The sequence below is a fragment of the Macaca mulatta genome, chromosome 14, assembly GCF_049350105.2.
Source record: "Macaca mulatta isolate MMU2019108-1 chromosome 14, T2T-MMU8v2.0, whole genome shotgun sequence".
In the NCBI taxonomy this organism is placed as follows: Eukaryota; Metazoa; Chordata; class Mammalia; order Primates; family Cercopithecidae; genus Macaca; species Macaca mulatta.
Genome location: NC_133419.1, coordinates 118,834,411 through 118,977,125, shown reverse-complemented (window position 1 = coordinate 118,977,125; position 142,715 = coordinate 118,834,411). Strand labels below are relative to the sequence as shown.

Sequence of the window (142,715 nt, the reverse complement as noted above, 5' to 3'; positions counted from 1 at the left end):
AATGAACCAGGTGGAGTGGAAAGCGTTCCAGACAGAGGGAGCAGCATGTTTGAAACCCAGAGATGAGGAAGAGAAATGGAAAGTCCAGAACAGCAGGTAACAGGGAGAAAGAGGAACGTAAGAAATGATACAGGAAATTCACCAGATGTGGTACTTTGGGAGGCCAAAGCAGGCAGATTGCTTGAGGCCAGGAGTTCAAGACCAGCCTGAGCAACATAGTGAAACCCTATCTCTACAAAAAAAAAACAAAAAACAAAAAACCCCAAAAATTAGCCAGGTGTGATGGTGCTCACCTGTAGTCCCGCTTACTCGGGAGGCTGAAGTGAGAGGATCACTTGAGCTCAGGAGGTTGAGGCTGCAGTCAGCTATGATTATGCCACTACGCTCCAGCCTAGGCGATAAAGTGAGACCCTGTAAATAAAAAAAAAAAAGAGAGAGAGATAGGAAACTCAGCAGGGGCCAGATGGGAAGGGATTTGCAAGCTATGTTAGGGGTTCTTAAGGATTTTCTTAGGGCTGTAGGAAGTATTCAAATAGTGACAGTATCAAATTGTTATAATATTCAAATGGAAAAAGTTTTTTTTTTTAGATGAAGTCTCACTCTGTTGCTCAGGCTGGAATGCAATCATGCGATTTTGGCTCACTGCAACCTCCCCCTCCCGGGCTCGAGCGATCCTCCTGTCTTATCCTCCCAGGTAACTGGAATTGCAGGTGCCCACCTCCATGCCCAACTAATTTGTGTATTTTTGGTAGAGACAGAGTTTCACCATGTTGCCCAGGCTGATTTCGAACTCCTGAGCTCAAGCGATCTGCCCATCTTGGCCTCCCAAATTGCTGGGATTACAGGCATGAGCCACCACGCCTGGCCAAAACGAAAAAAGTTTTATGATGGAAGTAATACGTGCATGTTAAAAACAATGCATATAGAAGGGCTGTATAACAATAGTCCCCCGTTCTACCTTACTTCACCCCTACACTTCTCCCTAGGGAAAACAACTTTTAAGTTTTTCAGCTTCTTTTTTTTTCTGGTGGTTACCTTCGTGTCTGTAAATGTGCATTGCTATCCATCGGGTTCTCTCGGAAACAACGATGGAGATTTGTGCAGGTGGCTCTCTGAGGAAGCACAGGAGCATTATCTGTAAGGGAGAGAGGGGTCGCATCTGGCAGAGAGACGTGAACTGCGATGAGACATATCAGGAGCCTCAGCCAGAGCCATGGGGAGTTCTCAGCCTGGGATCACCTTCCCAAGTTATCCTGAATTGAGCAAAGCGGCCATGAAAAATACCTGAACTGGTATTTAGGTATTATGAATTGAGGCTCTGTGAAGTTGGGTGAGGCAGCTGCTTTTGCTGAGGGCAATGCCTTTGAAAGACCTCAACTGTGAGTCCTTGAGTACAAGAATCCCAGCAGCTGGGGGAGGAAGCAGCCCTGGGGTAGTGACCTGGGTGCAGCCACAGTATCCATGCAGTTTAACCCTTGCACTGCTTGGATCCATTCGCTTCATATAATAATTCCATCCCATCCTTAAACAGCCTTTTCAGGATTCTGGTTATCTGTTTTCTTGGAGAAGCTTTAAAAAGGAAAGTTTCCTAACAGGACAAATTACAGCCCCATTAGCACAGTTGTCCCAGGGCACATCTGATAGGTAACCCTTGTTCCCTATTCTGGATTGCTCCTAGCCTCAGCTAGCACCTCTGCTGACCTCAGGGAAGACACAGCTTGAGGAGTGTGAGCCCCTGGCCGTGTGGTCTTTTCAGGCTGTGTCTGCTGCACTTGCCCATTTACCATCAAAATTGCACTAAAAGATGCCCCAGGGGATCCCTTGGATTCTATCTGAGTTGTCTCTGCAGCCCTGCCTCCTCCTTATCATCAGATATGGAGAGATTCACTCTGCTGGGGGAGCAGATCTTTTTTTTTTTTTTTTTTTTTTGCATGCTGGTCTCTTGGCAGTGGTGTAGCTTAAAGTTTAGTGGGTGCTGTGGTGAAAGTGTTCTGCCTCTGGAAACCATGGCCCCTGGAAACTCAGAGCCTAGTGTTAGCGGGACAGGAAGCACAAATTTCCTAAGTGGGTCACTGGAAGTAATGGTAAGCATGAATATTCCTACTTCTAACCTTTAGCTCTTGGACACATGCATTTTACCTTTTGGAGACATAGTATCATGTAACAGTCATTGGCTTAATATGTATATCACACGTCCTGAAGGATAGTGCCCAATGCTAGCAGGGTGTTATCTCTAAGTTGATACCTTATCTATGTCTTCCAAAGACTATTCCACAGATTCATCAGGCTGGCAGCTTCTGGGTGGTGTGGTATATGATAGGGCCAGTGGATCCCATGGTCTTATGTCCACTGACACGTCTTTGCTTTAAAGTGGGTCCCGTGGTCTGTCGTGATGCTATGGAAGATCCAATGCTGACGGGTCAGACAGTATGTGAACTCTTGGATAGTACGGCTAGCTCAGGCAATGCGGGCAAGAGAATCAAACTCATACCCAGAATATGTCAAATGAATTGATCTGTCCTGTCAACGAATTGAGCCCTTTCCAGATTTTGGTTTGAGAAGGGTCCAATGTAATCCACTTGCCAAGAAATGACTGGTTGGTTTCCTTCAATGATGATGCTAAATTGGAGGCTCAGCACTGAACTCTGTTTTGGCAGTGGCAGTAGCTGGATCAAGCTTTGTGAGTGGGAGCCCACACTGTTGTGCCCAGGTCTAGCATTTACCATTGCCACCATAGCTACTACATTCATAACCCCACTGTTTGAGTGCTGGGATGGCCATGGACAGAGGCTAGCTGACTTTAACTGGCCAAGTCATTTTCTTCTACTTTGTGTTGTGGTGCCTCTTCCACGACGGATGTTCTCTGCTTGGTGTTCACTGCGACACAAAGATCTTTACACCTGGTAACGACTCCCATGGGTCCATACACATGCCTCTTCCCCAGACTTTCTGTCCCCAATCTTCTACTCTTACTTGTTCCAGGCCCCTGATCAATAAATCAAGCCACTCACCCCTGCTCATGGATATCTATATATTCTGATATTAGGCCAGTTCTCTTTCCACATAAAGTGAATGAACATGTACAGTGGCAGAAGCTCTGCCCTTTGAGAGGATTTCCCTTTACTACTCTTTCTTTTTCTTTTCTTTCTTTTTTTTTTTTTGAAACGGAGTGTCACTCTGTTGCCCAGGCTGGAGTGCTGTGGCACCATCTTGGCTCATTGCAACCTATGCTTCCAGTGCTCAAGCAATTCTTGTGCCTCAGCCTCACGAGTAGCTGGGACTACAGGCACGTGCCACCATGCCCAGCTATTTTTTTTTTTTTTTTTTTGAGACGGAGTCTGGCTCTGTCGTCCAGGCTGGCGTGCAGTGGCCGGATCTCAGCTCACTGCAAGCTCCGCCTCCCGGGTTTATGCCATTCTCCTGCCTCAGCCTCCCGAGTAGCTGAGACTACAGGCGCCCGCCACCTCGCCCGGCTAGTTTTTGTATTTTTTAGTAGAGACGGGGTTTCACCGTGTTAGCCAGGATGGTCTCGATCTCCTGACCTCGTGATCCGCCTGTCTCGGCCTCCCAAAGTGCTGGGATTACAGGCTTGAGCCACCGCGCCCGGCCAGCCCAGCTATTTTTTTTTGTATTTTAGTAGAGACCGGGTTTCACCATGTTGCCCAGGGTGGTCTTGAACTCCCGAGCTCAGGCAATCCACCGCCTTGGCCTCCAAAAGTGCTGGGATTATAGGCGTGAGCCACCACACCCGGTTCCCTTTACTACTCTTTCAAGGTCGTCTCCTACTGGGAATGCAGGACTGCAGGACTGCAGCATTCCATTTTTGGCTTGCATCCACATACTAAGATGACATCTGTCAAGGAAGCTCAGGCTTTATTCTCCTCTGTCGGCTGTCTTCAAGAATAGCCCGCCAGGCAGCCACAGGTTCAACTGAAGGTGAAGTATTAGTGTAGTAGTGGTGGATGATGGAGGAGTCTGGGCCCTGTGCTTCTGCAGTTGCTGCTTGTGTCCTCTGTCACTGCTCATGCCTCAGCCAGACTGCATTCCTTCCATCTTGCAGTGGATTGTTGCGCCCACCCAACCTCATGAATTGGAAGGTCTGATACTGCTTAGCTTATAATGGGCAGATCCAGTTTAATGGTCAGTTGATGTCCCATTGTCAGTTACTCAACTTCTTCCTGTGTCTCTACTCTAGTAGCATCCCAAGAGCTGCTTTTCAAATGGCATATAATTCTCTGCTACAGGTAGAATGGCCTTGTTCCCGAACCCTAGGTATCAACATTGTGATTCTCCTACTAGAACTTGCCATAAATTCCAAAAGCCATCTTTTCCCACCACAGATACTTCTAACTGCCACCAGGGTTACTGGTATGTGGCCCAAATTGCAGAGGGGCTTGTACCACAGCATGGACTTGCTGCAGAGCGCTTTACTGCTCTGGGCTCCATTCAAAGCTGTAAGAGCTTTATGTCACTTGGAAATGAAGAGGCCTATAAGGCATTGTCTTTCTTCATGGTGGGGATGGTGCAAGTATGATAACATAGCCTCTACTTTGGAAGAAATGGCCTGGATGGTCCAAGACCTTGCACTCTTAAAAAGGACACCTGGCCAGGCGTGGTGGCTCATGCCTGTAATCCCAACAGTTTGGGAGGCCGAGGTGGGTGGATCACCTGAGGTCAGGAGTTCAAGAGCAGCCTGGCTAACATGGTGAAACCCTGTCTCTACTAAAAATACAAAAGTTAGCCGGGCATGGCAGTGGGCACCCGTAATTCCAGTTACTCAGGAGGCTGAGGCAGGAGAATCGCTTGGGTCCGGGTGGCAGAAGTTGCAGTGAGCTGAGAGCATGCCATTGCACTCCAGCCTGGGCAACAGAGCGAGACTCTGTCTCAAAAAAACAAAAACAAAAACAAAAACCAAAAAGCAGAAATGTAAAGAGTGTAATTGAACTGCTTGCAATGCATGGATAAATGCTTGAGGGAATGGATACCCCATTCTTTAGGCTGTGCTTATTTCACATGGATGTCTTTATCAAAACATCTCATGTGCCCCATAAACATATACACTTACTAGGTGCCCACAAAAATTTAAAAAAAAAATGCTGGTGCTTATTTATTAGAATGCATTGGCAAATCCTCTAGGCCCTCCTGAGGGACAGAGTCAGCTGGCGGGTTTTCTGGTATTTGAGAGGAGATTCATTCTAGCATGCTCACTCTCTGATCCTTTTCAGTCCTTTCTCCATAGTCTGCCACAGCATTTCAGACCCTCTACTTCATTTAATGTGGGCCACCACTTTTACCAAACTTTCAAGAGCCTTCCTAGCAGCAGATTAAATCAGTCTCCTAGGGTGCATACCAGGTATTAAATCTCGTGTCATGAGAGCGCCCCCACATTGACAAAGCCTCTTCCATTCAGCTTTACATTCTACCCCACTTGATCCCCATGCCGCCCACAGGCAAATGCCCCAGGTCTTGCCAGTCCACATCAGTGGGGTCTTGGCATATCAATCTCTCTCTTCTCTCAGCAGCCCCAGCACTTCCTCAGTTGGGTCATCTTGAGAATTGACTCTAGTGATTGATCTGATGGCCAGGAGGGGAGGTGAGGGCAGATTCTGAGACAGGCTAATAATGTTGTCTTGTAAGGTACCTTCTTATATGAAGCCTAGGTCCAGCGGGTTCAGGGGAAACTGGAAGTTCAGGGGTCTCCATCACATTTGCTCAGCCTCAGGGTCCCATATCTTCCTTATCATGGCCCTGATTTTGGCATAAGCAACTTACCTAGGCTAAGAATTCCTCCTCTGAAATTCTTCCACTTTTATGGAGAGTGCCTTCTAGCTGCAGGAGATGAGGTCCTCTTTAAATCCTGCTAAGGAAGCCAGCCTCTGACTGACTTTGTTTTAAATTGGTGACTAATTGATATGAGCTTGTCATTTTCTCTCTTTAACATATCAGTGGTTCTAAGCAATGGTCACCCAATTTCACAGTCTTCATCGTTACTATTTACCTGAACTTCTCCCATACCAGGGGCATTTCATAAGCCAGTGTATTCCTTCCACCTTAATCTTGGCCCAGTTCACCACAGGGACTGTAGCTACTCCTACCATTGATGATGGGGTCTTCATTGCCATCTGATATTCAACTCCAGAATCCCATCTTTAAAATCTACTTTTAAGGACCACTTCTAGAACCAACTAGTTTAGGATTGGTCCCCCAGCAGCAGAGTTTGGGATTGCAGTTCTTGTTCAAGTGATTTGGTGAGGGAGCGCCCTCAGGTGAGTTCTGTAAGGGAGTAAGGACGGCACTGGATGGCACGTTAGAAGAGGAGAAACAGCTAGTTCAAAATGTGGGTTCAGCTGAGGTCCAGCCCTAATCTGATCTCCAGGGGAGCTCTGGAGCAAGAATGCCCCCACTGAGTTGTCCCACCTAGAGGCAGGAGACTGAAAATCTGTATTCCCCTATCTGTCAGTCATTGGCTGCAGGATGCCAGGTAAGGCAGCTTCCTGGAGGTGGAGGGCAATTCTCAGGTGAAGAGTGTTGCTGTGAAGCTATTAGCAGTCAATACTCACAGAAGCCAGGGGATAGATGCACTGAGCAGGTGAAGGGGATGCGACGGGGCACCAACAACACCTGCTACAGCATGCAGGTGCTACAGCATGCATCTCTAAACACTGATTTCCATTTCCTATCTGGTGAGTTTTATGTAAATGAAATCACTCATACCTTGTGTTTGGTGTCTTTTGGTCAACATTAGATTTCTGAGAATCTTATACGTTGTTGTTTGGGCTGTGTTCCACAAATTTTAATATGTTGTATTTTACTTATTCAGTTAAAATATATTCTAATTTCCATTGATTTATCTTTGACTCTTGGGATATTTTGAAGTGTATTGCTGGAATTGGCATTAAGAATAGACATAATTCAATAAAACAGAGTAGACAGCACAGAAAAGGACCCTAACATATATAAACAATTGATTTTCAAGGAAAGTGCCAGGATAATACAATGGGAGAAATGGTAGTCTTTTCAACAAATGGTTTAGGAAAAGCTAGATAGAAATCTGTAAGGAAAATAATGAATTTCAATCCTTACCTCAAACTATGTGGAAAAAGAGAGAGAGAGAGAGAGAACTTGAAATAAGGACCTAAATGTAAAAGCTAAAACTATAAAACTTGTGGAAGAAAACATAGGATAATATCGCTATAGCTTTGGAGTAGGCAAAGATATTTTGGGATACAAAAATAGTAATCATGAAAGGAAAAAAAGAATAAGTTATACTTTGTCAAAATTAAAAACTTCTGTCTTTTGAAAGATTCTATTAAAATGAAAAGGTAAGTCACAGACTAGGAGAAATAATTTACAATATGTGTATCTGACAGGGGACTTGCATTCAAAATATACAAGTAACTCTTACAAATTAGTAAGAAGAAGGCAGCCCGATAAAAAATTGGGCAAAGGATATAAGTAGGCACTTCATAAAAGAAGACATACAAATAGCCAAGAAGCACATGAAAATATTCTCAACATCATTAGTTGTCAGGGAAATGCAAATTCAAAACACAATGAGATACTACTATACACACTCTGAAATGGCTAAAATTAGGATAACTGACAATATTAAGTGTTGAAGAGGATGTGGAACAATTGGAGCTTTTTTACTTTGCTGGTGGGAGTGTGGAATGGTAAAACCACTTGAAATAACAATGGAAAAATGGTTTGTCAGTTTCTTATAAAGTTAATGTACTTTTATGTTATGACTCAGCAATACCATACCCAGGTTATTTACCCGAGATAAATGAAAACATGTGTCCACAAAAAGATATGTATATGAATGATCACAGCAGTTTTAAAAAAATAATAATGGCAAAAACCTGGAAACAGCCCAAATGTTCAACAAGAGATGAATGAATAAATAAATTGCAGTGCATTCATAGCATACTACTAAAGCAATACAAAGGAGCAAACTACTGATGCATACAACATGGGTACATCTTAAAAACTTTATTTTAAGTAAAGAAGCCAGACACAAAAGTGTATGTGCTGTATGGTTCCTTTTATATGAAAGTCTAAAACAGTAAGGTTTATTTATTATTATTTTAAAATTTATTTTCTTCTTTGTAGAGACAGCATCTCACCAGGTTACCCAGACTTTTTTGGACTCCTGGACTCAAGTGATCCTCTTGCCTCAGCTTCCCAATGCGCTGAGATTACAGGCTTAGAATAGTAATATTTAATTTACAGTGACGGAAAATTATTGGTTGGTTGGGGCTGGAGGTAGGTGGAAGATTGATTGCAAAGAGCCTTGAGGGGACCTTTAGGGGTGACAGAAATGTTTTGTATCTTAACTGGGGTGGTGGTTACACGAGTGTATACATTTGTCAAAATTCCCGAACTATATATTTAAAAGGGTGCATTTTATGGTATGTAAATCAAACCTCAAAAAAGAATGTACAAATAGACATATATACACTTACAGGAGAATGACTACAGAACAATGTCAAAGTAATAGATCACAGAGTAAAAGGGGAGGGGCAAGGATTGGTTGGTTGTTTTTTTCATTCTAAGCCTTCAGCAAATTGAATTTTTTTTTTTTTTTTTTTTTTTTTTCCCGGAGACAGGGTCTTGCTCTGTCACCCAGGCTGGAGTAGAGTGACATGATGTAGGCTCATTCCTGAGCCTCCCAGGTAGCTGGGACTACAGGCATGTGCCATGCCCAGCTAATTCTTTTAATTTTGTAGATATGGAGTCTCGTTATGTTGCCCAGGCTGGTCTCAAACTCCTGAGCTCACAAGTGCTGGGATTATAGGCATGAGCCACTCTGCCTGGCCAAGCAAACTGATTTTTTTTTAAAACAATGTCCTTATACTTCTTCACTAAAAAAATTAAGCGTAAATGAGAGGTAAAGAGGTAGAGTCGGAATGTAGACATCTCTTTTGAGAAGTTTTTCAGCGAAAGAGCAGAGAATGGGGCTTTGGTTGGAGGGGATGTGATTTCATGGGAATTCTTTTTTTAATGATAGATACATAAAACTAGGTAAGAACTCAATATGCTTATATCTTTTTTACAATTATAGAACCAAAAGGAATTTACAAGTTAAATCTAAAAAAATTCAAAACTAATTCAATTTAATGATATAAAAAAGACAGAATTGCACAGTATAATCTTTACCATGTACAATGCAAATGTATATTTATGAAAATGACTGGAAAAAAACTACAGTAAAATGCCTACAAAGATGGAACATGAATATAAATAGAACAATTTACATTTTCTTCCTATACTTTTCTACATGTTTGAAATTTTCTGTAATGAATATTTATTACTTATATAACGAAAGATAAGCATTTAAAAAAGAAAAGGATAATTGATGCTAATTTTCAAATAGGTATGAATCTAATGTGCATATATATAATATATATATATATATTTGAAACAGTCTCACTCTGTCACTCAGGCTGGGGTGCAGTGGCATGAACATGGCTCACTGCAGCCTCAACCTTCTGAGCTCAAGTGATCCTCCTCCCTCAGCCTCCCAAGTAGGTAGGACCACAGGCATGTGCTACCACACCCAGCTATTTTTATTTTTATTTTTATTTTTAAGTTTTGTAAAGATGAAGTCTCCGTATGTGGTCCAGGCTGGTCTTGAACTCCTGGGCTCAAACGATCCTCCTGCCTTGGCTTCCCAAAGTGCTGGGATTACAGGAATGAGTCACTGCACCCTGCCTAATGTGCATGTATTTTTGATATCAGCATGTGGACACACCCATCCTGCTTTTCCTAGCATTCACATGTCTTACTTATTTATGCATTTATTTGTTAATTTTTGCTTCTTTTGACTCAGTCCTCATGTCATTCATGCTTCTGTTCCTAGGTCCTCTCCTTAGCTTGAAGTCCTTTCCCTTCCAGCACCATACAGTTCTCAATTAGTTGAGATGGCACAGCCCAGAACAACAACTGGCCACCTAACTGTAATATAGTGCTTCTCAACTGGTAAGACACATGCCCCTTCCTATAACAACTATTCTGTAACATCCCCTTTACTAGGCTGAAAGGAAATCACAGAAAAGAAAGCGAGCCTCCACACACAATTTTCCCTCAAATCAATACAGTGCTCCTTGTAAAGAAGAAATACAAGAAGTGTATAATGAAATAAATCCTTTGGCATGATTCCATTACAAGACAGAATAAGAGTCAGATTCTTGCCGTGTATGTATTATCCATGTAAATGCTCAGCTTCAAATGTATGCTATTGGGTGGTGCTGGTGACTCAAATACCACGGGTGCTTTAGTAATGTAATTTTCAAAAGCAGTAAACAACGATTGGTAAAGCTCTGAACAAAACAATCTTCCTTTAAATTATATGGTAGTTGCATGCTTGGAAAATTCAACATATATTAAAACCATGCAAAACATATTGAGTAAAATGGAGCTAGGGTCTAGGATCAGATATTACACATTTCGGTTTTCCAGCTTCATTAATGTCCCATGTGCCATTTGAAAGTCGTGTGGGATGTAGGACAATTCTTTGTTTTGCTGAACTGTTCCCATGCATTGCAGGATGCCAGCATTTCTAGCTCCTAACCACTAAATGCCTCTAGCATCTCTCAAAAACAATCCCACATATTTCCAAAACATCTTCCGGGGAACCGTGCCATCTCAGTTAAGAATCACTGTTTAGAACCTTCCTTCCACCTCGGTTTGCAGAACCAAGAATCGAGATCCCTCCCAACGTGGACAGAAGGAGGCAGCAACTGACTGGAAAATCAGTATTATGGACATGAATATATTTGGCATGAAGTGTCCTTTGCCCTTACTCAACCTGCACCACAAGCCTCTGGACCAGCTTGAAGCCTGCTCTGATTTCTGGCACTCTACTTAATCATGTTCTCCTCTCTGGCCTCCCAAATGATTCCTATCTCCTCTCAGGTTCCAGCAAACTTTCAGTCCTCAAGCAGTGGCCCTATTTTTTTTTCAGAATTGTTATTTTTAAAAAAAATTGTGGTAAAATACAAATAACAAAATTTATCATCTTAACTGTTTTAAGTATACAGTTGAGTAGTGTTAAGTCCATTCACAATTTTGTGCAATCAATATCTAGAATTTTTTTATCTTGCAAAACTGAAACTGTATACCCATTAAACATTCCCCTGCCCCCTCTGATATAGTTTGGATGTGTGTCCCTGCCCAAATCTCATGTTGAATTGTAATCCCCAATGTTGGAGGTGGGTCATGGATCATGGGGGTGGATTTCTCATGAATGGTTCAGCACCATTCTCTTGGTGCTGTCCTCGTGATAGTGAATGAATTATTTCGAGATCTGGCTGTTTAAAAGGGCAGCACCTCAGCCAGATGTGGTGGCTCACGCCTGTAATCCTAGCACTGTGGGAGGCTGAGGCGGGGAGATCACCTGAAGCCTGGCCCACATGGTGAAACCCCGTCTCTACTAAAAATACAAAAATTAGCTAGGCATGGTGGTGCATACCTGTAATCCCAGCTACTCGGGAGGCTGAGTCATGAGAATTGCTTGAACCCGGGAGGCGGAGGTTGCAGTGAGCCAAGATTGTGCCATTGCACTCCAGCCTGGGGAAAAAAGAAAAAAAAAAGGGTGTGGCAACTTGCTGGTTCTCTGTTTTTCCTGCTCTTGCCATGTGATGTGCCTGCTTCTCCTTTGTCTTCCACCATGATTGTAAGTTTCCTGAGGCCTCCCCAGAAGCCAAGCAGAAGCCAGCATCATACTTCCTGTACAGCTTGCAGAGTACCATAAGCCACATAAACCTCTTTTCTTAATAAATTACCCAGTCTCAGGTATTTCTTTATAGCTATTTGAGAATGGACAAATACACCCCCAAAGCTGCAACAAACATCTATGTACATGTCTCTTCAGCAACTATAGCTGCAGGATAAGCTACTAGAAGAGAGATTGCTGAACCAAAGGATACCTGTACTTACAATTTAGACAGATATTTGTAAATTACCCTTCCAAAAAGTCATACCAATTTATATTAACACTGGGTATAAATGTTACTCTTTCATTACATCTTTGTTAACCCTGGGAATTTTTTTTCTTTCTTAAAAAGTGGTTTGTATTTTAATCTAAATTAATCTAACTAACATAATAGTCTAATAGTATTGTAAAGTTTATAATGAAAACTAACAATCTCCTGCCCGCCTCCTCCACTCCTTAACCATCTGGAATTGATTTTGTGTACCATGTGAACTAGAGATTCAATTTCATTTTTTCCCCTCTGGCATTTTTCCAAGCTCCATGTTTTGAACATATTCTCCTTTCCCCACTGATCTGCTTATGCCACCTCCATCATATATCAAATTTTCATATGCATGAAGGCCTGACTTATAGGCTATGCATTGTCTCATCAGTTAATTTTTCTATCCTTACATCAATACCACATCATCTTAATTATTATATTTATAATAAATCCTGGCATAGATTTATTCCTTGCCCTGCTCTTCCTTTTCCTGGCTATTCTTGGCTTTTTACTTCTCCATATAAATTTTAGAATCATAAGTTTCATGAAAAACCCTGCTGTGATTCTGATAGGAAATGAAACAAAGTTATAGATCAATTTGGAGGGAATTTATATCTTTATGATATTATTATATGGTTTAAAATACATGAATATGACATAGCTCTCTGTTATTATTACTATTTTTTTGAGACAAGGTCTCACTCTGTTGCCCAGGCTGCAGTGCAGTGGCATGATCTCAGCTCACTGCAGCCTCAACCTCCTGGGTTTGAGCAATCCTCCCACTTCAGCCTCCAAAGTAGCTAACACTACAGGTGCACACCACCATGCCCAGCTAATTTTTTGCATTTTTTGAAGAGAAGAAGTTTCGTTATGTTGCCTAGGCTGGTTTGAAACTCCTAGGTGCAAGTGATCCACCCGCCTCGGCCTCCTCAAGTGTTGGGATTACAGGCGTGAGTCACCATGCCTGACTTATGAAGGTATTTTTAAATGTCACTAAAGTTTTATAATTTCCTTTGTGTAGGTCACACATATTTTTATTAGATTTATTCTTAGGTATTAGATATACTCTGATAATATAGTATGTAGTATTTTTTTAAAAGTTATGTATTTTTGGCCAGGCACAGTGCCTGACGCCTGTAATCCCAACACTTTGAGAGGTATGCAGGCGGATCACTTGAGGTCAGGAGTTCGAGACCAGCCTGGCCAACATGGAGAAACCTGGTCTCTAATAAAAATACAAAAAACTGGGTGTGGTGGCTTACTCCTGTAATCCCAGTTACTCAGGAGGCTGAGGCAGGAGAATCGCTTGAACCCAGGAGGTGGAGGTTGCAGTGAGCCGAGACTGCGTCACTGTACTCCAGCCTTGGCCAGCAGAGGGAGACTCCATTAAAAAAAAAAAAAAAAAAAAAAAAAAAAAAGTTTTTTTTTTTGTTGTTGATTGTTGTTGCCTTATGGAAATGCTTTTAATATTACGTATACTGGTATAATACTCAGTTTCATTGCTAAATTCTGTTATTCTTAAACATTTGTCTATATTCTTTTGCTTTGTCAATGTAAAAAGTCACGGCATCTGCAAACAATTACAGCTTTATTTTCTCTTTTTTTGTTCTGTAAGCTTCTAATTTGTTTTTCTTGTACTGTACCAGATGGGGCCTCCAATATAACACTGAATAGCCGCAAAGATATTAGGCATTCTTCTTTAATTATTGACTTGGGAATGATCTAATATGTCTCCACTTAGAATAATATTTGTCATGGGGGTTTAATAGTTACTCTTTATCAGGTTAAGGAATTCCCTTCTAATTCTAATTTATAAAGAGTTTTTATCCTGAATAGGCATGGGATTTTAGCCAATATTTTTTCTGGTTCTATAGACAGGTTCATATGGGTTTTCTCTTTTAAGCTGTTTATATGATGAATTACATTTATAGATTTCCTGATATTAAACCACTGGTATGTAACTGAAATAAGTCCTACTTGGTAGTGGTGTATTATCTTTTTAAAATTTTTACCCATTTGAGTCAACTTGCTAATTTTTTTTTTTAGAATTGTGGTCTTTATTTTTCATGAGATAAATTGGCTTGGAATTTTTTTCTTAAGTGTCCTTATCTTATTTTCTTTCGTATCAGTGTTATAATGGCCTCAATAAATGAGTTGAGGAACATTTTATTTCTTCTATTTTCTGGAAGAATTTAGTTTTTTTTCTGGCATTCTATTTTATTTAACACTCATTCACTTGTTTTTCAGCTTCCAAATTTTTATTCCATTTCTTGTCTGCTATTATTCTCTTATTGTCCTTATCTTTTATGGGTATATGCCATTTGAACGGGCTTTCTGGGAGATAAAAGGAGCGAAATACGTGTGTGTTCACTTTGCCATGTTTAACCTAAAATCTGGTATTTCTGTTTCCTTTCCCATTAATTAATTTATCTATAAAGTTTGACTAATGGAGAGTTGATTGTATAAAGAGTAGATTGAAGTCTGAGCCTGGGTATTTAATTTTAAATTGTTCATTTTAATGGAAAAACTGAGAAGCCTATACAGTCATACTTCAAAGATATTGCAGGTTTAGTTCCAAACCACTACAATAAGGTGAGTACTGCAATAAAGTGAGTCACACAAATTCTTTGGTTTCCCAATGCCTATAAAAGTTATGTTTACACTATACTGTAGTCCACTAAGTGTGTATAGCATTATGTACATACCTTAATTAAATAATATACATACATAATGTACATACCTTAATTAAAAATACTTTTTTGCTTTAAAATGCTATTGATCCGCTGGGCGTGGTGCCTCACACCTGTAATCCCAGCACTTTGGGAGCCCGAGGCAGATGGATTGCTTGAGCTCAGGAGTTCGAGACCAGCCTGGGCAACATGGCGAAACCCTCTCTCTACAAAAAATACAAAAATTAGCTGAGGTGGTGGTGTGTGCCTGTAATCCTAGGCTGAGGATTACAGTTTGGTGGCTGAGGCAGGAGGATCACTTGAACTTGGGAGGTGGAGGCTGCAGTTAGCTGAGATTGCGCCACTGCACTCCAGCCTAGGCGACAGAGTGAGACCCTGTCTTAAAAAAAAAAAAAAAAAAAAAAAAAAAAGCATGAATCATCTGAGCTTTCAGCAAGTCATAATCTTTTTTGCTGGTGAGGGTCTTGCCTCCATGTTCATGGTTGCTGACTGATCAGGATGGTGGTTGCTGAAGGCTGGGGTGGCTGAGGCAAATTAAAAAAAAAAACAAAACAATGAAATTTGCTGCATTGATCGACCCTTCCTTTCATGAAAGATTTCTCTGTAGCATTCAATGCTGTTTGCTAGCATTTAACCTACAATAGAGTTTCTTTCAAAATTGGAGTCAATCCTCCAAACCCTGTCACTGCTTTACCAATTATGTTTATCTATTATTCTAAATTCTCTATTGTCATTTCAACAATGTTCATAACATCTTCACTAGGACTAGATTCCATTTTAAGAAACCACTTTCTTTGCTTACACATACGAAGCAACTCCTCATCCATTAAAGTTTTATCACGAGATTGCAGCAACTCAGTAATATCTTCGGTCTCTACTTCTGATTCCAGTTCTCTTGCTATTTCCACCACATCTGTAGTTACTTCCTTCACTGAAGTCTTCAACCCCTCAAAGTCATCCATGAGGGTTGGGATCAACTTCTTCCAAACTCCTGTTAAAGTTGATATTTTGACCTCCTCTCAAGAATCATGAATGCTCTTAAATGGCATCTAGAATGGTGAATCCTTGGCAGAAGTTTTTCAATTTCCTTTTCCCAGATCCATCCCACTATCTATGATTGTTATAGCCTTTAAAAATGTAGTTCTTAAATAATAAGACTTGAAAGTCAAAATTACTCTTGGATCCATAGGCTGCAGAATAGATGTTGTGTTGGCAGGCATGAAAACAACAGTAATATCTCTTTGTACATTTCCATCAGAGCTCTTTGGTGACAAGGTGCATTGTCAATGAGCAATAATATTTTTTAAAATAATCTTTTTTAGGGGGGCAGTAAGTCTTAACAGTGGGCTTAAAATATTCAGTTAACCGGCCGGGCGCTGTGGCTCACGCCTGTAATCCCAGCACTTTGGGAGGCCGAGGCGGGCAGATCACGAGGTCAGGGGTTTGAGACCATCCTGGCTAACACGGTGAAACCCTGTCTCTACTAAAAATACAAAAAATTAGCTGAACGTGGTGGCAGGTGCCTGTAGTCCCAGCTACTCGGGAGGCTGAGGCAGGAGAATGGCATGAACCCGGGAGGCAGAGCTTTCAGTGAGCTGAGATCTTGCCACTGCACTCCAGCTTGGGCGACAGAGCAACACTCCATCTCAAAAAAAAAAAAAAAAAAAGAAAAAAAAAAAAAAGAAAGAAAAGAAAAAGAAAAAAAATTCAGTAAACCATGCTAGAAACAGATGTGCTGTCATCCAGGCTTTGTTGTTCCATTTATAGAGTTCAGGCAGAGTAGATTTAACATCATTCTTAAGGGCCCCAGGGTTTTTAGAATGGTAAATGATAAATAAGTCACCAGCTGCATTAGCCACTATCAAGAGACTCAGCCTGTCTTTGAAGCTTTGAAGCCAGGCATTGACTTCTCCTCTAGAGCTATGAAAGTCCTAGATGACATCTTCTTCCAACGTAAGACTGTTTTGTCTACATTAAAATTTTTTTTTTTTCTTTTTTTTTTTTTTTTTTTTTTTTTGAGACAGAGTCTCGCTTAGTCGCCCAGGCTGGAGTGCAGTGGCGCGATCTCGGCTCACTGCAAGCTCCGCCTCCCGGGTTCACGCCATTCTCCTGCCTCAGCCTCCCGAGTAGCTGGGACTACAGGCGCCCGCCGCCTCGCCCGGCTAATTTTTTGCATTTTTAGTAGAGACGGGGTTTCACAGTGTTAGCCAGGATGGTCTCGATCTCCTGACCTTGTGATCCGCCCGCCTCGGCCTCCCAAAGTGCTGGGATTACAGGCGTGAGCCACCGCGCCCGGCCATTTTTTTTTTTTTTAACTTAAAAAGATTTTATGGCTGGGCATGGTAGCTCATGCCTGTAATCCAAGCACATTGGGAGGCCAAGGCAGGCGGGTCACCTGAGGTCAGGAGTTTGAGACGAGCCTGGCCAACATGGTGAAACTCTGACTACTAAAAATACCAAAAAAAAAAAATTAGCCGAGCATGGTGGTGCGTGCCTGTAATCCCAGCTACTGTGTCATGCACATCCACGTGAAGAGACCACCAAACAGGCTTTGTGTGAGTAATAAAGCTTTTTAATCACGTGGATGCAGGAAGGCTGAGTCTGAAAAGAGAGTCAGCAAAGGGACATAAGGGTGGAGCCGTTTTATAGGATTTGAGTAGGTAAAGGAAAATTAAAGTCAAAGGGAGGTTGTTCTCTGGCGGGTAGGAGTGGGGGTCACAAGGTGCAGATGAGTCACAAAAATAATTTAACAACCTTGTGGCAGTGTATCCTTAATGCCCAGATTGTGGGGGAGCTTTTTGAGCCAGGATGAGCCAGGAAAGGGAATTTCAGAAGATAATGTCATCACTTAAGGCAAGGACTGGCTATTTTCACTTCTTTTGTGGTGGAATGTCATCAGTTAAGGCAGGGGCAGGGCATTTTCACTTCTTTTGTGATTCTTCAGTTACTTCAGGCCATATGGGCGTATAGGTGCACGTCACAGGGGATGCGATGGCTTGGCTTGGGCTGAGGCCTGGCACTCAGGAGGCTGAGGCAGGATAATTGCTTGAACCTGGGAGGTGGAGGTTGCAGTGAGCCAAGATTGTGCCACTGCACTCCAGTCTGGACTACAGAATGAGACTCTGTCTCAAAAAAAAAAAATAAAAAAAAAATAAATAAATAATAAAAAATTTGAGACAGGATCTTGCTTTCTTGCCTATACTGGAGTGCAGTGGCACAATCATAGCTGGCTGCATCCCCAAACTCCTGGGCTCAAGTGATCCTGCCATCCCAGCCTTCTGAGTAGCTTGGACTAGAGATGTGCACCACCATGCCCAGTTTTCTTTCTCGTTTTTTCTTTTTTTTTCTTTTTTCTTTCTTTTTTAAGATGGGATCTCACTCTGTTGCCCAGGCTGGAGTGCAGTGGCATGATCATAGCTCACTGCAGCCTCCTGGAACTCCTGGGTTCAAGCGATTCTCCTGCCTCAGCCTCTCAAGTAGCTGGGACTACAGCTATATGTCACCATGCCCAGCTAATTTTTTATTTTTTTTGTAGAGATGGGGTCTCACTGTGTTGCCCAGGCAGTTCTCGAACTCCTGGCCTTAAGTGATCCTCCCACTTCAGCCTCCCAAAGTGCTGGGATTACAGGTGTGAGCCCCTGCACCCAACTACATTGAAAATCTGTTGTTTAGTGTAGCCACCTTCATCAATTATCTTACCTAGATCTACTGAATAACTTGCTGCAGCTTCTACATCAGCACTTGTTGGTCTACCCTGTACTTTTATGTTATAGAGATGGCTTCTTTCCTTAAACCTCATGAACCAACCTCTGCTAGCTGCGAACTTTTCTTCTGCAGCTTCCTCACCTCTCTCAGGCTTCATAGAATTGAACAGTTAGGGCCCTGCCCTGGATTACGCTTTGGCTTAAGGAAAGGTTGTGGCTGGTTTGATCTTCTATCCAGACCACTCACACTTTCTCCATATCAGCAATACAGCTGTTTTACTTTCTTATCATTCATGTATTCATTTGAGTAGCACTTTCAATTTCTTTTAAAAACTTTTCCTTTGCATTGACAACTTGGTTAGCTGTTTGGTGCAAGAGGCCTAGCTTTCTGCCTATCTCTGCTTTCCATATGCCTTCCTCACTAAGCTTAATCATGTCTAGTTTTTGATTTAAAGTGAGAGACATGCGACTGCCTTTCACTTGAACACTTAGAGGCCACTGTAGGGTTCACTTGGTCTGATTTCAATATTGTTGTGTCTCAGGCAATAGGGAGGCCTGAGAAGAGGGAGAGAGATTGGGGACTGGCTGGTCTGTGGAGCAGTCAGAACACACAAAACATTTTCTGATTAAGTTTGCCATCATGTATGGGCATGGCTTGTTGTGTCCCAAAACGAATCTTTCATGTTACAGTAGTAACATCTTGAACAAGCTAGAAATGTCAGAATTACTAAAACATGACCCAGAGACACAAAGTGAGCACATGCTGTTGGAAAATGATTTGCTCTACATGGGGTTGTTACAAACCTTCAATTTGTAAAAAACACAATATCTGCAAAGTGCAATAAAGTGAAGTGCAATAAAGTGAGGTCTGCCTGTATAGCATAAAGCAGCAGATGAGTCACAAAAATAATTTAACAACCTTGTGGCAGTGTATCCTTAATGCCCAGATTGTAGGCTCAAACACCATTTCCCACTAAAAGGAATCAGGGATCCTTGAAGAATTGTGGATGATTTTAAGTCTATGGCAAGAAGTGTTCAAGATGAGCCTGGAACATCTTGTCATGTGGGTCAAAAGGACTGTCACATGAGGAATTACCTTGATGCAATGATAACCTTCTAACATATTACATAACAAGCTATCCCAGAGGTCACAGAACAGAATGGCTCACAGACAAAATTACGATCCTGAATCACTTGGTTTATCAACTCAATTAAAACGTTTAGTAAGAAGCAATGGTAAAGAGATGAGGAAGGTTAACACCCTTAGCACAGGGTGGATGAAGCACCCTATGTGACTCCTGTGTTATATAATGCTCATATGCCCAATCTTTCTACTGCATCAGCCTTCCCCACTGATGGTTACAAGGACCCGAGTTGTGATGAGCAAGAGGACTCAGCAGGTTGACTGGGGCTGGACCCCAAACAATCTTGCTCTATTGTAGGAAGATGAGGGCAAGAATCCTTGGCTTCAGCTCTAGCTTGCCAATTACCCAGTTGGCCAGCTATGGGTTTTATCTGCATATCTCAGGCAGAGGATGCAGATTGCCAGAATGGGTGTCACAAAGGGATGGCTGGTTTAAAATTTTGTGAATATTCAGTGCCTCATAAATATCTGGTGTTTCATGTGTCTTGTGTCTACTTGGTCTGTCCATTCCATCCCTTCGTACATCAGCAAAATCTGCTCTACCTACCAAGGTATAACATGTCTTACACGCTACTTCCTTCTACACTTAATTTCATCTAGTCTCCATATTTGTTTCCTTCTCTTACTTTCTGTAGCAGACTTTAACATTCATAAAGAATACAGCGGCCGGGCGCGGTGGCTCAAGCCTGTAATCCCAGCACTTTGGGAGGCCGACACGGGCAGATCACGAGGTCAGGAGATCGAGATCATCCTGGCTAACGGTGAAACCCCGTCTCTACTAAAAAAAATACAAAAAACTAGCCGGGCGAGGTGGCGGGCGCCTGTAGTCCCAGCTACTTGGGAGGCTGAGGCAGGAGAATGGCGTAAACCCGGGAGGCGGAGCTTGCAGTGAGCTGAGATCCGGCCACTGCACTCCAGCCTGGGCGACAGAGTGAGACTCCGTCTCAAAAAAAAAAAAAAGAATACAGCAAACACACCTTACAAGGATGCACTTGAAGTTGGAAGACCCTCTTCCAACTTGAAGAGGCTCCCGATGGCCAAAGATGAGATAATTTGAGAATCAATAAGAATAACAATGATGAGGTTTGAAACATATCAAATGTTTTTAATGCTGTTTAGCTTTCAATTTAAAGTGAGAGGCGTGTTAACTACCTTTCACTTGAACACTTAGAGGCCGTTGTAGGGTTTAATTGACCTAATTTCAATATCATGTGTCTCAGAGAATCGGGAGGCCTGTGAAGAGGGAGAGAGACTGGGGAATGGCCAGTCATTATGTCACAATGTCATTATGCATTATAACACTAAAAACAAAAAACTCTCATTGCTAATCATTGGAAGATGCTAGTGAACCAATGCATGTGCTCAAAATTGATCTTTTCTATATGAACGATCCCAGTGAGTAGTCACTTAGTAGATGAGGGAGTTTCTCTTTCTAGAAATAGTCTAGTTAATAAATAAAGTAGGGATGATATGATTAGAAGATCATCACTTTGCACACCAAATGAATGAATGGATCTGGGCACCGAGCATCAAAGGCTACTGACATCAAACACACAAAAGAGACAACCACATACTATATTCCTCCTGAAGGAAGACCACAACACTGCCTGTGAGGTAGTCTTGCTTTAAAAAAGTCAGATTTCAATCTGATTGAGTCGTAGTTCAGTCCACATCAATAGTTTTCAAGGAGTGGTCAGCATTAATCACACAGGAAGTTGCCGGAAATGCATACTTTTGGGACTTTCCTAGACCAGAATCCGAAACTCTGAAGATGGGGCCCAGCAACCTGTTGTAACAAATTGTTCAGGTGATTCTGATGCTCACTAAAAATGGAAAACTACTGCTTTAAATACAATACTAATTTATATGAAATACAGAGGAACATATTAAACAACACCCTGGTGATGCAGGCAAAAAAAAAAAAAAAATACATGCTGTGGGAAACCATCAGACAAATGACTCAGTTTATTTAAATGTAAATTGCAAGGAAATAAAAAATAATAAGGAATAATAATAAAAGATAATAAGGAACCCATAGATTAAGAGAGATCTAGGAAACATAAAGACCAATTGCAAATTTTAGACTTTATTTGGACCTTAATTCAAATAAACAAATTGTAAAAACATGTTATAACATTTATGAGATAACTAGAAATTGTAACACTGGTTATTTGATATTTAGGAAATGTTAATTCTCTTAGACTATGATAATGGAGACTGGGTGTGGTGGCTCAGGCCAGTATTCCCAGTGCTTTAGGAGGGAGAGGCAGGAGGATTGCTTGAGGCCAAGAGTTCAAGACCAGCCTGAGCAACATAGACAGACTGTCTCTACTATGAGATTTAAAAAAAAATTAGCCAGGGATGGTGGTGCACTCCTGCGGTCCCAGCTACTTGGGAGGCTGAGGCAAGATAATTGATTGCACCACTGTACTCCAGCCTGGGTGACAGAGCATGACTCTGTCTCTAAAAATATAAAATAAAATAAAATAAAATATGATAATGGTGTTCAAGTATTTAAATAATTAAATGGGGGGGCCATTAGGCTGAGGTGGCTGTAACTAAGTTCCCACTAAGCAAGCTAAAACCTAACTCAGTTTCATTTCCCGTAAGCAGTTAATTTAAAAGAAACTTAGCCAATCACAGAAGGCCAACTGGGCATTAGTTATATTGTCTTTAACTTCCTATTGGATAGTTCAAATAAGGCAATTACTGAAAGTTTAACCAATCAAATAATTTCTTTGCTCAGCTTCTGCATTTACCCTATTAGAGCCTTCCCCTCTTGCTCCGTCCTCAAAGCCCAAACCATTTCCAGTTTGGAGCAGCCCGATCAATGAATTGCTGTTTGCTCAAATAAATTCTTCAAAGTTTCAACGTGTGTCAAAGTTTATCTTTTAACAGAAGGTATATTTATGGGCAAAATGATATGGTATCTTCCATTTGCTTCAAAATAATATAGGGTGGGTGGATAAAGACACAAATGAAAAAAAAGTTGACCATGGGTTGCTGATAATAAGGGATAGAACTGCCAAATTGAGCCCTAATTTTTCCATTTATTTTCTAGCCAGAGTGAGCTGAGTAGCTGGGTAACCTGCTTCATCTCTGTCATCCTCATTTTCCTCATCTAAAGAAGATGAGGAAAATTGGGTAAAATAGAATAGTGAGAATTAAATGATACAATGTATTCAAATGCTTTGCAAAGAGCTTTGCAGATGGAAGGTTCTATTATCAGGGGTGTGACTTCCATGAAGCTAAATATGGCATCTTCATATATTTTTTCAGCACAGTGTTGGACATATAACAGGTGCTCTATAATTATTCAGTGTCAGTTTTTAAATTCAATTTAAGTATTATTTGGTAGATGAATGAATGGGTGTATTCCAAATCCTAGGTTTCAGCCCAACATAGTGCCATTCTTGATCATTAACTTAGTAATTCAAACATATAAAGAGTGAATAAAAGTACACATTCTAACAATTAGTATTTAATTAGTGTTTATTATTTAATCAACATTATCAATTAGCTTTAATTTAATCATGTTCAAATAGAATCTATTATAATACAGATTACATTTGCTCCTTTCCTTTTATGGTTGCTCCCAGGCTGAAAACAGAGGAAGGTGGGAAGCCCTTGTTCAGTGTAGATATCCCAGTCTTAGAGATTATCTTCACTTAGATATAAAGATAAGCCAGTTAAAGCTGGGACTGAGTTTTAGGTTGCCACTCCACTTCTTTAGTAAACTTCTTTAGGTTCCAACAGAGGGAGCTCCATACTGCTTAGCATCACTGCAGTGTGGGGCACACAGATGCTTCAGTAAGAACACATTCACTCATCCAGCAAGTGAGTATCGAGCATCTACTACGTGCCTAACAGTTAGGTGTTGGGGATACAGAGACATGAATCCTGCCCTGAAGGGATTCAGTCTACAGTAGAGGCAGACGTGTAAACAAGTAATGACCACACAGTGCAGCAAGGGCTATAATAAAGGTGTCCCAAGGTGCTAAGGGAACTATTAACTCCAGGTCCAGGGGACAGGGAAGGCTTCATGGAATGTGAGCTTAATTTTGAAAGGCAAATAAGAGTTGATCAGCTGGATAAAGTAGACAGAACATATGTACAAATACATATGTGGAGGTAAGAACAAGCATGTTATTAGTTTGCCATAGTGATGAATAAGGCTTAAGGAGCCTGGAAAATGGGGAAAGAGGGGCTGGTTAGTTGACAGGGGCAGATCATGAAAGGCCTTAATCTGTGAATTAAGAAGAGCCAGTTAATGTATACATCCAGCTCAATAAGATAAGAGACCTTAAAGTAAATGGAAAATTATACCTTTATTATACTTCTGCACAAAACAGTTTTTAAAGATTTTGTTGTTGTTGTTGTTGTTGTTTGTTTTGTTTTTTTTTGAGACAGAGTCTTACTCTGTTGCCCAGGCTGGAGTGCAGTGGCATGATCTCGGCTCACTGTAACCTCCGTCTCCCGGGTTCAAGCAATTCTCCTGTGTCAGCCTCCTGAGTAGCTGGGACTACAGGTGTGCACCACCAAGCCCAGCTAATTTTTGTATTTTTAGTAGAGACGGGGTTTCACCATGTTGGCCAGGATGGCCTTGATCTCCTGATCTAATGCTCTGCCCACCTCGGCCTCCCAAAGTGCTGGGATTACAGGTATGAGCCATCAATCCTGGCCTAAAGAGCTTTTAAAGAGAATTTTGTCTTTTAAAGAATCTTCAGGGGCCATTTATGCACTTCACAAGTCATCATATTTATGATTTTATACTCAGTGCCTAGTTTGGTCATTCACTTTCTCCCTTTCTTTGGATTTGATCTACATGACTTTTAAATGTGTACAAAAATCAAGCCCATTCTCAAAAGCATGAAGATTTGCCATCATTAAAAATCTCAAGGCTGGGTGCAGTGGCTCATGTCTGTAATTCTAGCACTTTGGGAGGCTGTGGTGGATGGATCACTTGAGGTCAAGAGTTCGAGACCAGGCTGGCTAACATGGTGAAATCCTGTCTCTTCTAAAAATACAAATAAAGTACAGAATTAAGCAGGCATGGTGGCACGTGCCTGTAGTCCCAGCTACTAGGGAGGCTGAGGTGGGAGAATCGCTTGAGCCCAGGAGGCAGAGGTTGCAGCGAGCCGAGACTGCGCTACTGCACTCCAGCCTGCGCAACAGAGCAAGACCCTGGTTTAAAAAAAAAAAAAAAAAAATCGAAAAATATTATGATTCAAACTCCTAGGGCAATTCTTAAAATGTTCTAGAAATTTTTGGAATAATGTCAGCATCATTAGAATAAAAGCTTGTACCCAAGGTAACAATTTTAAATGACAATTTTTCTTTGGCTTTAAAAGCCTCCTTTCCTCTTGGTTACTGCTAATGTAGCTCAGCAGATATTGACACTCAAGAGAGCATATAACATTGGAACAAACTGCAAGAAAACAGCGATGTTGCTGGGACTTTTTCCTGAGTCTTCCAAAGCTAAGGGTGGACCCCTCACTGAGCTAGGCAGGAAGGCCTTCCCTCTTTACCTCTGACTCACCTGAGAAGACTCACACCCTGTCTGCCTGGACAAGCAGCTGGCTGCCCTTTCTACCCAGAAAGGCTTCTCAACAGACAAGTCCAACCTGCTTGTTCTCTTGAAGCTTCAGGCCTCAATGGGAAATGGAGGGGAAGGTAGAAAGGCTGAAACGCCTTAGCTAACTCAGCACCTTTGCTGCTTTTCAGCATTTGGCAGATCTATGATGATGACTCCTGCCATACAATTTGCAACACCTGCACTGTTCTATAACCTGTCCAGTGAGTCCTCTGATCACAGCCTTGGATGTTATGGCAATGTCAAATTGCTTGTAATAACTTTAAATACTTACTCTCAGGTTTTGTATTTATCTCCTTAAGGACCAGTGACAGTTTCCAGGTAGTCTGCAGGCTACACTTTGAGATGCATTGTCCCAATTTTTCTCAGTGAACAGAAAGTTCTGGAAAGATGAATAGGTAAGGTGTAAAAGAATTTGGTCCCATGTTAGCATATTGAAAGCCCTGAGGAGTACTGTAGCTAAAACCAAACCAAAACAAAATTCTGTTTCATTAGTTTAACCTAGCGTTTTCCCTTACGTACAGAATCTTTTCTGTTGTTCAATACCTACTGATATCTTGAGGAGTAGTGTCTTGTCCAGATGCCAATCTAGGAGATGTGAGTGTAATAGGTCTGCAAGGCTTCTTGCAATTCTGAGTTTTAAACAGGCAAACTCTTCCCGTTGCTTGAGTTATTGATTCCATACTCCTCCCTGCTTACGACATTATCTCAAACAAAATGTGTCTGCTGCCCTCTTTTCTCCCCTGAGATGGCTGTTGTGAAAAGAGCAAAGAACAAGAGGTGGAGTTACAGTAAGTCAAGGACCCCGGACAGAAAGTTGCTGAGGCTGAGGACAGGGAAAACAAGAATTACTGGTGGGGATTACAAGTCAGGTCTTGCCATGAGCTTCTAAGCTTCCACTTGCTGTTATTCAAGTAGGCTACTTGCAAGATCAGCTTTCCTCCAAAAAGCTGATGTCTGTTTTCAAACGTAAGCTCACTGTCTCAGTGGTGTTGATGGATCAAAATGATTAATGGTGTTGGAGGAGGTGGAGCCTTTTTCCACTCTGCCGGGCACAGTGTACCTCTTGCGGAGACTCCACCCAGCCTTCAGATTTTCCTCTACCCCTCTTCCTATTCTGATTCAGTGAGTGCTCCATGCAACCACTTTTGCATACCTATGCTTAAATCCTTATATGTGTACAAAACCCATTAATAACACCTATTATTTTTAGAAAAAAGCTAAAACTTCTTTAGCATTACTGACAAGTCTCTGTTGCTTTTCTCTTTCACACTTATTTAAAATTCCCATCACTTCTTAGAATTTCCCTGACATCATCAGACTTCAATGAAAAACCCTTGGACGAAACCGCAGACAAACGACTCTCACCTTCAACAGCTCCCTTCATGCTGCTCTGCCTTTTCTGTCTTAAGCTTGTTTTGTGGAGGAAGGATCATGGAGTTTGGAATTAAAGCCCAGTTGTACTACTTCCCAGCTATGTGAACTTGGGCAAGTCGCTAAATGTCCTAGTGTCATTTTCCTCATCTGTGAAATGAGAAGATTAATAAAGACTTTCTAAGGTTGTTGTGAGATGTAAAGATATTAAAAGAAAATTACTGCCTGGGTGCGGTGGCTTGCGCCTGTAATCCCAGCACTTGGGGAGGCCAAGGTGGGAGGATTGCTTGAGCCCAGGAGTTCAAGACCAGCCTGGGCAGCATGGCAAGATCCCATTTCTACAAAGAATACAAGTGTGGACATCGTGGCACATGCCTGTGGTCCCAGCTACTTGAGTGGCTGAGGCAGGAGGATCGCTTGAGCCCAGGAGGTGGAGGCTGCAGTGAGCTGTGATCGAGCCACAGCACTCCAGCCTGGGTGACAGAGTGAGACTCTGTCTCAAAAATAAAAAAAAAGAAAGAAAATTATTTAACAAATGGTAGTTATTGCGATTCCCACAAGCTGGCCTCTGACTTGAAGCTCCTGTATGAGCCATGCTATTTCACCATAACCCAGCCCCCCTGTTCTTTTGTCAACTGGTCTTGGCTAAAGGATGCCATGTATGGTTAGCCTTTTCAGGGACAGCTTCCCTTGTGCTTCCAGGCAGAGCTTGTTCTTCCTGTGCTATCATTTGAATGTGGCATTTCCTTTATTATTGACGTCACCCTGTATTGTGACTAATTTTTTTTTTTTCTTTAACCTGAGAACTCCTTGAGGGCTAAGATCTTATCATTTTCACCCTTGAATTCCTGAGGATGGTGCCTGACACTTGGTAGTTGCTCAAAACTTTTTTTTTTTTAAAGTAATAGGAGGCAAATGGAAGAGGCAAATGGAACAAAATGAGATTTTGCACAATCCTAACCTCATTGTAGACAAAAATTCCAAGTATTTTCCCATCGACTTTTTCTTTCAGGAGAGATGCTGAGAAAAGGATACCTACTGTTTATTTCATTTGCTTTTGCTTCAAAAGTCTTCCAGAATCGTGGAGGTACAGTTTTGGGGAGAGAAGGAAGGTACTACTGGTCAGAGTGGTTGGTACATACAACTGAGAGTTGACTGTTGACGTGTTTGGTCGATTCTAATGAGGAAGGGAGACTGATGTTGAAGAAGGAGTTAAAGTTGTCTCTGGAGTTGACCTGTGAGTTAGGCAGGTCTTGTTGTGAGTCTGACTGTATCACTAGCTGGGTGACCTTGGTTACACTACTTGATCGCTAAGTCTCAGCCTTAGGCCAATTTCCTCTCTTATTCCTGTCAAAAAACCGTTGGATCACCTCTGTCTTCAAGATTTCTGCCTCTCCATCTCCTCTACTCTAGGACAGTGACTTTCCTTCTCTATTACACAAGGAAAGTCGAGATCACTGGATGATAACTCCCTTACAGAGGAGAAAAAACTCGGTAAAATCACACACACACACACACACACACACACACACACACACCCCCAGCTCAAAAACTCCTTCAACTTTCTGTCCCAATCCTTTTACCTTCAAAGTTAACTGTACCTGTGCCCCATCTGGGGGCTCCCCTTTATCTAGATTGACCATATAAATTTTCTTCCAAACTGTAACACCACAGCGTAAAAGGTGTACAGTTAATTATTACAGTGGAATAAGAGGTATGAGCCAGGGCTGATTTAAGCAGCCAGAACATTCTTTACCTCTTCTTAACAATGCAAGAGATACACTTCCTCGTGTCTTTGGCCTCAGTCCTAAAAGCATTTTAACATGCTAAAGTTAAAACCAACAAATCAATCAAGATCTGAAAACTTCTTTCTACTCCTATTTCTTTCCAGCTGCCTCTGTCTCTGCCCCCTTTATAAGCTCTGTCCTTTGAAGAGTAAACTACATCCTAGTCTACCATGATTCCTCAATCTACTGCAAAATGGGCTCTGCTTCACAACTTTTCTGATGAAACTGCTTCCACCAAAATCACCAACTGGGGAATCTTGTAGACATTTTCAGTCCTTGTTTTATTTGACTTTAGCAGCATTTGATATTTTGTGTATTCGCTCTTTTTATTTATTGATTTTTTAGACGGAGTCTTGCTCTGTCACCAGGCTGGAGCACAGTGGTGTGATCTTGGCTCACTGCAACTTCCACCTCCTGGGTTCAAGCAATTCTTCTGCCTCAGCCTCCCGAGTAGCTGGGACTACAGGCATGTGCCACCACATCCAGCTAATTTTTGTATTTTTAGTAGAGCCGGGGTTTCACCAGGTGGGCCAGACCTCATGATCTGCCCGCCTTGGCCTCGAAAAGTGCTACGAGTACAGGTGTGAACCACCGTGCCTGGCCCCAATATTCACTCATTATTTAAATATCTTTCTCTCTTGGCTTCTGTGACCACTCTCTCCTAGTAATTCTCTCTCCCTTTCTTCTGGACACACTTGTTCAGTGACTTTAGACATCTCCTCTTCTCCTTGTCCCTTAGGTATTTTTCAACCTCTAGATTCTGTCCTTTCCCACTCTACTGTGGTCTTGGGCTGTCTCATCCATTCCCATTCTCACAATTACCTTCTAAAGGGCGAAAGACCTCAAACTGGCCTCTCCAGTCCGGAACTCTCTGTAGAGCTCAGATCTGTGTTGGGTACTACTGTCAAAAGAAAAAATTACCACAGATTTAGCTTAAATATTGAATTGGTTTTTATTTGCAATTCTAGAAAAGGGCAACACCTCATTCTGTAAAACTGAATGACTGTTCTGATGAGCTGAGCACAGGGGGTTGGCTTTATAGGTAGAAAGAGGCTGAAGAAAGCAGATACAGGGAACAAAAAGTGGATGAGCGGTTTTTTTTGCTTGCTTTTGAGACAGGTTCTTGCTCTGATGGCCACACTGGAGTGCAGTGGCATGATTATAGCTGACTGTAGCCCCGAATTCCTGGCCTCAAGCAATCCTCCTGCTTCAACCTCCGAAAGTGCTGGGATTACAGGCATGAGCCACTGCACCCAGCCTGTGGGTGGTTTGGAAGTGACTTTCTTTCTCAGGCTAAAACAGAGGGGACTTCTGGCTGGGCGCAGTGGTTCATGCCTATAATCCCAGCACTTTAGGAGACCAAGGCAGGTGGATCACCTGATGTTAGGAGTTCGAGACCAGCCTGGCTAACATGGTGAAACACTGTGTCTACTAAAAATACACAAATTAGCCAGGCATGGTGGTACACACCTGCAATCCCAGCTGCTCAGGAGGCTGAGGCAGGAGAGTTGCTTGAACCCGGGAGATGGAGGTTGCAGTGAGCCGAGATTGTACTACTGCATTTCAGCCTGGGCAACAAGAGTGAAACTCCATCTAAAACAAACAAACAAACAAACAAAACAAAACAAAACAAAAAAACCACAAAACAAAAAACAGGCCGGGCTTGGTGGCTCATGCCTATAATCCCAGCACTTTGGGAGGCTGAGGTGGGCGGATCACCTGAAGTCGGGAGTTTGAAACCAGCCTGACCAACATGGAGAAACCCCGTCTCTACTAAAAATACAAAATTAGCTGGGCATGGTGGTGCATGCCTGTAATCCCAGCTACTCAGGAGGCTGAGACAGGAGAATCACTTGAACCCTGAGGCGGAGGTTGTGGTGAGCTGAGATTATGCCATTGCACTCCAACCTGGGCAACAAGAGTGAGACTCCATCTCAAAGAAACAAAAAACAAAACACACACACACACACACACAAAACACCAAAAAACGAAACAAAACAAAACAAACACAGAAGAGACTTCCTTATCATATCAGCTCAGGTGCGCTGGCCCCTTTTGATTGGTTACTGTGAATCTTCTGTTTGTTTTACACTGGCCCATTTCAGAGTTCAGTTTGATAACATGTCACCTACCATGAGTGGCTCTATTCTGGTTTGGTCTGGTCTGCTGGGACCTAGTGCAGGAGGCTAGTCCAAAATAATGGGCTCCCATAAACTTCATTTAATAGTGCTGTACTAAACATCTCTGCTTGGCTGTCCCATAGAAACATCAAATGCAACAACTCTTCATCTTCTCTGTTTCAGAGAAAGGCAGTCACGTTCCACCCAGTGACCTAGGCTCAAAACTCGAGAATTATCCTCCAATACTTCATATCCCTTCTGTCCACTTCTAATCATGTACCAATTCCCTTCCTTTCCATCTCCTTGACAGCTCTCAAACTCTTAACTTCTCTCAATTCCCTCTGCCCCTGTTTCAGCTCAGGTCAAATAATCTCTTGCCTGGGTTCCTGGAAGCCTCTTCCCTGGCCTTGTTCCTTTCCAGTGCCTTTGTCCATACTGTAACTGAGCGATCTTTTAAATTCACAAATCTGATCAAATCACTTTCTGCTTAAACAGTTTCAATGTCTCCTCATTGCCCTCAGGATAAAGCCCTAACTCCTTAACTCTTATCAAGGGCCTTTTTGGTCTGGCCCCTGATGACATTTTCAGCCTCATCTCTGAGGGTCATTCCCTTTTCTTTTTTCCCTTCTCTCTCCACTCACACTCAAGTTTTTTAGTTGCCAAAAAGGCCACGTTTTTTCTTCTTTCTTGGGCTTTGTACCTACTTTTACCCCTACCTGGGCTCACCTCTCAAATGCCACCTCCCATTGCCTACCTTGTATGTATCTTCAGAACTGAAGAATTATAATAGTAATTGCAATAATAGATAATGTTAATTGAGTGCCATTATGTGCTAAGTCATTTATTTGCACTCTTATTCAATCCTCACAACCGCCCCATGAGGAAGGCCTCATTATCCTCATTGAATGGTTGAAGAGACTGAGATCCAGATACCCACACATCAGTCAGAGTGATCATTTTAAACACGAGTCAGAACATTTTACTTTTCATTTCATAAGCTTTCTCTTTTTTTGTGTGTTGTAGTAAAAATACATAACAAAAAATTTACCATTTTAACCACTTTTAAGTGTACAGTTCAGTGGCATTAAGTCCGTTCACATTCTTGTGCAACCATCATTACCGTCCATCTCCAGAACTTTTACATCTCCCCAAGTGGAAACTATGTACCCATCAAACAATAACTCCCCATTTCCCTCTTCCTCTAGACCCTGGCGACCACCATTCTACTTTCTGTCTCTATGGGTTTGACTATTCTTGATGCTCCCATATAAGTAGAATCATTCAATATCTGTCCTTTTGTGACTGGCTTATTTCATTTAGCATAATAACCTTCAGAATTCATCCATGTGGAAATACGTGTCAAAATTTTATTCATTCTAAGGCTGAAAATATTGCATTGTATGTATATGTCACATTTTGCTTATCCATTCTTACTTTGATGGTCACGTGAGTTATTTTCATCCTTTGGCTATTGTGATCAATGCTGCTTTGAACGTCAATGTCCAACTGTCTGAGTACTGACTTTTAATTCTTTTGGGTACATGCCAGAAGTGGAATTCTGGGTCATATGGTAATTCTATGTTTAATTTTTTAGGAACTGTAATACTATTTTTCACAGTGACTGCACTCTTTTATATTCCCACTAGCAATACACAAAGATTCCAATTTCTCCACATTCTTGCCAACACTTACTCTATTTTCTGTCTTCTTTTTGGTAATAGTCATCCTAGTGGATGTGATAATAGCATTCTAATGGACTGTGGTTTTGATTTATATTTTCCTGATGTTTAGTGATGTTCAGTATCTTCTCCTGTGCCTACTGGCCATTTTATCTTTTTGAAGAAATGTCTATTCCAGTCCTTTGCTCATTTTTTAATGGGGTTGTTGGTTGCTGTTGTTGTTATTGAGTTGCAGGAATTCTTTGTGCATTCCAAACATTAATCCTTTAGCAGAAATTGATTTGCAAATATGAAATATTTTCTCCCTTTCCAGAGATTGTCTTTCATAACCCTTTAATGGCTGCCCTGTATCCCTGGTGGTCTGGTCTGCCCTGTACCCCTCCATCCTTAGCCCCTCACCACTGCCCCTTCACTCTGCTCCAGCCACAATGGTCTCCTTGTTTTTCTTCAAATACTCCACACGTGCTTCTGCCTTAGGTCCTGTGCTTACTATTTCCTCTGCTGGAATGTCCTTCTTCCCGATCCACATGGTTCACTACCTCACTTCATTCAGATGTTTCTTAAGTTTCATCTTATCAGAGAGGTCTTCCCTGACTACCCCTTTCCCCTTTGTTCACTACTTTATTCCTTGTGTGCCCAGGAAAATGCCTGACGTGTCATAGGTACCCAAAACATGTTTCTTAAATGAATGAATGAATAAATGATGTAGACCTTTGATTCACACCTATGTTTCTCTGACCCTAGAGCCTGTAGCTGCTAGCCAGCTACACTGGATGGTTCCTGTTTTGGGAAGCCTTCCCAAGGCCTCCAAGGCTGGCTGAAGGACCCTGGCCTCTGTGTTTCTCTGATCACAACTCATTTGTCACATTGCATTGCAATTGTCTACTTATTTGACTGTGTTTCCCAAGATATAGTTAGCAACTTGAGGGTACACACTAATTTCTTGTTTGGCATCTAGCACAATTTCTAGCAACAGGGCTCAATAGGTATTAGAATGAATCAATCTCTCTGAGTCTCAATTCCTCATCTATAAAATGGAGACATCTATGTATCGTCTTACAGTTATGGAGATCAGAACTAATATATGCAATATGCCTACCACAGTGCCGGGTACATAGTAGGCGCTTGAAAAATAGTAATTTAAAATCATTAAGGGTAATTTTTATTTGTTAAAATCTACCAGTATTCTAAGGTATGTCTAGATTAGAATGATAAAATGTAATGATTCTCCAACACTTTATTACTGAATTTGTGTTGTCATTTACTTAATGCTGAAGAAACTTGGTGAATGTGGGAGCAAATTTCCCCTCAACATTTTATTATGAAAAATTTCAAACATGCAGAAAAATTTAAAGAATTATACAGTAAATACCTGTGTATCCCACCTAGGTTCTTCAATTGACATTTTACTATGCTTGATCACATATCCATCCATCCATCCATCCATCCACCCACCCACCCACCCATCCTTCCTTCCATTCATCCATTTATCAATGAGTCTTATTTTTTTATGCATTTTTAAATTAAATTGCAGACATCAGGATGCTTCCCTGTAAATACTTCAGCACTAATGAGAGTTTAGAATTTGTTTACAATTCTTTTTAAAAAATTACTGAAGTAAAACTTACATTCAATGAAATGTACAAGTCTTAAGAGTATACCATTCAAAGAGTTTTGGCAAGTGCGTAACTCAAACCCCTGTCAAGATGCAGAACATTAATATCACTCTAGAATGTTCTCTCATGCCCCTCCAGTCAATCCCTGTCCCCATTCCCCCAGAGGCAAACGCTACTTTTATACTGGTTTTTATGACAAGGTAGTTTTGCCAGTTCCAGAACTTCATATAAATGGAATCAAAGAGTTTATACTGTTTTGTGTCTGGCTAATTTGCTGAACTTACTTTTGAGGTTCATTGTGGTGATATGTATCAGTGATTTGTTCCTTTTTATTGCTGAGTAGGATTCACGATATGAATATTCTACAGAGGATCCATTTTTCTGTTGATGGACCCCTGGGCTGTTCCAGTTTTGGGCTACTATGAATAAAGCTTCCATGATTATTCTCCTACAAATATATTTCTGTATATATAATTTCATTCATCTTGGAGTGGAATTGCCAGGGTGGCTGAGTATTTAGCTTCATAAGAAACTGCCAGCCCTTTTCCCAAACATCTTAACTAAGTATAGTCACAACTAAAATTTATTGAATGTTTTCTGTGGGTGCTGAGCACAGAGCTTTAGTTAATGTATTTCACTTGATTCTTACATCCAGACTATGGGGTAAATGTTATTGTTCCCATTTTACATATGAGATAACTGAGGCACAGAGAGTTAAATAACTGACCAAGGTCACATGGCTAGTAAGCAGCTGAGCTTGGATCTGGATCTAGGCAGGTTGGACTCTAGTTCCTATACGTCATGCCTCCTAGAATAGAGTAGTTAAAAAAAAAAAAAAGTGGCTATTTCTTTTCTCAGGAAATTAATTAACTTCCTAAGAATAAAAAATTGGTCATGGTAACCAATTTTAACAAGAGATAACTGGAACAATAATAACAAGAGATGCTGTGTTCATCAATAAACACAATATAATATAAATTCTCATCACTATTTAGAGATGGTGTGCATGGTTAACAGGGAGGTAGATAAATTCATTTATCAAGGTCCCTTTATCCTCCTGAGAGGTTCCTCAAAGTTATCTTCAAAAATGCCCATCTCTCTAGCCCTGCACAATCTACCTAGCTTCCCTTGAGAATAAGTGAAGTGTTAAACCACTTCAGAGTCTCTTCTTTGGGCTGGTTAATAAGGGCATGATGCCTCTCCTCTAATTACCAGAGGAGCCTGAGGCTTATTGGAGAGGTGCATATCAGCTGTAATGAGGTGGGGCAGGAGAGCGTTCCCTCCCATGATTTTTCTAAACTCATAGAGGCTCAGTCTCAGGCCCAGACCTGTTTTGGAATATCTCTAGGAAACTTGAGGCAAGAAGGAGGGCCACAGGGAACACAACGATTCTTTTGGGCTAAGAGCCCACCTCTCATCTATGACTCTTGACAGCCTAGCCTCCCTCTCTCATCTTTGAAAAGCTCTCTAAACCAGGGAAGTTTTGAAAAAGGATGCTGGAGATTGGAGTTGTTGATTGGGGAAGGCTGGGAGTCTGAGTCTTCGGAAAACAGACGTTAGGTCTACACTTTCATTCTGGCTCATAAGCCAGGAGCCCAAACAAAAGCCAGGAGAGTAAGTGGTGGTTGGTGTCCCAAGACATTCCTTCTCGTTTTTAATGGTTCTGGGAAATACCAAAGTAATTCTATTTCTAGAGATGCTCTTCTTGGGTCACATATTAGCCATCCCCAATGGTTATATTTGTCAGGATCAAGTCCACACTCCTTAGGATGGTGGATGAGGGCACTGTCCAGGTGGACCTAGCCTCTCACCTGGCCTACCACTCCTCCCTGTGCTCTAGGTTTGAGGAATTGCATGCTAGTCCCTGTGGGTACCACATTCCCACCCATTTGTTCCAATAGGAAGGCCTTTGTTTCTCCTCTTTCCAGAATTCCTATTCATCCTTTAAGGATTGAATTTGAAAATCAAGAATGTGGTAATTACTTGTTTACTTAACCTGCCTATCTTATATGATTCCCTCCCAGGTAGAAATATTCTATGTATGTCTGAATTTTTTCTACTAAAAACATATGAACAGAAACTTTTGAGTAAACGAATGCTTTATTTGATCACTCTAAGAGCTAAATTATTTGTTTTCCTTGCTTCACAGAATGCTAATTTCATCTTAGCTGAAAAAAAGATTTTCGCTTAAGATGTTGAGAAAGATAACTTTTACAAATATTGATACAGGCCCACTGTCCCTTCAGTCTCCTGCGCCCCCAGTGAGTCTCCTGCTGGCTAAGGTCTAGATGCTTACTAGAAATCATTTTCTGGGAAATGTGTAGAGGGATGGGACAGATGAGATTCTTTCAAAAACTGTTGGTGTGTCACAATTTTAAATGACAATCAGGATCTTTCTCTGGAAAAGTTTAGAAAGAAAATGGTGTCTCTGAAAACGTTTCTTTTTAATTTCCAGAACTCTTCCTTTCCTTCCATTTGCCTAGACACAAACATAACTTAGGCCTTATGTAGCTGCCTTCAGTTTTGGTCTAAGTCTGGCTGACTGACGTCCAGAAAACTGTGAGGGGCAAACATCCTTTTTCTTTAGCATTTTCTCTTCTTAACCTTCTACCCTTGGCCTCTTCCTTGCCCAGTGAGGTGAAATGGTTGACCGTGAAGCCAATCCTGCTAACTGGAAGCAACTGGGCGTTGCCAGGCACTAAGCCAGGAACTTGAACTCAGCAGAGAAGTGGGATCTGGATAACTCCTGCCCCTCAGAGCAAGGCTGGCAGCCCGCTCATGGGCATTTGGCTACCTGGGGGAGGGATTTCTGCTCCTGACAACAGGCAGTTTGTTCAGTTCTTCCTGCCCTGATTCTTCTCCTGTTGCTTTTCACTGCCTCCCTGAGCTGTTTGGTAACTCTACCTCTCACAAGTTTTTGCAGTTTGCTGTAGACTTCAAAATCCTGGCTCTACCTCTCCTTCCTCTGTAGCTGTATTTCCCTGCAAAGTTGGAAGCCAACCAAGATCAAGTTTCTGTAACTCTTTTTCTTTCAGGGTCCTGGAGCTGAACTCTTCTGACCTACATACCCAAAAGGCTGTATCTTATCCTTCCTCACCACCATTTGAAAGTTCCCACAGCAGACTGATTTTAGGTCCCTTTCTGACCTAGAAGCTGACAAAGGCGCCAAACAGTTTTCAGAAACTCTCCCCATGCTAACAGATTTTCACTAGCACACAGCTGGTCTGCATTTGCGGCAGCCTCTGTTTTCTGAGTTCCAACACAATGGATTTTTGTGGTTGTCTACCTGTTTTTGCTCCATGCCCATGACATCTTTCTCCTGTTGCTGTTTTCTGCACTTCTGTATTCTCCTCTCTTTTGGTAGAATTTTCTCCTTTCTTCCCTCTTTATGATGTTTTATTTTTTTCTACTCACCCTGCCGCATTCTCTTGTTCCTGCCACCCTTTTTTGCTCTGGTTTCAACTAGAAGATTTTATGAGTGACTGAAGAGTTTCTAGACTGCTAATCCAGGGATAAGGGCAATCTATCTCTTTTCAGGGTTAGATTCCCAGTCCAGCCTACTTCTTAACTGCATGTGTAAGCTTCATCCCCCTCCTACCCATGTTTCTGTGCCGCTTCATTAATCTGTAACGATGACCCACCCTCTTTCCAGACAAGGAGACATCTTTTCTTGTTTAGATTACTCAGCTCTTTAGACTTCTCAGTCATTTAGCTATTCTAAAAATGGCCGATGAAATCCGAGGCACAACAAAGTTATTAGGAAAACCTTTTCCTTGAGAGCCCCGTGTCTGATTGCTCATATTAGCTGATATTTGGTGGAAAGAGCACTAGATTTTTAAGAAGAGTTCTGGTTTTGTCACATGGTAGCTGTGCAACCTTGGACAAATCATTTACCTTCCTCGGGTTCTTAGCGTCCTCACTGGTCAAATGGGAATGCTTCATGGGGCTTTGCGGAGATGAAACAATCAGCAGGAGAGCACTTTGTAGATTGCACTGGGATGGTAGGGTGAACGAGCAGGGATGGTGTCCTGATTTGTCTTTAAATTCTTCAAAGGTAAAGGATTGTTAAACGTGGAGATTTGATTTGGTTTGTTTCTGCCAGGTCTCCTGGAAAGCTACAAACTAGAAGAAGTGCAGAAATCCTTGTGGTAACAAGGGTATCAGCTTTTTGTCCACAGAGAGTCTTAAGGAATTCCGACTCCCGTTTTGAAATTGTATCGAATCCAATCCCAGGGCAATGTGGCCCTGGGGTGGTGCTTCGAGAAGTGGAATCACTGCAGGACAGTTTCAACATTCACTTCCCAGGCAAGCCTAAAGCCTGTTTTAAAAGGGCGTGTAGGGGCCAAACCCATAACAGTCTGGGATATTTCAGACTGGCACCACCTCCTCTGGCTGTTTCCGAGGCCATCTAGAGGCCAGAGCCCAGTCAGATTAAATGAAAGTAAAGAGAGGGCTGCGGGAGTTTGGGACCTTTGTGCAGACGTGCTCATGCTCGTTAGAGTAGAGGGCGGGAGAGAGGAAAGGAAGGAGGGCATTGGGAGCCGAGGCCCCTCCTTTCATTTCAGAAAAGTGCACAGGCAGAGCGGGCTGAGTCACAGGCACAGGTGAGGAACTCAACTCAAACTCCTCTCTTTGGGAAAACGCGGTGCTTGCTCCTCCCGGAGTGGCCTTGGCAGGGTGTTGGAGCCCTCGGTCTGCCCGGTCTGGTCTCTGGGGCCAAGGCTGGGTTTCCCTCATGTATGGCAAGAGCGCTACTCGTGCGGTGCTTCTTCTCCTTGGCATACAGCTCACAGGTAAGAGCCGGCGGGCTTCTCTCAGCGTTTCCTCCTTCACTGCTCACTCTATAAAGTTAGCTAATTGTCTTAGAAGTTGCAAGACTTTTGTTTGGGAGTCTGAGCCACAGATACAGTTTGTTTTACTTTGGATTTTACTGAAACCAAAGTTGGTGGACTGTTTTTGGAGAATTGCTCTCGGACAAACAGGTTTAGGTGTGTTCAGCTGCCAGTGAATCAGGCACAGAGAGGGCTTTCTAATCTCAGGTTACATGCCATTTTTGTGTGTGTGGCTGTTCTCAACCTCCCACTGCTGGCAGGACTTGGCATTTGGATTTCTGTGTGTGGGTCTTGTCTGTGACTCTCAGCAACATCAGGAAAGTGGAGATTGTTAGAGAGAGACCTATTGTGGTTTTGAAAGTGCCCCAACACACATATTCTAAATGTAAATATCAAGGTAAAAAAAAATGCCATGTGGTATAAAGGTTCCAGGGGTGCAGGCAAACATAAGCTGTCTGGAGTTGATTCATTCGGTTTCTGCAATAGACTAGTAACCGTACGAAATCCACATAAGGACCCGTCTGGAAAACTTACCTGCTAGGAGACCACTTTACATACAATACATAATACTTAACCTTAATACATAATGTAATGTCTAATCAATGTTATGATTCGTTTTTATTTTTTTACGCTTTCAATTCTATTTGCGGATGTTTGTAGTTTGTTATAACAGTTTTGAAGTCAGTACCACCAGGCGAGGCTATCATGCTGTGCAGAAAGCAAGAGCACTATGAAGGCTTGCTGTGTGGTAGTTTAGTTGTCACATGGAATGGGAGGGTCCAGATTGCATACGCGTAGGAGTATGTAGATTCTGGGTGAAGTAAGTTTGGGAGCTGGGGCATCTCAGTTTCACTTCGCTTTAAGTCCTACTCAGATATTTATTTTGGAAGTGTCAGCAGAAGTTCTCACAATACTACATCCCCTGTTAACCCTTCTTTTTCTTCTTTTTCATTGCAGCTCTTTGGCCTATAGCAGCTGTGGAAATTTATACCTCCCGGGTGCTGGAGGCTGTTAATGGGACAGATGCTCGGTTAAAATGCACTTTCTCCAGCTTTGCCCCTGTGGGTGATGCTCTAACAGTGACCTGGAATTTTCGTCCTCTAGATGGGGGACCCGAGCAGTTTGTAAGTAGATTATTGTCATTTTCCAGGGTACTCTTGGTTAGGGAAATAATAAGCCAGTCCATTTCTCCTTTCCCTTCCAGTATTTTTCTTAGCAGCAAGCACAAGGTTAAGCTGGGAAACAATTCCTGGGACAGAGACTGAGAGGCCGTTGAAGGGGAAAGCAAGTGATGGAGCTGCAGACAGGACAGTTGGGTTTGCTGGTGTTTCAGTTCTGCTCCCACCATCTTGGTCTCCTTGCCTGGGTGCTGAGTAAGAAGACCTTTTGCCATTTCCCCTCTCTAGGTATTCTACTACCACATAGATCCCTTCCAACCCATGAGTGGGCGGTTTAAGGACCGGGTGTCTTGGGACGGGAACCCTGAGCGGTATGATGCCTCCATCTTTCTCTGGAAACTGCAGTTCGACGACAATGGGACATACACCTGCCAGGTGAAGAACCCACCTGATGTTGATGGGGTGATAGGGGAGATCCGGCTCAGCGTCGTGCACACTGGTAGGTTATTCAGGGAACAGTGGTTTTGGAAAGGATGACAGCTTGTAGAAAAGAAAGGGGCAATCATTGTTAAGGCTGAGAGAGAGGGACAATCTTTTTTGATGGATAGAGAGAGGGACTAGCCCTTCAGAACTGGGAGCCTCAGAGGGAGACTGAAGAGTTCTGGGGTAAAAAGAGAAAGGCTTTGTTTGGCCCTGGAAAGAAACAGAAAGTAAAGCAAAGGAACTCAGAGAATCCGTTACAAAAATGGCATTGAGATTGTGAAAGGGAGAGGGAGAAATTCTTTGATAAAAGGCTTACAACAGGTCTGTTCACTCGCTCATTTATTCGAGACACTTACTGAGTACCTACTCCAATGCTAGGCACTGTCAAAAGTGTATGACATACACTATCTCATTGAACCCCCACACCACTCTAGGAGGCAGGTACTAATAATGGTAGCTAACACTTACTGAGTACTTCCCAAATGTCAGGGGCTTTACGTGACACATTTTATTTAATCTTTACATATCTCATCAGTTTATTGTGCATTTAATGCCTCCCATCTTGCCAACGAGGAAACGAGGCTCACAGAGGTTAAGTCACTTGCCCCGAGTCATGTAGCTGATAAATGGAGTAACTTAGGACTCAAACCCAATCAACTCTGAATCTAAAACTGTGTTCTAAACTGGTGCATTGTATTGTCTGTATCCCTATAAAGGACAATCTGGAAAACCATGCCAAGCAACAAAGAGCAAAGTACACGAAACTTACAAGTTGTAGATCTGGGTTTGAGTCATTGCTACCATTTACCAGCTATCAATAAGTCTTATTTTCCTCATCTGTAAAGTGAGAATAACACAGTGAGGATCATGATGAGGATAAAATGAGATAATAAATGTGAATATGTCCCAACCTCTGAATTGTACTTAATAGCTACCATACACTGAGTGTTTATTTTGTACAGGCACAGCATGGAACAACTTACATGAATTATTTTATTTTTTATTAAGAACTCAACAGATGAATATTGTTATCTCTATGAGGAAACTGAGGCTCAAAGAAGTGAATTACTTCAAACCACACAGCTAGGTACTTCAACCTAGTGTTCTCTGGTGTGTGCTCTTAACCAACACTACTCCAAACATATAAGCCTGAGAAGTGGTATGATTTCCTTTCATTCATAGTCCAGTTTGAAACCATTTCTCAACGCCCCACCAATAGAGGACTGTGTGACCTTGCAGAAGTCATTTGAGTATTGAAAGAAATAATGTAATGGTTTGGGGCTTCAGTTTCTTCACCTGCAAAATGAACAGGTTAAACAAACAAAAAATCAGTGGTTCTTAAACATATGTGGGTAATTATTCTTTGAGAATCAAATGAAAGCCATGGCCCTGCTTCCCATAAAACAATGGAGACATACACAATGAGACATGGATTCTGTGGGCTTGCAGACTACCTTCCATCCTTCTTCCCCACCCTCCTTCACGGAGTCAAGGCTGGGAATCCTGGGCTAGACATTCTCTAATGTCCTTTCTGGCTCTGAGGGCTTATGGAAGTATAATCAGCAATCAAGCTAAAGGACAAGAGAACCAGGGTTCACAGACTCTAGTGTGGCTTAGGGGACCTTCCCTCTGGTTTGCCTTTTCCATCATTTATCCACTAGACTGTAGCTTCTGATTAACTTTCCTATCGTCTCAGTGGCATGAGCTTCTTGAAGGTGATGTCTTTTTTGGCTCTGCATTTCTGTCACAGTGCCAGGAACGTAGCAGGCCCTCAATAAATCTGAATAAATGATTGACTGAGTGAAAGTGGTGAGAAGTCAGGGAGAAATGAGTTGGGCACTAGGTTTGATGAGGTTAGCAAAAACCTTACCCCACCCTAGGTAGTTCAACCCACCCAGTGGTTTTCAAAGCTGCATCAGAATCACCTGGAGGACATGTTAAAACAGATTGCTTAGCCCCATCCCTAGTGTTTCTAATTCAGCAGGTCTGGGGTGGGGCCTAAGATTCCCATGTTCTCAAGTGATATTGTTGCTGTTACTTCGAAGACCACACTTTGAGAGCCACTAAAGTATGTGTGTGGTTTTCCTATTGCTAGTAGGATTTACAAGGTAATATAGTATTTTATGCATAAAGATAGGAGAAAGGAAGATTCCATCTATTGATTAAACGCATCCCTATTATGTCATTAGATTTCACTGTAGTCCTCTTCTTTTTAGAATCCTAACTTAATCTTTTTCTCCTTACAGTACGCTTCTCTGAGATCCACTTCCTGGCTCTGGCCATTGGCTCTGCCTGTGCACTGATGATCATAATAGTAATTGTAGTAGTCCTCTTCCAGCATTACCGGAAAAAGCGATGGGCTGAAAGAGCTCATAAAGTGGTGGAGATAAAATCGTAAGGCTGGGCAGTTCTGGGAAAGTTCTAACACTCTAATGGGGACTCTTGGTATTTTGCAATGGGCTAAACAGTTGCTGAACAGATGTTTTTCCCTTTAAGTAAATCCTACATAAAAGAATTCACATTTGCAGGACAGATAAATTAGGTATGAACTAGTAACTTTACAAAAGCTTTCTCAATTTTACAAAATATTTCCTTATATGATTTCTTTACTATGGCGGAGGGGGGGGTTGATTTTATAAAAATCTGGTATGTAAAGCTTTTCTTAAAAATCCCTTATGTTTAAAGTGAAGCATACATTTATAAAACCCACTGGGCTAGTCAGCAGGGCCACTATGAGTCAATGCCTAGGAAAGTCTGTTGTGCTGATAGCAGGTGTTCATTAAATGTATTTTAAAATTGAGATAAAATTACCTACCATAAAATTCACTCTTTTCATGTTCACGAAGTTGTGCAGCAATCATCACTAATTGCAGAACCTTTTTAAGCTTCCTCCCCTAAAGAAACCACATATCCCTAGCTATCACTCCCTATTATCCCCTCCCACCAGCCCCTGACAACTACTCATCTACTTTCTGTCTCTATGGATTTACTTATTCTGGACATTTCATTTAAATAGAATCATACAATATGTGGCCTTTTATGCCCAGCTTCTTTCACTTAGCATAATGCTTTCAAGGCTCATCCTTGTTGTAGTATGTATTAGTATTTTTTTCCATTTTATGACTGCATAATATTCCATTGTATGAATATATTGTTTGTCCATTCAATTGATGGGCATTTAGGTTTTCTCTACTTGTTGGCTATTGTGACTAACGCTGCTATAAACATTCATTTACAAGCTTTTGTGTAGATCATATGTTTTTAATTCTCCTAAAAGTGGAATTGTTGGGTCATATGGTAACTCTGTCTAGTTTTTGGAGGAATTGCCAGACTGTCTCTAAACAGCTGGACTATTTTGCATTCCTATCAGCAATATATGAGGGTTCTGATTTCTCCACATCCTCCTCAACACTCATTATTGTCTTTTTTTAATCATAACCATGTATTAGGCCGTTCTTGCGTTGCTATAAAACAAACAAACAAACAAACCTAAGACTGGGTAATTTATAAAGAGGAGATTTAATTGGCTCACGGTTCTGTAGGATGTAGAAGCATGGTGCCAACGTTGGTTGGCTCCCGGGGAGGCCTCAGGGAGCTTTTACCGATGGCAGAAGGCACAATGGGAGCAGGCATTTCACATGGTGAGAGCAGGAGAAAGTGAGAGAGTTGGGGGAGGTGCCACATAGTTTTATAGGACCAGGTTTTGTGAGAACTCACTCACTATTAAAGTGAGTGTCCTTTGAAGTGAAGTATAGTGTCCTTTGAAGAACAAAAATTAAATTTTGTGAAGTCCAATTTATCTATTTTTTCTCTTTTGCTGCTAATGCTTTTGAGTCTCATCTAAAAAATCATTGCCTAATCCCCAAGACCATGAAGATCTATGGCTATGTTTTCTTCTAAGAGTTTTATAGTCTTAATTTTTACATTTAGATCTTTTGAGTTTTATTTTGAGTTCGCTTTTGTATATTGCTGAGACAGAAGTGCAAATTCACTTTTTTGCATGTGGATATCTAGTTGTTCCAGCAACATTTATTTCATTTCCTTAATAAGTAATTACTGAAATAAACAGACCTAATTTTTTTTTTTTTTTTTTTTTTGAGTCAGAGTTTCGCTCTGGTTGCCCAGGCTGGAGTGCAATGGCATGATTTTGGCTCACTGCAACCTCCGCCTCCTGCATTCAAGCGATTCTCTTGCCTCAGCCTCCCAAGTAGCTGGGATTACAGGCATGCACCACCACGCCCAGCTACTTTTGTATTTTTAGTAGAGATGGGGTTTCACCATGTTCGTCAGGCTGGTCTTGAACTCCTGATCTCAAATGATCTGCCTGCCTCGGCCTTCCAAAGTGTTGGGATTACAGGCATGAGCCACCATGCCCGACCAAACAGAACTGATTTTAAGAAGCCTAAACAAACTCAACTCTGAGGTTGAGTTTGAATAGAATCAATAAAGATGACTTAGGTCAACACAAAACTTTTTTTTTTTTTTGAATAACAAATATAAATTAGAGGTGGGATACTCATGGTAAAATAAGGTGTCTGCTTTAAAACTCTGGAGTTCCCGAATCAGAATCCAAACTGTATCCTTTACATTCTGAAAAGTCTCTAAGTTCAGAGGTGTGGCCATTATTAATTAGATGGCACCAGTTTAGCTCTGTGTAAACTTCAATTGACTCTCAAGTGCATGTAATTCTTCCAAAAATATGTGGGGAAAATACTTTACTTGAAGCTTCTGTGGGATTTGCCTACTTGCTTCTTGTCTTGTTCACCTGACATTCGGTTTCCGCTTCTTTGTTACAGAAAAGAAGAGGAAAGGCTCAACCAAGAGAAAAAGGTCTCTGTTTATTTAGAAGACACAGACTAACATTTTTAGATGGTAAGGTTCACAAATAGGTTGATTTCTTTCCTCAGCTTTCTGACGTGTCCAGCCCATCTCTAATGAGGACTCCCAGATCACTTTATGGCTGTTAGGTGTCTCCCATATGAAATTAGAGGAGCTGGGTCAGGGAGACAAAAGTCTTCTATTAGTCTTATGGATAGCTCCTCCTTCGAGTGTATTTTGTGCAAAAGATTAAGAAGCTGGACTCTACTGCCATTAAAGCTGAGAGAATTCTAAGGTTATTTGTGGCTTTGGGGTTATATTTATTACTACTACTACCAATAAATATTCAACAAGTAAATAAATCTTTTTTAAATCAAAAGATTAGTATCTGCTTATTCTGTTTTTTTTTTTTTATTGTAAACCAATTACGGTATTAAGAGAGTGACTCAATAGATGTATCTGGCAGTTTTTACGGGAGAGCTTTTGTACTATTGGGAATTGATTTCAACTCTTCTCATTTAGTTATTGGCACTAATAACTACATGAAATGAATCCAGTTTTAGTGGTGTATAATTTTATTTTTCCAGTTTTCAGGTTCATCGGACTTAAAAAGTAGGATAATTTCTTTTTCTTTTCTTTGTTTTTGAGACAGGGTCTCAATCTGTTGCCCAGGCTGGAGTGTAGTGGTGCGATCTCAGGTCACTGCAACTTCCCCCTCCCAGGCTCAAGTGATCCTCCCACCTTAGCTTCCAAAGTAGCTGGGACCATGGGTGCGGGCCACTACACCCAGCTAGTTTTTGTACTTTTTGTAGAGATGGGGTTTCGCTATGTTGCCTAGGCTGGTCTCACTTGAGCTCAAGCGATCCACCTGCCTCAGCCTCCCATAGTGTTGGGATTACAGGCGTGAGCCACTGCACCCGGCCAATTTATTTTTCATATGCTCAGAATTTCTCCCATTCTCTGAAATAGGTCCACACATTTAATTTCTAGATGTTATAAATCCAGACATGCAAACAAATTTTACACTCATAAGAAAGTTCTTGATATTAATGACTTTATCCTGTAAAACTCTGGCTCTCTTACATGGGAGAAAATTTTTATAGACCATTATTAGTTGCAAAGAGGGTCACATTTTTGTAGGCTAAAGCTCCAGTGAAAGACCTCAAAGATTTATAAAATAAAATATGGAGAAAAATGATCGTATTGTAAAATCAGAAAACCAAAATTAACATCAGGGAGTTTCTACCAACCAACGGTTATTGTCTTTTTAAAATTAAGGGGATTATCTAACAAGTTGGGGTCATGGAAAATAAATATGGGAGATGTTTTAGATCAAAAGAAACTTAAGAGATGAACACAATCAAAGCACAATGTGTGATCCCCAACTGAATGAATAATAGCGTGAACAAGCTTGTTGTAAAAAAAAAAGCTTAGAGGGACAATTGGGAAAGTCTTGAATATGAAAATGTTAAATATATGGATAATATTAGGGAATTATTTTTAATTTGTATTAAGTATAGTGATGGTATTGTAGTTATACAGAAAACGTACCTATTTTGAAAAATGCTTACTGGAGTATTTAGGCGTAAATGTCAGCAATTTGCTTTAAAAGCACAGGAAAAAAGCAAATAAAACAAAAAAGGCTTCAGAATTAGGTGATGGGGCAGATGAGGTAAGAAAAGAATGAATTAATGAATTTAAGGGATGGGTAAATTCCACACACTCTCTTCTCTACTTTTCTGTATGTCAGATTTTGTTTGTAATGAGAGTGAGAAGTGGGGAGAATATGGAATGTATGTGTGTGAGCAAGTTGTGGGTCATCCAAGTGTCCATGCAAGGTACTTAGAGGCTATGATTTAAGGATACTAACTCTGAAAATTATGTAATAAGGATTAGGAAACTTCTTTTAAAAATTAAATTGGGGGAGAATATGAATATTTTCCCTCAGAATATTTTCTTTCTAATAACATATATGTAATTCATAACGCCAAGTATTCCTATTGCACTCTTCTCAAATATGTTATCCATTTAAACTTTTGTTTTGTGTTTTAGGAAGCTGATGATTTCCAAGAACAAGAACCCCAGTATTTGTTGAAGTTAATGGAAACTTTTCTTTGGCTTTTCCAGTTGTGACCTGTTTTCCAACCAGTTCTACCGCATATACAAGCAACATCCCTCTGGAGCCAGCACAGTGCTCTTCCATATCACCAGTCATACACAGCCTCATTATTAAGGTCTTATTTAATTTCAGAGTGTAAATGTTTTCAAGTGCTCATTAGGTTTTATAAACAAGAAGCTACATTTTTGCCCTTAAGACACTACTTACAGTGTTATGACTTGTATACACATATATTGGTATCAAAGGGGATAAAAGCCAATTTGTCTATTATATTTCCTTTCATTTATTTCTTTTAGCAGCACTTCTGCTACTACAGTTAATGTGTTTACTCTCTTTCCTTCCCATATTCTCAATTAAAAGGTGAGCAAAGCCTCCTCGGTGTTTTTGACTAACAGTAAATCGTAAATTCAAACTGTTAAATGACATTTTGATTTTTATGTCTCTCCTTAACTAGGAGACACATCTTGTTTTAATGAATTTCTTTCAATATTCCAGGTGATAGATTTTTGTTGTTGTTTTGTTAATTAATCCAAGATTTACAAAAGCACAACGCTAAATCACACAGTAACTACAAAAGGTTGCATAGATATGAAAAGACTGGTAGATGCCATTGCAGGATGAATCACCTGTCACTTTTCTTCTGTGCTGGGAAAAATAATCAACAATGTGGGTCTTTCATGAGCAGTGACAGACTGTTTAGCTTACTATGTTGCCCCCCAGTTCAATGATCTATAATAACAGAGCAAAGCCTATGCTCATTTGCAGACTGGAATCATTAAGCAGTTTAATAAAAATACCGTGAAACAGTATATTACAAGTTTGAAAATTCAGGGCTGGTGAAAAAAATCAACTCTAAATGATGATAATTTTGTACAGTTTTATATAAAACTCTGAGAACTGGAAGAAATTGTTAACTTTTTAAAAAAAATTCTAATTCACTTGTTTATTTTGGGGGAGGAAGGCTTTGATATGGAGCACAGAAATACCAAAACTACTTTAAATGGAAAAAAAAAATTATTCTTTCTTTCCCCTATACTGGTAGATAAAGCAAACTTTATAAGTGGGCTATTGAAAGAAAAGTGCCTTTTAAAAGTGTTTAGTTTCCCAGTGTCTTTTCCAAGCCTCAGATACAGAAGTATTTGTTCAAAGGATAGAAAACATCTAAAAGTTTAGGCTCAAGATCAATGTTTACAGACTGGTATTTTCAGTTTTTAATTGACTGGGCTGCAGATGTTATTTCTTTTAACAAACTGGAATTTTCAAACATTATCTGTATTTAAATGTATGGACCTTGATATTTTTCCAATACTATTTTTTAAAAAATTGTTTGATCTACATATGAACCTCAATTCTGAAATTCATTACATATCTGTTTCATTCTGCCTTTTATACTGTCTAAAAAAGCAAAGTTTTAAAGTGCAATTTTAAAACTGTAAATTACATCTGAAGGCTATATATCCTTTAATCACATTTTATATTTTTTCTTCACAATTCTAACCTTTGAAAATATTATAACTGGATATTTCTTCAAACAGATGTCCTAGATGATGGTCCATAAGAATAATGAAGAAGTAGTTAAAAATGTATGGACAGTTTTTTCAGCAAAATTTGCAGCTTATGTCTTGGCTAAATAGTCAAGGGGTAATATGGGCCTATTGTTTAGTGTCTCCTTCCTAAAGAGCACTTTTGTATTGTAATTTATTTTTTATTATGCCTTAAACACTATGTAAATAAACCTTTAGTAATAAAGAATTATCAATTATATAATTTGTGTATATACATATCTAAAAGTTCTACACTGCAGGGAAAACAGATGGATATATATTTTATCTTTACTGAAAAGTTTTCTTAGTAGAGACAACCTGCAAGTCAATAATGGATACATTAGTTTCTACTGGGTAAACAGAAGTATACGGATTTCCACAGAATTTTCACATTGCTTTGGATAGCTGGGAATTGGGCATAACAACACTACTTAGTTTGAGCGTTCTTTCAAAGAAAAGTATCAAAGATTATATTTAGTACTTTGCATTACATTTTTAATAGGGAAAACTACTGGCTTTCAAGTCTAGTAAAGGAATGGAAATTGAAAAATGGAAACTTATTCTTTCCCAAAGCGAAAGCATACTTTTATTCTCCTGCTTTCATTGACACGTGGCTATTTCCAGGGAAGAGGCTTACTGATTATTACAGCAGTGTACTTATTGTACCATCTCTTTTTCAGAAGTATGTGACGCCACCTCACTTCAAGTACTGTGATAACATAACTTTCTTACTTTTCCAACCAAAGACACACAAATCCCAGTTCTCCTTTTCCTCTAATACAGGCTATAATGATTTGATCATCATTGCCACTGCCAAAAGTAATTTAATAAACCCCCAATTTTGGATGCTGTGATAGTTACCCTAAAAAGGACAACCACCAATGAGGCTTGTGGCACATATCACTACCAGCGCCCAATATATATTTATCTATGCTGTATAATCTCCCAGGTGTTTCTGAACTCTAAATTTACGGGAGCGTATTCTGAGAACCTTCAACTAAATCTCGAGACGTAAAAAACGATGTCTGATATGCAGAGCATCAAAATTATTTAGTTCTGCAGAATTCCACAAAAACAAACTTGTAAATATTTAAAGTCTGTAGCCTACTTCATTTTCAAGCAAAATAGAAAAATTAGCTCCCGCCTGAAAGTTAATGAATCGCTGGTCAGTGAAACCAGGTGTGGTTCTGGAAAGAAGCCAGGTTCCTATGGTAACTTCGGATCGCCCTTTAAGTTGTCTCTCGGCCCCCTGCCCTGACGTCACTTCCGGCGTTACCTGTGTCGTTACTGGGAGCTGTAAACAAGGTGTGCAAGCATCTGGAGAGCTGCCGGGATGCAGCAGAGCGGAGCAGCTGGAGGCCGTGGCTGCGCTCTCTTCCCTCTGCTCGGCGTCCTGTTCTTCCAGGGTGAGTGCTCCGGCTGGCTACGCTCCACTTCCGGCTTGGGGGGTTAGGGAAGATGGTCGCCTTTCCGGTTCCGGGTGGGGAGGGTCTCCGAAAAGCCCCCGCTTAGCTCTGGGAGGGAAGGAGGGAGCGGGACGTTGGGACGATGTCATCACCACATCGTTGCGGGTAGTTGGTATTTTGTCAGTCCTTTTCTGAGCCTTGGGAGCTTTCCACCTTGCGTGACCTGTCATTGTAGTTTGGTGATGGCATACTTGATGGAACCACAAAGCGCTCTGGCTTTGGGAGCACTGGGTGTTATTTTGTGATGAGGTTGACTGCTGTGGTTTGGGCGCTGTATACCCTGATTAGAAAAATGACAGTTCTAGCATTCAGTAGTTTGTCCCAGTAGTTTTGGGAAACAAAATCATGACAGTTGGTAATTTTATTTTTTGTAGGTGATTATTGTGGTCTGTAAAATGAAATATTTGTTAGTCACAGAAGAGATGTGATGTGATTCATTATAGAGAAGCATATTGATGAAAATCAACTACTTTAGCATTTTAATAACTTTTTTAATACAAGAAAGAGCATTTAATTCTGTTAAAATTTAATCTATTAAGTAGTATCAGAAGTAGGGTATTCACACTTGACATTCACATCTTAAAATTTAGGTGAGTTTTGCTTTCATATAATTTTCAAATTGCATAAATTTCAGTTCAACCTAATTACCTTCATTTTAATGTACTTCATTTTAATTTCCTGGATTTTATGTATGTGTGTCTTCCTGGGAAATAAAATATTAGTATATCTAGCATTAGAGTGAATTGCTAGCTTTATAAAATTTCCTTGAGGGTAATGGGGATTTCTGAAAGAGATATTTAATATTATATAAATACTTTAATGTAAAGACTTCAGGTGTCCTAAATCTTAGCAGATAAGGCTGGAAAGTTTTTATTTTAACTGGTGACTAATATTCATGTTGCCAGCACACCCCGTGATCCCTCCCAGCTGCCTGTGTCATCATAAGTCTCCAGTTTTTTAGCTAAATTACTTTGCCATATGGTATTTAGGCTGGCCTACTGTCACTCCTAATACACCCAATCCACTCTCTCTCTCTTTCACACACACACACACGCACACACACACACACGACATACTCAAATACTGTCTTATTGAGGAAAAAAATCTGGAAATGGTGTTTTCTTAAATCTAATGTCATTTTGCTTTGAAGAGCATGTGTCAAGTCCAGCAGATCATATAATTCAATGAAACATTAAAAGTTGATTTTACGATCTCTGTGTACTTGTGGAATAGATATTTTGCCTTTTAAAAAATAACTGGTGGTAGGGTGTGTGGCTCTTGCCTGTAATCCCAGCAGTTTGGGAGACTGAGGCAGCTGGATCACCTGATGTCAGGAGTTCAAGACCAGCCTGACCAACATGGTGAAACTCCGTCTCTACTAAAAAATACAAAAAAAATTAGCTAGGCGTGGTGGCAGGCGCCTATAATCCCAGCTACTCAGGAGGCTGAGACAGGAGAATCGCTTGAACCCAGGAGGCAGAGGTTGCAGTGAGCTGAGATCTCACCATTGCACTCTAGCCTGGGCGACAAGAGCGAAACTCCGTCTCAAAAAACAAAAACAAAAAAGAAACAACTGGTTTATCATATTATTCACATGCCATACAATTTACTCCCTTAAGGGGCATAATTGAATGGTTTTTAGTATATTCACAGTTATGCAATCATTACCACGATCAATTTTAGAACATTTTCATCATCCCAAAGAGAAACCTGATACCCATTAACAATCACATCTCATTCCCCATTTCTGTTTGCCCCTGGCAACCACCAGTCTATTTTTTTGTATCTATTGATTTGCCTATTCTGGACATTTTATATAAATAGAATAATATCTGTAATCCCAGCACTTTGGGAAGGTGCGCGGATCATTTGAGGTCAGAAGTTTGAGACCAGCCTGGCCAACATAGTAAAACCCCATCTCTACCACAAAAAAAAAAAAAAAAAAATTAGCTGAGTGTGGTGGCATGCCCCTGTTATCCCAGATTCTTGGGAGGCTGAGGCAGAAGAATCACTTGAACCTGGGAGGCAGGAGTTGCAGTGATCTGGGATTGCACCATTGCACTCCAGCATGAGTGATGGAGTGAGACCCTGCCTTAAAAAAATAAATAAATAAATAAACTAAATGGAATTACACAATGTGTGCTTTTGGTGACTGGCTTTTTTCACTTTGCATGTTTTCAAGGTTCATCCATTTGTTTGGTCTTTTAAATCTTATGTGGTAGAGTTTGGTTTCATGTCAGTGTTTATTTGCCTTTTGTTTTCAAAGATAAGGCCACTTAAATTATTAGATTATTTGAATTCACCTTAAGTTATAAGTCTGGTCCTGCTATATCAGTTATCTAAGTATTTAGAAATGGTAGACTAGGGGACCTAGGGTTCTTAAACTTTTCTCTTTTTTACTTAAGTGTGCAATATGAATAAAATATCAGTAGATTTATATTTTAGAAAATGGGGCATACAAGATTGGGGGCTTTATTGACACGTTTAATTCTTTCATGTGTAAAATTACTTATGTTAAAATATGATTTTCTTGTTTTTCCCCCAAACAGTTTTTGTTAATTATTATGAATATTTCTATAGTTGGCTGTTTTTACCTGGCAGGAATGCTTTTCTGCTCAGATGAAGAGATAAGGGCATTAGGCCTGGGATGGACATTTCTGAGTGAATTAATGTGGGATTGGTATTTTTTTTTTTATGAGTGGAAGAGACAAACTATCTTGCATCCATTGGTTTTAAATCATTTTTTAATTTCAGTATAATATATGTAGAGAAAAGTACACATGTCATAAGTGTATACAGCTCAATGAATTTTCAGAAACTGAACACACATGGGTAACTAGCACCCAAATCAGGATATATAGAATGTTTCTCACATTCCAAAAGCCTTCTTTTGTACTTCTTTCCCGTCATTATCCTTTCTCCCCAAAAAGGAGTCAACACCCTGATGTCTAACAGTATAGAGTAGTTTAGTTCATCCATGGATGCAGTGAGCTGAGATCACGCCACTGCACTCCAGCCTGGGTGACAGAGTGAGACTCTGTCTCAAAAAAAAAAAAAAAAAAAAAAAAAAAGGAAACCGTTGTTGGTTTGGTCTAGTTGAATAAATGTTACTAGACATCCACAGTACGCTAGGCTCTGTTTTGATGGGCTCAGGATCTACTGGAGAAGACATAAGTCAATAGATGATTTTGGAGTCTGATACTAAGAGATAAATGCATTAGAAACCATGAGGATGGAGAAGAGATGCTTTGATCTGGCATGAGAATAAAGGAAAGGTTTCCTGGAGGTGAAGTTAAATCTTGAAAGAGGAATAAGTTTGTTAGAGATAGGGAGTGAAGAAAATTTTAGACGTAGACAGGAGCATAAACAAGGCATGGAGGACTGGGCATGGTGGCTCTTGACTATAATCTCGGCACTTTGTGAGGCCAAGATGGGAGGATCACTTGAGCCCAGGAATTCAAGATCAGCCTGGGCAACATAGTGAGACCCCATCTCAAAAAAACAAAAAATAAGGCAGGCGTGGGGTGGAGGGCATTAAATAACTTTTAAAGCAGGTTTTCTGAAACTCGCTTTGATTGGATTAACTTAGATCACATATTGACCCAAAACCTATCTTTGTGATTGGGAGGATATGATTGGGGTGTATTAGGGACTTAACATGTGTAGCTTGAAATTGACCATGATAGGAGTGTTTGCACCACAGAAATTGTCCAACCCTATGTATCTGGGGCTTTTTATTTTTTGTGAAAATGTTTTGCTGTTTACCAGTACACCACTAGATGTAATGATTGGTTTAGGTAAATCCGAGTCAGCCTCAGCTGGCAGTAAAGTCAGTTGCTGTTTACTTTTAGTTTTCTCCCCTCCCACCAGACTCGTTCTCTGCTCTACTCTACTCTTTGGAAAGCTGACTGTATAGAGTACATCATTCAGGCTCTCTTCCTCCGGTTTCCAGTTAGATTTGGCCAACGGGAGGCTTTGGCAGGAGATTGGAGGGCAGGAGAGAGAAGATCAGGGTATGTATTTCCTGCTCCCTCCCTCTCTTGGTGCCATGATCCGTAGTGCCTGTATCCCTCTAACAACAGCCACTGTCAGGTAGCCCACAGCTCCCACTCTTACCAGGATCTAGTAACACCATTTCCTCCCTTTGCCCTTCAGACTTGGGGATGGTAAAGGCTTTGTGCTGATGTCAGCTTCCTTAACCTTGGGAAAAGTCCCTTCGAAAAGTGACCTAGGCTGAGCATGGTGGCTCATGCCTGTAATCCCAACACTTTGGGAGGTTGAGGTGGGAGGATTGCCTGAGCTGAGGAGTTTGAGTCCAGCCCAGGTAACCATGGCAAAACCCTGTCTCTACCAAAAATACAAAAAATTAGCCAGGTGTGGTGGCACACACCTGTGGTCTCAGCTATTTGGGAGGCTGAGGTGGGGGATCACTTGAACCTGGGAGGCAGAGGTTGCAATGAACTGAGATCTCGCCACTGCACTGTAGCCTGGGCAATAGAGTGAGACCCTGTCTTGAAAAAAAAAAAAAGAAAAGAAAAGAAGAAAAGTGGCCCATACACTTTTCACAATCTCAACTGATTGTGCCTTCCATTTCCTGCCTGGATCCTGACTGATAGTGTCATCTTCCTCCTAGCTCATAGGCTATGATAGGCTATGTGGGAAAAGGTAGGTATCAAAAAAAAAAAAAAAAAAAAAAAAAAAGGGATATTATTAGGAGATCGGGGAAATGGATGTTGAGCTGGCAACAAACAAATGTTTACTACATTCGATTTGAGGACATGTGGTGGTGATATTCAAGAGAGTATATCCGGTAACACTTGAACACTCAGAGGTAGGTCATGGCTAGTAATATAGATTGGGAAATCATTATCCTATTAGTGGTTGTTAAATCTACAAGTGAATAGGATTGTCCATGTTGAATGACTATATATTCAGGCTGGATCTCTAAGGAACACCAGTGTTTAAAGGCTGGATAAGAAAATAACAGCCTTAGATATTTGATACATACTGTCAGAGATGTGGGGAGACAGAGAGAGAGTGAGTGAGTACCTGTGTGTGTGTATGTGTAACACAATCAGTGGTGGAGTTGGTTGGAGGGAAACTAAAGAGATTCTGATTTTAAATTGTAACCCATGTCTCTTTGTTCTAAACCAAGGGTTAACAAACATTTTCTGTAAACGGCCAGAGAGTATTTTAGAGTTTGTGGGCTACATGGTCTCTGGTGGCAACTATTCAATTCTGCAAAAAATGCAGCTACAGATAAATACATCAACAAATGAACATGGCTGTGTTCTAATAAAAGTTTATTTTAAAAGACATTGCGCGGTGGCTCAAGCCTGTAATCCCAGCACTTTGGGAGGCCGAGACGGGCGGATCACGAGGTCAGGAGATCGAGATCATCCTGGCTAAAACGGTGAAACCCCGTCTCTACTAAAAAAAAAATACAAAAAACTAGCTGGGCAAGGTGGCGGGTGCCTGTAGTCCCAGCTACTCGGGAGGCTGAGGCAGGAGAATGGCGTAAACCCGGGAGGCGGAGCTTGCAGTGAGCTGAGATCCGGCCACTGCACTCCAGCCTAGGCGAGAGAGCAAGACTCTGTCTCAAGAAAAAAAAAAAAAAAAAAAAGACATTGTAAATTTTTTTTAGCTGTTTACCAAAAGACCATTGGATGTCATAATTGATTTAGGCCAATCTGGTCACACCCAGAGCTAGCAGTCAGGTCAGTTGCTGGTTATTTTTAGTTTGTTCCCTTTCTATTAGATCCATTTGCTTCCATTTAGCTCATGAGCCATAATTTGCTGACCTTTGCCCTAAACCAACCACTCCCTTGACATTATCCCTTGGTTATCTCAGAGGCACCTTAAATGCATCCAGAATCAAGCTCCTGTTCCCCTGCCAAGCCTAGTACTTTTCTAGTCTTCCCTTCTCAGTGAATGGCATCAGGAAGTCAGAAACCTGGGAGTCATCCTTGATATCTCCCTTTCCCTAATATTCCACAGCCATACTTAGTTCAAACTTCCCTTCTTTCTTATTTGACTACCATAGTAACTTCCTCAGTAATTTCCCCATATTCACTCATTCACAATTTTTTTTCCTTTAAGAGACGAAGTCTCGCTCTATCACCCAGGCTGGAGTGCAGTGGTGCGATCTCGGCTCACTGCAACCTCCACCTCCCACCACCACACCTAGCTAATTTTTGCATTTTTAGTAGAGACGGGGTTTCACCATGTTGGCCGGGCTGGTCTCGAACTCTTGACCTCAGGTGATCCACCCGCCTGGGCCTCCCAACATGCTGAATTTCCCCATATTCACTCTTGATTCCTTGTAAGTGTCTTCTCTAAAGTGATCTTTTAAGAATGCAAATTTCATCAGGTCTCTTCTTGTTCAGTCCCACAGTTAAGTACTTTCCATGGCTTCCTATTACTCTAAGGATAAGGACCCAAATCTCTAAGGTCCTGCCTGGTCTGGTTTTTGTTTACCTCCCAACCACATCTCATTCTATTTTCTCTCCCTTTCGTATTTTTTGTGTTGCAGTCACACTCCTTTTCAGCCCCTTGACTGACTAAGCTCCTTCCTGGTGCAGGACCTTTGCATGTGCTGTGTCCTCTGCCTGGAATGCCCTCCCTCTCCTCACCTTGTTACCTCTTCCTTCAGATCTTAGCTCAAGAGTAACTTTCAGGGAAGCTTTCATTAACCACTCTCCTCTCCCCCAACATAACAGGGGCCGTACCTGTAGCCACTTTCTTTTTCCTTCCTTTATAGTAGTTATCCGAGTTTGTAATTATGCATTTGTCTTCATGATTAGTTAATTAATATATCAAACTTCTACTGTGTTTCAAGTATACAAGGGAGTGTATTTATTTTGCTTGCATTTAATTCCAAACCCAGAGGGTGGCACAAAACAGATGCTCAATAAATGTATGTTTGAAGAATGAGTGAATGAAGGAGATAATTGTCATGCAAGCTTTGGGATAGAGAAGTTCATTAGTCACTGGTAGAGGATCCAGTAAAATAAGGATAGAAAAGTGTCTACTGAAGTTTTTATCCCGTGGATTTTACAATTTTAAGATATATGATGCCTTTTACCACAAGTGATAGTGGAGTTCAGTTGTACCGTAAGGTCTATAAGTGAATGGGAAGGAGGAAATGGAGACCTCAAGTATACACCACTCTTTCACAAACTTGGCTTAGAAAGGAGAGAAAGGGCAGTAGTTGGTAACTAGAGTAATATTACAGTGTTAAGGAAAGATTTTTAAAAATTGCTATTTGTTTTTAAGGATTGGAGAAACCTGTGTATTTAGAGGCTGAAGGGGAGGGGTTGAAGGCAGTAGAAACGGTTTTTTCTTTTTTCTTTTTTTTTTTTTTTTGAGACAGAGTCTTGCTCAGTCACCCAGGCTGAAGTGCAGTGGTGTGATCTCAGCTCACTGCAATCTCTGCCTCCCAGTTTCAAGCGATTCTCCTGCCTCAGCTTCCTGAGTAGCTGGGACTACAGGCGTGTGCCACCATGCCCGGCTAATTTCTTTTGTATTTTTAGTAGAGACAGGGTTTCGCCATGTTGCCCAGGCTGCTCTTGAACTCCTGGCCTCATGTGATCCGCCTGCCTTGGCCTCCCAAAGTGCTGGGATTATAGGCGTGAACCACTATGCCTGGCCTAAAGAGGGTTTTTCTGCTAAAGCAGAGAATAGAGGGGATGAATCCAGGCAGAGCAGAGGACCTGGCCTTGCATAGGAAAAGGGACACCACATCCTTTCAGTTGGAAGTAAGGATGGGAGCAGACGCAGGAATGTGCGTGCCTGGGCCGTTTATATGGCCTCAAGTTTCATGACGATGTAAGAGGTAACATTTTCTTCTGAGAATGAGGGGTTTGGAGGTTGCATGGAGGACTGAGGAAGAATGACAAGGGCTTGAGGAATCATGGAATGGGAAGCTAACCAAGGTCAGTTAAAGGTTTGCCAGGCCTCGTCGAGGACTCAGCTGTGGGTGATATTAACACATTTCTTTTTTTTTTTTTTTTTTTTTTTGAGATGGAGTCTTGCTCTTGTCCCCCAGACTGGAGTGCAATGGTGCGATCTTGGCTCACTGCAACCTCCAGCTCCTGGGTTCAAGTGATTCTCCTGCCTCAGCCTCCCGAGTAGCTGGGATTACAGGCGCTTACCACCACGCCTGGCTAATTTTTCTATTTTTAGTAGAGACGGGGTTTCACCATGTTGGCCAGGCTGGTCTCAAACTCCTGACCTCAGGTGTTCCGCCTACCTTGGCCTCCCAACGTGCTGGGATTACAGGCGTGAGCCACCGCACCTGGCCGATATTAACACATTTCTTATGGTAATTGTCCAGTTGTGTGATTTTTCTTGTCCAGGGTATACTAGCCCAGTCTAGTTGTGGTCATCTAGAGCTGAGCTTTTCCTGAAAGGGTGAAATGGAAAGATAGGAGTGTAGGGGAGTTAAGAGTATTGAATGTACTATAAAAAAGGTGATAGGAATAAAGTGGGTGATTTACAAGCATGCTTTGTTCCTATACTAGAATTTCTGGTGACCTGTCCACCTGTTTCCCTCAGTGTCTCTCTGCCTGCTCCCCTCCCTCTGAATTTTTGCCCTGAAGGTGCTAACATTTAATAGAGGAATAGCCTTTGTAACTAGGTGCAATCGATGGCATCTGTGTCTGTGCGGGATTATGTACCTAGTGCTAGGAGGAGAAAGGGCGATGAACCGCATGAGGGAATTTGGGAAGGCACCGCAAAGGGCGCCGATATTTGACCTGGAATTTGAAGGTGTGTGAATGTTGGGGATGTGGTGTGTTGGGGAACAACCCAGGCAGGATTGTTAGAGGTGGGGAGAGCCTTTCAGACAGAGAGCTGTTCAAAGAGAGGCTCAGTGGCATGAAAGGACACAGTACATGTGGGAAATGGCAGGACATTCAAGTAATGATGAAGAGATTGGGAAAGTAGATGGGATGCAGTGACAGAAGTGTGGGGCTAGATTGCCACTCTTTGAATTTTATTTTGTAGCCCAATAGGAAATTATTGAAAGTTTTTGAATATGTGTGGTGTTCATTTTAATAAAAATAGCTAACATTTATTTAAAGTTTTTATTACAGATGCTGTGCCAAGCATTTCATGTTGTGAAATGAACAACATGATCATAATAAAAAGTTACCTTTTTTGATTGTAGTCACTCTTCAGAGTGATCCAGTGAAGTAGATCTTGTTATTATTCCCATTTACCAAGTGAAGACATTGAAGCTTGAACTGGTTAGGTGACCGAGATCAAGGTCTCACAACCAGAAAGTAGCTGAGCTAGAACTCAAGTACAGGTCTGGCTAATTCTAAATCTGTATTTTAAATCTCTATACTATACTTATGTTTTAGGATAAAGGAATAGACATGGGGAGAGTGTAGATTGTCCATTCATTTCCACCTCCCAGTTTTTAGAGTTAGATCTTGAGTGATGAATAAGGATTTTCTTACAGTGATGGGTCAGGATTGCAGGCCTAAGAGAGTGGGGACTGAGGGATAAAAGCTTTCCAGCAGAGGGACAGCGTTTGCAAAGGCACAGAAGGCAGGACTTTATAAACAGAAGGTTTATACATGATTAGTTAATTAATATATCAAACTTCTACTGTGTTTCAAGTATACAAGGGAGTGTATTTATTTTGCTTGCATTTAATTCCAAACCCAGAGGGTGGCACAAAACAGATGCTCAATAAATGTATGTTTGAAGAATGAGTGAAACTACATGAGGCAGAACCTTGATTACATGATTCTGTAATCAAGGATAAACAGAAGGTTTATCGTGGCAAAGTCAGAAAGGGTGCCATAGGCAGACCAGGAGTAATCTTCGTCTTTGGGATGGGTCCTATTCTTACGAGTTCTTATTAGTGGGTTCAGTTTTGGTCTCCTCCTTTCAAAAGGAATGTCAACAGACTGGATTGTCTAGAGAGGAGCAAGAAAAATGACTCAAAGCTGGCAGAGGTAAAGGCAGTGGAACTGATGACTCATAACTGTGACAGGAAAGGTTGAGAGTGTGTGGGCAGGACTGAAGAGGTGGCAATAATGACAGTGACACTGTCTAACACGCACTGAGCACTTACTCTGGTTTGAGTAGGCTTCTTAGTGTGGTATGTGTTTTAACTCTTTTAATCCTCCCAGTGGCCTTCTGAGGTAAGTACTATTATCACCATTCCCATGAGGGTGAGGAGACTGAAGCAGTACGGTAACTTGCTAAGGCTGCAGACCCAGCAGGTAACAGGGCCGGGATTTGAACCCAGACCCTCTGGCATAGGAGCTGTGACCTGTGTGCTCAATCACTACACCATTCTGTCTGTACTGGAAGCACTGCTGATTTTCAGGACAGCGTGTGGGTTTGCACTTTTCTGAAATCTTGCTGCTCTGTTTGTCTTGGCCACCAGAAGATTCATGGCTTCTTGAGGTAGATAAGGAAGCAGGAAGAACAAAGTACTGGCAATGTAATTTCCTAAAATATGGCTCTGTAGGGAAAGATAAGTTTTTGTTCTCTGAAAGCAGAAGGAACTGGTTAGAATAAAGTGCCAGCCCTTTTCAGGGAGATAAAGTGTCAGATTTGGGTACATGAGTGGTTTTGGAAAAAATAAGTCTCTAGTGGGTTTCAAAATGATACCTTATTTCTACTTGCTAGAATGCATTCACCTATTCTGTTTTCTTCCCCATGATTTACTTTTAATAGATGTGTGATTCCTCAGCCAGCTTTAAGAAAAAGGGAAAAACTAGATAGTACCTTGGGGGCAGTTTCAGAAAATTATTCGAAATAAATCTTCCCATTCTTACTTCCTATTCTCATTTTGCTGTTGATGAGGCAATGGTAGCTTCATGATGCAACCATGCTATACTTGGAGTAAGTCCCTTAGACCATAAAAACTGCCATATTCCCAGAGTGTGTGTGTGTGTGTGTGTGTGTGAGTGTGTGTGAGTGTGTGTGTGTCTGTGGGGGATGGAAGGGGATGGGCGATGTTGCCTGTTAGCCAGCCATGGGCAGACCCATTGTTTGTAGTTAATTGAACCACAAGCCTGTATCTGGGAAAATGCTGGTGTGACCAGATTTTAAATTTTTACACAAGCCTTCAGTTATGATTTAAGATTAGAAAATGATTGAAAAATACCATCTTTGATTAATGCAGCTATCAACTCCTTGTCCCTTGTAGGCTTGCCTGAGAAGATATTTATTCATATTTATTGCCCTGGCTTTTTGATGAGGGCTCTAAAAATAATTGTTCACTCACATCCGTATATTCCACCCACATGGAATTTTTAAGTGTTTGGGTTTGCTTTGATTAGGTGTTTATATCGTCCTTTCCTTGGAGATTCACGCAGATGCCCATGTCCGAGGTTATGTTGGAGAAAAGATCAAGTTGAAATGCACTTTCAAGTCAACTTCAGATGTCACTGACAAGCTTACCATAGACTGGACATATCGCCCTCCCAGCAGCAGCCGCACAGTGTCAGTAAGTGTGTACTTTTTTGGAAAGTTCCTTTGGTCAACGGTTTTGGAATTGTTTTACTGCAAATCACAGGCATGCCTGAGGCCATCTCATCTCAGAGTAGAAGATGGGCTTCTACTTTAATAGAGATAGATGAACTTTTATCCTATATGACATTCATTTGGTCACATAGGGCGCCGTGTAAGAATTCTGTCAATAAGCTGCAGGAAAAAAACTGTCAGAAACTCAGAGGAAATGTGGTTTAATTTTTTTTCCTCTTTGTTGTTTCTTTTTGCATTATTTCATAGCTTCATTTTCAGATTTAATGTACTAAGAAGGGTACCTTCAGGACAATTGAATAGAAAAATTCTATAGGTCCAGTCACAGACATCCTTTCTCTTAAGGCTGCTCATTTTCTGTCGTATTAAGTTGTCTCAGTGGGCGTATCTCTTTGCATATTTGTGCTTTGTGGATTTATCTTGACACTTTTTTTCCAGTGTATAAACATCTGCATTGATTTATATGGCTGCCTTTGAAGGAAATGGTGGCACCTCGTGTTGGTGACAGATGTTGGTGACAGATGGTCTTGCAATATTGGAAGCAATAAACCTTCATCACACATATAAAACACATTTATGGTCCAACTTGCATTGTAGGTGTCTAATTGAAGATTAAAATGCTATAAAATTTTTTTCTCTTTAAGCTTCCAGCAGCATCCTTAGCTCAGGATAGATGTTATTCAAGAATGTGAATGTCATAGCTGTATGGAAGATTGTATTTTTTTAAGTATTGTTAATTTATTTATCCTATTTCCTTCACTGGAAAAATGTCCTCTTTGACTTTGTGTAAATAAGCTTTGCATTCTGTGTTAGGAGCCATTGTAGAATGCCACATAGCTTGAGGCTAGGTAGGTGACTCCAGTGAAAGAAGCTAGGCTGTATTCATGCTCCCCTCCCACTTTTTTTTCAGACTTGAAATAGTTCACTTGATTTGAGTGATCAGGAAACCGTGGCTGGCCTTATTTGGCTCTGCCTCCTTGGTCAAAAGTAGGACAGAGCAAGCAATGAGGAGCTTCCTGGGTGAGAAACAGCAGCTCTCTTCTAGTGCTGCCCTCTGCGAGACTGGTCAGAAAATCAGCAAACTCATACAAGTTGGAATTAAAGTTACATAACATGATGTTGCAGTCATGGAATTAGTCAGTCAAGATTGTGTCAGATTAATCAATAAGCAAGGATATGAGTTTCATGAACTTAACATTGAATTTACGAGCTAGACTAATCTCGAGGATATACAGTGGGCCGTGTTTTGTCAATAAGGAGTTCCAAACTCTTTTACACTGATGCTGATAATTAGTGGTAGGGATTCTTTACCTCCCCCTTTGAAATGTTCAATACACTTATTATTTCTCATTATCTGTCTTTATCACTAAATGTAAGTTCCGTGAGAGTAGGAACTATGCCTGTGTGGCTCCCACCGTATCCTTTTGCTTAACAATGCCTAGCACATTAGAAATCTGCACCAAATATTTGTTGAATAAATGCATGAACAAATGAACAAATAAGTGAGTCAGCATCTTTTCTGGGAAGTTGCTTTTCAAAATTGGGCAATTCAGTGGTTGTAAACACCCAGGTTCCTAAATGGGAAGGTACCAAGTAACAAAGAAAGAGGAAAGCCTGTATTTTGCATAAGCCATATTGCATAAGTCATATTGTATTGTAATACCTGCCTGGCCTGCCCCAGGTATAATTAGGCTTTTGGTGATGAAGTGTCTAATCAAGGCTTTTGATAAGTGTGATAATTAGACTTTTGGTGATGAAATGTCTGATCAAGTCCTAGGCAGCATTGTTTTAATTCAACATATATTCGTTGAGTACTTATCACGTATTAGACTTAGGGAATATATTAATTGTCAAGGTAGATAACTTGAGAGAGGCTGAATTATATTACACTCTCCTCCTTTGAGAACAAGCAAAAATCTCCCTTTTGTCACTTACTAGTTGTATACCTTAGAGCAACTCACTTAGTCTTTTGTTTGGCTTTGTTTTCTTTCTTTCTTCCCTTTTTTTTTTTTTTTTTTTTTTTGAGGCAGAGTCTAGCTCCATCGCCCAGGCTGGAGTGCAGTGGCACAATCTTGGCTCACTGCAATCTCTGCCTCCTGGGTTCAAGCAGTTTTCGTGTCTCAGCCTCCCAAGCAGCTGGGATTACAGGTGTATGCCACCACACTCGGCTAATTTTTATATTTTTAGTAGAGATGGGGTTTCACCATGTTGGCCAGGCTGGTCCTGAACTCCTGAGCTCAAGTGATGCGCTCACCTCGGCCTCCCAAAGTGCTGGAATTACAGGCGTGAGCCACCATGCCCAGCCTGTTTCCCTTTTTATACGTTTGGGATAATTATACCTGCCTCATGTAGTTCAGTGTAGTTGTGAGGCTCAAGTGAGTAAATGTGTGGAAATTATTGGCAAACTGTAGAGAGCTATTCAAACATGAGATGCTACTTTAGAACAAAGTTTCCCAACTTTGGCACTGTTGACATTTTGATCCAGATAATTCTTTATTGTGGGTGCTGTCCTGTGCATTGTAGGATGTTTACTAGCATCCGTGGCTTCTACTCACTAGATGCCAGTAGCATCTCCCCAGTTGTGACAATTGAAAATGTCTTCAGATATTGCCAATATCTCTTGGAGGGTGAAATTGCCTCTGGTTGAGAACTATTACTTTAGGGTTCCAGGGAAAATTTAGAAGTGATTCAAGGATTAGGATCCCAGAAGTGTCTCATCGGGCCTTTTTCTGATCAGTTTTATTAACCTATAGGATGGAGGTTAAAAAAGCATAAAAAGTTGCCCAACTGAAAAAAAAAAAACCACACCATTATACAGTTGTATTTTATTTTGGACCTACTGAGGTTTATATTTTCATTGCATTTTCCAAGTTAACTTTTTCTCTCGTGGTGTTGCTTTCTTAGATATTTCATTATCAGTCTTTCCAGTACCCAACCACAGCAGGCACATTTCGGGATCGGATTTCCTGGGTTGGAAATGTATACAAAGGGGATGCATCTATAAGTATAAGCAACCCTACCATAAAGGACAATGGGACATTCAGCTGTGCTGTGAAGAATCCCCCAGATGTGCACCATAATATTCCCTTGACAGAGCTAACAGTCACAGAAAGGGGTAAGCTCATTGCCACCAACCTTCTTCTGCAGTGCTCTGTGACTGCGGTGGTGCTTTCTGGAGAGCTCGATGATAAACAAAGCTGTCTATCTTTGTAAGCCAGTTGGGTCATTAAATCATTGAGTCAAAGTAATTTTTCTGCCATCCCAATATGTATGTTGGGGTGAATTTTTAATCTTTATTTTGAAAACTGAATTTCCTCTTCAGATGTTGTCATAGTTTCTCCATTATCATTTTTTTAAATTTTAAAACCAAAGTTCTTGTGGAATGCATAGAAAACCCCTGAGTAAATACAGGGTTGTTATCTCTGTGAAATGGAAGTATTCCAGTTTTCCTAGCATGTTCATACTCCCAGGTATGAGATAATGTTCTTGCCTGTGTCTTGAAAGGGTACCCCCTCTAACCATGAGAGGTAGTGCTTTTCTTTTACGTTGCAAAGAACAGTAGTTTCCCTTTGCTGTGAAACAGGAGGAGAGTAGATTAAGTACTGATTTTTTTTTCTACGTTATTCCCTGATGACGATTAAGTGGTCATTCTAGTCCTTAACTGGATTTGAGCCAAAGATTTAGAGGCACATTATGGGTCATTATAGATTTGTCATCATTTCTCAAGTCTTTTTCAAGTTTCTCTCCCTCCCTTTATCCCTCCTTCTCTCCCTCCCTTCCTTCCTTCTTCCTTCCCAACTTCCCTTTTCTCCTTCCCTTCCTCTCTCCCTCTCTCATTTCTTCCTTCTCTTTCCCTTTCTTGCTTTCTCTCTCTCGCTCTTTCTTCTTTTCTTTTAAAGGTAATAACTTGTAGGTTTCAAAGATGAGCACATTCATACTCCTGGCAGAAGAAGAAAATGATACAGTTTTGCTGGAAGGCAGTTTGGTAGTATGAATCAGGTGCCTTAAAAGTTTAGGCCCTTTGATCTAGTAATTCCATTGTAAATTTCGTCTTAAGGAATTAGAGCTAAAGATGAAGATTTATGTACAAGTCTGGCCATCCGAATGTGACTTATAGATTCTAAGATTTCAAAACAACTTGAATGTCCAGCATCAGAGGATTAGTTCTATAAATTATTCAATATGATAGAATGCCATGCAGCCGTTACACATCACATCTGGAAGGAATTGTTAATTATTTATCATATAATAAGTTAAAAAGGAGGTTAAAAATAATACATAATATATGATCCATACTTAAAAATATATATGCCCCCCATGCACCCATACCCAGTACCCCAGAAGAAGATTAAATGGGTAGATACCAAAGTCTTCTTCCTAGGAGTGGGATCGTGGGTACATTTTTATTCTTCATTGTACTTTTGTGTATTTTCTATCTTTTACACAATGATTTATTACTTTTGTAATCAGAACAAATATAAGAGCAAAAGTAGAACCTAGTTTCTCATGTCACAGGAGGCATATTTGCACGTCCCTGTCTTTTACCTTCTCTTTCTCCACCTCTAGGTTTTGGCACCATGCTTTCCTCTGTGGCCCTTCTTTCCATCCTTGTCTTTGTGCCCTCAGCCGTGGTGGTTGCTCTGCTGCTGGTGAGAATGGGGAGGAAGGCTGCTGGGCTGAAGAAGAGGAGCAGGTCTGGCTATAAGAAGTCGTCTATTGAGGTTTCAGATGAGTAAGTCCAGCAGGAGCCCTGGGCAGCAAGCCTGTTTCCTCCTTAGCGCCCTACCCAGACCCCTACATCCACACCTTCCTTTCTTCTGGACCGAGTTTAGTTCTGCTGGTGAACTTTCTTTTCAAAGAGAATAGTTCTGCTAAGGGCTGCCAAAAGGAGGGTTGAAAGTGAAGTGTGTGAATATTAATTTGGAGAGAGATGGGGGAGTTGATATATGGTCCTAGTCTTCTGCTTTGGAAATCAGATTGTACAGTGCCATGGTCTGAATACATTCTGAAGTTGATGTTTCATTCTTTCAATTCCAGGTCAATTATTTTTCCTTCTCCTTGTATTTGGCACTGAGCTGATGATGTCTCCTGATAGAAAATGCAATGAGAGAGGCTTTAAGAATAGCTGTGGAGGACAAAAGCAATTTCAATAAGCAAGATCTATTCTTGGTCAGCATATGTTCTGAAGTGAGGGGCTACATGGATTGTGGTTATCAAAAAGATTTATTAAACATTATTCTGCCAGTGAGCAGGCGTGATCTAGTATATTCCCTAAAAATAAATATAGTAAAAGGAAATCAAAACAAAAATCTACATAAAACTCCTGTTCTCCATTATCTATGTCGGGGAGGGGAGTCTTACATTGAGAAGGTCCAGAATTCTCTCTCTCTCTCTCTCTCTCTCTCTGTCTCTCTCTGTGTGTGTGTGTGTGTGTGTGCATTAATTCAATAATAAGAGAGCATCCTGTGCCCTTTCCAAGGAATCTGTGGCTCTAAAACGGCAAAGAACTCTTGGTAAAAATGCTAATGTCTATTTCTAAGAGTGGTATCCAAAACCCCTTATGATTTTACTCTAAGTCACATTGTTTCCTGACATCTCCCCACGTCCCAGCTGCCATGAACTTATTTATTTGCCCTAACATACTATACTTAGGTCAAATATTTTTCCTAACTCTTTCTCATCCTCTAAGACCCCGCCTTTTGTCTTGCTGGTAATGCCCTCCTTCCTTCTCTTGTTTGCCTGGAAACTTTCTTATCCTCCAAGACCCAGCTGAAATAGCCCCTTCTCTTGAGTTTCCCTGAGTCCTCAGGGAACAGTTAGTCACTCCTCGCTCTTTGCTGCTGCAGCAGTTTGACCTTAACTCTATTAAAACCCTATCACACTGCATTATAACATGTTTGTTAAGTTGTAACGGGTCTTTCACCCCCATCATGAGCTCTTTACAGCCCCAAGTTTTATTTATCTTTTTACCTCTAGGCTAGCACAATGTTGAGACTTTGTCAGTGCTTGCTACACTTCTGAATAAGTGGTTATTTATTGAGCAGTTATTATGTGCCAGGCACTATGGTATGTGTTTCACATGTATTTATTTTTTTATTTACTCCTAACAACTATGCTTTAAGGGTGGGTGGTGACATGTGCATTTTTTTGTTTGTTTGTTTTTTGAGATGGGAGTGTCACTCACTCTATCACCCAGGCTAGAGTACAGTGGTGTAATCTCGGCTCACTGCAACCTCCGCCTTCTGGGTTCAAGTGATTCCCCACCTTAGCCTCCTGAGTAAGTGGAATTACAGGTGTGTGCCACAATGCCCAGCTAATTTTTGTATTTTTAGTAGAGATGGGGTTTCGTCATGTGGGCCAGGCTGGTCTCGAGCTCCTGACTTCAGGTGATCCACCCACCTCATCCTCCCAAAGTGCTGGGATTACAGGCATGAACCACTGCGCCTGGCCAATATGTGCATTTTATAGATGAGGAAACAGGCTTCTGGGGCTTAAATAATTTGCCCAGTCACCCAGCTAGTGAGTGGAAGAGCTGGAATCTAAAACCAGACCTGTCTCACTTCAACACCTGTACTTTTAACTGCTCTACTCTATTGAGGATAGTGGTGATTCAGATGTGGTTTGTCCTCTTTTTACAGCACTGATCAGGAGGAGGAAGATGCATGCGTGGCGAGGCTCTGTATCCGTTGCGCTGAGTGCCTGGTAAGTGCATGCCATTCCTTCTGCTTACTGCTGATGTCCCACTTTCCTGCTTACCTAACAGGATCCATCCTATGCCCTCAGACACAGCAGAGGATATGCAGTTAGGTCCACGCAAGATATAAGCCAGCATCTTCCCCCAAAGCATTTTGGACTCAGGGGACCCCTACCAATTCTAACCATGATTTGTTTCTTGTCTCATGGGCAGAAGGTGGTGGTCTTAGGTTAGGGAAGGGGGCCACGTAGAGTAGTTTCTACTGACTGACAGAAAATCCCAAAACAGGAGTGTCCTGTGCCACTGAATTCATACTAGGAGACTTCGACTGGCTGGACCCAACCCTGAATTTAACTTTTCCACCGAGCCGTAGTATTTTTCAGGGAGTTAGGGAGATATAACCTTTTAGGTAACTTGATGTCTTTTATCAATAAGAAATACCACCCCGGAAGGCCCAAGTTTTGATTTAAATGTCAAAAGGCTGTCATCCCTCCTGCTTTGAGTACGCGCTGTGACTAATGACAGAATCAGAGAGTCCAGTTAGGAGGCGGGGGTGGGTGTGTTAGGATCCTAGCAGAAGGGAAGACTCTCTGATGTGGTGCAGTTGAAAACAGGTCATAAAGAACTTCTGATCCCATATGATACATACCTGTCATTGCCTCCTGTTTACTTTTTGCCAAGCTCACACTTGGCTTGATGACTAATTGCAGTGTTTTTTGTTTCTGTTTGTCTCATGCACTTAAGTATCAAAGGGACGATGAGAGAAAGGTTGGTATTGCCAGTGCAGAGGACCTAATACCAACCTTTGGAGGCTCGGATATTTTTGAGAACACAAAATAAGTTAATGTTCATATGGTTATTATCCACATTTCAGATATTAATCCATTCAACAGTGATTTGTTGAGCATCTGTCACATGCCATGTGTACTGTTCTAGGTGCTTAGGAACCAGCAGTGAACAAAACTGACAAAAATTCCTACCCTCTGAGAACTGAATGTTCCTTGCCTGGAAAACTTTCTCATCCTCTAAGACTCTGTTGAATTGGGGTACAAATACTCACAAAGTTTTTAAAAATAAGTAAAATATATAGTATATGAGATAGTACTTAATGATATGGTGAAAAAAAGCAGAAAAGGGGGATGGGATGGCTGGATAAGGAGTGTGACATTAAATAGGTTAGGGACAACCTCAGTGAGAAGATATTCAAGCAAACACCTGAGAGAAGCAAGCCATCTGGCTACTGTGGAAGAGCGTTTCAGGCAGAAGAAATGACGGGTACAAAGGCTCTGAGGAGGGGCCATGACTGGCATGTTCTTGGAGTAACAAAAGGGCAGTATGGCAGGAATGAAGACAGCAAGGCAAAGAATAGTATTTGTTGACATCAGAGAAGTAATGCAGCAGCTACATCTTACAGAACCTTGTAGATGATTGTAATGACCTGGACTTCTACTCAATGAAATGGAATCCATTGGAGGGTTTGGGAAGAGAAGCACTATCAACTGATGTCTGTTTTAAAAGTATTACTCTGGCTTTTGTGTTGAGAATGGGTGGTAATGAACGATGACAGAATCAGAGAGTCCAATTAGGAGGCATTTGCATTAATCCAGGTAGCTGAAGATGCTGGTAGTTTGAACCAGGGTGGTGGTGGTGGAGGTGGTGAGGAGTGGTTGTATTCTGATTATAGTTTGAAGGTAAAGCCAGAAGGATTTACTGCTTTTGCATTTATATATGAAAAAATGAGAGGACTCAAGGATAGTTCCAAGATTCTTGACTTGAGCAACTGGTAGAATAGAGTTACCATTTGCTAATGTGTGGAAGTCTGTGGGTGAATCAGATTTTAGGAGGAAGATCAGAAGTTGGGTTTGGGCATATTAAGTTTGAAATACTTACTAAACTTCCAAGTGGATATGTGGAGTGGGCAGTTGTGGGTGTGGAGTTCAGAAGAGAGGTCTAGACTGAAGATAGAGATTTAGAAGCCATTAGCAGATAGAGACTGATAGAGACATTTCCTCCAGGGAAATGAATGTAGATAGGGAAGGGGTCAGAGGAAGGAGCCTGGGCCCTCCAAGATTTCTAGTATGGGAAGATGAAGAGGACTTATTAGTAAAGAGGCTAAGAAAGAGTGACTAGTGAGGTAGGAAGAAAATCAGGAGATTTTGGTATCCTGGGAATCAAGTGAAGAAGTAGTTTAGGAAATAGTGATCTAGAGAGTGATCAACTGTATCGTTTGCTGTGGAGTCAGGTGAAGTAAAATGAGAGCTGATAATTGATTATTGGATGATTTTGGAATATGGAAGTCATTGGTGACCTTGGCAAAAGGAGCTTCAGTGGAATATTGGGAATGAAAACCTGTCTGGGGTGGGGTCAAGAAAGATTGCAGAAAGATGCATTGGGGCAGTGGCTATAAACAACTCTTTCAAGGAGTTTTGCTGTGAAGGGATGCAGAGAGACAGGCAATATGTGGAGGGCAGGGTCATTGGTGGCTTTTCCTTTTAAGATGGGAAAAATTGAGCACATTTGTATACAGATGGGAATTATGTAGTAGAGAAGGAAAAATTGATGCTGCAAGAGAGAGAGGAGAGGATTGCTGGGGTAATGTCAGGATCTAGTGCGTAAGTGGAGATGTTCACCTTACATAAAGTAAGACAGGGAGAGTGTATAAGAACAATAGGGAAGGCCAAATAGATGGGTCCAGATGTAGATGAGTGGCCACATGTGATAGAGCTTGTGGAAATTCCCTACTGATTGCTTCTCTAGTCCCAGTAATGGGAGAAAGCAAGGCTGTCAGCTGAGAATGATGGGAAGAGGAGGTGTTAGAAGTTTGGGGAAAGAGGGAAGGGTATGAAATAGTCATCAAGGAGAATGAATAGACTAGAGAAATATGGCATACCAGATAGTGCTAATGGCCCACTTGAAGTTAGAAGTAATAAATATGAGTATGAATAATAATAATGGTAACAGGAGCTAGTCTTGAATGAGTGCTTACGAAGTGCCAGGCATCGCTAAGTAATTTACATATATTGCCTCATTCAATTCTCATAACAGTTCTATGAGGTGTATTTTTATTGTCCCCATTTTACAGATGAGGAAACTGAGGCTTAGAAAAGTTAATAACTTTATCCAAGGTCACACAGCCAGCCAGCAAGAGGTGGAACTAAGTGGTAGACTGACAGCTAGTCTAAATTCCTAACCACAATTTTGCGCATTTCTGCAAGAGAGTGGGGAGAGGATCGCTGGGGTGATTCCACCAACGCTTGTTTTGCTAAGAAACGGTGCTGTAGACAGGCATCCTTTCTTGTGTGTTGAGGTTTTAAAAAATATTCAAGGGAAAGGAAACCACTAGGGCTTCAAAGCAGAAATTCGCCCAATAGACACCAATTACGTTGAGGTCCTGTGAAGCTCCATGGGGGAATTTAGGTGTATTGCATCAGTGGCATTTCACTTGTGGTCGTCTCCCCAAGCCAGGTTCCATCTGGAGTATCCTAACACGTGGTCTTTGCCTAAATTCCAACTCTGGAATTGTGTTTCACACCTACTGTTTTTCTCCCTTCAGGATTCAGACTATGAAGAGACATATTGATGAAAGTCTGTACGACATAAGAAGAGTCACCTAATAACATGAAACATCCCATTCCACTGGCAGCTAACGCCTGTCAGAGAAGTGGAGCTGGCCTAGACCATAGTGACGGACAATCCTGGAGATCATCAGTAAAGACTTTAGGAACCACTTATTTATTGAAGAAATGTTCTTGTATTTATAAACTGTTCAGGAACTCTCATAAGAGACTCATGACTCCACTTTCAATAAATTATGCTGTAATTGAATGAAGAAATTATTTTCCTGAGCAAAAAGATACTTTTTGATTTGTCTTTGCTCTGGAATGTATTACATGTTTTCTTCCAACTGTTTGAAGGAGAATCCTGAATGTTTGCCACACTGCTGATGCCAAAATGATTTTTTAAATGAAGTGGAGCTTATGATTTCCTGACGTGTCACCAGACAAAATGTTTGCTTGGGATAGGTGTTCTTTGTTTTTTGCTCCATGTACACTTTCAGCTGTGAGTTAGTATAGGGCATATACTCATTGGTTGAATCACCTCAACCTCAGTTGTGTTTGGATAATTTAGGGTGTATAGCCTTAGTTTCCTTAGAGTTTTGGTAGGATCAAGTCATTGGTTTGCTTTGACTGGGTTTTTAAAGTATTAAATACAATGTCATCAATTTACAGTTAAGGAAAGGAATCATGAAGTAGAAAAATTATTTTATTTAGTCTTGCTGGTACAATTTGGGCTAAGGAGTCTTTGTTATTTTTTTTCTTTTTCTTTCTTTTTTTTTTTTTTTTTTAAGGCAGAGTCTCACTCTGTCGCCAGGCTGGAGTACAGTGGTGTGATCTTGGCTCACTGCAACCTCTGCCTCCTGGGTTCAAGCGATTCTCATGCCTCAGCCTCCCGAGTAGCTGGGATTACAGGCATGCGCCACCACACCCAGCTAATTTTTGTATTTTTAGTAGAGACGGGGTTTCACTATTTTGGCCAGGATGGTGTCAATCCCCTGACCTCATGATCCGCCTGCCTCGGCCTGCCAAAGTGTTTGGATTACAGGCATGAGCCACTGTGCCTGGCCTGTTGTTTTATTTTCTTATAACTACAACTTTTCTTCTTGACTTTTCAGGTCGGAGGCAAGAAAAACTCTTTACAGGTTTTTAGTGGGGGCTTATGGAGTATTTCAGGAGTTCTTTGCAATTAAATCATCTTTTCACTTGTATTGTCTTTCAAAACTTTGTTGATTTCTAAAATGCACCAACTATGAGTAACTATGGTATTTGCAAGCGGTTTTTACAAAATATTTGAGATGAGGAAGTGAGATTGTGCATAACATACTTATCCTTTCTGTTCTCTTAGTGCCTTACAGCAGGTTCCTCCATTCTGCTATGACAACTTGTTTCAAATGTTAATTTATGTAGGATTTTTTATAAGCCATTAAGGCATATGTATAGCATATCAGTAAAGATGGATAGTGCATATATAAATAGTCCTCTGTAATAGCGATTGGATTTACTTCTCAATTATGAGAGACAAAAATTATCCCCTCACCTGTCTCTATTCTTTCAATAGGTTGATCCCTTATCATGGTTTTTCATTAGTTGGTCAGGAAGTTTCCATATTACAGCACTTTAGACTGTATATGTTAGTTTAAAAATCATTTTTCTCTCTCTCTCAATTTCTTTTTTTTTTTTTTTTTGCAAAGACCTAATTTTAAAAATTTGGGTTATTAGATCTGTATCGTAGATTTGGCGTGGCCTCTTCTGTTAACCTAGTCCACAGATTAGTGAATCTGGTTAGTTGAAGGACATTGTGATTTGACTCTGGTCATGTGAGGAAGTAGAAGAGGCAAAGACAGGAACGGCAGTTTACATTTCCACTGGTTAAACCTCACGGTACTTTGGGGGGCTGCTTGTTAACTTATGTGGTTATCTGAGGCCAATCTAACGTGACCATTTCTGACACCTCAACAGAGAGAGGAAAGCAACTTGAGCAATGACAGTAAATAATTTGGGCTCTCAGAGATTTGAAGATAGAGACCTAATTGTGAGGGGGACTATTTTGTGGGTCCTCATATCTCCGTGAAAGAGATGATGTTACAGGAACCCACTGAAAGCCACATCCCATTAAATGAGGAACCGGTTTTGGCTGGGCCTTCGTGTAATATCCTTGCAGGTGTGTTGTGAAGATTAATGCAGGGTGCTATGTTTGTAGATTGACACCTAGTCTAAACTTGAGGTAATTGGTGCTCTATGAATACTCAGTCATGTTATTTTATAGCCTTAATCATGATTTGAACTAGTCCCTTCCTTTTTAAATGACTGAATGGAGTCCTTCGTGGTAAGGGGAGTACATTGATAATTTAGTTTACTTCATGGGTTTGTGGTCACATCCCAGTCATCAGCTGCTATCATTTTCCTTCTTCATCCCTTATGTTGAGATTTGGGTTACAGCTTTTTATTCTTTGAAGGATCACGAAGTAGTGTACAGACACCTGCCTTCTTTAAGGATGAAAGGAAGATAAAGTGTTTTTTTTGTTTGTTTGTTTACTTGTTTGTTTCACCTATTGTTTGAGTAACTTCTAAGGTGCTATTCTCTCTCTCTTTTTGCTACCCCATGAGCTCTTGTCACAGCCATGGAAACCAGCCTTGTTTAGAAAGGGAACTTAGTTCAGAAGGGGTTAAAAGCCTTCCAGAGTTTTTCTTTAGCTGCTGAAGTTTTTACTTGTGGTTACATGACCTTAAGTTTTATGCATTAGGCTCTTAATTCTATTACAAAATGTGAACTTACCAATTGCTTTGTGTTTTCCATGTGACCTGTTACTTCAGGCTACTTGGGGAACATCTTAGTCCTCTGTAGCTCCTGAACCCAGCACTGGTGCTTCAAGAGAGAAGGTAGCCCGTCTTTGTTCAAAACAAAACAAAACACCACTTCTGGAGGCCATATCCTGAATATGAATGTTCTACTAAGTCACTCAGTTATGGTTCTAAAGGGAAACCATAAGAAGACCCACAAGGAGTGGACCAAGACTATTATTTAATTGCACAACTTGAAACTTTGCTGCCAGAAGAGGCAGCTCCATTCCTTTGACTCCATTGTTGGGCTGTTAACTGCTGCACGTCATTGACTTTTTTGGTTTTTGTGTTTTTGTAGGAGGGTAGGCGCTGTTGGGCCATATGCACAGATATTGTAACTCTTGGTGTCTTTACTGCATCATAGTCAATAAACTTCTTTGCACCCTTTGGCTACCTTTTGGTGTGTGCATATCTACGTATAAGGTAGGAATTGTCATGTGAAAAAGATGGGGGTTTGTGGTGTTAAAAGAGAAACTTAGCTGAATTAAATTTAAAAGAGTTGAATTGAGCACAGAATGATTCACGAATCGGGCAGTCTCGTGAGCCAGAGTAGGCCCAGAGACTCCAGCGCAGCCACGTGGTGGAAGATTTATGGACAGCAAAAGGAAAATGAGGTACTAAAAACAGAAGTGAGGTACAGAAACAGCCGGATTGGTTACAGCTCAGTGTTTGCCTTATTTGAACAGTTTGAATCGTTGGTCATCTTTGATTGGCCAAACTCAGTGATTGGCATAAGAGTAGACTACAGTCTATATACTATTCCATTTAGGTTATAGTTCATGATGTACAGAGAAACCTTTAGACCAAACTTAAGATATGTAAGGAGGCAGCTTAGGCTGAACTTGATTTAACAGTGGTTTTCAGCATTGTGCAACCAGTCATGTCTGAGCTGTAGCCTCGCAAGAACCTGCAGAGATTCTGTGGTATGCTGGAACCAGCTCACGTAGCAAGAGCTAATTACAGGCTGAGTATCCCTAATCTGAAAATACAAAACCTGAAATACTCCAAAATCTGAAACTTTGAGTGCCAACATGATGCTCCAAAGAAATGCTTATTGGAGCATTTTGGATTTTCAGATTAGGGATGTTCAACTGGTATGTATTTGGCAAATATTCTAAAATCTGAAAAAAAATATGAAATCTGAAACACTTCTGGTCCCAAGCATATTGGATAAGGGATACTCAACCTGTATTACATTTTTTAGGAATTTTGCAAGCCAGTTGTTAAACTGTTGGTAGCTTGAAATAGGCCATGATGGGAATATTTATACTGTGGAGATTGCTGGTTCTCTAGCACATCACTTCTAAAGTACCGTGCAGCATAGTGCTTGGGAGGAAACGTTCAACAGCTTTTCAGATGATACAGGACAAGTTCCATAAGATGAGTCTGCCCATGCCTAGGTCAAGCCAATGTAGCCGAGGTTGAAGGTGCATACATTGAGAACATCTATTTTTGAAGTGGTGACTAAGACTGAGAGGTATCTTGAAGTGAAGAAATCTTGAGTTCCAAGTCACCCAAGAGGTTCTCTATGGGAATCAATGGCTGCCTGTATTCTGGAAATGCTGATATCACACGGCCAGAGGAAACTCATGTCTACGTAGCGAGTTGGAGGACTGGGCAGGCATATCTTTGGAAGCAGTGATTGGGTGATTGCCTGGCGAGGTTGCACCTCTGTTTTGAGAGGAAAAATAAAAGAGGTTGCATATCTTTAAGACAGAATGTTTTGTGTTAATATTACATTTATTGTATTTTGTTTGCATGAAATGGATTTCTTTCTCAGCACCTACTTGCCTGGTGCCATTCAAGCTCCTACCCTCAGAGGGCTTGTCATCTAAAAGGGAAGATGGCATCTGAAGAAGTCTGAGTGTGAGGTTCACTTCAGTAGGTTGAATTTGTCACCTCTTTTTAGAATGAAAATATACATAAAAATTGGGTAATGAGACTGAAATGAGAACCTTGAGTTAGAGGTTCCTGTTTGCATCTCTGCAGCCACTTCAGAAGGCACGTGTTTGGTTTGCTCTGAGCCTAACCTAGAGTGCTCACAGCAGTCTTTCAGTTGAGCTTGGGAACTGCAGCTGTGGGGAGATTTCAGTGCACTGCCTCTCCTGGGTGCTCTTCATCTTGGGTAAGCAGTTGCTTTGAATTTCTTAAGCCATTATTTGAACTTTTCTCATGCAGAAGTGTGCCAGTCCTGAAGGCTGGTTGAATTGGTAGTCTCTCAGGATTGTGAAGCCGTGATTGCAGAACTCTTGATCTCTGGAGGGGGATGTCATAAAGTAGTCTAGTGGGTGCTGTTTCAGTTACTGTCATGTAGAGTAACTTAGGTGAATCTCCTCAGCAAAAAGAGGAGCAAAGTTTCCTCATAATAAGAGTATGTGACAGTGATGATGACAAGGCTTCAGCTTTAAGTCACCCATGGGTTTAGGTAGAGCTGTGACTGGCTGTTCTTGAGCTCACAGCAGAGCTCTTTCTTCACTATTTTTCTTTTTAGAAGACAGTTTTAAATTTTATTTTTAAACAAATTTCATTGTGTATATTTAAGGTAAACAACATGATGTTGTGGGATACATGTAGATAGTAAAAAGTTTACTATGGTGAAGCAGATTAATATATCCATCATTTTACATAGTTATACCACTGTTTTTCTTCTCCCCATTATAGACATGCCAATATTTAACCTTTAGAAGCCCGAGACTTAAATCTCCCAAGAGAGCTAGACTACTGTCCATACTTGTTACACCCTCAGCACAGCGCCTTGGGAAAGGCTCATGCAGGACGGTTTAGGTATAACCCACTCTGAAGCAGGGAGCAGGAGTAAGGACCTCCAGGGTCCCATTCGTGTAGAGAGTTAACCGATGTCACCTAGACTGTGTTACAGAAGCCATGTGACCTACCAGTCTGTGTTCAATGGCTTAACAATGGAAAATGAGGGCACATATTAAGAGGCATGGCTTAGAGTGGTTATATAGACTTGGAGACCTAAAAACATCTGAGAGCCCAGAAGTGCACAGCAGTATGCAGATGGATTGAGAGGACTCGGCACTGCAGGTGGACAACACTCTGTGAGTGAAAGAAGGCTGTGCAGGCCGGGCGCGGTGGCTCAAGCCTGTAATCCCAGCACTTTGGGAGGCCGAGACGGGTGGATCACGAGGTCAGGAGATCGAGACCATCCTGGATAACACGGTGAAACCCCGTCTCTACTAAGAAATACAAAAAACTAGCCGGGCGAGGTGGCGGGCACCTGTAGTCCCAGCTACTCGGGAGGCTGAGGCCGGAGAATGGCGTGAACCCGGGAGGCGGAGCTTGCAGTGAGCTGAGATCCGGCCACTGCACTCCAGCCTGGGCTACAGAGCGAGACTCCGTCTCAAAAAAAAAAAAAAAAAAAAAAAAAAAAAAAAAAAAAAAAGAAGGCTGTGCAGTTGTCTGTTTGATCAGTGGTTAGTTGTCCTTACTAGGGACAAACACTGAGGGACAGCAGCTCTCCCTTATTTTGTCTCATGATATTGTCATTTGGGGGGTAACTTTGGCATCTTGTATGGTAGTCTCATTGTGGCATATCTCTTTTCCGAAGATGTTTTTTCTGTAGTAACTGCCAAGGAGAACAATTTCCCTACGCTGTTTAGTAACTTTAAAAATTGACACATAATAATTCCACATATTTATGGGGTACACAGGGGTGTTTTGATACATACAGTGTATAGTGATCGGATCAGACTAATTAGCATATCCATCATGTCAAACTTTTTTTCATTTATTTGTGTTAGGAACACTCAGTATCCTCCTTCTACCTCTTGGAAACTATGCATTGTTGTTAACCATAGCCATCTTAAAGTGGTATAGGACACTAGAATTTATTCTTCCTATCTAGCTGTAATTTTGTTTCTGTTGACAAATCTCTCCCTATGTCCCTTCCCCTCTAGTATCCTCTGTTCTACTTTTTACTTCTGTGAGATCAATGTTTTTAGCTTCCACATATGAGTGAGTACATTCAGTGTTTAAGTTTCCGTTCCCGGCTTATCTCACTTTACAGAATGTCTTCCATTTCCATCTATGTTACTGTGAATCATAGATTTCATTCTTTTTAATGCTCAAATGATATTTCATTGTGTACATATATCACATTTTCTTTACCCATTTACCTATTGTTGAACACCTAGATTGATTCTATGTTTTGGCTATTGTAATAAGTGCTGCAATAAACAGGAGTGCAGATGTCTCTTCAATGTAATGATTTCCTTTCCTTTGGATAAAGGTCCAGTGGTGGGATTGCTAGATCGTATAGTAGTTTATTTGTAGTTTTTTGAGGGACCTCCATATTTTCCTGGGTAGTGACTAGCCAGGGCTGGTGTCATGGGTGATAAGGGTATTTACCAAGACAGCCATAAGTAAAAAAATACCTTGCAAGGTTGCTGGGCAGCACAGCAGGGAAAGGGCTGTCTGCAAAGAGGCAGGGACTAGAGAGAAGTTTTATAGGGTCGTGATGGAGCGGGCTACCTGTGGAACCAGGTCACTGTGCCCACAGAGGTCATTGTGCCCTTGAGTAGTTTGATTAGCTACTCTCAGAACAATTGTTCATTGTTCTTCCCCACCTGGGACCCTCCCCAACTTGGGGCCCCTTCCTCATTGTTGCTTGCTTATCAGGACTCTACATTCCACCCTTGGCAGAACAACAATGACAAATCTTTGGCATTGGGCAGAGGTCTCATCTTCCAACTACTTCCTGCTGACCAGGGGCATAGAGTTCTCCCTACCTACGATTGTTGATCTGTCAAGAGACCCATCCTGGATTGTGGGACCTAGGATATTGGATTTTGCTGGAGGAAGGGTCTCATCAGAGAGGGGGAGCATGTCAAGGCAAAACTGGTGTCCAACTGAATTCAGGGGAGACTGGTAAAGGTAGCAGGCATCATTGGGGAGAGACTGATACCCCATTCACAGCATCATTTGAAGGTGAAACTGCTGAATTTTAGAAGATACAATTTTATTTCTTAAGCCAGTTACTGAAAAGGCGAAGAAAAACCTTTTGCAGTCTGACTATTTTTCCTTATTGAAAGCCCATTTAGATAACCTAGAAGTTACTTGATGAAAAAGTGTTTGAATTTAAACACAGCATAGGGAACCAATTTTAGACAGACGATTATACCTTAATTACATACAACATTCCTTTTATAAATTTCTTTCATGAATTTTCTCATGACTTACACTGGTCATGACTATCTATGATGGGCTTGGACTTTCTGACTTGTCCTAAACTTCCCTCTTTCTTAACAATCAGTCATTTTACTTTATGACAAGAATTTATCACACAAGATCTGTTCTTATATAAAATTTCTTTCTTTATAACTCTCCTTATCAAAAATACCTCTTCACCTTTATAACTTTCTTCTTCTTTTTTGTTTTATTATTTTTATTTTTATTTTTTTGAGACAGAGTCTCACTCTATCACCCAGGCTGGAGTGCAGTGGTGCGATCTCGGCTCACTGTAACCTCTGCTTCCTGAGTTCAAGTGATTCTTGTGCCTCAGCCTCCCAGGTAGCTGGGACTACAGGCACAAGCCACTATGCCTGGCTAATGTTTGTATTTTTAGTAGAGATGGGGTTTCACCCTGTTGACCAGGCTTGTCTTGAACTCCTGACCTCAAGTGATCCACCACCTTGGCCTCCCAAAGTGCTAAGATTACAGGCATGAGCCACCGCACCTGGCCTTCACCTTTATAACCGTCTTTATGTCTCTCTTATTTCCTCATTCCTTTTACCTTGTTTTATAAGTAACCGGTTTTTTTTTTTTTTTTTTTTTTTTTTTTTTTTGAGATGGGAGTCTCACTCTATCATCCAGGCTGGAGTGCAGTGGCACAATCTTGGCTCACTACAGTCTCCACCTTGTGGGTTCAAGCAATTCTCCTGCCTCAGCCTCCCAAGTAGCTGGGACTACAGGTGTGTGCCACCACACCCAGCTAATTTTTGTATTTTTTTAGTAGAGACAGGGCTTTGCTATGTTGGCCAGGCTGATCTTGAACTCCTGACCACAGGTGATCTGCATGCCTTGGCCTTCCAGAGTGCTGGGATTACGGGCGTGAGTTACCACATCTGGCCTATATGTAACCTTTGAATTAGACAAAAAAATATTTTCCTTTTGTTAGGAAGTTAAGGTTTATACTGTGTGTTGCTGTGCGAGTTCTGTGAAGGGGCCACATATGAGGAGGTTATCCCCCCTCAAGAGATTTCTAGGTTGAATTTCTTGCTAGGGTGTGTCTGTATAAGTGTGGGCTATTTTTAAACCCCCGAGATAGGACTATCCAGGTTGAAGCTATTGGTTAAAGATTTAGGTAGCTTACCTGGGAGAAACGGGGATATTAGAGGGAAAGATGAATTCACAAGTTGGGTAAACATTAAGCAGCCACCCATCTTGGAAAGGATATTTTTGCCCCAAAGGGGTGTGGGGCATTTGGATATTACCAGGGACTGGCGGGAGATTGGTAATTGGTCCCTTAAATAATATAAAGGGGTATGGATTTTTTGGGCGGGGGGGGTGCCACTTGTTCTCATTACCCAACAGGATTTGGAGGAGAGTTGCTCAGGGAAGATTAGTATAGAGTCACTACAAGTCATTTATGTAGCCAAAATGATAACTCCAAAATTTCTAAAAGGAAAAAATCTTTACTTGCTGATAGAGGGGAGAGTCAACTTTCCAAGCAGGTCGCAATAAAGACAGCGTGACCACCAACCGAATCTGTCTCCTCTCCCCTCCTTTTTCTGTTGTTTATTGAAAGGTAAACAAAAATCTCTCATTATTTTAAAATATTATGCAAAAATCTTGTTTAAGAGAGAAAGCAAAATTTCACCTTTGCATTAGTATATTATTAATGTTATATCCAATTCATAATAAAACCTTATATACAAATCTATACAATCATAGTTAGTTTGACCATAAGGTGAAATGTCCACACACCTCTCATAATTCTTTACAATTTTCTGTTAAACAAATAAATTCTCTAGAAAACCATTATTCAGACACATGGGCCCCGATTCTGGCCCTACATCAGTGTGCTTTTATTTCAGTGTTCGACCTACGGAAAAGCTAAGTAATCCCCTTTAAGTCTTAGCCAACTTGCTTGTACCTACAGAACTTTTCACAAGATTAACCCTTCACAAACCCTTTTCAACTTGCTTGAACCATCAGTTTTGTCCCGTTACTCTTTTTTTTTTTTTTTTTTTTTAGACAGAGTCTCACTCCGTCACCTAGGCTGGCATGCAGTGCCACAATCTCAGCTCACCGCAACCTCCGCCTCCCAAGTTCAAGTGATTCTCCTGCCTCAGCCTCCCAAGTAGCTGGGATTACAGGCACTCAACACCACACGTGACTAATTTTTGTATTTTTAGTAGAGATGGGGTTTTGCCATGTTGGCCTGGCTGGTCTCAAACTCCTGACCTCAAGTGATCTGCCCACCTCAGCCTCCCAAAGTTCTGGGATTACAGGCGTGAGTCACCATGCCCAGCTGTCCCATTACTCTTTTAGGTGAGGCCAATAGTTAAAACCCTCTGAGCTAGACAAAATTACATTCTGTTTAACAGAAACCATATTCACATGACTTCTTAATAACCTCCCACCAAAACACATTCTTTATTTACACTGTCTTTGTTTTTTATTTTATTTACGCTGTCTTTATTTTTAAAAATCATTAGAGTCATGTGACCTAAAAGGGATTAAAGTTTCAATTTTTTCTGATAATATGCTTGATTTTAGTTTTTTTAAGCCAATTAATTAGAGCTCTTTTATATAAATACTATACACACAACACATATAAATACACAGACAGAAATGGAGAATCAAGACAAAATTCCATTGACTGAGAAGTTCTTAGAGGGAGAGCAGGGGCTTTTTGTTTGTTTAGATGGAGTCTCGCTCTGTTGCCAGGTTGGAATGCAGTGGTGTGATCACAACTCACTGCAGCCTCAACCTCCTGAGCTCAAGTGATCCTCCCACTTCAGCCTCCTGAGTAGCTAGGACTACAGGTGCCTGCCACTATGCCCAGCTAATTTTTTTTTTTTTTATACAGATGGGGTTTCGCCAAGTTGCCCAGGCTGATCTCAAACTCCTGGGCTCAAGCGATCTGTCCACTTTGGCCTCTCAAAGTGCTAGGATGATAGGCATGAGCCACTGTGCCTGGCCAGCAGGGGCTTTTAAAACAATATCTGTATACATACAGCCCAAATATCATCTTTAATTAAGTTGATTTCTGACTATGGAGTTCTCAAATAAAAATCTCTTAAAAATCTTTTGTTACCAGATTTTAGCCAGGACAAATGGCCAATATTTCTGGCTTTTGAATCGTTACCTAAAGGTAACCTCCTATGTGAAATTACTAAACCTTAAGTAAGGGGATAACTTAAATATGGATGCACAAGGTCCGTGTGTGTCTGGAGACACAAGGTGTCTCCAAAGAGATGGTAAGCAATTTATAAGATCTAGAATTGCCCCAAAGGTAACTCAGAGAAAAAAATTTCAAGACAGAAAATTAGGAGCTGTCCATGGAAGAGAAAAGAATCAATAAATGATTAAACCACAAAAGATTCACTTTTGAAGCCAGGAATTGAACCCAGCGCACCCCTCTGAGAGGGCAAAGCCCTAGTAGTTGAGCTACAGCAGGGGTCCCCAATCCCTAGGCAGTAGACTGGCACTGGCCCATGGCCTGTCAGGAACCGAACCGCTCAGCAGGAGGTAAGTGGCAGGCAGACGAGCAAGCGTTACTGCCTGAGCCCTGCCTCCTTTCAGATTAGCGAGGATTCTCATAGGAGTGTGAACCTATTGTGAACTGCACATGTGAGGGATCTAGGTTTCATGCTTCTTATGAGAATCTAATGCCAGGTGATCTGAGGTGGAATGGTTTCATCCCCAAATCATCCTCCACCCTCCCTGGTCTGTGGAAAAATTGTCTTCCATGAAACGGGTCCTTGGTGCCAAAAAGATTGGGGACCAGTGACCTATAGTGCAAGGTGACTGCTGTTGTTTTTTCCAGGAGGAGTTTAGAGCATTTGCAAGCTTGCAAAGAATTTTAACTGCTCAAGAGAACTTTCTAGGACTAGCCATGTTATTATTACGCACCTTCTTTTAATTTAGCCTTTTCCTTTAAATGGTGTACTCAATTCCAACAGTGGCTCAATCTTAAAGCCTGTTAAACTCCAGATAGTGATTTTCCAGATTTTTACCATATAGGCAAAAGGTAGTTCCAGAAAGGGGGAGAGGAGGTGTCTCCAAGACAGGCAGCTCTTGAACTCAAAGGGGAAATGGATAATTTTACTTGGCACTTCCAGAGTCACCCTTGGCTTTGTTTTGTTGTGATTTGGAATTCAGCTGGGGCAGAGAGCCCGCTTCAGTTTAAGGCCATCAAGGGCTAGAATTCTGTCCTCAGGGCCTTTCAGCCCTCAGAACAGTCCCATTTTCAGCAGCTGAGCTTGTGGCAGAGGGAGCAAGCTGTGAAGGGCTTTTTCTCATGTATCCCATTGGGGCAGTTTGCCTTCCAGGGGCCTGGCCATCTGCACTGAGGGCACTTACCTGGAGGAGTGTCCTTAGGGCAACTGGAGGGGCCGAGGGCTTCTAAATCAGCCAACAATTGAGCCTGCCTTTGTCTCTGCATTTTTCTTTCTCCTTAGCTCTGCCCTCCTCGTTCTGCTCTTGGTTGTAAAAGACTGATGAGGCTAAGTTGAGGATTTTTTTGCATAGGGGCCATGCTGTATTACACAAGAAAGTTGTTTCTTTTTGAGAGTCTGAGGGTTAAATTTGTCTCAATGTTTTAGGATGCAATGCAGAGGTGAGTCTGAAGGAACAGATGGGATTTGTCCCATGGTGGGACTGGAAAATGATGAGCCAGCCTCTGGGGGCTAATGTCTGCTGGGGACACAAACTGCTTTCTCTTGGGGCTTCTCGCTGAGAAAACGTGTTCCACTCACATCCACTGACGGACTGGGGTGCACTTTCTAAAGGGCCTCCCAGCTATCAGAAAGACCTCTTTGCACTGGGGCCTTGCACCGGATGATTGGTTCAGGTATGAGGACGGGAGGGGAATGGGGAGACTCACTGCTCGGAGGTTGCTTGAGCCCACCTAGTTTGGGAACATCCAGAGCAGGAGGTCTGCCTGTCTTCACAGGGAGAAGTTAGAGTGAGAAAGAGGGGGGTGTGAGTCCCCCAAACCACGTGTGCCAATTGTGACACATAGAGGGACTTTTGACCAGAAAAGATAGGAGAGGGTTTTCCTCTCTCCCGGGCAAGGCAGACAAGACTCTTCAGCCCCTGGCCTTCAGGCCACACCAGGAAGTGGCCCTGGCCAGTTGTCATAAGTTGCCAGAGGGATACTAGAGTTTGTTTCCATTGAAAACTGAAAAGGAAAGCAAACTCTGGTTGGGTGACGACTTCTCACCAGGACCTTCTGGTCCACTGGGGAGTGGCCCTGGCCAGGACCTTCAGTTGTCTCCAAACTTGGATGCTGTGCACTGAGATATTGGAGTTGGAGGAGAGGCAAGGGAGAGAGTAGTGGAGAGGTCCCCAAGCAATCCCCTTTTGGATCACCAAAATGTTGCGGGTAGTGACTAGCTAGGGCTGATGTCACTGGCAGCAAATGTGTTTCAAAGACAGTCATCGGAAAGAAGGCAGATTTATTAGAGAAGATATGAAAATATGTTGCAAGGTTGTAATGGGCAGCACAGCAGAGAAAGCGCTGTCTGCAAAGAGGCAGGGGCTGAAGGGAAGTTTTATAGGGTGGTGCTGGAGGGGGCTACCTGTGAAAGAGGTCACTGTGCCCATAGAAGTCATTATGCCCTCAGGTTGTTTGATTAGCTATGTCTCAGAACAGTCAAGTTCATTGTTCTTCCACACTTGGGCCCTCCCCGAACTGGGGCCCCTCCTCATTGTTACTTACTTATCAGGACTACACACATACTGTTCTCCATAGTGGCTGTGCTACTTTGCATTCCTACCAACAGTGTGTAAGAGTCCCCTTTTCTCTGCATCCTCACCAGCATTTGTGTGTGTGTGTGTTTGTCTTTTTGATAATAACCTTAACTGGAGTGAGATGATAACTCATTGTGGGTTTCATTTGCATTTCCATGATTACTGATATTGAGAATTTTTTTTCATATATATGTTGGCCATTTGTATGTCTTCTTTTGAGAAATGTCTGTTTAGACCATTTGCCCATTTTTAACCCCCCTACACTATTAGTAATAGAAAAGAAGATCCTGATAGTCATAACCCCCTAGAAAGACAGAAGGTATTTGCCAGAATTTATATTGTGAAAGAACCATGAGCTCAGGTCAAAATATTTGGCCAACAGATGAGGTAACTTACTATGGAGAATTATCTCAAAACATCTGCTGAGGAGATAAATTAGTATCTGGAAAGAGAAGGAAGCAGGGTAGAAGCTGAGAATTTCAATAGTGTCTCTTATCAAGGTGCTTAAGGTGCTTCTGAATATTTTTGCTGGATTTTTTAAAAAATGGAGATTTGTTATTCAGCTAAATGTGTATAAAAAATTCAGAATTTGTGTGTGTTGGTGAATATATAGAGAGGAATTTGCAAATATCTGTCAACTAACTAGGAAATTCAAACTCAGATAGTGTTCTTGGTAAATGTCCAAGGTGTTATGAACTCATTTGACAAGTAGTTACTGAGCATGTCCCTGTATCTCACACCACGCTGGCACTGGAAGGGTGGTGGCTCATGGGCACGCTCTTGGCTTCATGGAGCTTATAGTTTGGGAGTGGAGGTAGAGAGCAGGTCTTAATTAAATGAGCACTCAAACAAATAGACATAGTGGCCCATACCCTAAAGGAAAGGTAGAGGTACTATTAAGACATGTGGCTGCTGGGCGTGGTAGCTTACGCCTGTAGTCCCAGCACATTGGTAGGCTGAGGTGAGCAGATCACCTGAGGTGGGGAGTTTGAGACCAGCATGGCCAGCATGGTGAAACCCTGTCTCTACTAAAAATACAAAGTTAGCCGGGCATGGTGGCACATGCCTGTAATACCAGCTACCCAGGAGGCTGAGGCAGAAGAATCACTTGAACCTGGGAGGCGGAGGTTGCCGTGAGCAGAGATTGCGCCATTGCACTCCAGCCTAGGCAAAAAACTGAAACTCCATCTCAAAATAAAAAAAAAGACATGTGGCTTAGGGACCTGTCCTGGGATGAATGGTTGAGGAGAGGTTTCCTGAGGAGATGACATTTAACTTGAGATGTGAGCGATGAGCAGGTGTTAACTGGGTGAAGGCCTGAGCAAGGCGGATTGGAAGACCATTCAGTCAGGAGGAACAGATTAATCTTCTTTTGACAAATAAAGTTCAGAAAAGCTTTGCTCTAAAATATTGGTTACTTTCTCAAATGTGGAGTAACAGCATAGTGTAGCGAAGACACAGGCTCGGATCCGGGATGCCTGGGCTTGAATCCTCGCTCTGCCACTCGCTCTGTGTTCTCAGGCAAGTCACGTTGCCATTCTCTGCCTCATTTCCTCATCTGTAAAACCTCATGGGGTTGTTGTGAGGATTAAATCAGTTAATGTGCAAAGCACCCAGGGCCTGGCATTAACCTTCTCTGCTTTATTACATCTCAACTACTGATTACTAGTGTGCTGCTCTATTAAGAAAAAGGTCTGATCTTTTAATATTGAAAACAAGGCCCAGTGATTTTCCCAAAGATCAAAGAGTTAGTTAAAGGAAGTTCTGAGCCCAGAAGAACGTTTAAAAAAAACTCTTAGTAATTTTTCTGCTAAAATCATTGCTTCTCTCTTCACCGAGTTCTAATGGTGCATTTGAGTACGTAGGACTGATAATGAGTGTCTTCTATTAATGATACTTATGTTTCTTAGAATTTGTTTGAAGATGGTTTGGGTGTGGCTCTGAGTTACTCAGATTTAGTGCCGAGATTCAGAATCTTTTTAGAGTCGCTGGCTTCCTCTTAGAATAGAGTGGAGCGGGGGGCTGCTGCAAGATGCCTTTAAGTTGATTTCAACTTAATGGTCACATTGTCAGCTATGAGCATTTATCCAGTATATGCCAGGCATTTTACCAGCGCTGTAACACGGCACCAGGACACACGTATAAACAAGGCATGTATGGTGCTACCTTTTAGAGTCTGCAGACTTGAGTTGGTGGCAGACACATAAATTAGTCATTACTCCTCCTTGCAGTTGGTGAGCTGCTGGGGGAATGTCCCACTGCTAAGTGCTCTTTTCTGGGCAGAAGAGGGAGCACAACCAACTCCCTGGGGAAGGCAACAGATGTCCCAGATGTGATGAACTAACGTTAGGACATACTGTAAAGGAAGCCCCTTACGACCCTCATCCATGTATGTATGGGGCAAGGTGGGTGGCATGGAGCAGGAATGGGGTCTTGGTTATGTTGAGAGAGGTCTGTGTTTTCATTAGAGGTTCTTTTGTTTAGGGGAATCTATGTGACTCCTGGTATATCTGGCTTAGTGTGATTATTATCCACATTGTTACAACAAGGTTCAAAAATGGAAACTTAAGTTTCCAGTTCATTCTGATTCATCATTTGCCATTCTTAGGAAGGTAGAAGCTCAGAACCTGAAATCTCCCCTAAAGCTACAAACTCTGTTTCTGACTCTTATCTATATAAAGAATCTTCCATGGTAATGCTTCCCATTTTCCAAGCACTGTTATCTACATTATCCTATTAGATCCTTTCCTTTTCAATCCCTTTTAATGGCAAGGAAACAGGTTCAGCAAGATCAGCTGACCTCTCTGTGTAAGTGGGACCTAAGGTAGGAACCTCCTTGAATAGCTTAACTCTGATTTTCCAGGTAGAGGATTTTGTTGATTGGAAAATACGATTAAGGAAGGTCTTAAGTAATCTATTTTTATTAATTAAAATGGCTATCATATGTGCCAGATGTCCCAGCAGAGCTGGGCGGGGTACCTTGCTGTTATTGCAAAAAACACATCGTTCCTCTTAGCAGATCCTGAGGTGGAATCTCGCCAGTGGCCGGGTGGCCGGGGGTAAAGACCGCGGCTGAGACCAGGTGCAGTAGTAGGTGGGAACCCAAGACTGGTTGCGCTGTAACTCCTGAGAGTCAGGGTTCTTCTGTTTAGCTAAGAAAATTTGGGGGTAGTTTGTAGAACGGTGAATCCTTTTCCAGGGACTGGTGAATGCAATGAAATGAATACTACAGAGATAACATGCATATCAAACACACACTTTTGTCCAGTGCACAGCCCAATTCTCATTCTAGCCATACTGCCCTGCCTTTAAAAAGTTTAAAAAAAAAAGAAGATAAAAAGTTCACCGTGGGCCAGGCGCAGTGGCCCATGCCTATAATCCCAACACTTTGGGAGGCTGAGGTGGAGGATCACTGAAGCCCAGGAGTTTGAGACCAGCTTGGGCAACACAGAGAGACCTCTCTACTACTAACAAACAAACAAACAAAAAATTAGCAAGCGTGGTGTAACATGCCTGTAGTCCCAGCTACTCAGGAGGCTGAGATAAGAAGGTTGCTTGAGCCCTGGAGATCACGTCACTGCACTCCAGCCTGGGCAACAGAGTGAGACTCTCTTCCTGCCCCCCACCTCTTCCTCCCAAAAAAGCAGTAATTCTAATTTAGGTGGAGAGATGGGGGAAAATTTCAGACTGGATATCCTGTAATTTTTTGTTTGTGTGAAATACACAGGTAGTGGAAGGTCTAGGGTTGTCATCTCAAGGGCATCCTGCAATCATTTGCTTTTTTTCCTCTATAAAAGCAACTTTCATCTAATCTTCCCTTACGGCCAATCTAAAGCAGCCCCCAAGTGACTCTTCAAACACTACTCTGTTTTGTTGCATCATATCACTTACTGACATCTGGTATTTTCTTACTCATTCATTCATTTGCTTCTTTTTTCCCCAGCTCCCACTACACGCAAACTGCAAATGAGCTGGGACCTCGTCTTGTTTTTCTTGTTCAATGCTGCATACCAGTGTCTCAAACAGAGGCTGCTCCATATAGTCCTTCACTATTGGTTTTTTAAGTTAATGAACTTCTCTTGACATGATTTTCTGATTTTTGTTCTTTTATCTTAAGGTTTAAAAGTTGAGAGCAGCATGTTTTGCCTACTGAAACTCATCCTGCTGCCAGTGTTACTGGGTAAGTAGAAGCTAAGGGACTGTGTGGGGTATTTGATTTCTCCTAAGTTCTGTGCATTATTAAAAGCCAATTTGATATGTTTTTGATTCCCCTGGGTTTCTTGAAGATGGAAATCCTAATATGGAACTTCACAGTTTTGTTGAAGCAGCTGTTTTTGAAGCCAGCTAGCTTATGGTTTCTTGGGAGGCTGAATCTTCCTGTTTCCATTAGAAACAGAATGGCTTTGGGTCCTAAAGGGTGTTCTGGGACCCTCTTACGTGACTAAAAGAAAGTTTCTCTGTGGCATCCCTGCACTTTAAATTGTTATCTTTAAAACCACAGTTCGCCTTGAATCAGGAACTGAAATTACCAAAGAGAGGCCCAGAGCTGTTTTCATGCTACAGCCACGCCGGCCTTCTTGTGGTTCCTCAAATTCACTGAGCTCTTTCCCAATTTGTGGTGGTTTCCTTTGCCTGGAACCTTCCTCCCAACACTTCACTCTAGCAAGCCCGCCCAAGGCTTCCTTACCCTTCAGGTTTCCCCTTATGCTCCACTTACTTCTGAGGAGCCTGACCTGGCCATCTCCTCGGACCAGATTAGTCTCCTCTTTACACCTCCACCTAAGTACTGGGCTTCTTGTTGCTCATCTCCACTGGTTTCTAGGTTTTCATCCTTTCCCCCATGCTTTTTTCTTTATCCTGTGGGTGTAGTTCTGGAAGGAGAAGAAATTCATCAGGTGCTTTGCTCTCATAGCCTTTTCTTTTTCTCTTTATTATCAGTTTTTGAACTTTGGACAGTGATTTAAACCCTGACTCAGCAAAGTATATAACAGGGTTGCCTTTGCTCCTATTCTAGGCAATACAGAGTGTGTACAAACATGCACATATGCACGCACACCAAAATGGTGTTCATTAGAGAATTTTTCTTTTTTCTTTTTTTTTTTTTTTTTGAGACGGAGTCTCACTCTGTCGCCCAGGCTGGAGTGCAGTGGCCGGATCTCAGCTCACTGCAAGCTCTGCCTCAGGGGTTTACGCCATTCTCCTGCTTCAGCCTCCGGAGTAGCTGGGACTACGGGCGCCCGCCACCTCGCCCGGCTAGTTTTTTGTATTTTTTAGTAGAGACGGGGTTTCACCGTGTTAGCCAGGATGGTCTCGATCTCCTGACCTAGTGATCCACCTGTCTCGGCCTCCCAAAGTGCTGGGATTATAGGCTTGAGCCACCGCGCCCGGCCCATTAGAGAATTTTTCTCAAAGAAGCAGGGTTATAATGATCTCAGAAGGTATTTAGACATTTTCCCAGAGATCTGTGGAGCAGCCTGCAGGTTTTTGCCCTCCAATCCAGAAAGCTACTAGTCCAACCCCTGTATGTGGTGACTTGGTGACACTGGGGGTTTTGTAGTTTTTGTGGAGAGGTTTTCTTTTCTTGCAGAAAATCTCATCTTCTTCAGCTGTTTCTCTACTAAGATTGCCCTTCAAACATCAGTTTCTCTTTGCTTTGGTTGCTGTTGTTGCTTCCTAGCAGTTCTTCATTTAATTCTACGCACAGTGTTCTTAGTATTAAATTCGCTTATTACACTTTCGACCACACGTGGAATTGCTCAATTCTTCCTTACAGGAAAATTCCAAATATTTGTTGGAGCCAATTTTGATTTCTTTCAAAATAATTCCCTCTGAAGGGTTTAGAGTTGCTGTTTTCTTTTGTGTCCTCCCTGCTGTGTGAGCCTGCTGTTGGGCAGGAAGTTAACTCTCTTCTCTCAGGGAAAGAGCTTGCATGAAAAGACTGGCACATATTCTGTTCATTCCCATCACTTGGCTCTTCTCTGATATGAACTGGGCAGCATCTAAATGTATCTTTCTTGATTTTGTTGTCTCTTTGCATAGAGCATATCTTGTGAAAACAGAAATATCCATGTAATGTTTTTTTCTTGTAGTGACCTCTTGAAATTGCTTGAGCAACATAGAGATAATGGACAGGGGTCCCTGTGTGAAGCACCTAGAGGCTGGAAAGCTGATGACAAAGCTGGAGGGGTGAGGCAGGGAGAGGACAAACACAGTGGAAATGCAGGAGGAAAGCTATGCTCCATGGTGGCCTAATTATAAGGACCTGCCCTACAGCCAGAATCAGCCAGCAAATGCAGAAATAAGCTTTTGTAAAGGAACTAAAAGACGAAGAGGAAGTAGACAAAAGGTCCTTTTTTCAGAGAGGGAACCAGTGGGAGACTTAAGAGCAAGGAACATCCCATTTCCTGGTAAGTGGAGGTGGGTGTCTAAATTGATGATCAGAAATGAGAGACTTCCAGGGTTTCCCTTATTTCTTTAGAAAGGTTGGGAGGAAGAATTCCAGAAAAGCGTAAGGGACTAGATAGGAGGAGGGAGCCAGACAGCATTTATTGTAGTATGAAGATTGCAGAACCCTTCTGATGAGCCATATAGGTAACTAGAGGACAGGGATGCCATGCTGCCTTTGAACACGCCTCTGAGGACTTTGTCTATGTTGGATCATCCAGGGAGAGGGGTGTTTAGTACTCCATGATTGAAATTGATTTTTGTTGTTGAGAGTATTTGTCTAAATGATGTGTGTCCTCTTGCCTTTGACTTCTATAGATTATTCCTTGGGCCTGAATGACTTGAATGTTTCCCCCGCTGAGCTAACAGTCCATGTGGGTGATTCAGCTCTGATGGGATGTGTTTTCCAGAGCACAGAAGACAAATGCATATTCAAGATAGACTGGATTCTCTCATCAGGAGAGCAGGCCAAGGTAACGCGGGGGAAACATCATTATGTAATAGACGCCCCTGACTGCTGGTGTCAGGACAGAGTGGTGTAAGAGTCAGGCATCAGGTGTCACCAGGAGGTGTTACAAGAGCCGGGGCTTTGGAGATGATCACAACTGGGCCTTGTACTAGCTCAGGAACTTGGTTATGTTATCAGCTGGGTAAGTAAGTTACTCAACCTTGCTGATCTTAGCTTCCTGAGCTGTGAAGAGGAAGGCAATTACAATAATGGTAATGCTTACCTTTCAAGTAGTTAAGGGGCTAATGGGAGACACACACATGAAATGAGAGGTTCCTTGTTCTTGCACATGAAATTCTTTTAGTTTCCTTCCTTTATCTCTACCCTTTGTTAAGTAGCAGAAGCGGGTGAGAGGGGTAAATTCCAAGGTTCTAGAAAGGAGAGCTCTGACCTAGGCATAGGAACTATACCACAGTAATCTTTTTTGGGGTGGGGAGGAGGACAGATTCTTTCAGTGTTTTTCACTGTTCCATTTATGTGCTGGGGAATCATCCTTTTCTCCTTTGTGGCTGCTTAAAGTGTTGGGATTAGCAGATGCAGCATGGCTGGGCAAGGGTCTTTCATGGAGCTCTTTGGAGTGAGGAACAGTGTATTAAGCCTCATCAGAGAGTCTGTATAGATACTCGTATATCAGGATCATTTGTGAAAAACATCCCACGTAGTTTGTTACTAACAAGAAACTCCCAATGTTTGCAAATAAAATATTGTTTTTGTAGCTCAACAGAGCACACTCCCTGTTGTCCCTATAACACTACTCTCACTCAAATTTTTATTGGCCTTTATTTTTATAAGAGGGATAGGTCCATGGTGTAAGTAGAGTAAGAATTTCTGCCGGGTGTGGTAACTCACGCCTGTAATCCCAGCACTTTGGGAGGCTAAGGCGGGGGGATCACTTGAGCTCAAGAGTTCGAGACCAGCCTGGGCAACATGGCAAAAAAACAATCTCTACAAAAAAAACAAACACAAAAATTAGCTGGCTGCAGTGGCATGTACCTGTAGTCCCAGCTACTTGGGAGACTGAGGTGGGAGGATCACCTGAGCCTAGGAGGTGAAGCTGCAGTGAGCTGTGGATTGTGCACTGCAGTCCAGCCTGGGTGACGGAGGAAAACAATACAAAACCAAAACCAAAAACAAAAGAATTCCCCAGGGCCCAGCCTAGAACCATTGCCTGTGGATGACTCCTTTTGTGTTATGATACTGCTGCCGGGAGGAGGGTAGAGATGAGAGAAGTGGCAGCCAGCCGGCCATGCCTGGAATTCTCACGCCAACACCACCCACAGCACTAGTGAAAATAGATCATGCATCTGAATGCCATCTAATCTGGGGCCGTGGTAGAAACTAGGGTGAAAATGAGAGATGGTTTTCAAAAGTTGTAAGTTTAAAACCGTAGAGTGATCTTCAGAGTGGGTGCTATATTTTACCTTAAACTGTAAGAAATAAAACGTGGACCGCATTTCTCCATTTGTCCTTGTAGAAAGTGAGCCGCAGAGCTTGTGCAAGTTGGACTGTTGCCTGGCACATTATTTTTATTAACTGGGTACCAAATGCTTTTGGATCATGATCATGATGATAGCTCTGCTGCCCCCACATAACAGAGTATCTGGGATCCAGGCTCCTCGGTCTAGCACCTCTTTTGATTTTCTCCAACACTGTTTTGCCCTTCAGGATGAATATGTGCTATACTATTACTCCAATCTCAGTGTGCCCATAGGGCGCTTCCAGAACCGCGTACAGTTGATGGGGGACATCTTATGCAATGATGGCTCTCTCCTGCTCCAAGATGTGCAAGAGGCTGACCAGGGAACCTATACCTGTGAAATCCGCCTCAAAGGGGAAAGCCAGGTGTTCAAGAAGGCAGTGGTACTGCATGTGCTACCAGAGGAGCCTAAAGGTATGCAAATGCTTACTTAAAGAGGGGCCAAGGGGCAAGAGATTCCATGTGCAAGAGGCAAGGAAACTGATTATCTTGAGCAAATGCCAGCCTTTGGGCTAAGTACTTACCACAGAGTGAATCTTCAAAAAATGATCATAATGATTTCAGTCAATAAAAATATAGTTATTTTATTAAATAAAATATTGATGATTATTGTATTATTACTTCAAACACACTTCCTCCTCCCAAAAGCCCTGTAAAGGATGTTTTGTTCACATATGTGTCCAAATATGTTTTGGACACATATTTATTAAATGGCATAACTAGTACTTGATCCCTGGCACCTCTGACAACAGAGTCCATGTTCTTTTTTACTATGCCCTAATACCTTTCCTCAGTTATCCACATTGATGCTACATCTGTATTTTATAGGTACCCTATGTTAGGTGTTCTGGGGGATAGAAAAGAAATGAGCAGGCCAGGCTCAGTGGCTCATGCCTGTAATCCTAGCATTTTGGGAGGCTGAGGCAGAAGGATTGCTTGAGTCCAGGGGTTCAAGGCTGCGGTGAGCTATGATGGTACCTCTGCATTCTAGCCTGGGTGACAGAGCAAGACTCTATCTAAAAAAAGAAAAAAAAAAAAAAAAAAGGCTGGGTGTGATGGCTCACACCTGTAATCCTAACACTTTGGGAGCCTGAGGTGGGAGGATCACTTGAGGCCAGTTTGAGACTAGCTTAGGCAACATGGCGAGACCCTATGTCTAAAAAAAAAAAAAAAAAAAAAAAAAAAGCTGGGCATGATGGCACATGACTGTGGTGGTTTCAGGTACTAGGGAGACTGTAGTGAGAGGATCACTGGAGCCCAGGAGGTGGAGGCTGCAGTGAGCTGTGATTGCACCACTGCACTCCAGCCTGGGTGACAGAGCTGAGACCCTGACTCTTAAAAAAGAAAAAAAAAAAGAAGAAAAGAACAGATCTTTCTAACTCTTTGCACTTTATTTTTCCATTTATAAGTGGAGGGAGTGGTAGATGGGTGGTTTTAAAATTTGTGCTCTGTAAAACCTTAAGTTCCAAAGAACATGAATGGTAAAAGCAGGGCAGGGGGTTGGTAGCAGACATATCTGCTCAGATAGGACCCCAGGCTCCCACCTGCATTGCAACCAAAGTCCTTTTCCTTTTTCCTGTTGTATTCATTGGGCTACCAGGTAAGATTTGGTTTGAATAAGGATTCTGCTGCTTTTAAGCAGTTTGAAAGGGAGAGTATAAGCTATGGTGGCCTGAGTCATTTAGAAAGTTTTTTTTTTGCCTCTTTGGATATTAGTTGAAAGGAATGCAGCTGAGACTGTAACCAAAGGAGGCATTATGCTTCCAGAAAAATCTCGAAAGTATTGCAAGCAACTGTAGAAGCTGTCGTATTGGGCTCCAAAGGAAAGGGTGGAGAGATTCAACCAGTTAGCCCAAAAGCTGGAGATAAAATTCTTCCCCCAGAATCTAGAATATGGAGGCACCAAAGTAGTTCTGGATGACAGGGATCATTCTTTATTTAGAGATGGTGGATTCTTGGAAAGTATATATATTGAAATAAATCACTATTGAAAAAGTCTCATGTGAAGCCACTCATTCCACTGGAGTTCTGAAATCTTTCATCGTGTAAATAATTTCCATGTCTCTCTTTTATAATAAACTAATGATATCCAAACTAATGTCAGCCAGTGTCTCTAAAATTTAGTTTTGCTTATTGATATAAACACTTACAAATAAAAATACATAAATGAAAGTAAAAGTTTGCAAGCTGCAGAACTAGATGCATTCTTTAAGACTGCGGAATAGAAGGAACAGTCTGTGACCCCAGGAAACTTTGTAATGTAGTTAGGGAACTAGAATCTGGGGCCATTTCCCGCCTGCAGCTAGCTTAGGTCCTTAGCCTCCCAGCTTTATTCATGAGCTCCTCCAGTGCACCCTTCCTTCCTCTCTTATGACACTCATCACACCCATTCACTTGTGTCTTCCCTGCTTGCCTGGGCACAGCCCCTGGTACAGAGTAAGCAATTAATAAGCATTTGTGGAATGAATGAAGTTATTGAGTTAGCATCCCTTGCTTGAATCCAATTTCTAAAAAATGGAGTTGTAGGAGGTGGCCTCTGGCCCCTCTCCTAATTATCCGTATTGTCATTTTTCTCTTAATTCCAAAGCTCTGGTTCTCCCGGAAGAAGAAGCAAATCAGATGCCTGTGCCCAAGGATTCTCTCTTTTTTTTTTTTTTTTTTTTTGAGGTAGGGTCTTGCTCTGTCACCCAGGCTCTGGAGTTGCAGTGGTACAATCACGGCTCACTGTAGCCTTGAACTCCTGGGTTCAAGTGATCCTTCTGCCTCAATCTCCCTAGTAGCTAGGTCCATAGGTATGCATCACCATGCCTGACTTTGTTTGTTTGTTTAAGTAGAGACGGGGTCTCCCTACATTGCCCAGGTTGGTCTCAAACCCCTGGGCTCAAGTGATCCTCCTGCCTCAGCCTCCCCAAATTGCTGGTATTACAAAGGATTCTCTTTTTGCTTCCTTTTTCTGCCTTTGGTCTCTAATGCTGTGCCTGAACACTTGCCCATGCAAGCACAGCCTTTTCCTGCTTAGAAGAGACACAGAGGAAACTGCAAGGAGTCAATTTCAAGAGCTGAGGAATTCATAGAAACAGGCTAGGGCAATGTTAGAGGTAGTCAGATATTTCCCCAGTGGCTAGTGGAGCAAACTGTATTTTTTTTTTTTTTTTTTTAAATTCCAGCTAGAATGGGAATAGATCCAACCCCTAACAATTTTGCCTAGTGGAAGGTGCTCCAACTTGCTTTACGTAAGTTGCCTCCACCAACGTGGCAACTCCGTCTTTTGCAGTCATCTATAATTTTCTCTACAAAGTTTACCCTTCAGTTGACAGTCTATGATTCTACCGCTTCAATTCTTTTTTCATAGTTCTTAATTTAAATACTATAGATGAAAATAATAATTAGATTAATGTCCTCTACTTTTGCTCTAGAATCAGCCATCCTTCTACTTATGTGGGGTGCCACAGTAGAGTGAGTGAGAAAACTCGGGCTTTGCCTTCACTCAGGCCTGAGCTTAAATGTTGGCTTTACCTTTTACTGGCCATGTGGCGTTGGGCTCCTTTACTTTCCTTCTCTGCAAAATGGGAGAGTAGTCATACAAACCTCAAAATATTGTAATGACTAACTGATCTACCATGTACAGGGTGTCTAGCACATGGCTGGTGCATTGAAATGACTCAGAATGTTCAGTTGTTATTATTGCATTTTAAAAATAGAGTTTAATTCTTTTTTTTTTTTTTAATTTTTTTATTTTATTTTTTTTTTTTTTGAGGCGGAGTCTCACTCTGTCACCCAGGCTGGAGTGCAGTGGTGCGATCTCGGCTCACTGCAAGCTCCGCCTCCCGGGTTCCCGCCATTCTCCTGCTTCAGCCTCCCGAGTAGCTGGGACTACAGGCGCCGCCACCACGCCCGGCTAATTTTTTTGTATTTTTAGTGGAGACGGGGTTTCATTGTGTTAGCCAGGATGGTCTCGATCTCCTGACCTCGTGATCCGCCCGTCTCGGCCTCCCAAAGTGCTGGGATTACAGGCTTGAGCCACCGCGCCCGGCCTAGAGTTTAATTCTTAATGTGCTGATAGATTTAAAGGGAGTTTGCTTCCTTGCTGGTATTCTTTGGAGTAAATTTTTCATCGCTTTCAAAATAATTCCTTCCATAGACTTTAGAGTTCATAATATTTTCTTTTGCTTTCCTCCTATTGTGCATTTCTCCTGCTGGGCAGGAAGTTACTCTTCTCCCAGGGAAACAATTTGGATAAAAGGGTGGCTTATGCACTCTGTTCCCTCGTGATCTTTGCTTAACACTCTTTTGAAGGAACTCTGTGCGCTTAAGACCTAGACCTGTGTCTTCCTTATACACTACCCTGCCTTTCATTGCTTAATCAACTTTGTGGTTGATTTGTATAGAGCATTACTGAAAAATCAGAAATATCTTTCCACTTCTTTTCTTTTTCACGGGCCACTTAAAATGACTTATGTAATAAACATATGGTGGGTCAGCTGCTTGTACAACAGGCAGAAGGAAGAGCCTAGGAGTTGGAAAGCCAGAAGCAGGGGAAGAGGGGAGGGTGGGGGCAGGAGAGAGCAGGATGAAAACAGAAAGAAAAGTCAAGGAGAAAGCTGTCTTTTGTCTTGGCCTAATTAGCAAGGAGTCCTGTGACTTGTACCAAGGCCAGAACTAGGTCCTAGAATAAAAGAAAAAGAATAAAAGAAGTTGAAGAAAGTTACCCATGGTTCATTTTTTTTAGTTGGGAGAGTCAGTGGGTTAAATATAAGAATGAGAGTTCTATAACTTTCCACTTCCTGTTTATGCTAAGCAGATGTTGGTATCTAAGACGATGAACATAAAGTGGGGGCTTTGAGATTTTCCATACTTCCTTTAGTACAAACTTGATGTGAAATTAGAGTTCATGGGAGGAATTCTGGAAAAGGGGAAAGAGAAAGGAATTAAAGAGGACCAGAAAGTGTTTATGGTGGTATGGAGACAGCAGAAACCCTCGGGCTTGGTACATGTGGGCAGCTAGAGGGTATTCTCATCTTGGGGATGCTGCTGTGCTGGTCTGAGGGAGGAGGCTCTGAGTACTTTGGATCCAGGGAGGATCCTCCGGATCACCTACAGAGGGAATATGTATAGTGTTTGGTGGTGACAGTGATTTTTGCTGCTGAGGGTCTTTGGCTAACCATGATCTCTTCTAGAAAGTCTTTGACTTCTATAGATTATAACTTTAGTCTGACTTGATTTACTATTTTATCCTCAGAGCTCATGGTCCGCGTGGGTGAAATGATTCGGATGGGATGTGTTTTCCAGAGCACAGAAGTGAAATACGTGACCAAGGTAGAATGGATATTTTCAGGATGGCGCGCAAAGGTAACAAGGAGGAAACATCACTGTGTTAGAGAAGGCTCTGGCTGATGGTGTCAGGACAGAGGTAGAATCAGGCACATGAGGAGGTGTTGCAAGAGCCTGGGCTTTGGGGCTTATCAGAACTGGATCTTCTCCTAGCAATTTCAGCTTTCTGGTGGGAAAGATAACTCCAATGAAGAAGAAGAAGAACAAGAAGATGATGATGATGCTTCACTTTTAGATGCCAATGTGAAATTGTACATGTAAAGCATTTTTGTACATGACTTGGCCCCTACATTTTAGTTTCCTTCTTTCTCCCTTTTCCTTTGTATAGAGTCCGTGGGAGAATGAGGGAGATGATTTTTGTGGCCCAGCCAGGAAAGCAATGGGCTAGGCATAAAAGTGATTACACTTTTATTCTTACTGGGGTTAGTTCTGTGACTTTTCATCTGTGCTCCATTGCCCCATTTATGTGATGGAGGGAATTTTCATGAGTACTTCACGTGCTGGGATTGATCGATCCTGGGGGCCAGGGTGAGGGGTATTTCTTGGGAGATCTATAAAGTAGTAAACAGCAAGTTCGTTCATTAGACCAGTAGATCTCAACCATGATGTGGTCGTATACTTATGAGTCAACATGTATTGTGGGGATATCCCAAGTAACTTGTTATTAATAAAAGTTGAGGTGCAAAATTTATTAAAGATTAACTTTTATAAATTAAAACATATTCCAGGTCATCTCTCTAACAAAGTCATTTGCACTTGATTCCTCTATGCTATCTGAGTGGGTCACAGTGGGTGACATCATGATGGAGTATGGGGAATTACATCTGGGCCCAGGTTCACCCCTGAGAGCTTGCCATGCATTTAAATGTCATCCATTGAGTGATTCACAGGAGAAAATAGGATGAGAATTGACATTTTGAGGTTGTGAATTTGAATCACAAGAGACAAATGTTAGGGGCCAGGTCACTTCATTCACGTTTGTGTCTACATACCCATTAACTTTTCTTAAAAGCTTTAAAAAAGCAATCTGCATGCCTTTTTTTAAAACGCCAATATTCATTTAACAAGTTATTTTTAAAGCATCTGCTATATGAAGAATACTCAAAACCCCTGACCTGATGGGAAACTTACAACTAAGATGAGGGAGATATGCATAAAATAATAAAGAAGTATATAATACATCAGGCAATAGTAAGAGCCTATGGGGAACAATAAAGCAGGACTTTGTGGTTTTTGTTATGTGGGTGCTTGGGGAGGCCATACTGAGATGACATTTGAGGAGAGGTGTGAAGGAAGTCAGGGAGTGAATCCTGCATGTGTGTAGGGGAAGAATGTTCTTGCAGTCATAGACAGTAGCAAGTGCAAAGACCCTGCAGCCAGTATGCAAGGAGCAGCCAAGAGGTCCATGTGGCTGGAGTGCAGTGACCTAAGTAGGTGAGGGAAGAGCAAGTAGAAGTTGAAGTCAGAGGAAAAGGGAGATGGGCTGGGTCATGCAGGGCCTTGCATTTTGGTATAAATGGGAGTAGGGGCAATGAAGGGTTTTGAGCACAGGAGTAACATGATTTAACTTACATTTTTAAAGCCTCATCTGCTGAAAATAGATTGTCATAGCAAATAAGCAGGGAGACAAGTAAGAAAGCTGTTGCAGGAACCCAGGTGAGAGATGAGCTGGACCAGAATGGTATCAGTGGAGGAGGTGAGGACTGGCTGGATTGGGGATTTATTTTGAAGGTTGAGGTGATAGGATTTGCTGAGGGATTTGATGTGATTTTTTCCAGAAAGAAATTAAGGATGACTTCAAGATTTTTAGCCTGAGTATCTGGAGGAAGGCATTGCCATGTACCCAAATGGGATGGACTGGAAAGAACTGGTTTGGGGGAAAGATGGAGTTCCATTTTAGACATGTTTCAGGTTCCTATTGGAAATCCAACTAGAAATGTCCTCAAGAATAAAAGTATACTTTTGCTTTTTTTACTGGAAAGGTACACAAAATGAAAGTCCTCCTTTTCTCATCCCTCTGTTCAGATGGAACAACTGTTCATGGTTTGGTGATGTCCTTCACAAGCACACACACATGCACATGTGTATGTGCGTGTACATGACTTTGTGTTATTTAAAGCTTTCTGATAATACCCTTACTGCCTTCACCTAGCAGGGCCTTGGGAGTCCTGAGATCTTCCCTCCCCCATTTTCTCTGCTCCCCCCTCCACTCCAGTCCTCACAATCTCATACTTTTTGCCTTCCCCTTCTAGGAGGAGATTGTGTTTCGTTACTACCACAAACTCAGGATGTCCGTGGGGTACTCCCAGAGCTGGGGCCACTTCCAGAATCGTGTGAACCTGGTGGGGGACATTTTCCGCAATGACGGTTCCATCGTGCTTCAAGGAGTGAGGGAGTCAGACGGAGGAAACTACACCTGCAGTATCCACCTAGGGAACCTGGTGTTCAAGAAAACCATTGTGCTGCATGTTAGCCCAGAAGAGCCTCGAAGTATCTAACATTTGGCTGGGGGGCATTGAGGGACCTCCTGGCTGGTGCATGGGGCCAGGACTAGAGTGAGGCCGGAGAGGTTCCTAGGATGCAAAATTGAAGGAGGCATCCCTCTCAGGTGCTGACTCTGGCCTTGCACAACCCTGAGAATGATGCCTCCTTAGAGGTGGCTCCTCAGGTACCTGACTTGCCTCACCCTAATTCTGGCCCCGCTGCTAGGCCAGGGACAGGGGAGCTAATTTAGTGAATACCAGTCCTCTGCCAGACCCCACTCATTGCCAGGGTCGTCTATTGATGTAAAGATACAGAAGCTCAGGGAAGGATCTGAGTTGATGTCCAAAGTCAGCATACTTGGTTTCAAGGGAGGTGCTGTACGCGCTAGAGTGGAGCGGGAAGTGATCCTAAGCTAGTGAGAGACAGCCAGGAACAGAGAGGACCATGCAGGCACCAGAACCAAAAATGGAGGCGTTTTCTAATCAGAGGTTCTCGGTTCTGGCAAACAGCGTGCATCAAGGCCAGTGGTGTGTAGGAGAGGAAAGACTCAATTGTGTTGACAGAGAGAGGTTGATAAGTGAGGGGTTGAAGTTAAACCATAACCCAGTTAGCAATCAGGATGTGGCCTGTGGACTTTGCCCCTTGCTAGGGCCTTCAGGAGTTGGTTGTGGTTGATTGGGGGTGGGGAAGATGGGGTGAGGATGGAACATACCTCATACCTCAGGCCAGAGATTTAAGTCTGTGGAGGCACCTTGTCTCCAGCTGGAGAGGGGAGCAGGGCAGATGGGTTTCTTAAAGAACCATCATCTTTCTGTGTGCTTCCTTCTCAGAAGTCCAATTCACAGAGAAAATCGAGCTATTATGGGGGCTCATGCAGCTTCTCTACCCACAAACATATCTATGTCTCCCCATCCTTATCTCTGCCCTGCCATCCTGAGACAGAGGAGGGTCCCTTCTGCTCTGGGCTTATCTGGCCCCCTGTGCCCAGGTGGCATCCTTCTCAGGAGCCTCACAACATGGCTCTTTGAGCTCTCACTTTCTGTTGGCTTCTACCATTCAAATTTGCTCAATTCTACCACTTACCTACTCCAACTCCCTTCTATGTCTTTTTTTCTTCAGCTCCATTCTGTGTCTTTCTTTTTCTTCAGATTGCTTTCCTGAGATACAATTCACATACCATACAATTTGCCCATTTAAAGCGTTCAGCTCAATGGTTTTAGTACATTCAGAGTTGTACAACCACCACCACAATCATGTATTTCTTTCTCAACATAGCCAAATAGCTTGCTAAAGGTCTGTGTTTGGAATACTACCGTCTCATCTCCCATTAACTCTTCAGTGCACTGCATTCTGGCTTATTCTACCTGTACTCCAGCTTAGACCACCAATGCCACTGCAACTATCCATCCTCAGCCTTCTCTCCCTCAGTAGCGTTGGACACTATATTTTATATGCACTCTATGTTGGACCCAATTCCACACACACTCATGGATATGCATAGTAAACTCTACACAAGTTTTCCACAAATCCTTCATACGCGACATGTCTCACCTACCCCTGTACACCCTTCCTCAGCCCATCTCCCCAACCTCAGTTGTCTAACTAGATGCCTGGGGATGTGCTTGATTCCTTCCCTTTCCTTGACCCCAATCTAACAGGTCAGGTCAACAAGTCCTTGACTCCTACTACAGACTCTTGAAGTTGTCTTCCTTCCAGTCTGTCACTGCCACCTTAGTTCTGGCTGTCTTCATCTCTGTCTTGAACTGTAGGCCTCTAACCAGTCTCTGCTTTCTCTCTCAGCCACTGCTCCTCATTCTTCACACGGCTCTTGGTGCCACCTTTCTAAATCACATTAAGAACTTTCTCTTCCACTGCTAATAATCTTTCAATGGTTTTTTCATTGCCTGCAGAAAAATGCCAAATTCTTGGTTGAGATAGTCAAGGTCCTTCCTGACTTGGACCCTATCATCTCTCCAGCCAAATTCTCCAGCACACCCACAGATGCCACTTTTGTGCCAGACCCATTGAACTCTTTCTAGTTTCTAAAATCACCGTCCTGTCAGGCCTTCAGATCTCGCGCAGAACATCCCCTCTGTCCTTCCCCAGATTGTCTGCCCAAGAAACTGGATGTTTCCTATAAGTCTCAGGTTAAACTTTAGAACTTTTGCTGGCAAATTCTCATTTGCTGCACATAGAATTGGGCACCCTTTTTTCTGTGACCCTCTGTTCCCCGTACAGACTTCTGCTGTAGTGCCTACAGCAGCCTGTGGTTTTCTGTTGACGTGTTTGTCTCCTTCTTTGGAAGCAGGGACCATACATCATTTGTCTCTGAATCCCCTGTACCTAGTGCTGTCTGGTCCTGAGGAGGTGCTTGCTTTATGTGTTTAGAAAGAACCATGCAGATGAGTAGAAGGTACCCTATGGGCAGAAGTACCTCCAGAGGCTTTCCTTGGTATCGTCGTTGTGGGGCTGAGTCTTGCGGCATGTGTTCTTTTGAAGACAACCACTTGCCCTGGGGAAGATCAGCAGCCTCTAAGATGCCTGTTATTTCTCGGTCACTTGTTAAGCCAAATTTTAGAACAGAACTGTTGACGTGAAAGGAAACTTTACTACAGGTGAAGTGCTAGCCTCTTCTCCCACCCACCTTAGTCTACATTTTAGGGCAAACAGGGGGGTTAGACTTTGGTTCTCAATCTCATGGAGACAGTGTCCCTAGTGTCCAGATATCGGGTAGAATCTGGCCTTCCCTCCGCTTCCTGGCCTGGCTGGTGCTACTTGGTACAGGGCTGTGGGACTCTCGGCTCTTTGCTAAAGTTATTGAGACCCTCTCTTTGCTTTTCTCCTTTCCCAGCACTGGTGACTCCGGCAGCCCTGAGGCCTCTGGTCCTGGGTGGTAATCAGCTGGTGATCATCGTGGGAACTGTCTGCGCCACAATCCTGCTGCTCCCTGTTCTGATATTGATCGTGAAGAGGACCTGTGGGAATAAGAGGTACAGGGCTGCCCCCGCCCCTTGGGTTGGGAGGCTGGGGGTACAAGGCTGCTTCTATCCAAAGTGGAAGAGGTGATAGGGTCCTACTATGCCATTCTCACAGAAGTGGGCATTTTAAAGTGAGCATTTTAAAGAATCAACTGTGGTAACCCTGCCCACTTTGCTCACTGTGCCTGGAAAATAATTTAACGTTCCTACACTCTCCTCATTCACTTTGGTATCACGTAAAGACTACAAACTCCCTTAGAAATGGGGGTCTCAGTAGGGCATAATTCAGAGCATAAATCTTACACAAGAACTATCATGGTACCATTCACTGCCTAAGAGATGATTTTAAAATTATCCACACTGTACGTTCCACATAGAAGCTAAGATCTTAAGGGTTGCCAGTGGTTTTATCTAAAAGATAAAAGACTCTGTCTAAAAAAAAAAAAAAAAAAAAAAAAAAGTGCTTTTCAAGGCCTGGATTTCATTAGTAGTTCTCCCAGGGTCTCAGAAGTCCCCAGATGCTCCAACAGGGACACTAGTGTTTCACTGGCTGTTGGCAGATCCACGCCCCTCAGTTTATCCAACTATCGATGAGGGGCGCAGATTGACTGTCTTGTTGAAATAGTGTCAGTGGGAAAGGGCCTCATGAATAATCCTGACTTTTGAGTGTTCTTTCCCAGTGGGTCTTTGATCGTGCAGAAAACACTTGGACCTGCTAGGTTTTCACTTCCCCTCCCTAGGGCTTCCTGATTTGGGTTTGAACTTGGCTGGCCTCTCTGAAGGTCTTTGCTCTGGGCATGCTCGGAGCACTGAGCTAGACAACCTGGGTTCCACTCTCAGCTTACTTCCCCTGTCTGAGCCTCAGTTTCCCCCCAAAGGAAAGGTAGCACTTCCATGTCTAGTCGTTTATTCTAAAGAAATAATTAGATGGATATGCTGAGATTTGTGCAAAACTGCAGTCATGCTTATAATCAAAAATAGGGATCATTACCAGTGTCTGTCAGAAAGGCAGTGATTCAGTGAACCAGTGTTTCACTCAATGAAACACTCCAGATCCCTCTGTGTGATGACATGGAAAGATATCCAAGGGGTAAAAATGCAGAATTTATGGGATGACCTCATTTTTATAAAAGAGAAAATAATATGATGCTCACTCCAGCAGTATATGTACTAACTACATTTTGTGTGAGCTTATGCTTACACTGAGAGAGGCTGGGAAGGATAGTTGTAAAATGTGGGTAACGGCGTGGAATTTGAGATGAAGGAGAAGGTGGATCCCATGGGGTGAGGGGTTGCAGGGAACTTCCACTTCCAACTGTTTACGTTTCTGTATTATCTGAATTATTTTACAATGAGAAGATACAACTTTAAAAGCAGAAAATACAATGAAAGTATTTCCACTGAGACCAGAACATATGGTTTCTTTTCTAGCTTAAACTTTGATTTTTTTTTTTTTTTTTTTAGTTCTGCCTTGGGCCAAAATAGAAAAAAAGAAAGTATATTCAGAAGGCAAATGGTCATGAGATCAAAGGCCAAGGGGCCCCGACCAGGCAGGCGCGGAGCTTCGGGCTTGGGGCTTGGGTGGGGTGTTCGTGGGGATTATTCCGCTCCGCCCCCTGGAGAGACCAGGAGCCCTTTGGTTTGGCGTCTTGCTGAGCTCCTGCTGCCCCCTGCTGGTTCCGCGGCACTCCCTGGTCCTCAGAAACGTAGAGACGATGGTCAAGGGGAATCCTATCTCCCCGCTCTTCATTCACTTAAAATTACCTCTCCCATAAGGACTGAAAGTGTCTTCAGTGATAATAGAGAAGTTGAAGCCGTTTTTCAGTCTAAATTATCTCCAGAACGGCTTCTTGTTCTTCATTAGAAGAGATGTGCTTCTCAGGTTTCCAGGTGAGCCGGGTAGCCCTGGCTGTAGGAGTCCAGAGAGAATAGTGTCTTCTCTGGGGTCTCTCTCTTCACAAAGCCAAGAGGGGGTCTCATGTAGGGACCCTTGAATAAACCATGCCAGCTGGTTAATTCCACATGCTCTTTATGTCTTGCAGTTTAGTGAATTCTACAGCCTTGGTGAAGAACACGAAGAAGACTAATCCAGGGATAAAAGAAGAACCCTGCTATTTTGAAAGCTGTGAAGGGGAGGTGAACACACGCTTCAGCCTAAAACACTAAGCAGATGCAGGCCTGGGCCGTTCTCATTCCCCGGGAACCATGTCTTACCCATTGTATGTTGCAGCTTGCAGGCCAGTGCTTGGCACAGAGCAGGGACTCAGGAAGCCTTTGTTACTAGAATAAGCGCCTCTGAGGAGTACAGTGCATGGGGCTGGCTCAACCAGCCCCAGGCAGCAGTTTCTGGTATTGGGCTGAGGAAAGAGCACTGCGCTTGGAGTCAGAAAGCTCTGCCACCTCCCCTAGTCTCACCAGCAAAATGAGGATAAGGATAAAGATATTATAGTTACCTGGCCTGCTTGACAGGGTTGTTGTAAGGTTCACATAAGATGATGATATGCAAATGCTTTGTAATCTAGGAGGTGCTGTTTGTCTAAAGTCTAATGGGGAATTATAATATATTCAGGAGTTAAGGAGTTCTAATGCTTAAAATGAAATAGTCTAAGACCTTAGCAAGAAAGGATTAAGAAGGACTTTTCTCTCCTTATTGATTAGTAATGGAGTTATAAATAATTGCTTCTAGAGACTGAGAAATGGATTGGTTTTCTTTAACTCCTATTCTTTCTTTTCTTTCTTTAATTTTAAAAACGCTCTTTGAATAGTTACCTTTCTCTGTTTTGGGCTGTTTTTGTCCCAAGAGTAGGATTTTCTCCCAGTAGAGTGCAGTAGTCCAAGAATGGGCCACTGGATGATACTGCTTTCCCAACGAGTGACAGGACCATGAACCTCACAGCTGTGAGGCTCAATGAGGGCTGAACCTGCCACATAAACCCTCTGAGGGAAATGATGACAGTACCCTGTTGATTAATGCCATTCTGCCTTTACTGTAATTAGAAGGAAATAACCCCACAATACAAGGAATTTAGCAAGATAAGGAACCCCTGCTGCTACCTAAACATCCATCTAAACAAAGATGTTTGGCTTTTGAAGCAAAGAGTTTGGTTCTTAAGACTGTGTTCTTTGACAGTTATTTTTCAAGAAGACTGAAGGCTGAATTATCATTATTGGGAATTCTCTAGCTCTCAGTAACCTTTGAACCTCCCAGTTTGGGTGGTCGATGCCCAGCAAATAGGTATAGGTGGCCTTTTCTCTGGTGTATAAGATTCATCTAATTTTTAGGAATTTTTGTACCATTTTCCCCCTCTAGAAAAACATTTACTCCTCAATAATTATACGGGAGGTGATCGAGGAAGAAGAACCAAGTGAAAAATCAGAGGCCACCTACATGACCATGGTGAGAATGATTCTGGCCCCAGCTGAGCCAGGTGTCAGAGGCTCAGGTGGTGGTGGTGGTGGGTGTGGCTGGGTTGCCCAGGGAGGCTGCTGAGGGCAGTGATTTTTCTAAGTAGCAGGAAAGTCTGAGAAACTGAAGTTCTGCTGGATAGAAGAGTGATATCAAACTTTCCTACCCAAGCTCAAGGATTAAAGGTTATCACCAGAGATTATTTATATTAGTGGTGAAAAGAAGTGAAGAGTGGCCTTTACTGGGGGCAGGGAGAATGTCTTTTGCCTCATCAGTTCAATCTAATAAAGAAAACACGGTCGGGTGTGGTGGTTTATGCCTGAAATCCCAGCACTTTGGGAGGCCGAGGTGGGTGGATTGCTTGAGGCCAGGAGTTCAAGACCAGCCTGGCCAATGTGGCAAAACCCCCTCTCTACTAAAAATGCAAAAATTAGCCAGGTGTGGAGATGCATGCCTGTAATTCCAGCTACTTGGGAGGCTGAGGCACGAGAATTGCTTGAACATAGGAGGTGGTGGTTATGTGAGCCGAGATCCACCACTACAGTACAGCCTTGGCAACAGAGTGAGATTCTGTCTCAAAAAAAAAAAAAAAAAAAAAGAAAAGAAAAGAAAGGCCGAGTGCGGTGGCTCACACCTGTCATCCTAGCACTTTGGGAGGCTGAGGCAGGTGGATTACTTGAGGTCAGGAGTTCGAGACCAGCCTGGCCAATATGGTGTGAAACCCTGTCTTATTAAAAATACATTGGGAGGCCGAGACAGATGGATCACGAGGTCAGGAGATCAAGACCATCCTGGCTAACATGATGAAACCCCGTCTCTACTAAAAAATACAAAAAACTAGCCACGCGAGGTGGCGGGCGCCTGTAGTCCCAGCTACTCGGGAGGCTGAGGCAGGAGAATGGCGTAAACCTGGGAGGCGGAGCTTGCAGTGAGCTGAGATCCGGCCACTGCACTCCGGCCTGGGCGACAGAGCGACACTCCGTCTCAAAAAAAAAAAAAAAAAAAAAAAAAAAATTAGCCAAGCATGGTGGCGGGCTCCCAGCTACTTGGGAGGCTGAGGCAGGAGAATTGCTTGAACTTGGGAGGTGGAGGTTGCAGTGAGCTAAGATCCCGCCACTGTACTCCAGCCTGGGAGATGGAGCGAGACCAAAGAGAGAGACAGAGAGACAGAGAGAGAGAGAGAGAGAGAGAGAGAGAGAGAGAGAGAAAGAAAATACGATAAATAGGATAAGATCCTTGGGCAAGTATTGTGTTGCAGTGAGTTGTTTTCCTTGCTATCAAAAGCTCAAAGTAGGGTTCCTTCCACTGCTTAGATTTTGTTTCTTAATTTTGTGACTTATTGTACCTTCTCATAATCTAACTGCCAGGCAGGCTACATGCTGGATCTCATACAATATTTCGGAGTCTGATTCCTACTTTCCCATTGCTTAGACTTTAGGCCCTTAGAGAACTACAGCACCTGGAAAAGGCACTGCAGGGCGTGCAGTGAGTAGGGGTAGGAACAAAAGGAGTGAGCTGGTGATGAGCATGGTGCTATTTGTAGACTAATTATAGGCACCCAGCCCATTAAGGAGCAGTGTTCTGCTGGATTTGGGAAGGCTGGCCTCCTCTGTTTGTGGAATGATGGGCTTTGTTTGTTCCTGTCGCACCAGCCCTGAGGACACATGACTCCCAGCTGATTGCAGCAGAGAGAGGTCTGCCAGGGAAGTGTGAGATCAGAGGCCTGGCCTGGATCCACCGAGTGAAACATTAACTCCACTGAAGTTGCAGCTGAATGGAATCATTTTCCCCCTGTATTTTTCTCCCATTTTGTTATGTGATACTGCAGTAACTTGCGAGGCCTCATCCTGGCTCCTGGAGACCTGCCGATATAGCTGCCTTGTGGCTACTGCTGAGTGCGTCACCAGCCAGGGTGGCACTGTTTGCAGAAAGTCTCCGAGGTGGGGAGGAACAATTGTCTTCACAGCTACCTTCCCCAGGTTTAATGCTAGGCGATTATGGTTTTGATTTTGTGGAAAACACCATTCCTCTCCTCTTGATCCAGGTCCAATAGAGTAAGAGGAGAGGCCTGGGCTGCAAACTCAAAGGCCGGCAGGGGCCGGTCAAGTTATTGTAAAATATGATGTGCCAAGTTAAATAAGCCTGTTGGTGAATTTGGGACTGCAGGCCACTTGTTTGAGACTTCATCTATAAAGGTGTTCTCTGATAGGGAGCAGAGGTAACAAAGAGCCTTTGTATTTTGTTGTTGAATTGATGAAATTCATGTAAATGTAGTGGCACCTTGCTGTTTTCCCTTTCTGAGGCTGTACACACAGTGGTTAAGGTTGCAAGCTGTGGAGTTGGACAGACCTGGGTCCAAATTCTAACTCTGTGTTGCAGCCAGATGGTCTTGGGCAGGTAACTTGGCCTGTCTGAGCCTCAGTTTCCTTATCCTTAGAATGGGAATCATAATACCTACCTCCTGGTGGTAAGGATCACATGAGATGATGCATATGAAATTCAGTATTGGGCTGGGGTCATGAGAAGAGCTCAATGAATGGCAGCTGCTATGATTACGAACTACTTCTTACAAGCATGTTTTGTTTCTTTCTGCCCTTCCCCAACAGCACCCAGTTTGGCCTTCTCTGAGGTCAGATCGGAAAAACTCACTTGAAAAAAAGTCAGGTGGGGGAATGCCAAAAACACAACAAGCCTTTTGAGAAGAATGGAGAGTCCCTTCATCTCAGCAGCAGTGGAGACTCCCCTGTGTGTCCTGGGCCACTCTACCAGTGATTTCGGACTCCCGCCCTCCCAGCTGTCCTCCTGTCTCATTGTTTGGTCAATGCATGAAGGTGGAGAGTTTGGAGCCTGGCAGAGAGACTAGACAGCTCTGGAGGAGCAGGCTCTGGTGAGGGGAGGGGAGCATGGACTTGGCCTCCAGAGTGGGACACTGGCCCTAGGAACCAGGCTGAGCTGAGTGGCCTCAAGGCCCCCACTGGATCAGACCCTCCTGTTGGCAGTGTTCTTAGGGTATGAGTTACTGGGAAGAATCAGAGATAAAAACCAACCTAAATCATTCCTCTGGCACATTATTTCTAAATAAGGGTGGTTTGTGGAAATCGTCCTTTTTTTATGCCTTGGTTGATGGGGGAAGTAAAGTCCTGGTGAGGAATTTACAGTTAGAAACTTCTGGAAAAACTGAAGTTCCTGGAGGAAAGCCAAACCGTGCCAACACACTAGAGGCTGGTTTGGGTCCTGGGAAAGGTTTGGGGTGAATGGGTTGGAAGTGGGGTATGAATACAGCTTTGGGATTTAACTCAGTGGTTCTTCATTCCTGCTGGGCATTGCTGGTGGCTCCTTGTGGGGCCTCACCACAGGCCTCCTAATTTGAAATTTCTCAGTGAAACTTAGGCATTTGTCTCTCTTGATACTCATGGGTTGCCATGGTGGACAGCCACTGATTTAATTCTTGGTCTGAAATGTGCGGTTCCTATACTTTTGGTTGCTATTGTAAGATTCGATAAGGTTAGTCTTAAAAATCCTTTGAGGGAGGCATCCAAGTTGGTAATTAGGAAGTCAAACTGTCTGTTTGCTGATGACATAATCATAAACCTTGAAAACCCTAAACACTCATCCAAAAAGCTCCTAGAACTGGTAAATGAATTCAGCAAAGTTTCAGGATACAAAATTAATGTATACAAATCAGTAGCTTTGCTATATACCAATAGCAACCAAGCTGAGAATCAAATCAAGAACTCAATCTCTTTTATAATAGTTGGAAAAAAATTAAAATACTTAGGAATATACTTAACCAAGGAGGTGAAATACCTCTACAATGAAAACTACAAAACACTGCTGAAAGAAATCATAGACAGCACAAATGGAAACACATCCCATGCTCATGCACAGGTAGAATCAACATTGTGAAAATGGCCATACTGCCTGTATTTAGTTTGTTTTCCTGTACCTGATAAAGACATATCTGAGACTGGGAAGAAAAAGAGGTTTAATTGGACTTACAGTTCCACATGGCTGGGGAGGTCTCAGAATCATGGCAGGAGGTGAAAGGCACTTCTTCCATGGTGGTGGCAAGAGAAAATGAGGAAGATGCAAAAGTAGAAACCCCTGATAAAACCATCAAATCTCATGAGACTTATTCACTACCATGAGAACAGTATGGGGGAAACCACCTCAATGATTCAAATTATCTTCCACTGGGTCCCTCCCACAATATGTGGGGTTTTTGGGAGTACAATTTAAGATGACATTTGGGTGGCAACACAGAACCAAACCATATAATTCCACCTCTGGCCCCTCGAAATCTCATATCCTTACATTTCAAAACAAATCATGCCTTCCCAATAGTCCCCCAAAGTCTTAACTCATTTCAGCATTAACCCAAAAGTCCACAGTCCAAAGTCTCATCTGAGACAAGGCAAGTCCCTTCCACTTACGAGCCTATAAAATCAAAAGCAAGCTGGTTACTTCCTACATGCAATGGGGGTACAGGTATTGGGTAAATACAGCCATTCCAAATGGGAGAAATTGGCCAAAGCCAAAACAAAGTGGTTACAGGGCCCATGCAAATCTGAATTCCAGTGAGGCAGTCAAAATTTAGAGCTCCAAAAATGATGTCTTTTGACTCCAGGTCTCACATCCAGGTCACACTGATGCAAGAAGTGGGTTCCCATGGTCTTGGGCAGCTCTGCCCCGTGGCTTTGCAGGGTACAGCCTCCTTCCTGGCTGTTTTCATGGGCTGGCATTGAGTGTCTGCAGCTTTTCTAGGCAAACGGTGCAAGCTGTTGGTGGATCTACCATTCTGGGGTCTGGAGGACGGTAGCCCTCTTCTCACAGCTCCACTAGGCAGTGCCCCAGTAGGGACTGTGTGGGGGTTCTGACCCCACGTTTCCCTTCTGCACTGCCCTAGCAAAGGTTCTCCATGAAGGCCCCGCCCCTGTAGCACACTTTTGCCTGGGCATCCAGGCATTTCCACACATCTTCTAAAATCTAGGCAGAGGTTTCCAAACCCCAGTTCTTGACTTCTGTGCACTTGCAGGCTCAACACCACGTGGAAGTTGTCAAAGCTTGGGGCTTGCAACCTCTGAAGTCATGGCCTGAGCTCTATGTTGGCCCCTTTCTGCCATGGCTGGAGTGGCTGGAATGCAGGGCTCCAAGTCCCTAGGCTGCACACAGCATGGGGACACTGGCCCTGGCCCACGAAACCATTTTCTCCTAGGTCTCCTGGCCTGTGATGGGAGGGGCTGCCATGAAGACCTCTTACATGCCCTGGAGACATTTTCCCCATTGTCTTAGGGATTAACATTCAGCTCCTTGTGACTTATGCAAATTTCTGCAGCCAGCTTGAATTTCTTCTCAGAAAATGGGTTTTTCTTTTCTATCACATTATCAGGCTGCAAATTTTCTGAACTTTTATGCTCTGCCTCCCCTGTAAAACTAATGCCTTTAGCAGCACCCAAGTCACGTCTTGAATGCTTTGCTGCTTAGAAATTTCTTCTGCCAGATGCCCTAAATCACCTCTCTTAAGCTCAAAGTTCTACAGATCTCTAGGGCAGGGGCAAAATGCCACCAGTCTGTTTGCTAAAACATAACAAGAGTCACCTTTGCCCCGGTTCCCAACAAGTTCCTCATCTCCATCTGAGACGACCTCAGCCTGGACCTTACTGTCTATATTGTTATCAGGTTTTTGGTCAAAGCCATTCAACAAGTCTCTAGGAAGTTCCAAACTTTCCCACATTTTCCTGTCTTCTTCTGAGCCCTCCAAAGTGTTCCCACCTCTGCCTGTTACCAAGTTCCAAAGTCGCTTTTTGGGTATCTTTTCAGCAATGCCCCACTCTACTGGTACCAGTTTACTGTATTAGTTTGTTTTCACACTGCTGATAAAAGCATACCTGAGACTGGGAAGAAAAATCGAAGCTACAGTTCCGCATGACTGGGGAGGCCTCAGAATCATGATGGGAGGCAAAAGGCACTTCTTACATGGGGACAGCAAGAGGAAATGAGGAAGATGCAAGAGCAGAAACCCCTGATAAAACCGTCAGATCTCATGAGATTTATTCACTACCATGAGAACAGTATGGGGGAAACTGCCCCCACAATTCAAATTATCTTTCACTGGGTCCCTCACGCAACATGTGGGAATTATGGGAGTACAATTCAAGATGAGATTTGGGTGGGGACACAGAGTCAAACAATACCACCGCCAAAAGCAATCTACAAATTCAATGCAACTCCCATCAAGATACCACCACCGTTCTTCACAGAAATAGAAAAAACAATCCCAAAATTCATATGAAATCAAAAAAGAGCTTGTATAGCCAAACCAAGAGTAAGCAAAAAGAGCAAATCTGGAGGCATTACATTCCCCGACTTCAAACTATACTATAAAGTCAGCCACCAAAACAGCATGGTACTAGTATACAAATAGGCATGTAGACCAATGGAACAGAATAGCAACCCAGAAATAAAGCCAAATACTTACAAGTCAACTGATGTTTGATAAAGCAAACAAAAATATAAAGTGGGGAAAGGACACCCTATTCAACAAATGGTGCTGGGATAAATGGCAAGCCACATGTAGAAGAATGAAGCTGTATCCTCATCTCTCCTCTATACAAAAATCAACTTCGGATAGATCAAAGACTTAAATCTAAGACCTGACACCATAAAAATTCTAGAAGATAATATTGGAAAAACCCTTCTAGGCATTGGGTTAGGCAAAGACTTCATGATCAAGAACCCAAAAGCAAATGCAACAAAAACAAAGATAAATAGATGAGATTTAATTAAACTAAAAAGCTTTTGCACAGCAAAAGATATAATCAGCAGAGTAAACAGACAACCCACAGAGTGGGAGAAAATCTCTGCAATCTATATATCCGACAAAGGACTATTATAATGTCCAGAATCTACAAGGAACTCAAATAAATCAGCAAGAATAAAACAATCCCATAAGTAGGTGGGCTAAGGACATGAATAGACAATTCTCAAAAGAAGATATACAAATGGCCAAGAAACATATGAAAAAATGCTTGGCATCACTAATTATCAGGAAATGCAAATCAAAACCACAATGCAATACCACCTCACTCCTGCAAGAACAGCCATAATAAAAAAAAAATTAAAAAAAATAGTTGTTGGCATGATGTGGTGAAAAGGGAACATTTTTACACAGTTGGTGGGAATGCAGACTAGTACAATCACGATGGAAAACAGTGTGGAGATTCCTTAAAGAACTAAAAATAGATTTACCATTTGATCAAGCAATCCTACTACTGGGTATTTACCCAGAGGAAAAGAAGTCATTATACGAAAAAGATAGGCTGGGCATGGTGGCTCATGCCTGTAATCTCAGCATTTTGGGAGGCCGAGGCAGGTGGATCACGAGGTCAGGAGTTCAAGACCAGCCTGGCCAACATGGTGAAACCCTGTCTCTACTAAAAATACAAAAATTAGCTGGTGGCCCATGCCTGTAATCCTAGCTACTAGAGAGGCTGAGGCAGGAGAATTGCTTGAACCTGGCAGATGGAGGCTGTGATCTGAGATCGCACCACTGCACTCCAGCCTGGGTACCAGATCAAGACTCTGTCTTGAAAAAAGAAAAAGAAAAAAAAGATACCTGCCCATGCATGTTTATAGCAGCACAATTCGCAATTGCAAAGACATGGAATCAGCCCAGTTGGCCATCAATCAATGAGCGGATAAAGTAAATAAATATAGTATATATGTATATATATATATATATATGTACGCCATGGAATACTACTCAGCTATGAAAAGGAATGAAATAATGCCATTTGCAGCAACCTGGATGGAACTGGAGAACATTATTCTAAGTCAAGTAACTCAGGAATGGAAAACCAAACATCGTGTGTTCTCACTTATAAGTGGGAGCTAAGCTATGAGGATGCAAAGGCATAAGAATGATACAATAAACTCTGGGGACTCAGAAAGGGTGGGGAGGTGAGGGATAAAAGACCACACATTGGGTACAGTATACACTGCTCAGGTGATGGGTGCATTAATATCTCAGAAATCACCACTGAAGAACTTACTCACGTAACCAAACACCACCTGTTCCCCAAAAACCTACTGAAAAAAAAATCCTTTGGGGTTGGGTGAAGTGTCTCATGCTTGTAATCCCAGCACTTTGGGAGGCTGAGGGGGAGGATCACTTAAGGCCAGGAGTTCAAGACCAGTCTGGGCAACATAGTGAGACCCCATCTGAATAAAATAAATAAAATCGATTAGCTAGGTGTGGAGGTGCGTTCCTTTGGTCCCAGCTACTCAGAAGGCTGAGGTAGGAAGATTGCTCGAGTCCAGGAGTTAGAAGCTACACTGAGATATGATTGCACCACTGCACTCCACTCTGGCCTGGGCAACAGGCTGAGATCCTGTCTCAAAATAAGAAAGAGGAAAGGAAGGGAAAGGGAAGAGGAAGGAAAAGAAGAAACAAAAGAAAAATCCTTTGGTTCTGAACAACTTCCAGCCTCTGGGGATCAGCCTGGGTTCAGCTCCGGTCTCCTTTCCTTGACTGCCACAGACCCTTTCTCATTCTCTGCAAGCCTTTCTTCCCATTTAGCCATGCAGGGCCAGATAAAGAGGAGGTCTTTTCTGTTTGTCTGATTTCTGATCCACTCTTAAATGGGGTTACATTTTTTTTTCTTTTTTTGAGACGGAGTCTCGCTCTGTTGCACAGGCTGGAATGCAATGGCACTATTACGGCTCACTGCAACCTCCGCCTCCTGGGTTCAGGCGATTCTCTTGTCTCAGCCTCCCAAGTATTACAGGTGATTACAGGGATTACAGGTGCACGCTGCCATGCCTGGCTAATTTTTTTTTGTATTTTTAGTAGAGATGGGGTTTCACCATGCTCCCCAGGCTGGTCTTGAACTCCCGAGCTCAGGGAATCCACCCGCCTCGGCCTCCCAAAGTGCTAGGATTACAAGTGTGAGCCACTGCGCCTGGTGAGGCTACATTTTTGAATGATTTCCCCAACTATCCAAACATTAGGATCCTCTCATAACACACCCATTATGTTCTAGTTTAGACATGGATAAGCATCATTAAATGCTTCCTTCCTATCTGCCAGCTCTCAATGAGGGGTATGTCAGGGTTTTCCATATGGGTATTGAAGGCAGTATCCTGTCCCAGACATACCAGGGACGCAGATTGGTGAGACGAGTAGAGGGGGAAGAGGGCTCTCTTATATCCGGAGTGTTCATGGAGAGGAAGTGGTTTCATTTCTGAGCTATGAAGTAACATTCTCTCCTGGAATAAGGGACCTTTTCCACTTCCTCAAATATTGTGTGCATTGGAAGACGGCCTTCAGGATATAGAGTTAGGTGGGTGGATGGTGATTTTACATCTGTTGATGAGGGTCTAAGAAAATAATTCGGCCGGGCGTGGTGGCTCAAGCCTGTAATCCCAGCACTTTGGGAGGCCGAGACGGGCGGATCACGAGGTCAGGAGATCGAGACCATCCTGGCTAACACGGTGAAACCCCGTCTCACTCTGAATGTGATTCATTCAGAGTTTGGCTTTCATTCTGGGTTCGGCAGTTGTGGCTGAGGGGGAGGAAGAGGAAGCCCACATCTCTGCTCCAAGGCTTCTTCCCCACAAACCTTCTTATCCACAGGCATGGAGCCAAGGTCGAGGGTGGAAGTCCACAGCTGTCAAACACTAATTTCACCTAAAGCCAAAGCAGCCCTACAGGGGACTGGGAAAGAGACCCGCTTCTCTCCCAGCCCTTCTGCTAGAGGTGGTTTGTCCATTACTCCCAGGAACATGAAGGGAAATTGTGTAGGGAATGGGCTTCAATATCAAATAGTTCTGGTTCAAATCCTGGCTGCCTGTTACCCTTCAGTATTGCAAAGTGTATTTAAATCCTTTGAGGCTGTTTTCCCTGTATGTAAAATGGAGACTCACCGAGGTTTGTTTGTTTTTGCAAGGACTGCATGAGGTAGTATAGGGGATAGTGCCTGGCCTGAGCCCTCCATCTCCTTCAAATGTGTTTTTCCAGGTAGACGTATCTTCTTAACGTTACTCAGAAAGGAAGAACCCACTCAGAGCTGGGTTCTTTTATCTTCTGTTTAATGCTAGTCAGTCTTTGCTATTCAATCTTAATAACACAATTAACAGTACGGATGACAATATCTTCTGGTGATTCAGTCCCCATCTCTTAATTTTGATTTCTTTTTTTTTTTTTTTTGAGACAGAGTCTCGCTCTGTCGCCCAGGCTGGAGTGCAGTGGCCGCATCTCAGCTCACTGCAAGCTCCGCCTCCCGGGTCTACGCCATTCTCCTGCCTCAGCCTCCTGAGTAGCTGGGACTACAGGCGCCCGCCACCTCACCCGGCTAGTTTTTTGTATTTTTTTAGTAGAGACGGGGTTTCACCGTATTAGCCAGGCTGGTCTCGATCTCCTGACCTTGTGATCCGCCCGTCTCGGCCTCCCAAAGTGCTGGGATTACAGGCTTGAGCCACCGCGCCCGGCCTTAATTTTGATTTCTATGGGCAAAAGACCCTTTACCAAAATCCCTAAATCCCTCTTCCTATTCAAAGAAAGACTGAGTTAGGAAGCTGAGCTTAGGCCAAGGCTTTGTATAGTTCTGAGGAGACAGATTTTGAAGGACCTTAAAGCTACTGAAGATCCTTGTAGTAGAGCCTTTGGAAAGCAGTTTTGTTACCTGACTTTGCAGTATTTTAGATCCCTGGAACACCAGATGCTCTCATATTTGAAGGTTTGAGAAGTACACAGGCCTTTGCCAACAGAAAGCAGCCCCAAGGGTGGAGGGAGTGGAGCTACTCATGAATAATGGAGAACTTCGCAACTTCAGAATTTGGCTATTGCAACTGAAAACAGTTCTGCCTGTCCACTGGGGATTGGTAGAAGATGAGCTAAGTCTCCTTTAAAAGGCTGCAGCCTTTTGTTGGCCAGGCGTGGTGGCTCACGCCTGTAATTCCAGCACTTTGGGAGGCCGAGGTGGGTGGATCACCTGAGGTTGGGAGTTCGAGACCAGCCTGACCAACATGGAGAAACCCCATCTCTACTAAAAATACAAAGTTAGCTGGGCGTGGTGGCGCGCGCCTGTAATCCCAGCCACCTGGGAGACTGAGGCAGAAGAATTGCTTTAACTCGGGAGGCAGAGGTTGCAGTGAGCTGAGATTGCGCCATTGTACTTCAGCCTGAGCAACAATAGCGAAACTCAGTCTCAAAAAAAAAAAAAAAAAAAAAAAAAAAAAGGGCTGCAGCCTTCTGCCAGACCTTTAGTTATCTGTTCCTGGTTTGTCCTCCACCAGTGTCCTTTTCTCCCTTTTGACTAGTCGGTATTCTTACCTGTCTGTTGGTAATTGGCCATTTTCCTTCATAAAACACTAGCTCTGTGTGTGTTTGGAGGCAGCCACTGAATTAGCTCAGTTATTTAGAGCTGCAGAACCTTAGGTTGCAGTTATCCTCTTAATTAAGCATAAACAAAGTTCCCAGGACCACTGACCTTCTGTTCTGGCCAGCTGGTTCGCAGATGTGGTCCAGGGAGGTCAGGCAATCCATGACCACTTCTGTAAAACCCAACTAGCAAAACATCTCTTCTTCAAAAAATAAGGGAACTTAAAGTTTTCTCAGAAAGCTGAGACCTTTCTTATTTCACAGATGGTGCGAGCCATAGTGATTTACCCGTCCAAGAACTTTCAAAGCTGGATGAACTCTGCCTTGTATGTTCATTACATTCTGTGTGTTGGTGCCATCTTGTCTGCCCATCTATACTTCATTAAAAAAAAAGTTTTAGGCCAGGCGCAGTGGCTCACGCCTGTAATCCCAGCAATTTGGGAAGCCCAGGCTGGTGGATCACCTGAGGTCAGGAGTTCGAGACCAGCCTGGCCAACATGGTGAAACCCCCCCGTCTCTACTAAAAATACAAAAAATTAGTTGGGCATGATGGTGAGCGACTGTAATCCCAGCTACTCTGGAGGCCGAGGCAGGAGAGTTGCTTGAACCTGGGAGGCAGAGGTTGCAGAAAGCCGAGGTCATGCCACTGCACTCCAGCCTGGGCAACAAGAGTGAAACTCCATCTCAAAAAAAAAAAAAAAAAAAAAGTTTTAATGATATATGTATTTTTTATTTCAATAGATTTTGTGGAAGAAGTGGTTTTCAGTTACATGGATAAGTTCTTTAGTGGTGATTTCTGAGATTTTAGTGCACCCATCACCTGAGCAGTGTAGACTGTATCCAGTATGTAGTCTTTTATCCTCCACCTCCTCACCGCCTCCCTCCGGAGTGCCCAAAGTCCATTACATCACTCCTACACCTTTGAGTCCTCATAGATTAGCTCCCACTTATAAGTGAGAGCATACCATATTTGGTTTTCCATTCCTGAGTTACTTCCCTTAGAATAACGGCCTCCAGCTCCATCCAAGTTGCTGCAAAAGACATTATTTCATCCCTTTCTATGGCTGAGTAGTATTCCATGGTGTATATACACACCACATTTTCTTTATCCACTCATTGGTGGATGGGCACTTCTGTTGGTTCCATATCTTTGCAGTTGTGAATTGTGCTGCTATAAACATACATGTGCATGTGTCTTTTCTATATAATGATTTCCTTTCCTTTGGGTAGATACCCAGCAGTGGGACTGCTGGATTGAATGGTAGTTCTACTTTCAGTTCTTGTGGGTTTTTTTTTTTTTTTTTCGGATGGAGTTCCACTCTTGTCACCCAGACTGAAGTGCAGTGGCATGATCTTAACTCACTGCAACCTCTGCCTCCCGGGTTCAAGCGATTCTACTGCGTCAGACTCTCGAGTAGCTGGGATTACAGGTGCCTGTCACCACGCTCGGCTAATTTTTTGTATTTTTAGTAGAAATGGGGTTTTGCCATGTTCGGCAGGCTGGACTTAAACTCCTGACCCCCGGTGATCTGCATGGCTCGGCCTCCCAAAGTGCTGGGAGTGAGCCACCGCACCCGGCCTACTTTTAGTTCTTTAAGGAATATCCACACTGTTTTCTATAGTGGTTGTACTAATTTATATTCCCACCAGCAGTGTAAAAGTATTCCCTTTTCACTGCATTCACGCCAATATCTACTGTTTTTTAAGTTTTTAATTATGGCCATTCTTGCAAGAGTAAGGTGATATCTCATTGTGGTTTTAATTTGCATTTCCCTGATGATTAGTGAGGTTGCATGCCTCATTTTTTTCCATAACAGGAACTCTGTGCTTCATGCATTGTTGTCTTTCCTGCTGTTGGTGTACTCTCACCTGGGATGCCCTTTCCTTTCCTTCTTGCCTCCCTACATCAACGTTCCTTCAAGACCCTGCTTTAGATCATCCACCTGGGTGATCTCCTACTTCTCACCTCTTCCTAGATGTCACTGCACTTGATCTGCTTTTGTCTTTCCTTGTCTTCTAATTGTTTCATGGGTGTGATACTTCATTTTCTCTTAGAGATCTCAAACTCTTAGAAATTCTGCTTTAGGCCAGGCACAGTGGCTCATGCCTATAATCCCAACACTGTGGGAGGCTGATGCAGGGGGATCACTTGAGGCCAGGAGATTGAGAACAGCCTGGCCAACATGGTGAAATCCTGTCTCCACTAAAAATACAAAAATTAGCCAGGCGTGGTGGCACAGACCTGTAGCCTCAGCTACCCTGGAGGCTGAGGCATAAGAATCACTTGAGCCTGGGAGGTGAAGGTTGCAGTAAACCGTGATCTTGCCACTGCACTCCAGCCTGCGCGACAGAGTGAGACCCTGTTTGAGGGGGGAAAAAAAAATTCTGCTTTAGGTCTTTTCTGTGATCCTTGTAGCATTTGACCCCAAGGGGGACAAACCCTTATCGAATGAAATTCCTAGGCAGTGGAGGGGAACAGCATGCGCAGGGAGCAGCTGGATCTGGCTCCCATTCCCAGTTCTACCATACCTTGACTGGGGAGGTCAGGCTGATGGAATTTCTGCCCCTTCCCCAGATGTGAAGTAGATATTCACTCATTTTCATCTGCTCAAGGACCAGTAGAGAGGCCCAGTGCATGCTCAGAAGAATAAGATGCTATCTCAGTACTTAAAGAACTACAGTCTAGTTGGGGAGGTCAGATGGGTAAATAACTAATAAAAGTACTCTTTGACTCCCGTTAGTTCAATATAAGGTGTCCCTGGGTCCCCATGTCTCCGGTAGATGGGACTACACTCACCATGCTGTATTGCGAGTGTATGCATTTATCTCCCTATCTAGAATGTGAGCTCTCTAAGGGCGAGCTGTATCTCATTCATGTCTTGGTCTCTAGTTCCTAGCTGAGTGTCTAGCATATAGGGGCTGTTCCATAGATATTTGAGTTTGTTCATGGAGAGATCTGATTGACAAATGAGTGAATGTACCCAGGGTCACAGGAGCAGAGAGAAGAGGTATTTAGAAGAGCAGGAGTAGGTGACTTTGGAGCACATTTTTGAAGACAGACCATGAGCTTGATGAGCAGGCAGGAGACAAAGGGCATTCCTACAAGAGAAAACGGTGAAGGCAAATACAGAGATGTGAGGCTGCATGCGGGGTTAGAGAAACCTTGCCTGGTAAGGAAGGGCTTCAGAGGCATGTGGGGCAGAGAAGAGAGGTGAGTGAAATGGATCCCTACCTCGTAGCTCATGAACAGACTGCGGAGTGCTCTGCAGATCACCGAGGCCAGCATTTCATCCGAGGCTTGTTGCTGCTTCCTACTCCCCTCTCCCTGAACCCCCAAACCTGGCTTCTCATGGCATGCAAACCTTCTGATATTGGCTGAAGGCAGTGCTTCTCAAGCTTTAATATGCTCAAGAATCACCTGGAGATCTTGTTAAAAGTGCAGATTCAGGGCAGTCGTAGTGGCTCACACCTGTAATCCTAGCACTTTGGGAGGCCGAGGCAGGCAGATCACGCGGTCAGGAGATGGAGACCATCCTGGCTAACACGGTGAAACCCCGTCTCTACTAAAAATGCAAAAAAGTTAGCCCGGCATGGTGGCGGGCGCTTGTAGTTGAGATTGCGCCACTACACTCCAGCCTGGGCGACAGACGCAGACTCCGTCTCAAAAAAAAAAAAAAAAAAAAAAAATGCAGATTTGGATTTCTTGGGAGTAGGGTAGGGCCTGTAGTGCTGCCTTTCTCACAAACTCCCAGGTGACACCCATGATGCTGGCCTGGGGACCACACTTTGAAAAGTAAGGCTCTACAGTAAATAACTAAGGAGGCTCTCCATAGTCTCAACGAGGCATTCCAAAGGTAAAAGGAAACTACCTTCCTTTGAATTATTTGTAACACTGCTTCTGCCAGCAGGGTAGGTAATTGAGTGCTGTCTAATAAAACCTTCACTGATAAATAACCCTGGGCACAAATGCCAAAACCACAGGGCTTCACTCCTAAAAAAGTGCATCTTTGACACTGGTGTCTTCATTCGGCACAACGCTGCTTAGAGCTGCTGCTTCCCAGACTTTCACTGGCTCCTCGGACAGGCTTACTCTTTCGGAGCAAATGGGCGTCTGGAGGCCCAAGTGGGTTGTGGGGAAGTCCCGGGGTAGCTCTCCTCCTCTCTCCCCTTGGCTCTGCCTGCTACTGCCCCTTGCCCTTGATCTGGCTCCTCCTGACCCTTGGTCCTGGGGAGCTGAGTTGGATGAAGACTGTTCTAAGTCTGGACATCTAGTTTCTCTTTGCTGAATTCTGGATAGAAACAGATCTTCTGGATCCACTTCTTGCCTCAGATGCCTCCAAAATAGAAGCTTCTGGACCTAATGTGAGACCAAGTGAGACAGGCAAGCAGCTTCCTTCAGTTTCTGGGCCTCATGGGCACCCTCTGCTGCATTAAGAAAAAAAGAGGAGGCCGGCTACGTCAAACCAAAAATTTCTGGCAACGGGGCAGGGCTGACATGTGTCTGCGGCAGCATGGATGGCTGTGCTGCAGAGTAGGACTTGGCAGTGCACGCCTAAGCGGGAGCTGAGGCCCAGCTTGTGCCAGTCCACCCCTCGGGGCACAGCTGTGAGCTGCTGACAGCGGGGTGGACCTCAAGGCCGGAGGGCACTGGGGATGGGGCCAGGTGTGGCCACTGAAGGACACTTTTCTTCCCATGCTGCCCCACCTCTCCTTCCCTGCAATTCTGCCCTGTGGGCCCTGTGTTCTGTGAATGGGCCAGCCAGAGCCAGACCCTAGGGATGGGACAGAGGCACTTGGGGACAAAGTCTGTGTGTGATCTTGGCAGGGACAACCATGAAGGGCTTTTAGACTACCCACCCTTCTGCCTTCTGGCAACTCTGCCCCAAAACCCTGGCCCCCTTGCTCCTCCCCAGCCCAGAACAGCTTGAGAGGCCGTGGCAGGATTTCATTTCCTCCACAATGTCGACTTTCCCCCTTTCCCTCTCCAGATTCATTAATTCATTCAGGTGTGCCCCTGTGCAGTCACTCACCGCCTGCTGATGGAGTTTCTGCCCTGAGCCAGGCACTGTGCCGGATCCTCACTGTTCCTCCATAGCCTGCCTCTTAGCCCTTGCTTTTATGTCACCTGCAGAGGCTAACTGCTTCATATGTCTTGCTGGTCTTCTCTTCCCGGTGCCTTTCTAGACAACCTGGGGGTAGCTCCATGTCTCCTTCCCTTGGTGCCTTATAAGCAATATGGAATGCTGGAGACACCCAGGGTTTCATGAATACCTCGGTTTGAATCCTGACTCTGACCTTAAACTCTCATATGTAAACTTGAGTGGGTTGAGCCCCATGAACCTCTGTTTCCTCATTTGCCATTAAAAAAAGAATAGGCTGGCACAGTGGCTCATGCCTGTAATCCTAGCACTTTGGGAGGCTGAGGCGGGTGGATCACCTGAGGTCAGGAGTTCGAGACCAGCCTGGCCAATGTGGTGAAACCCCGTCTCTACTAAAAATACAAAAATTAGCCAGGCATGATGATGGGTGCCTGTAATCCCAGCTACTTAGGAGGCTGAAAAGGGAAAATCGCTTGAACCTGGGAGACGCTGGTTGTAGTGAGCCGAGATCACACCACTGCACTCCAGCCTAAGCAGCTGAGTGAGACTCAGTCTCAAAATAAATAAATAAATAAATAAAATAAAGGCCAGGTGCAGCGGCTCACACCTGTAATCTCAGCACTTTGGGAGGCCGAGGCGGGAAGATCACTTGAAGCCAGGAGTTCGAGACCAGCTTGGCCAACGTGGCGAAACTCTGTCTGGACTAAAAATACAAAAATTAGCTGGGTGTGGTGGCAGGAGCCTGTAATCCCAGCTACTTAGGAGGCTGAGGCAGGAGAATCACTTGGACTTGGGAGGTGGCGGTTGCAGTGAGCCAAGATCGTGCCACTGCACTGCAGCCTGGGCCAGAGTAAGATTCTGTCTGAACGACAACAAAAAATAATAAAAAGAAAAAGAAAAAAGAAATCGTGGTGGCGGGAGCCTGTAAACCCAGCTACTCGGGGGATTGAGGCAGGAGAATAACTTGAACCTGGGAAGCGGAGGTTGCAGTGAGCCAAGATCATGCCACTGCATGTGGGCCATAGAGTGAGACTCCATCTCAAAATAATAATAATAATAATGATAATAATAATAAATAAATTTTAAAAAAAGAAAAAGAAAAAAGAAATCACCTATCCCAGGGTTAAGGTTAAACTGACAGGGCCGGGCATGGTGGCTCACACCTGTAATCCCAGCACTTTGGGAGGCCAAGGTGAGTGGATCACGAGGTCAGGAGTTCAAGACTAGCTTGGCCAAGATGATGAAACTCCGTCTCTACTAAAAATACAAAAATTAGCCAGGCATGGTGGCAGGCACCTGTAATCCCAGCTACTCAGGAGGCTGAGGCAGGAGAATCGCTTGAACCCAGGAGGCAGAAGTTGCAGTGAGCCAAGATCGCACCACTGCACTGCAGCCTGGGTGACAGAGTGGGACTCCATCTCAAAAAGAAAAGAAAAGAAAAGAAAAGATTAAACTGATACAGGCTGGGCATGGTGGCTCACACCTGTACTCCCAGCACTTTGGTAGGCTGATGTAGGTGGAACACTTGAGGTCAGGAGTTCGAGACCAGCCTGGCCAACATGGTGAAACCCTGTCTCTACTAAAAATACAAAAAAATTAGCCGGGGGTGGTGGCACGTACATGTAGTCCCAGCTACTCTGGAGGCTGAGACACAGGAATTGCTTGAACCCAGAAGGCAGAGGTTGCAGTGAACTGAGATTACACCACTGCACTCCAGCCCGTGTGACAGAGCGAGACCCTGTCTAAAAAAATAATAATAATAAAATAAAAAAATAAAAAATTGAGATATCACGTGTAAAGTGCTTGGCACAGAGTTTATGCTCAAAAATATTAGTTGTTCCCTGTTTGGTACACAAAGGGCCCATCACAAATGCAGGTGACTGCTGCATGCAAATCTCTGCCCTACTTAACCATCTCCCCAGGAGTATGGGGGTCACCTCTGCTTAGGGTCACCTTGGACTCCACCCCCAAGTTCTCCTGCTTATGACATTAGCTTATTTTTTCTTCTTTCTTCAAAAGAAAAGTTTTAAACATACACAAAAGAAGAGAGAACTATATTTACACCCATCACCAGCTAGTTTCAACTATCAAGCAAAACATCTAGTCTCGTGTCACCTATTCTCCCATCTCTTTTTTACTTTGAATTTTATTTTTATTTTTTAGATGGAGTCTCCCTCTGTGGCCCAGGCTGGGGTGCAGCAGAGTGATCTCCATTCACTGCAACCTCTGCCTCCCAGGTTCAAGCAGTTCTCCTGCCTCAGTCCCCCCGAGTAGCTGGGATTACAGGCACCTGCCACCACACCTGGCTAATTTTTGTATTTTTAGTAGAGACAGGGTTTCACCATGTTGGCCAGGCTGGTCTCGAACTCCGAACCTCAAGTGATCCGCCTGCCTCTGTCTCCCAAAGTGCTGGGATTACAGGCATGAGCCACCGCACCCGGCTTCTTCGAATATCTTAAAGCAAATCCAGTCATCATATTATTTTACCCATAAACACACCAATGTGTGTGTTATTTTGGTTTTTTGTTTTATTGTTGTTGTTTTTGAAGCAGAGCGTCGCTCTGTCGCCCAGGTTGAAGTGCAGTGGCATGATCTTGGCTCACTGCAACCTCTTCCCCCCTCGGGTCAAGCAATTCTCCTAACTCAGCCTCCCATGTAGCTGAGATTACAGGCACACACCACCATGCCCGGCTACTTTTTGTATTTTTAATAGAGACGGGGTTTCATCATGCTGGCCAGGCTGGTCTCGAACTCCTGACTTCGTGATCTGCCCGCCTTGGCCTCCCAAAGTTCTGGGATTACAGGTGTGAGCCACCCTGCCCGGCCATCCATGTGTGTCTTTAACAGATAGAGATGCTAAAGGACAAAACCACATTTATCACACCCAACAAAACTAGAAATGATTCATTAATACAATCTAATATGTAGTCCATATTTAACTTTTCCCAATTGTCTCAAAAACTTTTCTTTCCTGTTGATTTGTTTGGATCAGATTTCTCCAAAGGCCTGTGTTACATTCGATTATAAGATCTCTTGGGTATTTTTCTATCAGCCTGCTTCAACATGTTCTGTTTTCAGTGGAAACGCTAGAATGAGGAAATCATTACCACTTGAAAGTCTCTCCAATCACTTTCCTGAACCCTTTTCACAAGAACAAGAACAAGTATCTCCTTTTTTTAAGTTTTTTTTTTTTTTTTTTTTTTTTAGCTTTGGAGGCTGGGCCCAGGCTGGAGTGTGGTGCAGTAGCTGGGACTACAGGTGTGAGATTTACTTCTGGCTAAATTTTGTATTTTTAGTAGAGATGGGTTTTGCCATGTTGCCCAGGCTGGTCTTGAACTCCTGGACTCAAGTGATCCATCTGGCCTCCCAAAGTACTGGGATTACAGGTGTGAGCCACTGGGCCAGCCTGTATGGAGTTTCCTTTAAATGGGACCATTCCCTGTTTTTAAATGACAATAAGTGTTTCCCCTTTCCAGAATCTTTAAAATAAATGGATTCCTCTAATAGTTTTCAAAATCCAACAATCATCCGAGTGAAGTCAAAAGGCAGGATTTGTATTATTTCTTGTTTTAGAGGGTAAAAATTTCTGGGGATTTCGTTCTTTTCAAAATGACTTTTTTATGCCCTCCCACCTGCTTTTTGAAATCCACCAACCACAATATTTACCCCATCCCCCTTTTCTCTCCCCCCATCTCTCTCTCTCTCCTTTACACACTCCCTCTCTCTCTCTTTTTAGCAGCAACATACAAGCCGGCCATATTAGAGAGATGGAAATAAAGCTTCCTTAATGTTGCATATGTCTTTGAAGTACATCCGTGCATTTTTTTTTAGCATCCAACCATTCCTCCCCTGTAGTCCTCGCCCCCTCAAATCACCCTCTCCCGTAGCCCACCCGACTAACATCTCAGTCTCTGAAAATGCACAGAGATGCCTGGCTACCTCGCCCTGCCTTCAGTCTCACGGGGCTCAGTCTCTTTTTCTCTTTGGGTAAGTTAGACTCACATCTGCATGCTCCCGAGGGTTCAGAAGTGTAGCCGCAACGTGAAGAGGATGGGGGCAGGGGATAGGAAAGAAGACATTGCTAGTGCTTCCCTCTGTGTCCTTGGGAGGGGAGGTGCTGGGGACTGGAAGGGACGTTGCTGGGGAGTGCAGAACCCTGGGACTACTTAGTCACAGAAATGTTGGGTCAGGGGATCTGAGTGTTGCTGGGGGCTGACAGTGGTCAAGGGAGGTGAATCTTCTTTGGATTTCCCCTAAGTGGACCAGTGTGGGGGTGGGGCAGAGAGTGGATTGACCTGCAGTATCTTCAGGGATTTTTTTTTTTTTTTGTAGCTGCCGCAAATGTGGGGTCCTGGGACTTAATGTTCCCTTAAGGGGCTTCTTTTCGGAACCTTGATCCTGGTGGATTTAGGGTGTTAGGAGAGTGTGCGGGGGAGCTGGTGGCAGAAAGTTGAGTCTGGGTCTGGCTTCCTGGCACTCGGTCTCACTGATCTGTTGGAACGTGTGTGGGAGTAGGTGGGAAGCGGGCTTGGGGAATGATGTCTGGGTTGGGAGGAGACCTGCTGAGGCACGCACTGATGGAGAAGGCACCTTTGGCTTGGGCCCGATGGAATGGAGGAGGGGCCAGGTGTAGAGATTCAGGAAAAAATGGAACCCATGGGCTGAGCGAGGTTGCGGCCCTTTAAATCCAGCCTCAGAACTGCCCAGTCCAGTCTTGCAGACTGTCCTGTCAAGTAGCCCCAAATGTTAATTTTGTATTTGACCACTCAGAGACTTCCTGGTGGGGAAGTGGGCTAGAAAGTTATTTGCAAGCCTGCTTTGTAGAGTTTCATTCTTGCTCCTAAACTTACTTATTGCTGGAGCAGCAACTGAGAGTCAAGTCCAAGGACTTGATGGCAATATTGGCCACCACAAAGCCTCTCTCTCTTTCTGTGGCGTGATGTGCTGGGTTTGGGGTAGGAGTGCTAAACACAGACAGTGCAGAGGCCCTGCCAGCCTGCTTTGCTGAGTTACTTGGCATATTAACATCAGGGCAGGAATGCTATGGAATCTCCGGCAGGACCTGGGTTTCAAGCCACCTTTGTCATTTACGTAATGACCACAGGCAAGTTACTCAACCCCTCTGAGCTTCAGTTCCCTTCTGGGTAAACTAAAGAATGCCTACTGCCTGGCGTGTTTGTGATCCAGGCACGGCAGGAACTTAAGAATGGCTAACGTAAGAATGCTTTTCGTGAGCCCAGGCACTGTGTGTCTTGTTCAGCCCTCACAGCAATCTGAGGTAGATTCTATTATACCTCAGGTTACAGGGAGGAAACAGATGACTACGGTAACGGGTAACGGGTAATGGGAGCTGAGATTTGAACTCCCTGGGTCTGACTTCACCACATTCTCTTAAACATTGGATTCCACTGCCCCCAATGTTCAAGAAATGGCACTGCTGTATTAACAGTACCTAATTGATCAGTCTCAGGACAGGCTGAAAGAGGGGGAGTTGGGTGAGTGGACTGTTGCAAGGAGCCCCAGATGGAGGACAGGACCCTTCCCTCAGGAGTTAGGAAGTGCTCCCTGCAGGAGAGAAGCCGCCTGGTGAGAGCCATGGCTAAGTAAAGTTAGAAAGGGGGCTCAGTGACCAGGACCCAGAGCCCTGGGCTATGGCAGGGAAGAGGGAGTCTGGGATGAAGAGGTCTGAGTGTTGGGGGTGAGGAGATGGTGGTGGGAGGCAGCTAAAGCTTCTGCAAAGCTGAGTGGGAGAGGACACAGGAATGGGAATCCTGAACTTGAACTTGAATTTGATTGGTGCTGTAATGAGGCATGTCCCTGGCACTCCAATGCTGAGGGCTGAGTTGACAATGGAACTTTGGTGGTGTTGCAGTAGCATCGATCCCCGGGATGGAGGATGCCACAAGTGATGAGGGAGGGGACTCTGTCGGGGCTGGGCTTGTGGGGATGACTATGGAGGTGACCATAAGAGAAGAGGGCCATAAGAGAAAGGGCAGGTGGGCAACCAACTGTACCCACAACAGAAGCACATGAGGCTAGTTTTAGCTAGAAACAATGCAAATGACTGGACTTCCCTCAAGTTTTTCTTGAGACCGTTAACTCCACAGTCACTGGCCTGCTTACCAATGTATGGATTATGTTAGAGGAGGCATAGAAAGTGGAGTCTGGGCTGAGCACGGTGGCTCACGCCTGTATCCCAGTGCTTTAGGAGGTTAAGGTGGGAGGATTGCTTAAGGCCAGGAGTTGGAGACTAGCCTGGGCAACATAGCAAGACCCTGTCTCTACAGAAAAAAAAAAAAAAAAAAAGAAAGAAAGAAAAAAGAAAAAAAGAAAAATGAGCCAGGCATGGTGGCGTGTGCCTGTAGTCCTAACTGTTCCAGGATGCTGAGGTAGGAGTATCAAGAGTTCCAGGCTGCAGTGAGCCGTGATCACGCCACTGCACTCCAGCATGCGCAACAGAGCCGAACCCTGTCTCTTAAAGAAAGAAAGAAAGAAAGAGAAAGAAAGTGAAGTCTGGTCCTCACTCTGGCCCACTGCACATACCTGCTGCTTGTGGTGGCAGGGACCCAGACATGGAGAGAAAGCGGTCTCTTCTTCCTTTAGTCGACTTTATTGAGCCCCAGTCTGTGCCACCCACTGTCCTGGGTGCCAGGGATACCAAGATGAATAAGAATCAGTTCCCCGGAGCCTCTTGAGGGAAACAGGCCCATAAACAAATAATAACAAGACAACATTGTATGTATGGTAACAATAATAGCAATAGTGATCATCAGAGTCGCAGCTAACTTTTGTCCAGGCCATGTGCTAGGCACTGTGCTGAACTTCATACAGACAGTAAGTCACTTAATCCTTACAACAGCCCTACGAAGTTGGGCTTATTGTCCCCTATATTACAGATGAGGAAACTGAGGCACTGGGAGGTTAACTATCCTGCCATTCTGCCCCCAAGTCATGTGGAAGAGATAGGAACAGGGCTTGGGTGAGGACAAGGACACTGGGGAAACAGTCACTGAGGCTAATGTGCTGTGAGCTGGGACCTGAAGAATAAGTAGGAGGGCCCCAGGGACAGGAGGGCAAATGAGCTTCCCAACCTGAAGCAAAAATATGTGCAAAGGCATGGAGAAGGGAAGCAAGGTGGTGTTTTCAGAAAAAATCAGAACTGGGGTCACTGGAGTGAAGGAGACCTGGGGGGATGGGGGCTGGCAGGAGATGAGGCTAGGGTATAAGTTGGCCTCAGATGGCAAAGGGCTTGGAAGCCGTGCCCAGGAGCCTGGACTCGATGCTGAAAGCAGTGGGTAGCCGTTGGAGGTTTGGAGGTGAGGAGTGATGAGGGTGGGTTGCTCCTGGCTGCACGAAGATGGGCTAGAGTGGCTGGGGTTGGGGAGGCCCTGGAGCAGGAAGGGTCTGGATGGTACTGCAGTGCAGGTGCGGAGATACGGGCTGGAAGCCACACTCACCTGGGAGGCAGGAGCTGCCCTGGGAGACAGTTCATCTGTTTAGATACTAAAAAAAAAAAAAAAAAAAAAAAAAGAAGGAAATAATTACCTCATAGTTTGCTGTAGGGTGGAAAGAGGAGTGAAGAGATTAACTTCCAGTCTCTGCAAGAGATAGCATTTGGCAGATGAGCAAATTTTCATAGTCACTGCAAGATGGGCTAGTTAGAACAGTGGATGACACGGTGCCTGAGGGCCCAGATGTGCCTTGGAGACAGCAGGGGGCCCGCCACTGCTGAGGTTTTGGATCTAAGATCAGAAGTCACAGCCCGTTGATGATCATTTCCCTTCTGTGAGTTGAAAATCGGAGACACAGGCCCCAGACCTGGTCTCAAATGGGACAACCAGGAAGACTGCGCGCCTCCCTTGTATGGAGGTTCCTTTAAATGCAACCACTCCCTGCTGGCCGGCCTGCCTGGAGTTGGACCTGCCATATAGTCGGCAAGAGATCTGGTACCCCAGATGCCTTGGGATGGGGCTCACTTCCCCACTCAGCTTCAGTGCCTCAACGCTGCCTGGAGCCAGGCAGACTAGCTTCAGATTCTAGCTTCGCCTCTCACTAGCCGTGAACTTGGGTTCGTCTCTTAACTTCTTTGTGCTGCATCTTCCTCATCCGGAATGTGGGAGTGATGACAGGGTTTTGTTAGTATTAAATGAGGTGATATGTGTAGAATGCTTAGACAGCGCCCGGCTCGTTGTAAGCATTTTGTAAGGGTTTGTGGCTGTGAAGTCCTTTCTGTGGCCTTGGCCATGCATTCGGGTGCTCTCCCGAAGCAGGAGAGTTAATCAAGAGACCAGAGTTTTGCTCACAGCTGTGATCTTATTGAGCCATGGCCCCCTCCTTTTTAATGAGGGCCCGGACTGGCGGAAGGTCTGAGGCCCAGCACCCTAAAGCTGCTGGGATTCTGGTAAGGTCACAGGCTCACGTGGGGATCTTGGATGAGGGGCTAGGAACCGTGACTCTGGCCTCAGCTTGTCCCTATTCTCTGCGTGTGGCTCTCATGGCCTCTCTTTCCTCATCGATAAAACAGTAGGGCTAGATCTACGGTTTCTGATCTCAGCTCCAACTCTGGCTCCGGATCCCACGCTCCCTCGCCGGATGGAACTTGACGTTTCACTTCTGTGACCACTAGAGGGCACGCGTGTTCCGCCCGGTACCTTCTGCAGTGCCGCGCTGCAGGGTGGGGAGGGGGAGCCCGCATTGCACCTCTCTGGCTGCCCCAGTCCTGCGGGCCAGAAAAGGCGCCCCCGCACTCCTCTCTACCCTGCCCTCCTCCACGGCAGGGTGCTAGCTCCTTCGAGATGGTGGAGTTCAAGTTCTAATCTGGAGCACTGCCTTGGGCTTGGTGGAGGGGGCGGGCAGAGGCCCGCGCAGGGTCAGCCGGGCTTCACAGAACGCAGACTTTTTGGCCTGAAGAGCCCCTGGGAAGATAATCGACCTCCCAAGGGAAGAGCTAGAGGGGCAGCACATTCCTGGGATGGGAGGTAAGCTCAGGACGAGCACTATCAATGCCTTCCCTCAGAGCTCTGTGCCTCTGCAGATAGAGATGCTGTTGGCATTTTCTGCCCACCTCCTCCCTGGCTGGTGCGGTGCCAGATGCTTTCAGAATGGTGATGAAAGTGCAGGAGATGGAATTGGGCTTTGTTCTTCCTGGCAGGGGCCCACTCATCCTCCCCAGGCCGTACTCCCCTAATGAGCACTTAAACTCACACCTGGAATCCTCAGCCCTGGGCTCCTCCTCTAGAAAACGCAGATGGTGACGCCTGTCTCCCAGCTTGGAGAACAGATGAGGTCCCCATGCCTACCCCTCCATCCAGGGCTGCTTCCAGTTCAGAGAATCTCTGGTTCTTAAGTCCTACCACTTGCCCTGATCGCTCGGGCCAGGGGCGGGGCCGGCAGAAGGGTGCTCCAGGCAGATGTTGATGTCCCTGCAGGCTGCAGGGCAGCTGCTTCTGCAGCTTTGTGCAGGAAAAAAAAAAAAAGTTTGAAAAATAGGAGCCCTGCAGGCCTGGGCTGTTTGCCAATTCCTAAGGACTGGCTGGAGGGGACAGTCTCCAAGGTGCCCTCAGGCCAGGCCAGATGCTCCCCTAGAAGCCCTTCCTGTTTGCAAGGCAGAACTTGGGGAGAATTGAGGATAATAGCAGCTACCATTTGCTGAATACTTACTGCTTATTTTCATTATGGAAACAACCCTGGGGGATGCGCGTCACCAGCTGCATTTTACAAAGGAGCAGCCCCCACTCTCCCAGCTTCTGATGCTGGAGCTGGGATTGAACCCAAGTCTAGTCGCATCCCCTTGTCTATGCTATCCCCACATCAGCCACTGTTGGGCTTGCCTGGACAGCCTCCCAGCACTCCCCAACCCTGCAGGGACCTCCTATCACACTCCAAAGAGGAAACTCCTAATTCCGCATGCTGGCCCACAAAGCCTTTGTGAGCTGGTCCCTGCCTTACTCTCGGACCTCAGGTCTCACCATGCGCCCCCTTGGTCACTCTGCTCCCTCTGCCTCAGGCACACGAAGCTCCTTCCAGTCACTGGGACTTGGCCCCTGGGAGTACCCCTGCCTGGGAACTCGACTCCCTCAAAACTTCAACGGGCTCACTCCCTCACTTCAGGCGGGCACTGCCTGCGTGTCCCCCTCACAGCAGGCTTCCCTGCCCACCCAACATCAGACAATGCCCCTCTACCTTGCCGTGTGTCTCTAACCTACAACTCCATGATTTTTTTCCTTCTTCCCAGAATATAAGCTTCATGATGCAGTGACTCTGCCTGTCCTGTTCACAGCAGTAACCCTCAGGGCCTAGACTAAGTGCCTGGCACACAGTAGGTGATTTATAAATATTTGGTAAATGAGTGAATGAATGACGCTGAACACTGCTGTTTATCCTCCATAAAGAAAGGGAACCTTCTGAGATAAGGTTCTTGAGGATACGGGCAGAGCATCTTGGAATGAAGGCTAGGGCTCAGGTGAGTCCAGTGAGGTGCCTGGGGCGTGACATTTAAGGAGGTAGTTCCATGACCAGAGAGTGGATGCCCCTTAAGTGTCTTGCCCCAGGCCCCTCGCTCACCTCCCTATAGGCTCTGTCCTGCTTAGAATGTCAGAGTGGGACAGGCCTTTCTCAGCCCCAGCACCAAGGTCTCCTGGCCTACATCTAGTGTTCCTAATAGGACTCCTCCACAGAACCAGCAGCTCCCACCCTGCCCTCCTGTAGCAGCTCCTTGCCGTGGTGTCTCCAGGTCTGACATCTCCAAGAGGGACTCCTGTCCCTGTAGACCCATCAGCTGGTCCTTGGAATGGTGCCTCACCTTCTGGGGCACCTCTTCCCTCCCACAGCTTGTCTGCCCTCTTTCTTGTCTGTCACAAGCCTGAGGAAGGTAGGGGGCTGGGCTGTGCTGGGACACAGCTTTGCTCTGTCCCTGGGATATGGAGAGTGAGGCCTTCCAAATCTCCAGCTGTTCTCAGGCTGCTGCCCTGAGAACAGAACTGCAGGGGAGCCCTCAGTTTCAGCTGGAAGGGCTTTGGCCCAGCAAAGATGGTTCGAAGTGGTGAGAATAAGGGGGAAACTGAGGCAAGCATAGTGAAGCCCCTGTCTGTGGTCTTCTGCTAGCATATGACAGAAGTGGGGCAAGTGTGGTGGGGGCGGGGGTTGCCTAACAGTGGTTCTAGAAAAGGCTTGGGGCCATTTGGCTGCCCCTGGCTTGACAGGTGACGTGATGATTTGGTCTCTCTCCTCCCCTACCTGCTCTGCCACCCCACTTTGCCTCAAAGACCATATCTGGTGCCCCATATGTGCCTGCCCACTCCACGAGTATGGACTGGGGAGGCTGAGTGGGCCCCTGCCAGGAAGAACGAAGCCCAATTCCATGCGGCTTGCACCTGTACTCCCAGCTACTTGGGAGGCTGAGGTGAGAGGATCACCTGAGCCCAGCAGGTTGAGGCTGCGTGAATCATGATTGCGCCACTGCACTCCAGCTTGGGCAACAGAGACCCTGTTGCAAGTAACAATAACTCCCACTGACTAACTGGCGCTGTCGAGGACCCAGTCCCCTGCCCAGTCCCCTGCCGGTTGCTCTGCTCTGCCTCATCCCCCAACACCCTCAGGCACAGAGGGCTTGCCCCTCCCCAGCCCTTTCAGCCAGACTCCTCACCAGCTTGTGGCTTCGTCTGCAGTGCCACCAGGACGGAGCATGGAGGTCACAGTACCTGCCACCCTCAATGTCCTCAATGGCTCTGATGCCCGCCTGCCCTGCACCTTCAACTCCTGCTACACAGTGAACCACAAACAGTTCTCCCTGAACTGGACTTACCAGGGGTGCAACAACTGCTCCGAGGAGATGGTGAGTCCTGGGCTGAAGGCGGGAGTGGGGGAGGAGGCAGGAGCCCCGCAGCATGAAGGCCCCGTCCCACCATCGGCCCCCGCGCTGGACTAGGCCCCAGAGGACCCTGGGTGGGCTGCGTGCCCTGGAGGCTTTGACACAAGGTGTGCTGCACACCCTGGTGCCTCCTAGAGGTAACTGCCTCTCTTCCCCAGGAAAAGGGTAGATAGGAAGAGGGGGCGTCCTCGCTGTCCTTGTAGTTGCTTGCTCATTCAGCCGCCCAGCTGCCCATCCTGTCCCTCGCTCCATCCCCAGTTCCTCCAGTTCCGCATGAAGATCATTAACCTGAAGCTGGAGCGGTTTCAAGACCGCGTGGAGTTCTCGGGGAACCCCAGCAAGTACGATGTGTCCGTGATGCTGAGAAACGTGCAGCCTGAGGACGAGGGGATTTACAACTGCTACATCATGAACCCCCCAGACCGCCACCGGGGCCATGGCAAGATCCATCTGCAAGTCATCATGGAAGGTGAAGGCTGGGGTGCCAGCTTCGGGGCCCTGACCTTTCCCACCCACCTACTCTGTGCAGCACTCGCTCAGGGCACTTTGGGGAGGCCATGCCTTCCTGAGGGTGGGAGCAACCATTTGTGCTACATAGAAGGAATCCATTTTCTTCCCTCTAGTCCTCAAGAACCTGGGAACATGTCCCAGAGAGTCCTGGTAATGATATAGACTATAATCCCGGTCTTAATGATGGGGCTGGGCGTGATGGCTCACACTTGTAATCACAGCACTTTGGGAGGCTGAGGCAGGCAGATAGCTTGAGCTCAGGAGCTCGAGACCAGCCTGGGCAACATGGCAAAACTCCATCTCTACAGAAAATGCAAAAATTAGCTGGGCATGGTGGCTGGCACCTATACTCCCAGCTACTTGGGGGGCTGAGGTGAGAGGATCACCTGAGCCCAGCAGGTCGAGGCTGCAGCGAATCATGATTGCGCCACTGCACTCCAGCCTGGGCAACAGAGCAAGACCCTGTTTCAGATGACAACAACAACAATAATAATGACGGTGATGATGGCAGCTTTCATTTATTGGGCACCTCTATGTCTCAGTCGTAGGGCTAAGCTCTGTTTATGCACTATTTCATCCTCATGAAAACCTTCGAGGAAGGTATTATTATTAACCCCATTTTACAGGTTAGAAAACTGAGGTTAGAGAAGATAAGTTACTTAAGGTCATGCAATTCATAAGTTGTACAATCAGGACTCAAATTTGGGTCTGGTTTGATCTTAAAGTTCGTGCTCTTAAATACTTCATCACACTACCTCCTCTGGGGCCTTTGGGTGTCCTGGGATTTGAGGGTGGGGGCACTTCAGGGTCAGTCACCTGGATTGCTTTTTGGCTTTGCTAAAGTCCTGTCCGCGGAGGAGAGTAAAGTCAGGGTGGTTCCACGCATGCCATGGGTAGTGGGGTGGTGGGGAGGCCCCTTTCCCAGCCCTGGTGCTCAGTGGCTCTCCTTCCTTTCCAGAGCCCCCTGAGCGGGACTCCACGGTGGCCGTGATTGTGGGTGCCTCTGTCGGGGGCTTCCTGGCTGTGATCATCTTGGTGCTGATGGTGGTCAAATGTGTGAGGAGAAAAAAAGAGCAGAAGCTGAGCACAGATGACCTGAAGACCGAGGAGGAGGGCAAGACGGACGGCGAGGGCAACCCGGATGATGGCGCCAAGTAGTGGGTGGCCGGCCCTGCAGCCTCCTGTGTCCCGTCTCCTCCCCTCTCTGCCCTGTACAGTGACCCTGCCTGCCCGCTCTTGGTGTGCTTCCCGTGACCTAGGACCCCAGGGCCCACCTGGGGCCTCCTGAACCCTCCACTTCGTATCTCCCGCCCTGCACCAAGAGTGACCCACTGTCTTCCATCTGAGAAACCTGCCATGCTCTGGGACATGTGGGCCCTGGGGAGAGGAGAGAAAGGACTCCCACCTGCCAGTCCCTGGGGGAGGCAGGAGGTACGTGTGAGGGTCCCCAGAGAGAAGGGAGTGGGTGGGCAGGGGTGGCGGAGGAGGCCGCCGTCCACCTGCCCAGTGCTTGGCCTGGCAGTGGCTTCAGAGAGGACCTGGCTGGGAGGGAGGGCTTCCCTGTGCTGACAGAGCTCCCTCAGGAGGGCTTGGCCTGGCATGGCTGTGCTCCTCCCCTGCTCCCAGCCCAGAGCAGCCGTCAGGCTGGAGGTGACGATGAGTTCCTGAAGCTTGGAGGGGCATGTTAAAGGGATGACTGTGCATTCCAGGGCACTGAAGGAAAGCCAGGGCTGCAGGCAAAGCTGGACATGTGCCCTGGCCCGGGAGGCCGTATCTGGCCCTCGTTTCCATTGCTAGTGGCCTCCTTGGGGCTCCCGTTGGTTCCTAATCCCTTGGGACTGTGGATGAAGCCAGACAGAAGGGCAGCTCCAGGTAGGGGGTCAGGTTCCACAGAGGGCACCCACCAACAGAGGCCAGTTTCAAAGTCAGCTGAGGGGCTGAGGGGTGGGCCCCATGGTGAACACAGGTTGCTGCAGGCTCTGACTTCTCCCTGGGGTAACCACCCTCGCCTGGGCAGGGGCAGCCAAGGCTGGGAAATGAGGAGGCCATGCGCGGGGTGGGCCAGCTTTCTTTGGGGCGTCAGTGAGAACTCTCCCAGTTGCCCTCGGTGGGATTTCCACCTGGCTTTTAGCTGCAGAGAGGGAAGGGAAAGTCTGAGGCCAGCATGAGGGCAGGCCTTGGAACCTGAGTCCCCAATGGCAGCCCTGTCCCATCTGTGGCCACGCTACTCGCTCCTCTCCCAACAACTCCCTTCATAGGGACAAAAATGGCAATTGTAGGCCAGGCACGGTGGCTCACGCCTGTAATCCCAGCACTTTGGGAGGCCGAGGCGAGTGGATCACCTGAGGTCAGGAGTTCAAGACCAGCCTGGCCAACATGGCAAAACCCCATCTCTACTAAAAACACAAAAATTAGCTGGGCATGGTGGCGTGTGCCTGTAATCCCAGCTACTTGGGAGGCTGAGGCAGGAGAATCGCTTGAGCCTGGGAAGCGGAGGTTGCAGTGAACTGAGATTACACCACTGCACTCCAGCTTGGGCGACATAGAGAGACTCCGTCCCAAAAAAAAAAAAAAAGAGGGAGCCAACCATCACTGCCATTACACTCACATTCAATGGAAATTGGTTAGGCCTGAGAGAAGGAGCCAGAGACAGAAACACTGACTCTGAGAACACGACCTTGGAAGATCCTGAGATCAACTAGCCAAGTCACTCACTTACAAATGGGGAAACTGAGGTTCCAACTGACAGAAACTGAGGGTCCTGCCCTCTTCTCTGGCTCCTCAGTCTCCAGTTTGAATCAACAGAGCCATTGTTTTCCAGGTGGGAGGGGCCTCTGGGGCCTGGTCCATGATGGGGCGAGGTGGAGGGGTGGGCTCCTCTAGCCCTGCCCCTCTCCCAGGAGCCCAGCCCCTCTGGCCAGGACTGAGGAGGAGTGGAGGGAAGCAGGGAGGGAGGGCTCGAGCATGAAGGGCGCAGCTGCTGGCAAATGCCCCATTCCCTGCCCCAGCACTTCCCAGCCTTTCCAGGAGCTCAGCCCCACCCCTGCTCAGGGAGTCAGGTGCCCAGGGTAGGGAATAAGTCTAGGAAAGGGGGTGGAGACAGGACCGTGACAGTCTCAGGGACCAGTCCCTGCCTCTGCCCATCAGATGGCCAATTTGGGGAGAGAGCAATATCATCTGGGAGATTCAGCTTAATTCGCTTCAATTCAGCAACCATTTATTGAGCATCTATTACATGCCAGGCACTGTGCCGGGCACTGGGGATATACACAAAGCCATAAGCATTGGGGGCTACCAGGTTGGCACTGTAGGGACCAAGATTAACTTTTTGGTGCATCTAATTCCACCTCTGCAAGACACTGCTTCCAAGGCTACAATTGGGGAAGATGAAGAGATTCTAAAATCTGGGCCCTGGGAAGGGAGATACAGCAGGAAAGAGGGGCGATACAACAGGGTCAAGGGTGCAGAGGCCAGGCAGAGTGGGCACAGAATGGGGGATGGGCAACCAGCCTGGTAACACCTGGGTGAGGTGAGTGAGTCAAGCCCATCTGGAAATGCTAAACTCATCAGCTCAGTACCTAACTGCCAATCAACACACTGCCAATGTGGGTGGGCTAAGCCACCAGGATGCCTGCAGCAGATGGACACTGCCCATACTCGAGCCAGCCAGCTGGGGGCAGAGAGGTGGGTGGTGGGCACCTCATGCCAGCTGAGACCAAGAGAGGTTGTATACATTTCTGCAGCTTGCAGATTTCATTTTTTGGGTCACTTTTAAAGTGTCCTTCTCTCCCAGGATGAGTGAGGATCTGTGCTGATGTTGGGAACTTATCTTTTTCCAGGATCCATAACATTTAGGGGAATTATTTGCGGGCTTTCCTAGTGTATTCTAAGAAGTTCTAACTCTCCCTCAAGAAGCCTAAGATTTCTGGAGTCTTTTTTCCCTCTGCCCTGACCAGTTGGGGCCCAGGAAAAGCAATGTCTCTTCATGGGCCTCAGGGCCCCGGCAGATGGGGCTGGGTCAGGAGCTATCTCTGTCCCAGGTGCTCAGCCCGCATATGCATTTTCTTCTGGAGCCTCTTAGAATCTCCTCCAGAGGACTCATAGAGCTGCCTCCCCCAGGACGGTGAGGTTGGGAGCAAAATGGGGCTTCTGTAAGTAGAGGTGGAAAACCAGTGAGATGTTTCCACAGCGGCCATTTCTCTACCGTTTCCTAACTTATGCTGACAAGTTTTTCCTCTTCCTACCGTGGGGTTCGAGCCCCACTTCTGGCTGCATGTTCCCACCACCATGCTCTGCTGGTTTCAGTCTGCTGACTTTCTCAACTGCTCCAGCCTCTCCTGCTCTCTCAGAACCTCCCCCTGCTCCCCCTCCCCCCAATCTGTCTTTTCCTCCTAATTAAGGGCCACTGCAAAGAGAGACGGGCTGGCTAACCCATGGGATTTAGCTTATAAGAACAAAGCACAATTTTTCAGGACTGAAATGCCTTGAGGTGCCTTGGAACTGGCTTTGGAAATAGCTATCTGCCCCCTAGCTATGGACTCTTCACAGTTATTTCCAGTTTATAAAAAGGAAAAGCTGATCGGATCCATATTTCTCTCTGCGTGTCTCCTTGGGAAGGTTGGGCTGGTAAATATTTGCAAGGTCAGGTTAAGCAGACAGACAATTGAAAACACTGGGCAGGTCCAAAAGGATAGTCCCAGGTCATAGGAATGGCTTGGTGCAGTTAACGGGTGATGAAGCAAGAAATCTTCCTTCCTACTTATGTCTTAAGGATGGACAGCCTGTGTCTCTTGCTGTGCCTCTTGCTGGCGTCTTCCTTTATTGAAGCTTGCTGATGCACTGTACATAGTCTCTCTATATAGGTATAGATATATTATATATACAAATATCAAACATCTCACCACACCCACCCCAAAAGTTACACTGTGTGTGTGTGGGGAGGTGTAATCACTTCTCAGTGTTTTGAGTTGATTCACCAAAGGCAAATTTTGGAATGTTCTTGCGCTTTGTGCACTTGGAGGGGAAAACCCAGCTACATATGCACTTTCTCGGTTGTGTGTGCTATAGAGAGGTTGGAAGGGGTGGTTGGAAGGGGAGAGAAACTGAGATGGCCCTCTATGACCCGACTGCTGGGATGTATCTGCTTTTGGGAGCAGACTGAGTTTCTTTTGCAATTTGTCTTATTGTTTGGGTCTACTGGCGACAATAAACTGTCTCCCCTGAAAATCCCTCGAGTGTGGCTTTATTCAGGGGTTCAGGGCAGGGTAGGCCGAAGCTTTGCCAGGATCTTAACTGGAACCCTAGGTGCTCCTTGCCTGGTAATCCCATTGGTGCTGCCAGATCTCCAGCATCTGAGGGCCTCAACGCCCCTGCCTCACAAGGGGAATGTTGTCTAACCCACACTTGTCCCCCCACAGATGTTTCATCCCTTTGCCTTCCCCAGCCCCCTGGGGACTCTGCCCACCCCGAGACAGGGTGACTGAACACCTACTTCTTGGAGGGCTCTTGATTATTTTGGGGATGAAGACAACCCTGGAAGCTCCCACGGCTGACTGTCATGCGGATGTTGCCTGTTCTTTGCACGGGCAGACAGGCCATCCTTCCTGCTCTGTTCCCCAAA

The 142,715-nt window shown here is 43.7% G+C and overlaps 4 protein-coding genes and 1 long non-coding RNA gene across 13 annotated transcripts; 4 read left to right on the top strand and 1 right to left on the bottom strand.

Moving 5' to 3' along the window:
• Window positions 1–25,659: 25,659 nt before the first annotated feature.
• LOC106993497 (uncharacterized) lies at window positions 25,660–50,026 on the bottom strand. The gene is made up of 3 exons (XR_013404323.1): window positions 49,876–50,026; window positions 26,478–26,633; window positions 25,660–25,861 (listed from the first exon to the last, which is right to left on the bottom strand). It is a non-coding gene; the product is annotated as an uncharacterized LOC106993497 (long non-coding RNA).
• On the top strand, window positions 36,291–48,819 carry MPZL2 (myelin protein zero like 2). Of its 2 annotated transcripts, none has more exons than XM_015115814.3 (6): window positions 36,291–38,478; window positions 39,475–39,641; window positions 39,924–40,134; window positions 42,365–42,512; window positions 44,915–44,990; window positions 47,064–48,819. In XM_015115814.3, the coding sequence occupies exons 1-5, from the start codon at window positions 38,421–38,423 to the stop codon at window positions 44,976–44,978; spliced, it is 648 nt and encodes a 215-aa protein (XP_014971300.2). In that variant the 5' UTR covers window positions 36,291–38,420; the 3' UTR covers window positions 44,979–44,990; window positions 47,064–48,819. The 2 variants fall into 2 exon arrangements, with proteins under 2 accessions (XP_014971300.2, XP_001097090.2); XM_001097090.5 differs by having other exon boundaries at window positions 46,989–48,819.
• On the top strand, window positions 49,859–75,058 carry MPZL3 (myelin protein zero like 3). Its single transcript, XM_001096649.5, has 6 exons — window positions 49,859–50,005; window positions 61,372–61,538; window positions 64,478–64,688; window positions 66,140–66,305; window positions 68,212–68,275; window positions 71,821–75,058. The coding sequence occupies exons 1-6, from the start codon at window positions 49,933–49,935 to the stop codon at window positions 71,845–71,847; spliced, it is 708 nt and encodes a 235-aa protein (XP_001096649.2). The 5' UTR covers window positions 49,859–49,932; the 3' UTR covers window positions 71,848–75,058.
• Window positions 75,059–76,494: 1,436 nt separating this feature from the next.
• On the top strand, window positions 76,495–111,292 carry JAML (junction adhesion molecule like). 8 transcript variants are annotated; one of them, XM_015115807.3, is made up of 11 exons: window positions 76,511–76,790; window positions 89,727–89,789; window positions 91,699–92,016; window positions 92,372–92,526; window positions 94,227–94,452; window positions 99,278–99,387; window positions 101,622–101,859; window positions 104,705–104,843; window positions 106,874–106,967; window positions 108,142–108,228; window positions 110,844–111,292. In XM_015115807.3, the coding sequence occupies exons 3-11, from the start codon at window positions 91,827–91,829 to the stop codon at window positions 110,934–110,936; spliced, it is 1,332 nt and encodes a 443-aa protein (XP_014971293.1). In that variant the 5' UTR covers window positions 76,511–76,790; window positions 89,727–89,789; window positions 91,699–91,826; the 3' UTR covers window positions 110,937–111,292.
• A 17,328-nt stretch (window positions 111,293–128,620) lies between these two features.
• SCN2B (sodium voltage-gated channel beta subunit 2) lies at window positions 128,621–138,253 on the top strand. The gene is given in 4 exon segments (NM_001195475.1): window positions 128,621–128,703; window positions 136,383–136,549; window positions 136,844–137,054; window positions 138,054–138,253. Coding segments are annotated over 4 exon segments (648 nt in total). The 5' UTR covers window positions 128,621–128,633.
• The last annotated feature ends 4,462 nt before the right edge of the window (window positions 138,254–142,715 follow it).

Bases quoted from the DNA above. Each gene is read 5' to 3' on its own strand.
- MPZL2 (XM_015115814.3), top strand. From the start codon at position 38,421: ATGTATGGCAAGAGCGCTACTCGTGCGGTGCTTCTTCTCCTTGGCATA. The intron at 39,642-39,923 runs GTAAGTAGATTA...TCCCCTCTCTAG, and splicing joins ATGGGGGACCCGAGCAGTTT to GTATTCTACTACCACATAGA. The intron at 42,513-44,914 runs GTAAGGCTGGGC...TCTTTGTTACAG, and splicing joins AAAGTGGTGGAGATAAAATC to AAAAGAAGAGGAAAGGCTCA.
- MPZL3 (XM_001096649.5), top strand. From the start codon at position 49,933: ATGCAGCAGAGCGGAGCAGCTGGAGGCCGTGGCTGCGCTCTCTTCCCT. The intron at 61,539-64,477 runs GTAAGTGTGTAC...TTGCTTTCTTAG, and splicing joins GCAGCAGCCGCACAGTGTCA to ATATTTCATTATCAGTCTTT. The intron at 66,306-68,211 runs GTAAGTCCAGCA...CTCTTTTTACAG, and splicing joins TCTATTGAGGTTTCAGATGA to CACTGATCAGGAGGAGGAAG.
- JAML (XM_015115807.3), top strand. From the start codon at position 91,827: ATGCAGGAGGAAAGCTATGCTCCATGGTGGCCTAATTATAAGGACCTG. The intron at 99,388-101,621 runs GTAACAAGGAGG...TTCCCCTTCTAG, and splicing joins TTTCAGGATGGCGCGCAAAG to GAGGAGATTGTGTTTCGTTA. The intron at 104,844-106,873 runs GTACAGGGCTGC...TATGTCTTGCAG, and splicing joins AGGACCTGTGGGAATAAGAG to TTTAGTGAATTCTACAGCCT.